General features: G+C 38.6%; 4 protein-coding genes and 13 non-coding genes across 35 annotated transcripts; 9 read left to right on the top strand and 8 right to left on the bottom strand.

Moving 5' to 3' along the window:
- Positions 1-3516: 3516 nt before the first annotated feature.
- Positions 3517-3589, bottom strand: TRNAG-CCC (transfer RNA glycine (anticodon CCC)). The gene has a single exon. It is a non-coding gene; the product is annotated as a tRNA-Gly (tRNA).
- Positions 3590-5793: 2204 nt separating this feature from the next.
- C8H11orf54 (chromosome 8 C11orf54 homolog) lies at positions 5794-31579 on the bottom strand. Of its 4 annotated transcripts, XM_049713653.1 has the most exons (9): positions 31348-31579; positions 25416-25477; positions 17433-17531; positions 14307-14380; positions 14022-14123; positions 12755-12931; positions 11201-11350; positions 8117-8233; positions 5794-7183 (listed from the first exon to the last, which is right to left on the bottom strand). In XM_049713653.1, the coding sequence occupies exons 2-9, from the start codon at positions 25468-25470 to the stop codon at positions 7010-7012; spliced, it is 948 nt and encodes a 315-aa protein (XP_049569610.1). In that variant the 5' UTR covers positions 25471-25477; positions 31348-31579; the 3' UTR covers positions 5794-7009. The 4 variants fall into 4 exon arrangements, with proteins under 4 accessions (XP_049569610.1, XP_049569608.1, XP_049569609.1 ...); XM_049713651.1 differs by lacking the exon at positions 31348-31579 and having other exon boundaries at positions 25416-25623; XM_049713652.1 differs by lacking the exons at positions 11201-11350; positions 31348-31579 and having other exon boundaries at positions 25416-25623.
- A 1626-nt stretch (positions 31580-33205) lies between these two features.
- On the top strand, positions 33206-42892 carry TAF1D (TATA-box binding protein associated factor, RNA polymerase I subunit D). The gene is given in 8 exon segments (XM_049713655.1): positions 33206-33384; positions 34140-34518; positions 35340-35515; positions 35857-35914; positions 36306-36428; positions 36431-36482; positions 40514-40549; positions 41603-42892. Coding segments are annotated over 7 exon segments (864 nt in total). The 5' UTR covers positions 33206-33325; the 3' UTR covers positions 40531-40549; positions 41603-42892.
- On the top strand, positions 37055-37181 carry LOC117202168 (small nucleolar RNA SNORA40). Its single transcript, XR_004484361.1, has one exon. It is a non-coding gene; the product is annotated as a small nucleolar RNA SNORA40 (small nucleolar RNA).
- LOC117202165 (small nucleolar RNA SNORA18) lies at positions 40059-40189 on the top strand. Its single transcript, XR_004484358.1, has one exon. It is a non-coding gene; the product is annotated as a small nucleolar RNA SNORA18 (small nucleolar RNA).
- On the top strand, positions 40341-40412 carry LOC117202169 (small nucleolar RNA SNORD5). Its single transcript, XR_004484362.1, has one exon. It is a non-coding gene; the product is annotated as a small nucleolar RNA SNORD5 (small nucleolar RNA).
- Positions 40972-41109, top strand: LOC117202171 (small nucleolar RNA SNORA8). The gene has a single exon (XR_004484364.1). It is a non-coding gene; the product is annotated as a small nucleolar RNA SNORA8 (small nucleolar RNA).
- On the top strand, positions 41357-41491 carry LOC117202163 (small nucleolar RNA SNORA1). Its single transcript, XR_004484356.1, has one exon. It is a non-coding gene; the product is annotated as a small nucleolar RNA SNORA1 (small nucleolar RNA).
- LOC117202170 (small nucleolar RNA Z40) lies at positions 41746-41817 on the top strand. Its single transcript, XR_004484363.1, has one exon. It is a non-coding gene; the product is annotated as a small nucleolar RNA Z40 (small nucleolar RNA).
- On the top strand, positions 42076-42196 carry LOC117202164 (small nucleolar RNA SNORA32). Its single transcript, XR_004484357.1, has one exon. It is a non-coding gene; the product is annotated as a small nucleolar RNA SNORA32 (small nucleolar RNA).
- Positions 42526-42652, top strand: LOC117202173 (small nucleolar RNA SNORA25). The gene has a single exon (XR_004484366.1). It is a non-coding gene; the product is annotated as a small nucleolar RNA SNORA25 (small nucleolar RNA).
- Positions 42805-91272, bottom strand: CEP295 (centrosomal protein 295). 16 transcript variants are annotated; one of them, XM_033431930.2, is made up of 31 exons: positions 91133-91264; positions 87147-88890; positions 86924-87063; positions 85634-85834; positions 84358-84482; positions 83557-83650; positions 81177-81272; positions 72486-72626; positions 69895-70078; positions 69515-69682; positions 67788-68009; positions 65446-65538; positions 65194-65297; positions 62941-63078; positions 62428-62525; positions 58698-62172; positions 57464-57632; positions 57184-57327; positions 52975-53127; positions 49287-49390; positions 48666-48762; positions 48039-48287; positions 47117-47256; positions 46044-46245; positions 44826-45427; positions 44021-44161; positions 43661-43754; positions 43369-43533; positions 43196-43295; positions 43016-43115; positions 42805-42928 (listed from the first exon to the last, which is right to left on the bottom strand). In XM_033431930.2, the coding sequence occupies exons 3-31, from the start codon at positions 87038-87040 to the stop codon at positions 42890-42892; spliced, it is 7755 nt and encodes a 2584-aa protein (XP_033287821.1). In that variant the 5' UTR covers positions 87041-87063; positions 87147-88890; positions 91133-91264; the 3' UTR covers positions 42805-42889. The 16 variants fall into 16 exon arrangements, 15 of the variants coding, with proteins under 15 accessions (XP_033287821.1, XP_049569592.1, XP_033287822.2 ...); XM_049713635.1 differs by having other exon boundaries at positions 86924-87065; positions 88857-88890; positions 91133-91240; XM_033431931.2 differs by lacking the exon at positions 87147-88890 and having other exon boundaries at positions 91133-91272.
- Positions 48850-48919, bottom strand: LOC117202166 (small nucleolar RNA U2-30). Its single transcript, XR_004484359.1, has one exon. It is a non-coding gene; the product is annotated as a small nucleolar RNA U2-30 (small nucleolar RNA).
- LOC117202167 (small nucleolar RNA U2-19) lies at positions 49084-49163 on the bottom strand. The gene has a single exon (XR_004484360.1). It is a non-coding gene; the product is annotated as a small nucleolar RNA U2-19 (small nucleolar RNA).
- Positions 53978-54059, bottom strand: TRNAS-AGA (transfer RNA serine (anticodon AGA)). The gene has a single exon. It is a non-coding gene; the product is annotated as a tRNA-Ser (tRNA).
- TRNAG-UCC (transfer RNA glycine (anticodon UCC)) lies at positions 87441-87514 on the bottom strand. The gene has a single exon. It is a non-coding gene; the product is annotated as a tRNA-Gly (tRNA).
- Positions 91273-97879: 6607 nt separating the features above from the next.
- LOC101289078 (transmembrane protein 147-like) lies at positions 97880-98740 on the bottom strand. The gene has a single exon (XM_033431928.2). The coding sequence runs from the start codon at positions 98642-98644 to the stop codon at positions 97970-97972; it is 675 nt and encodes a 224-aa protein (XP_033287819.1). The 5' UTR covers positions 98645-98740; the 3' UTR covers positions 97880-97969.
- Between the last annotated feature and the right edge of the window lie 19360 nt (positions 98741-118100).

Here is a 118100-nt window from a genome sequence, read left to right as displayed (position 1 = left end):
GGATAGAAGGATGAAGACGACCGAAAAGAGGCAGGGAAAAGGAGATGAATGGGCCCCTGGATCCTAGCTACGAGAGGCCCTCTGAGAGTGCTGAGATTTGAGGGCTTACACCTGGGGTAGAAACAACATGTCTGAAGAGTTAGAAAATAAGGGCGTAGTTTGAGGAAAACAATTAATTGTGCTTATCACTACTTAAAATTATACTGCATAATTAGTTATCTAAACTCCCGTTAGTGGTAAACTCCATGACGGAGACTATCTCTGACGTGTAATATGCGCATATTTCTTTCATGCCGGAGTTAAAATAATATTTATAAGATTAAGAAGCACTGATGTGGGCGTGGGGGTGGTGGGATGAATTGGGAGATTGGGATTGACATATATATATACACTAATATGTGTAAGATAGATAACTAATAAGAACCTGCTGTATAAAAAAAATAAAATTCAGAAAAAATATTAAAAAAAAAAAGAAGCACTGTTGAGTCCCTGAGAAAGTATTTCATCAGTAGTAATTCCACAGGGGAAGATGAATTCTTTTATGTTACAAAACTCTACTTAATTTAAGGAATTATGTATATCATTTATCATGAGTCTCTCCAAGTTTTGTGCTAAGGTATATTTAAGTTTTTCAACTCCTTTTCTAAGGTATTTAGGAAAATACAGTTGTCATGGTGTCAGTCTCTACCTAAACAATACATGTAGGGTGTTTGTTGGGGGTGTGTGTGAATTTTCGAGGGAGGAAGCTCAACGTTGGCAAGCTCAACAGATTCTGCTGGACAGTCATGTTTGAGAACTACTTTACTTTATGCATAAGTTTGTAAAAGATTTTAATACCTTATTTCAAAATTTGATTAATATTTATCTTGGGCTCTATTTGTGCCAGTCACTGTGCTAAGTGTTTTAAACATATTTCTCCTTTAATCTTTATAAGGTGCTCATACTTATGCAGTTTGGCTGGGGCGTCTGCTGTCTCAGCTGGGCTTGACCTGAGGGTCAGCTGATCTAGGCTGGGCTCAGCTGGTTGCTTCTACTTCAAGTTATAGGTCTACAGGCCATTTAGAAGACTGTGCCATGTGTGTCTCATTCTTCTTGTACTAGCAGGCTGGTCAGGGTATGTCCTTCTCATGGAGATGGTAGAGTCACAAGATGTAAGCCTTGCCTGCATTACATGTCTAAAATCCACAAGTCCCATGGCCAAACCCAAAAGTCAAGGGTGGGAGAGGGGTTACACTCAGCTTTTTCAGTTGCAGAAACTGCAGAGTTACATAGAAAGGGGTGTGGATGATGGGAGGAGCAGGGCCAACCATCAGTCACATATGGAAAATAATCCAGTTGCATTCCCTTATCTCACATCCTAAATAAAAATAAATTCCAAATGGAGTAAAGATCTAAGTGTAAAAAACAGTGAAGTCGTCTGCAGACTAAGATACACATAAGGTATATACATACCTAAGTCCTGCTTAGAGGGAAGTGTTCTATAAAAAATATTTGTCAGGGGGCTTCCCAGGTGGCGCAGTGGTTGAGAGTCCGTCTGCCGATGCAGGAGACACGGGTTCGTGCCCTGCTCCGGGAAGATCCCACATGGCGCGCAGCGGCTGGGCCCGTGGGCCATGGCTGCTGAGCCTGCGCGTCCGGAGACTGTGCTCCGCAACGGGAGAGGCCACAACAGTGAGAGGCCCGCGTACCGCCAAAAAAAAAAAAAAATTTTGTCAGATTTTGAGGGTTCATGGAGCTCAAATCTACGAAAGGGAAGAACTGAACCCCACACCATCTTTCAGGATTGAGGAGGCAGAGATCTGCCAGGCTCTGAATTAAAATCCCGGAAGTAACAGAGTAACAGACTCTAGGTAGAAGTGGCCTGAGTTTTATTTAAAATGCAACTGAGCCCCAACCCAGCTCCTTCTCTGATTACAATGAGGTAATCAGTCTCACACTTCATCTGCCTAACAAAAGAAAGGTGGAAATCCTCACTGGTGAAAGATACCATCTTAGCAGAAGTAAGGGGTAGGAAAGAGTGACTGATAAAACATAAGCAAAAACAAATAATAGGAACTAATTCATGAATGATCAAAACATTGGTGATGGAAGACAAGGACTTTAACAGATTAGTATGTTAAAAAAAAAATAGAGGACTTTTCTGGTAGTCCAGTGGTTAAGACTCCGTGCTTCCCATGCAGGGGGCATGGGTTCAATCCCTGGTCAGGGAAGTTCTGCATGCTGCACAACCAAAAAAAAAAGGAAAATGGACAAAATGGATGAAAAGATGGGCAGTTTCAACAGAAAAATTTCAGTCTATAAAAAAAAAAGATCAAATGTACATTCTAGACTAAAAACTAGATGCAATTAATAACCCAAGGTTTACTAAGAGATTTGACACAGCACAGAAAAGTATTAGTGAACTCAAAGATTGGACAATGGAAAAGTCCAAAACACAGAACGGAGTGTAAGATAATTTGGGATACACATTCAAAATTCTTACAGACATTAATAAGCTAATAAGGGAATACTGTGAATATCACCCCTTTTCCTGCTTCCTCTGGCCACAAATACCAGTTTTTCTTAGTTTTAGTGCCCTACACCCCAGACTGTAATGTAGTTCTTCACAGCTGGGGCCACCCTCCAGAGGAAGCACCAAGAGAAAAGAGAGAGAAAAATGGGACCACAAGAAACCCATTTCCTGATTCCTCTGGAATCATTTTTCCTTGGTGTTTTAGGTAACAGCTACCCTGATACCACTGGTACAGCAGTGCAGCTCTGACTGCACTGGGACTAGCCTCTGGGCAGAGCCAAGACATAAAAAAGAAACAAGAAAAAAATGGAGACTTTCACACTGTGGCCTGCTGAGGCTCCCTTTCCTGGTTCTCTGGCCAAAAAGAACTGTCTCTTGGGAGTTTTTGCTGTCCATGCCCATTGCGTAGTTCTGTGACCCAGACTGCCTCGGATAAAAGAGGAAAGAAAAATCAGGAAACTCATCATCAGTATTGTTCATTCTTCAGGTTTTGACTTCCCTCTTCAACCATTCAGTCAAAATGGTTTAATTTTCAACAGTGTTCTGGGAGTTGCTTTTTGTATTTTATCCAAGATTTTGTATTTTGGAATTGTGGAAGAAATAGCCTGTTGTGGGCTTATTCCATCTTGGCCAGTACCAGAAATTCATGTGTTCTTTAGTAAATTTATTTTTGTGTTTGTGATATGAAGTGTCCTCTAATGTACAATACCTTACAGGGTAATACTGATAGGACTTATCCTTTTTTATTTTAATTATTTGTTCATATGTCAGTCAGTGTCCCCGCTGACTGGGGTAGGCCTGGTACAATGCTTGGCACATTGATGATGTTCAGTAAATTGTCCTGGAATGAATGGTAGAACAAGCCACACGGAGGCATCACAGAGAAACTAAAAGGAAGTTGGGCTTTTAAAACCAAAAGCAAATGAGAGTCTGCTTTTATTTTTTTTAATATTTATTTATTTATTTGGCTGCGCCAGGTCTTAGTTGCAGCACACGGGATCTAGTTCCCTGACCAGGGATCGAACCTGGGCCCCCTGCATTGGGAGTGCAGAGTCTTAACCACTGGACCACCAAGGAAGTCCCCCTGTCCCATATATTTTAAAATGAACTGGTGAGGCTCTATAAAAGCCCTACTGGGATTAGACTGATGTTGAATTGAATTTATAGGTTTGAGAATTGATACTTCTGTGAGATTGCATCTTCCTGGATGTACATGTTTATTTTGATTTCTTTGAGTTTTCAACAGTTTTATAATTTTCTCCATAAAGGTTATATATAATTTTTGTTAAATAAAAATACTGCTGTGTACTTTTGGTAACATTGTAATTGGTATCCTTTTCAGATTTCCTTTTTTTTTGGTTTTGACCATGCCACCGAGGCTTGCAGCATCGTAGTTCCCCAGTTAGGGATCTAATCCCGGTCCTTGGCCCCGAGAGCATGGAGTCCTAACCACTGGACCGCCAGGGAATTCCTGCCAGATTTACATTTTTAACCTATTTTTTGTTGGTATGCAGAAATACAACTCATTATTGTATATTGATTTTACATTTAGCAACTTTTTTTTCCCTTGTTGAAGTATAGTTACAATATTGTGTTAGTTTCATGTGTACAGCAAAGTGGTTCAGTTATATAGATATTTTTTCTCAGATTATTTTCCATTATAGATTATTACAAGATATTGAATATAGTTCACTGTGTTATACAGGAAACCCTTGTTTCTTATCTATTTTACGTATAGTAGTGTGTATCTGTTAATTCCACACTCCTAATTTATCCCTCCCCCACCCGCTTCCCCTTTGGTAACAGTAAGTTTGTTTTCTGTGTCTGAGTCTGTTCCTGTTTTGTATATAGATTCATTTGTATTATTTTTTAGTATATGTGCTGCCGAAGCGAGCACATTTGTATTTTTCAGATTCCACATTTAGGTGAAATCATACATTTGTCTTTGTCTGACTTACTTAGTATGATATTCTATAGGTCTATCCATGTTGCTATAAATGGCAGTATTTCATTCTTTTTCTATGGCTGAGTAATATTTATATTTAGGAACCTCTTTGAACTCAGTCTGATAATTTGACTATAGAGTCTCTTGGGTTTTCCAAGAAGTCAATCATGTTTTCTGCTGAAAAAATTATTTTTTCCTTCCTTTTCAGTTGTTATACCTATTCTGTCTTTGTCTTCTTTTCCTAGTTGAAACTCCAGTAGTTAATGATATTGGGCATCCTTGTCACATTCCTAAAGTGAATATGGTATTAACATAATTTTGCAAATATCTAGCTAGCTAGCTTTTTAAAAATTGCTTCTCGCAATATGCGCTAGATGTTAGCTTCATGGAGTTCAGGTGATCCTATTTTGTTTACAATGGCCTCTGACATTTTTTGAAAATACCAAGTCCTCTTCTGCCTCTGAGCCTTTAAATCTGCTGGAAAGGATGTTCCTCCAAATAACTTCATAATAATGGCTCACTCTCTCAGTTTTTTCAGGCCTTTGTTCAAATGTCTCTTTATCAGAGGCTATCCCCGATCTCTCTCTATAAAATGTGTCATAGAGTCTGAGTCCACCTTTGATGTTTGACTGCCGACAGCTGTTAAGCCTTACCCCACTCCTTCCTCCCCTTCTGCCCCACGTTTGTGCAGTAAAGCCTGGCTGCTTCTTGCTTTGCCACCTGTGGGAAATTCAAACTGCATGCAGAACCATCACCCTGGCCCTACCCTGTAACCACCATAAAACCCCCAAGCCAGTCTCTTCTCTCTGTTCTCTCAGGCCATTTTTGGACTTGCTTGGGAGCTGCCCTGCTTTCCCCAGAAAGCCTTATTATGGGAATAATAAAGTCTGTCATAGACCCTTGGTATGTGTGTGACTTCATCAGTCTCAACATCTGAGCTGAATTTTGGGTGGGAGTCCACCTTTTCTCAGTGTGGATGCCCACAACAAAATAACATCCTCCTTCACAGTCCATCTTCTGCTTTATTTTTTCTTCATAGCACTAGTACCACCTGACATAATATGTATTTGCCTTCCCCTACTATATAAATGACTGAATGATAGATCCCAGCATCTAGTGAAGTATCTGTCATAATCATTCATTCAACAAATATTTGAGTGCCCACTTTGGCCAGGTTCTCTTAAAGGCAATAGTGCTATAGTGGTGATCAAAGCCCTTGCCATGGAGCTTACATTCCAGAGGGCAGGGTAGGTGTTCATTCAGTATGTATTTGTTAAATGAATGAATACTAATATTATTTTTGTCTGGAGGTAGGATATTAAAAAGAAACACAATATCATATTATGAATGTAAAATTTTTATTCATTTCTTTTGGTACAAACTAGTGTTTATTAAAAAATAATATTTAGGAATTTATACTCACTGGACATGTTATAGTTAACATCCAAAGACAAAAAATATTTCTTGACAATTTATTATATGCTTAGTACTAAAAAGCTCCTAAATCAGTGTTGGCATTACAAGATTAGAGAGTTGTTTTTGGCTCATGATTATTATAGACAAACTCTGAGGAAAACTTCAGTCATTACAATTGGTAAAGGTATAATTTTACATTTCATGAAGGATAGTAGTCATATTTGGCAATAGTCTCATTTATAAATTAAAGTATACTCACTTCGAGGTTGTATTTTGATGCTGTTTCTTTTCACTTCTCGCAAATAACCAACAAGGCACAAACTGCTTCCAATTGACAGTCCAAACAAAGGAGGAATCATGGCTAACCATCTGGTTGCTAATATTTGTTAAAGGCAAATTACAAACTTCAGAGTATGGTTCAACATCACCAAAAGGAGTAAAGTTGCTCCCTCTGACCACCTTATTCCATGAAAAAAGTGTACTTTGACTTCTAAAATGGATTTTAAAAATTCAGTAGAAAGATTTAACAACTATCAACATTTCCAGCACTGATTTTTCTAATACCCAGAAACATCCACTTAGCAGTTGTAAGACTAACTTGAAAAACTGAATATACAAATGTAAATTATTGCCATTAGCTAGTAGGAATCATCACTTGATTCTTAATCCTGTTTATATTTAATTATAAACATAAGACTGATTTTTTTGTGTGTGTGTGGTATGCGGGCCTCTCACTGTTGTGGCCTCTCCCGTTGCGGAGCACAGGCTCCGGACGCGCAGGCTCAGTGGCCATGACCCACGGGCCCAGCCGCTCCACGGCATGTGGGATCTTCCCAGACCAGGGCACGAACCCGTGTCCCCTGCATTGGCAGGCGGACTCTCAACCACTGTGCCACCAGGGAAGCCCAAGACTGATTTTTAGAATAAAAAGAATGAAGAACATCTCCATCATGTGTCTTTGGTTCCCAATAATCCCTTTCAGATAGATCTGTGAAGTAATACAGAGCACGGTGTCGACATACCTTTCATTTCAAAGGCCGAAAAAAATAGGGCTTATTAAGTAGTGAGATCATTTCTATCAGGCTTTATATTAGTATCAATTAATGAGTTAATCAGTCAAACGAGTATCAGTTGATTTAATCTCGCCCAAATGAATGGGTCTCTGTTGGTTGATCAATGCGATAGAGAAACTCTGCCGGTAAGAAGTATCCAAGATATTCCACTATATCTGGGGTGGTGTCATAATGGTAGTGTCCACCTTCTCCATGATGACTAAAACAATGAGTGTGCTCCAACCGCAAATCAAACCCCTAGGACAACAGAGAAGCTATCTGTTAGTATTCCAATTATTTTGTATAGAACTTGTTTAAGGGGATGGGAGACCTTTTTAATTTATGTTACAATAATTTTTGTTTTATTTTTTTAGTAGGTAATACAGTCACATGATTCAAAATTCAGAGGGTGCAAAAGCATATATTCAGTAAAATGTATCCTTCCATTTCCTGCCCTCACTTCCTTTCCTAGAAGGCAACCAAAGTAAGCAGCTTCTTCTATATCCTTCCAAAAGGATTATTTTTAATTTATTACTTGCATGGTAGTACTCTGCACCTACTGTGCTGTATGTTGCTCTTCTTCATTTAACAGTATAGCTTTCAGATCTTTGTATATCAGAACATAAAAGAGCTTCCTAATTCTTTTATATCTATGGTATTCTATTGTATGCGCATACCACTTTCCAACTGACATTAGATTATTTCCAGTTCTTCTGCTATTACAGCAGTGCTGTCATGAATAACCCTTTTAATTAGTCATTTTATGCACATAACCATATATTTAATGATAAATTCCTAGACATGTAATCACTGGATCAAAAGATATAGTCAGTATTTTGGTAGATATTTGCTTTAAATTAGTCTATATTATTTTTCTAGGGTACAATATTAGAATATAATGAACAGTATATAGAACAGCAAATAAGATGATAGGACACCTGAATCCTGTTCTGATTCTACTATTTAATAATGTGACTTTGGGTGTTATTTAAAATGCCTGTGCCTTCAATTCTCCAAAGGTAAAATCTGCTCTGCCAAATCATAGGTGGTCAGATATTTGCTCCCTTACCTTTTAAGACAATTCTACAGACTACACTAGTTCTTAAATAAGAACACAAAAAGTGCCTAATTCTAAAAGAATATTCTAAAAATCAAGCATTATTGCAATGTAAAAGACAGACATAGACTTACTGGGTCTCTGGAGATAAAAACTGGCAGACAAACCAAAGGAGCCTTCATCTCATAAAAACGTAACCATTTATTCACGTCTTCATCAGAGTTCAATGGGCAGGAAGAAAATTCTGCTGGCTACAATAAAAGGACATTAAACAAGTAAACATCGAATATTATTGAGCTAAAAATTTATATATAATTTCATTGTTAAAACCTTTAAGCCTTCTTATACATTCTATTGCTATTTTTGGCACCAAGAGAAGTTATATACCCTAGTTTTCAAAAGGACCACCAATCAATGTGTACACACTAAAAGATATGAATGAATAAATAAAGGAGTTTCTCAGTTTTCCTATGAGTATATCCTCATCCCAGTCTTAAATGTCATTATTGATACTGGTAAATGAAAAAAAAGGAAGGCATTGAAAGTGGGGTAGAAGCATCAAACAGAATAAAATACTTAGGAATAAACTTAAGGAGGCAAAAGACTTGTACACTGAAAAGTACAAAGCATTTCTGAAACGAATTTTAAAAGACTCCAGTAAGTGGAAAGACATCTTGTGTTCATGGATTGGACAACTTAATATTGTTAACATGTCAGTACTATCAAAAGCAATCTAAAGATTCACTGCATTCCCTGTCAAAATCCCAATGACGTTTTTGCAGAAATAGAAAAATCCACCCTAAAATTCATATGGAATCTCAAGGGACCCCAAACAGCCAAAACTATCTTGAAAAAGAAGAAGGAAGTTGGAGGTCTCACACTTATTGATATCAGGCTTGCTACAAAACTATAGTAATCGAAATAGTGTGATACTAGCATAACGACAGGCATACAGATCAATGGAATAGAATAGAGATCCCAGAAGTAAACCCTTGCATATATGGTCAAATGGTTTCTGACAAGGATGCCATGACCATTCAATGGAGAAAGGGCTGTCTTTTTAACAAATAGTGCTGGGAAAACTGGATATCCACATGTAAAAAAATAAAGTTAGACCCTTACTTTATATCATATACAAAAATTAACTAAAAATGGATCCGACACCTAAATACAATAGCTAAAACTGCAAAGACTCTTAGAAGAAAACAGGAGGGAAGTTTCATGACATTAAATTTGACTTTTTGGATATGACATCAAAAGTACAGGTAATAAAAGGAAAAATAAACAGGTGGACTACGTCAAACTAAAAAGCTTCTGCACAGTAAAGGCAACAGTCAACAAAATGAAAAAGGCAGCCTATGGAATGAGAGAAAATATTTGCAAACCATATATCTGATAAGGGGTTAATATCCAAAATATATAAGGAATTCCATAGGAAAAAAAAAGCCCAATTAAAAAATGATCAAAGGACTGAATTAGACATTTTTCCAAAGAAGACATACAAATGGCCAACAGATATATGAAAAAGCACTCAACATCACTATTCATCAGGTAAATGCAAATCAAAGCCATGAGATATCACTCACTCTAGTGCAGATGGCTGTTCTCAAAAAGGCAAGAGATGAAAAGTGTTGGTGAGGATGTGGAGAAAAGAGAACACTTGTACACTGCAAGTGGGAATGTAAACCGGCACGACCATTACAGAGCTTCCTCAAAAAATTAAAAATAAAACCACCATATGATCCAGCAATTCTGCTGGGTATATATCCAAAGGAAATGAAATCACTACCTTGAAGAGATATCCGCACTCCTATGTTCACTGTGGCATTATTCACGTTAGCCAAGATTGGGAAACAACCTAAGTGTCCATCAACAGATGAATGGATAAAGAAATTGTTATCTGTATCTTTTTAGTTGTGATATGTATATGAAATATTATTCAGGCTTAAAAGAAGGAGGAAATCCTGCCATTTGTAACAATATAGTTGAACTTGGAGGACATTATACAACACTAAGTGAAATAAGCCAGTCACAGTCAAATACTGCATGATATCACTTATATGTGGAATCTAAAGAAGTCCAACTTAGAGAAACAGTATAATGGTGGTTGCCAGAGGATGAGGGGGTGGGGGAAGTGGGGAAATGTTGATCAAAGGGTACAAACTTCCAGTTATAAGGTGAGTAAGTTCTAGAGAGCTAATGCACATCATGGTAACTATAGTTAGTAATGAAGTATTGTTTACTTGAATTTTAAGAAATCCTATAATCCTTTGGTATTTACAAATAGATTTATCTATAATTTTGTCGTAAATTGGAAAAGTAAGTAGTTTCACAAATGTGTCTTTCTATGCAGAATCAGCTGGTTTGCCATTTAAAATTATCAGGATAAAAAACATCAAAACAATACGTTTTCTAATGGCTTCATTGTTAAAACAAAAAGGACATTAAGTTATAACACTTTTACACTTCATTCATTTATTCGTTCACTCACCTACCAAAAATTATTTTTAAAATCCTAGATGACCTGGTCTGTCTTCATATAGTATTCCGTCATTAATGCCTTATAAACTTATAGTCAGCCCATAAGATTATAATTTTCATGAGTTCTTTCCCTAAAACCACAACCATCGTAATAGCAAAGTCTATATAGGGATTCTAGCAATGAAAATAATCAGTTTCTAAGGCTTATACTCACATCTATCTCAATCTTTAATACAAACAAATTGAGAAGAAAGTTCTAATATATTAATATGAAAAAAGGACTCCAGGTGGACATTATCATACAAGTTGCTTTACAGTATTGTCTGTCATTTAAATTTGATCACAGTAAAAGGGTTTGTTCAGGGTGTCTTTAAAAGTTAAATTGTCAGGTCTTCTCTAGTGGTCCAGTGGGTAAGACTCCGTGCTCCCAATGCAGGAGGCCCAAGTTCAATCCCTGGTCAGGGAACTAGATCCTGTATGCATGTTGCAACTGAGAGTTCGCATGCCGCAACTAAGAAGTCCACTAAGAAGCTGGCATACCGCAACTAAAGACCCTACATGATGCAACGAAGATCCCACGTGCCACAACTAAGACCCAATGCAACCAAAAATAAATAAATAAATATTTTTTAAAAAGCTTAAATTCTCAATGTATATTAAAAAAATCCTATGATCTTAAGCACGTGCGCGCGCACGCACACACACACACACACACACACACACACACAGGCCTTTACCATAATATGAGTCTTCACTTTTCCCTTCTGAATCACGAAAGTACCTCCCATTCCTACAGGCTTATCTCCATAATGTTTTTCAAGAGTCTGTCTCATACAAGTCACAAAGTTAAGTTTTCCAGTTCTTCTTTTGGCTTTCACCTCAATGACCTAGAGAGGACATAAATATACATACCATTGTTCTAAGCTGCAAAATATTATGTAAATAACTACCCAAGTGAAACATTATATAATTCAGTGCCATCAAATATTCACTTGTTTGCTTCGAGCACCCACATATGAGCAGAAGTGTCTCAATCCTCTAAGTCTTAATAATATATATAGTATTATATATATATATATGAATTATGTATCATTTACTCTAATAATGTCGTATTTGTGCTTTCTTGGACTGAGAGAGTTATAGCTAAATTTTATAAATTTATAGCCAAATTCTACACTGAACTCTAGAGATTCTTATATGTCAAGGTGGTAAAAGACTGAGAATTCTTTGGTTTAAAGGGATTAACTTGTGATAACTGGAGGGAGGAGAAATGATTATGTTTTCTCATTTCCTTTAAAAATCTGGACTTCTGTTACCTCCACTTTATTAGGTATTTTTGCTTCACTATCTCATTTCCCAAAGTGGCTGAAGTAGTTATCTCTACAAGATCTGGGGGTTCTCACAACAGCTAAAACTGAAATAATCTTTAAAAAAAAATAACAGCTTTATGGGGGATATAATTCACATACCATACAATCCACCTATTTCAAGTATACAATTCAATGGGTTTCAGTATATGTATAGAGTTGTGCGACCATCATTACAATTTTGGAACATGAAATCATCCTTTTTTTTTGTACTAACAGGAAGTAAATATGAAGTGAGGCATTAATTCTTCTCACCTCTTCTATAATTTTTTGCTCCCATCATTTCTATCTCAATCAATGTCTGATCAGTCTGAAATGAGTAAGTTACATATATACTAACTATATAGGCAGACATTATCTACTTCAGCTGCATGGTTCATCTATTTGACTAACTCACTCCCCACAGGAACATCCTATTTTAGTTCCTTGGAAAAAAAGCTATTGCTTACTAAGTATTATTTTTTTTTCTTTTTTAAATTTTTGTTTGCATGTGTCTTTGTTGCTGCGTGCAGGCTTCCTCTAGTTGAGGAGAGCGGAGGCTGCTCTTCGTTGCGGTGCTAGGCCTTCTCGTTGCGATCGCTTCCTTGTTGCAGAGCGTGGGCTGTAGGCGTGCTGGCTTCAGTAGTTGTGCCGCACGGGCTTAGTTGTTCCGTGGCATGTGGGATCTTCCCAGACCAGGGCTCGAACCTGTGTCCTCTGCATTGGCAGGTGGGTTCTTAACCACTGCGCCACCAGGGAAGCCCAAATTATTTTCACTCTGCCTGTAGTACTTTCTGAATCTTTCATAACTGGGTTATTTAAAGAGGTTTGGGACTTAGATAGCTTTGGATTTTCTTAAGAAAACTACAGTAGTAGCAATAAGCATGCAAATTTTTAGCTATCTGAGAACTCTTGGAGAATACTGCATTTTTAGAACAAAATCACCTTTCCAGGTTGGCCTTCACTGGCAAAAAGATTAGCCAGTAATGCAAACCCAAAATCATGATATTTCTCACTGTATTTCTCAAGTAGGCACCCTCCATCTGCAGAGTTAACATGAGCAAAGTAACTTCCATTCACAGGAGGTTTGTGTTCACTTTCTGTTTGAACAACTGGCATAAACTGAAAAGAAAAGTAAATAAGGTAATTAGTCAAGCCTAGTATCTCTATGCAAAGAGAAGATCTTGAATAATGTAACAAAATATTTTGTCCTAGACTTTAAGACATTTTATTTCAAGATCTAATAATAAAACATGAAAAATAAAATATTTAATGTCAGATTCAAAATGTTAAAGATTTACAAATATCAAAAAAACTGAAAAAAAATTTTAGAAAATGTTTACAGTATTATAGTGTTTCTATAAGATTGTGACATTTGCATCAAAATTTCTCATTTTATTACTTACTTACCTACCTACTTACCTACTTACTTACTTAGTTCCCTGACCAGGGATCGAACCCGGGCCCTTGGCAGTGAAAGTGCCGCGCCACGTCCTAACCACTGGACCGCCAGAGACGTCCTTAAAATTTCTCACTTAAATTTTAAACTTTTTCTGTCTTGAACACTAGGCAAATTATATTAACGTTTCTATAAAAGGACTTGTATGATTACTGACTAACAGTCACAGATGTAAGAGGCTGTGAGAGAATGGGCGGACTGAGCAGGTTATTCTCCTGTTTGTGAGATGTGAAGAAACAGTGATGTTTTTATGTTGGAAATGTGTTAACATGCATAGTGATAGATACTACCTTTTGTAAACAATAATCATACTACTGGGGTAGGTCCCCGCAATTTGGTCTGAAAGAGGGATTTGATTAGATCATTAAATATTTCATTCATCTTCTGATTGTAAGTTGCCCTTATACCAGCAAAGATCATAGAGAAGTTAGGAATCCTCTGATGTGTAAGGACTGAAATCTTTCACAGTCCAGAGTCCTCAGCAAATCACAGTAGGACCTTCGATGGACTCCTTGAATACTGAGCGTGTGCCATAAGAAAATCTAAATTAGAGATGAGTGCTCCATTTCAGTTGGACTAATTGGAGCATGTGCTATACTCCAAATTGTATCAAACAGTAACAAATCTGTAGAGAGGTATGACATCAACCACTTACAATTCATTCAGAAGACAAGATTTCTGATAGGGCAGTAAAAGGAAAAAGGCAAACTAAGTGTCAAATCAATAAAGTAAAGTAATTATATATACGCTGACCTCAGAATTGAATCCAAGAGTCTGAAATGGGCCTGCTCCTGCTCCAAGAACAAAAGCTCCAGGAAGCTGGATTTCTTTTGCGATTTTATTTAGATCATAAACCTATACAAGAGGAAACGCATATTATTTAAATCTTACTTATATAAATTCCCAGATTTACTTTTTATTACTACATCCATTAACATTTCCTTGTCACATTGGTCAGTGGACCTTCTAATAATAAAAATAGGAATCAACCCGATTTTCATAATCTTCATGTGAATGTGAAAAGTAAAAGAAACTTACTTTTTTTTTATTTGTAAGAGGCAATAAGTAAGGCACACCTCCTACTTCTGCAATTCTAGTTTTCCCACAGATACCTAAAAAAAATAAAACAAGCCATCTTAAAAATAGGCAAACATCTAAATTTAAGTATAAAATGCCGGAAGACACTAATTTATTAAGAATATATAACTTTTCAGTTCATAGTTTTACAAATAGCAGGGGTTGGAAAATGTAAGTAGCTAGGATCCCTGTCCTATGCTAACTTCCTGTGTTTCTAATACTGTCATAACCAAGCATGACTTGATATAGTTAGTAGCATAAAGGCAATTGAAAGTTGATGATACATAACACTGTAAAGCAACTATACTCCAGTAAAAATTAATAATATAAAAAAAGAAAGTTGATGATAGGGCAAGGGCTAGAACTGGAGCCAATGTTTGGATGAGGTTTCTAGAATTAGTCTATAATGACTTATTCCTTTAAAAATCTTTCCTTTGGGGGAGGGAGGGTTTTAGCTAAAATTATATTTTAATTTAAAATATTTTGGTAAAATATTACTTCTTTTAAAAATCCATATTGAGAAGTCCTCTTGTTAGAGTTGTTTGTTCCAAGGTTGTTTATAAAAATGACAAGTAATTTTAGGTAACTTCAGATGCTAGGAACTTTCTACTTACATTTTTAATTAAACGTCACAGGTACAGCTAGACACTGTTTGGGAAAAGATCCCCCAGTGTTCTCCTTACTTGCTGCAAGTGACAATAAGTCCTTCCTTCTCTAGTGCTTTGGTTGTGTCTATTGGCTCAACACCCACCAAGAGGTGAACCTGGTTTTCGGGTAAAACGACGAAATAATACTAGTAAACACGCCAAGATCACTAGTGACAAGACCAGTTCATGTAGAAAGTACCTAAATATGTTTATGAAAGATCATATATGTAACATGCATACATATCTGGCTTCCTTAGTATGTAATTTAAAGACTCACAAATTATTGACAAGAACCTAGAAAACTCTTTTTCAAACCAACCCTTTGGGTGACAAAATTAAGATTAACTATTTTTCCTGTACTCTTCTGTGTTTTCTGGTTTTTATTTGAATTATTTAATCAATTATTTATTTGGGGGTAAAATATATTACCCTTATAATTGGAAGAAACAGAGCTATAAAAAAGTATTATGATAGGGACTTCCCTGGCAGTCCGGTGGTTAAGACTTCGCCTTCCAATGCAGGGGGTGCGGGTTCAATCCCTGGTGGGGGAGCTAAGAGCCCACATGCCTCAGGGCCAAAAAACCAAAACATAAAACAACAAAAAAAGTATTATGATAAATGCTTTTAAGGTGTGAAGAGATATTGGCATCTGGTACATAAAACTTCTAGAATTTACAGGTCTACTTAAAATCAAAGACTGTTTGAACTAGAAAGACCCAAAAAGAACATTTAACCCAAATCTCACTCCCCCCCACCCCCATTTTAATGTATCTGAAGCCCAGATACATTAATTGGCTTACCCAGGGTAATGAAACCTTAAGTGGCAGAGAAAGAACTAGAGTCCAGGATTTCTATGTAAAACTGCTTTTTAACAAAGATGTCAATTACATAATAAAAGAGTGAGTAAGTGTGACTGTTTCCAAATTCCTCATCACAGTAGGGTATAATGAGAGAGTGTTGGACTTTGGAAGCAGACAGATCTGGATTTGAATCCTGATTATGATTCCCACTGAGATTACTTAGCCTCTCTTCAGCTTCAGTTTTCTCATCTATAAACTGGGGCTAGTACTCACCTTGCAGTGTTAGTATAAAAATTAAGACATCAAATATAGATATCCATCATACTGTCTGACAAATTATATTTACTTAATATTGAAACTGAATGGTACAGATGAACCGGTTTGCAGGGCAGAAATAGAGACACAGATGTAGAGCACAAACGTATGGACACCAAGGAGGGGAAAGTGGCAGGGGTGTGTGTGGCAGGGGGGGCGGGTGGGGGGCAGTGGTGGTGGTGGTGGTGGGATGAATTGGGAAATTGGGATTGACATATATACACTAATATGTATAAAATGGATAACTAATAAGAACCTGCTGTATAAAAAAATAAATAAAATTCAAAAAAAAAAAAAAGAAACCGAGCAGGACCCTGTGGGGCTCCTGGGCACAAAAGTCTTTTCGTGTCCCCTGTTTTTTTGTTGGTAAGAAATAGGCTTCATTCAGCTTCGGTGACCTTCCCTGAGTTCCACAGGGCAGGTTCAAACAGTTGCTAATCAGGGAAGGGAGGGGATGAAGAGACAAGGGAGGAGCAGTCAAGAAACAATAGTGTAGCCTTGGGGCAGGGTCCTGGTTCCTCCTCACTGGATATACATAACTATATCTTTGAGCTCTTGTGCAGAACTAAAACCCCTACCACATGGAAGATGTTAACTACTTGATGAAACATTCTTCATTCCAGAGAGAAGGTTACAGTTCAATAACATAGAGAACCATAGATCACGGGACCACCTGAGATGATCCTTAGACTGAAGGAATGCAGGCCTTGCAAGCACTCTGATCCTTATGAGAAGCCCCTCCCCTTGACTGTAAGACTCCCCACACCTGCCCCCCCACTGAGTTTGGGACAGTTTTGAGGGCATTAGGCCTCTGTGGTCCCCTTTGCCTGGCAAAGCAATAAAAGTATTCTTTTCTACTTCACCCAAAACTCTCGTCTCTGAGATTCAATTTGGCAGTGCTGCACAGAGGCTGAGTTTCAGCATCAATATTAATTTCCCTTCTCACTTTAAACACTGGCTGGATAATCACTTGACAAATTTGTTGAAGGGATATTAGTATTTAATGGATGATTCAAATAAATACAAGGCTTTTAAGATCCCTTCTGGTCTTGAATGAATGAATAATAAATAAATAAATAAATAAAAATTACAGTAAGTTTCCATAACAGTCACTTGAATGATTAAAAACAAAACTCTCATGTGATATTCAGGATTCTAGCCTATTGAATATCTATTATATAACCTCTGAAAGTTACAAAAGTACATAAAACACCATATTTTTCCACAAGGGTATAAAATGAAATTTGACCAATATTAGAAAACACAGAAATTAAGCACAATTTAATCTAAAAGTTGGGTCAATATCCTTTGCAGATATTGCTTACCTTTTACGGGAAAGGTAAATGGCTCCTTGGTCAAATTAGGGCAATCAACTACAGAGACCTGGACATCAGCAAAGTTATCCGTTAGTCCCTTCTGCAGAACTAATAAAGGCAAGGAAAAGGGTTAAACATTAGGTAGAAATTTGTCATCACATATCAAGTCTTCCCTCAACTGTTTTGTGTGTCATACTTCCAAACTAAACTTGTGTAATTTACTACTTTTTTTTTTTTATTTTTTGGATGCGCCACATGGCATGTGGAATCTTAGTTCCCTGACCAGGGACGGAACCTGTGCCCCCTGCAGTGGAAGCATGGAGTCTTAACTGCTGGACCGCCAGGGAAGTCCCTAAACTTGTGTAACTTAAAAGGAGGGGGATAAGGGACTTCCTTGGTGGTCCAGCAGTTAAGACTCAGCACTTCCACTGCAGGGGGTGCTCCCCACAGGCTGTGCAGCGCAGCCAAACAAACAAACAAAAGGAGGGGGAAATGGTCTTATTAATGAATACAATCAGAAACTGGACACATAATTAATCACAAGATACATATATTAAGGTACATAAATACTTCCATAAATAACACTGCAAACTGTAGTGATTAGAAACCACTGAAGATAAACACTGCACTCAGGTGAGGACTACGTTTCTTTTAGGGAGAGGATTCCAAGTATTGAAATGTAAGTATTTAAACCGCAAGAAAGTAAGCAATTACATGCAACACCTTCATTAATGCTTATAGAAAAAATGTTGAGCAAAAGAAGTAAGACATGGGGCTTCCCTGGTGGCGCAGTGGTTGAGAGTCCGCCTGCCGATGCAGGGGACACGGGTTCGTGCCCCGGTCCCGGAAGATCCCACATGCCGCGGAGCGGCTGGGCCCATGAGCCATGGCCGCTGAGCCTGCACGTCCGGAGCCTGTGCTCCGCAACGGGGGAGGCCACAACAGTGAGAGGCCCGTGTACCACACACAAAAAAAGTAAGACATGAAAGTATGTGTTATATGACTCATATGTATTTCAAAGACAGGCAGCTAATCTAAGGTTCTAACAGGTCAGAACAGTTCAGAACAGTGGTCACCTCTTGGGCGGCTGGGGGAGGGGAAGGGATCCCACACGCAAAGGGGGAAATTGGGGAACCACTGGGAGGGCAGAGGATCAAAAGGGAGCATGGCCAGGTTTCCCCTGCCCACTTGGACCCCCAGGAACCTGTTGAGATCCCGGGCCTGATCCTCTGCCCACCTAGGCCCCCTCCAGCCGTGTGGGTCCTGAGGGAGCGAGAGGGAGGGAAGGGGGAGCAAAAGTAAAGGCTGGACCTATGGCACCGGCACCCCTGAGGGGTGGCCAGGGGAGGGAAGGAGTTACTACGCTCAGTGGGACCCAGTCATGGTTAGGGTTCCAGCAGTGATGGGGGAGACCCTGGGGGAGACAGTGGGGGAGGGGCACAAACGAACGGAAGGGGACGGGGCCACTGCTTTCCCTGTCCTCTTAGGCACCAGGGAGCCTGTTGGGCTCCAGGGCCTAATCCTCTGCCCTTGGAGCCTCTCTCCTGCCATGCAGAGCCTAAGCCTCACCCCTACACCCCCACCCAGGGCCCCACCTCTACACTCGAAGACCCCCTCTGAGACCCCCTCCAATGTGCTGGGCATAAACCCCACCCACACACCCTCACTCAGGGCCCTGCCTCCAAACTCCGGAACTCCACACTCCAGGGGCCCTCCTCTCAACGTGCTACCTCTCCCCTTCTGCGCAGGTCCTAAGCAGAGGCCCCGCCCCATGCTCCAACATCACCCTGCCTAGGCCCTGCCCCATGCTCAAATGTCACACCCCCACCCGCCTAGGTCCGACCCCACCCAAAACCCCACCTCTGCCTAAGTTCCACCCCCTGCCTAAACTCTACCCCTATAGCCAAGACTTTTTTTTTTCTTTTTTCTTCTTTTAGATTGGGGCTCTGTTTTACCTTGTAGATTCATTGTTGTCGATTCTTTTATATTTTTATTTTTTCCTAATGTTTTATTTTTCTAATTTTATTTTATTCTTTATACTTTGTTAGTGATCTCTCCTTTTGGCTTGTTCCCCCGCACCTTTATTTATTTTTCTTTTTTCTGTTATTTTACCTTGTTGCAGTTGTTTCAATTATAATTTTATTTTTCTAACATATTTTTTATCTTTCTAATTTTATTTTATATTCTTTCATATTGTACTGCTCCATTTTTTCTTCATTTCATCCCCCCCCCCTTTTTTTTTTTTTACTGTGCCACGAAGCTTGCAGGATCTTGGTTCCCAGGCTGGAGGTCGGGCCCGAACTCCTTTGGTGGAAGCTCTGAGTCCAAACCGCTGGACTAACACAGAACCTCAGACCCCATGGAATATCAATTGGAGTGACACCTCCAGGAAATCTTCATATCAGCATCAAGACCCAGCTCTATCCAACTGCATGCAAACTCCAGTGCTGGACATCTCAGGCCAAACAACCAGTAAGACAGGAATACAGCACCACCCATCAAAAAAAAAAAAAAAAAAAAAGAAACGACAAAAAAATTTGTTACAGATGAAGGAGCAAGGTAAAAACCATCAAGACCAAATAAATGAAGATGAAATAGGCAAGCTACCTGAAAAAGAATTCAGAGTAATGATAGTAAAGATGATCCAAAATCTCAGAAACAGGATGGAGAAAATACAAGAAACATTTCACAAGGATCTAGAAGAACTAAAGAGCAAACAAACAGTGATGAACCACACAATAACTGAAATTTAAAATACTCTAGAAGGAATCAATAGCAGAATAACTGAGGCAGAAGAACGGATAAGTGAGCTGGAAGATAAAATGGTGGAAATAATTACCAGGGAGCAGAATAAAGAAAAAAGAATGAAAAGAATTGAGAACAGTCTCAGAGACCTCTGGGACAACATTAAATGCACCAACATTCTAATTATAGGGGTTCCAGAAGAAGAAGAGAAAAAGAAAGGGTCTGAGAAAATATTTGAAGAGATTATCATCGAAAACTTCCCTAACATGGGGAAGGAAATAGTGAATCAAGTCCAGGAAGAACAGAGGGTACCATACAGGGTAAACCCAAAGAGAAGCATGCCAAGACACATATTAATCAAACTATCAAAAATTAAATACAAAGAAAAAATACTGAAATCAGCAAGGGAAAAGCAACAGATAACATACACGGGAATCCCCATAAGGTTAACAGCTGATTTTTCAGCAGAAACTGCAAGCCAGCAGGGAGTGGCAGGACATATTTAAAGTGATGAGAAGAAAAAACTATAACCAAGATTACTCTGCCCAGCAAGGATCTCATTCAGATTTGACAGAGAAATTAAAATCTTTACAGATGAGCAAAAGTTAAGAGAATTCAGCACCACCAAACCAGCTTTACAACAAATGCTAAAGGAACTTCTCTAGGCAGGAAACACAAGAGAAGGAGAAGACCTACAAAAACAAACCCAAAACAATTCAGAAAATGGTAATAGGAACATACATATTGATAATTACCTTAAATGTAAATGGATTAAATGCTCCAACCAAAAGACATAGACTGGCTAAATGGATACAAATACAAGACCTGTACATATGCTGTCTACAAGAGACCCACTTCAGACCTAGCGACACATACAGACTGAAAGTGAGGGGATGGAAAAAGATATTCCATGCAAATGGAAATCAAAAGAAAGCTGGAGTAGCAATTCTCATATCTGACAAAATAGACTTTAAAATAATGACTATTACAAGAGACAAAGAAGGACACTTACATAATGATGAAGGGATCGATCCAACAAGAAGATATAACAATTGTAAATATTTATGCACCCAACATAGGAGCACCTCAATACATAAGGCAAATACTAACAGCCATAAAAGGGGAAATCGCCAGTAACACAATCATAATAGGGAAATTTAACACCCTACTTTCACCAATGGACAGATCATCCAAAATGAATATAAATAGGGAAACACAAGCTTTAAATGGTACATTAAACAAGATGGACTTAATTGATATTTATAGGAAATTCCATCCAAAAACAACAGAATAAACTTTCTTCTCAAGTGCCCATGAAACATTCTCCAGGATACACCATATCTTGGGTCACAAATCAAGCCTTGGTAAATTTAAGAAAATTGAAATCATATCAAGTATCTTTTCCGACCACAATGCTATGAGACTAGATATCAGTTACAGGAAAAAAACTGTAAAAAATACAAACACGTGGAGGCTAAACAATACACTACCAAATAACCAAGAGATCACTGAAGAAATCAAAGAGGAAATCAAAAAATACCTAGAAACAAATGACAAAACACAATGATCCAAAACCTATGCGATGCAGCAAAAACAGTTCTAAATGGAAAGTTTATAGGAATATAATCCTACCTCAGGAAACAAGAAAAATCTCAAATAAACAACCTAAGCTTACACCTAAAGCAATAGAGAGAGAAGAACAAAAGACACCCAAAGTTAGCAGAAGGAAAGAAATTATAAAGATCAGATCAGAAATAAATGAAAAAGAAATGAAGGAAATGATAGCAAAGATCAATAAAACTAAAAGCTGGTTCTTTGACAAGATAAATAAAATTGACTCATCAAGAAAAAAAAGAGAGAAGACTCAAATCAACAGAACTAGAAATGAAAAAGAAGAAGTAACAACTGACACTTCAGAAATACAAAGGATCATAAGAGATTACTACAAGCAACTATATGCCAATAAAATGGACAACCTGGAAGAAATGGACAAAGTCTTAGAAAAGCACAACCTTCTGAATATGAACCAGGAAGAAATAGAAAATATAAACAGACCAATCACAAGCATTGAAATTGAAACCGTGATTAAAAATCTTCCAACAAACAAAAGCCCAGGACCAGATGGCTTCACAGGCGAATTCTATCAAACATTTTGAGAAGAGCTAACACCTATCCTTCTCAAACTCTTGCAAAATATAGCAGAGGGAGGAACACTCCCAAACTCATGCTACAAGGCCACCATCACCCTGATACCAAAACCAAAGAAAGATGTCACAACAAAAGAAATTACAGGCCAATATCTCTGATGAACATAGATGCAAGAATCCTCAACAAAATACTAGCAAACAGAATCCACCAGCACACTAAAAGGATCATACACCATGATCACGTGGGGTTTGTCCCAGGAATGCAAGGATTCTTCAATATACACAAATCAATCAATGTGATACACCATATTAACAAATTGAAGGATAAAAACCATATGATCATCTCAATATATGCAGAAAAAGCTTTTGACAAAATTCAACACCCATTTATGATAAAAACTCTCCAGAAAGTAGGCATAGAAGGAACCTACCTCAACATAATAAAGGCCGTATATGACAAAGCCACAGCCAACATCGTTCTCAATGGTGAAACCATGGTTTCTGGAAACTGAAACCATTTCCTCTAAGATCAGGAACAAGACAAGTTTGCCCACTCTCACCAGTATTATTCAACATAGTTTTGGAAGTTTTAGCTACAGCAATCAGAGAAGAAAAGAAATAAAAGGAATCCAAATCAGAAAAGAAGAAATTAAAAAAAAAAAAAAGAAGAAGTAAAACTGTCACTGTTTGCAGATGACATGATACTATACATAGAGAATCCTAAAGATGCTACCAGAAAACTACTAGAGCTAATCAATGAATTTGGTAAAGTAGCAGGGTACAAAATTAATGCACAGAAATCTCTTGCATTCCTATACACTAATGATGAAAACTCTGAAATACAAATTAAAGAAACACTCCCATTTACCACTGCAACAAAAAGAATAAAATACCTAGGAATAAACCTACCTAAGGAAACAAAAGACCTGTATACAGAAAACTATAAGACACTGATGAAAGAAATTAAAGATGATACAAACAGATGGAGAGATATACTATGTTCTTGGATTGGAAGAATAACATTGTGAAAATGACTCTACTACCCAAAGCAATCTACAGATTCAATGCAATCCCTATCAAACTACCAATGGCATTTTTCACAGAAGTAGAACAAAAAAATTCACAATTTGTATGGAAATATAAAGGACCTCGAAAAAATAAAATAAAATAAAATAAAAGACCCCGAATAGCCAAAGCAAGATTGAGAAAGAAAAACGGAGCTGGAGGAATCATGCTCCCTGACTTCAGACTATACTACAAAGCTACAGTAATCAAGATAATATGGTACTGGCACAAAAACAGAAATATACGTCAATGGAACTGGATAGAAAGCCCAGCGATAAACCCATGCATATATGGTCACCTTATCTTTGATAAAGGAGCCAAGAGTATACAATGGAGAAAAGACAGTCTCTTCAATAAGTGGTGCTGGGAAAACTGGACAGCTACACGTAAAAGAATGAAATTAGAACACTCCCTAACACCATACATAAAAATAAATTCAAAATGGATTAGAGACCTAAATGTAAGGCCAGACAGCATAAAACTCTTAGAGGAAAACATAGGCAGAACTCTCTATAACATAAATTACAGCAAGATCCCTTTTGACCCACCTCCTAAAGAAATGGAAATAAAAACAAATATAAACAAATGGGATCTAATGAAAGTTATAAGCTTTTGCACAGCAAAGGAAACAATAAAAAAAGATGAAAAGAACACTCAGAATCAGAGAAAGTACTTGCAAATGAAGCAACTGACAAAAGATTAATCTCCAAAATATACAAGCAGCTCATGCAGCTTAATATCAAAAAAACAAAAAACCCAATCCAAAAATGGGCAAAAGACCTAAACAGACATTTCTCCAAAGAAGATATACAGATTGCCAACAAATACATGAAAGGATGCTCAACATCACTAATCATCAGAGAAATGTATATCAAAACTACAATGAGGTATCACCTCACACCAGTCAGAATGGCCATCATCAAAAAATCTACAAACAATAAATGCTGGAGAGGTTGTGGAGAAAAGGAAACCCTCTTGCACTATTGGTGGGAATGTAAATTGGTACAGTCACTATGGAGAACATTACGGAGGTTCCTTAAAAAAACTAAAAATAGAACTACCATATGACTCAGCAATCCCACTACTGGGCATATACCGTGACAAAACTATAATTCAGAGAGTCATGTACCACAATGTTCACTGCAGCACTATTTACAATAGCCAGGACATGGAGGCAACCTAAGTGTCCATCGACAGATGAATGGATAAAGAAGATGTGGCACATATATACAACGGAATATTACTCAGCCATAAAAAGAAACGAAATTGAGTATTTGTAGTGAGGTGGATGGACCTAGAGACTGTCATACAGAGTGAAGTAAGTCAGAAAGAGAAAAACAAATACCATATGCTAACACATATATATGGAATCTAAAAAAAAAAATGGTTCTGAAGAACCTACGGGCAGGACAGGAATAAAGACGCAGATGTAGAGAATGGACTTGAGGATACGGGGAGGGGGAAGGGTAAGCTGGGAGGAAGTAAAACAGCAGCACTGACATATACACAGGACCAGATGTTAAATAGATAGCTAATGGGAAGCAGCTGCATGGCACAGGGAGATTAGCTTGGTGTTTTGCGAGCACCTAGAGGGGTGGGATAAGGCGGGTGGGAGGGAGATGCAAAAGGGAGGGGATATGGGGATATATGTTTGCATATAGCTGATTCAGTTGGTATACAGCAGAAACTAACACAACACTGTAAAGCAATTATACTCCAATAAAGATGTTAAAAAAAAGTTAATAAAGCAATATTGTACAACTCTTTGGGCACCACACATATTTAAATCGTGGATTACCATATTCATTTTCAATCTGTAAAGTTCGTATCTCATCAAGAATCTTTGAATCGTGAATTTAGATTTTTTTTGAGGGGCAGAGTTTTGGACTCTCTCAATAAAAACAGTACAGAACAAATACAGAAAAGGAAAATTAGTTCTGTATCGAAAGTACTATTGCATAAAGCTTATCTTAGAATGTTTTTATTTAAAAATTTTTTTCCTTAGGATAATTAAAAAACTCAGTATTGCATTTACCTCCAACAAGCTCCTCTAGACTTGGCACATGAAAAGAATACTCAGCACAAGACATCTTCTTTCTGAAACAGGAAGGGGGCAGGACACAACCTTTAAAAGAATGACAGAGCTGTTGGGGGACACAAAAATTAGAACCAACTAGGTCCAAGATGGCAGACTTCCAGTAGAACTTGAGCCTCATTATATGCTCATTGTAATGCATTAGCATCTAAATGACACACCCACAGGTGCCATGACCATAAGTGGCCAAAAGTGGGCAGTGGCCCAATTCCTGGAATTCTCTGCCCCTTCCCCCAAATAGCTGGAATAATCCTCCCACTTGTTAGCCTATGAAATTACCCAGTCCGTAAAAACTACCCCATATTTCGGGGCCTCTCACCTTCTGAGATGTTCCACACTCTGTGGAGTGTGTTTCTCCCAAGGCCATCTCACCTTTTGAGATGGACCGCATTCTGTATATGGAGCGTGTCTCTCTAAAAAAATCCACTTCTTACCTATCACTTTGTCTCTCAGTGAATTCTTTCTGTGATGAGACGTAAAGAACCTGAGCTTCGTTAAGTCCTGAGTGTGTGATCTCAAAGTACAGTGTGTTCAAGTCCCAATCTGAGTTTTGGCTGGGGTCAAGTCTCAGCCCATGGGCTCAAGTCCCAATCTGAGTTTTGAGGTTTCACGAGGATGTACAAAATAAAGCAATTGTAGGCTAATTATTGCAGTGCACCAAGCATGAACAGCTGCTGCTCTGGAAATGAAAGAGTTCAGTTATATAAAGAGGGCAAAAGGGCATTTAGGTGTCCTCACAGAAAGGCAACCATAACTTCTTGTATTTAATATTCCAAGTGAGAAATGTCCAAGTAACCTATTTTAATACTAGTACCTTAAATAGCTGACATTTAAAATAGACAAGAGGAATACCAAACCAAGAGGGCACACGATTCATTTTCTTCAGTCATGTATCTGGATTGAACATGCAGCTTTCTAATGGTTGATTTAAGGAATATAGATCCTGAAGCAAAGGTAGTTTATTAAGGTTTATGAATAAGTGTTTAAATGGTTGTAGATAACAGTACAGGATGCTCAGGTACTTCTATAATAGATCATTTATTTGTGTTTTCTATTCTATATTTGACATTTAGGCTAAAAGTTAAACAAGTTTCTTAGACTATCACTTTTACAAGAGAAAATTTAAATTACTAAGAGAAATGGAAACTCCTACAAATTATTAGCTTTTGAAATTCAAATTATTTCATTTACAAATAAACATTTTCTTGGTAAACAGCTTCAATGTCCATTATTCTGATAACCTAACCAATTATAATTTGATTTTTAAAAAATATATGCTAAATATATTTTACAATAAGTAGACATATATGCACAGAGATTAGTATCTTACCTCAAGTGTACAGGTGATGAGGTGTGCAAGCAGAGAGAGTTAAATAAAATGCAGGCAAAAAAACCCAAACAAAGGAAAGTAATATGAGGTGGGCGGGGAATCCCACTGGAGGCCAATCACAACAAGGAATAAAGACAAAACTCTTAAGGCTGTTTCTAAGAACACAGTTGGAGTTCTCATTAAAATTGTTAATGAAATACCTCGTTAATGTGAATAATCTCTGATATACCATTACTTAGTAAGTGAAAGATGGTCCTTCAACATCACTTGAAATACTCTTCCAAAAAAATTTTTTTTTAATTTTCCAAAGATTCAGTTTTCTTAGAAACTGTATTTCTAATTTTGATGATATCAAATAACACATCCTCCACAAACATACATTTAAGACCCGACATTTCTTTAGTACTTTATCAGATAATACTTTATTACCCTTTATTTACTTAATATGCATAATTTGGTCTCCCAAAGAAAATGTAAAGTGTTGATAATGGGCCCCAAACCCTATATAATCATAGTTAGATGATCTCAAATATATTTTATTTTTTTTTGGCCGTGCGTAGCGGCTTGCAGGATATTAGTTCCCTGACCAGGGATCAAACCCTGGCCCTCAGCAGTGAAAGCGAAGCACGGACTCCTAACCATTGGACGGCCAGGGAATTCCCGAAAATATATTTTCGAATTGAATAAGCTATAATTGTTCAGGAATGAGCCATTTTAACTTTATTGAAATAATTTCAGATGGACAGAAAATACGTACAAATAATCTCATATATGCTTCACCTAGATTTTCTAAATGTTGACATCTTATATTTTCTTTCTTTCTTTTTCTTCTTCTTTTTTTTTGGCTGCTCTGCGAGGCATGCAGAATCCTAGTTCCCAGACCAGGAGTGGAACCCGTGCCCCCAGCAGTGGAAGCATGGAGTGTTAACCACTGGACCACAAGGGAAGGCCCATCATCTTATATTTTCTTTATTAGAAACCAGCAAGTACTAATTAAGAACTTGTGAAAATCTGCTCCGTGAATACATGTTTACTTAAAATGAAGATAATAAAAGCACTCTAGATATTTCTACTTACAGTAGGAATAATAAAGACTCAAGTTTAAATTAAATACAATCCTAATGATCTCAAGTGGCCTCGGCCTGCAGGGGCTTGAAGCAAGATCTCGTTCCCCAGCGAAGTCAGGCCATGGCAGTGAGAGCACTGAATCTTAGCCCCTACACCACGAGGGCCAGTGGCTAGTGACAAGGCCCCTGGCTTGTCTTATTTGTAAAAGTTAATTTCAACAAAGAGACTGAAAGTAGTGAAACAAGCAAAGTGTTTATTAGGAGGGAAAAAAGTACATGTGAATAGACACACATGGGTGGACTAAGAGAGTTGCGTCTTCATGGTAGTTTAAATCACTTACATGGGGCATTTCTTGGGGGTTTCCTCTGGCCAATGTCTTGCTTTGCCTGGCTCTGAGGCCGTATTTGGTATAACTCAGGGTTCTCCCCTGTATGTGCGCACATCTCTTAATGCAGAGACCTATGGGAAGGTTGACATCACCTACTATGGGGTGGTGCCCCCTCCCTTCCCTACACCCCCAGCCTTTCTGTACCTGTATAGTTGGGAAGAACTCCTTGACCTTGAGAATGAGAAATCTGTGGTCTCTTTATCTTTTTTCTGGGTGGGACTCAGCTCCTCCCAGCTCCTGGCATTATCTTATCTTGGAGTAGCTGCCCACACAGGACAGATTTCAGCTGCTCAGCCTGCGGCCCATCTACATCTCCTGCATCACTAACCATCTACATCTCCTGCATCACTAATTTTACACCCTTTACTATCTTTCAAAGGTCAGGTTTTTGTTTTCTTTCCCCACCAAAACAGAAACAAATTCCTAGGAGGCTACAGCCTGAATAACTGGTTTAGAAATGCAAGCCAAAAGCCCAGAAGGCAGCGTGGTAGTGTGTATAAGTGTGTTTCTGTGTGAGTGAGAGATAGGGAAGAGGAGGTTGGAGTTGGAGTGATGAGAGAAAAGGGTTAGAAAAGTTCTAATACAAATCCAGAGTGGCTCTAGGAGGACAGCTTTGGGCCACATGGAGGCAAACAACATTTACTCTCCAGATTCCACTGCTGGGAGTCAGTGGCCCAGAAGTAGGGTCTAGAGAAGGGAAGAATGGAAGATAGGAGGCAGAAGGATAAATGGAGCTGCAGAGGCAATGCCTAATGGGGTAGACCAACTATGGCCGATAACTATTGACAAACTGCATTCTGTAAACCAGACAGTATGTTAGACACTTTACAGACGTTCCTTCAAAACCTCACACAACGACATATTATCCTTCTCATTTTACAAGAGGAAATAGGCCAGAGAGAATATATTATTTACTCCAGATCACTCAGCTATTAAGTGGCAGAAACAGAATTCAAAACCAAATCTAGCCCACTATAAACCCAGAACTCATCACATTATATCTTGCCATTAACTGGTGAGGGAATGATACAATTCAGCTCACAATAAGGGAAAGTTTGTATAGAGCAACCTTATAGCACTCAGTATACCTCCGGTCATCTGTTTGCTTTGTTTCTGTCCCTTAGACTGTGATCTCTTTGAAGATAGGACTGTATTTCTCATATTTGTCTTCCAAGTACCTAGCATACAATGGATACCAGTTCAGCCTTAGTTTTTTTTATTGAACGTTTATGATATTCCAGACTCATAAGGCTCTGGGACACGGCTGGCTCCACGGATGTGCAACTAGTGAAGTTACACAGGACCATGTGCTCAGAATAGCACGTGGTTTATGCTCCATTGCCACCATCTTTAAATTCTTAACTTTAGGGACTTCCCTGGTGGTCCAGTGGTTAAGACTGCAGGCTCCCAATGCAGGGGGCCCAGGTTCAATCCCTGGTCAGGGAACTAGATCCCGCATGCCATAACTAAGAGCCTGCATGCCACAATGAAGACCCCGTATGCCGCAACTAAGACCTGGTGCAGACAAATAAATAAATAAAATAAATATTTAAAAAAATTCTTAACTTTATATTTGAACTTTTAAGATGGATAGGACAATGGAACATGCTTGGGATCAGAGGAGAGAGGGTCTATGTGCATGTCCACCACCACTCCTTGCTTCCCATTCACAAAAAGCGTTTAAGTCCTGTGAGCGTAGAATGCTGGTGGATGCACAGTCCAAGGGAGTTCATTGAGACTCAAATTCCCTGGATTCCATAGTGTCGGTAGAATGTGCACGCATGGAGAAGTAAAATAAATACAGGGGTGCTAGTTTTGTGCAGTATCCAGTGTTCTAGTAAGAACAAAATACATATGCCTACATAGTATGAATTGTGAAATTTCAGTTAATTCTGCGTACAAGCTAAATGTTCTTTTGTTTGTACTTAAAACTGGTATTGCAGAATATAGAGTGGTAAATCTCATGCTAATGAGTTAAACTCAATTTTTCTTTACTTAGAGTGACAATAAATAGCAAATTAATGCTATTAATTAATAATAGTATAGTTAGTGATTAATAATAAATCAATAAAATAGAATGTCATTAATAATAATAGCAAATTAATGCTATTAATTAAAACATCATGACAAGTGGAAAGAGGTACTACAGAAGAAAGGAGACCGCTTATATTTTAGTACCTTTAATGGCACTTTCCCCCTGCGTTTTGAACAAGGGGCCCTGCATTTTCATTTCGTACTGAGACTCACAAATTACATAGGCAGGCATGTTATGGAACATGGCAGTGAATAAGACATGCAATCCCTGTTCTGGAGCTAGCGGTACTTCATAATGCCTAGACTAGACTGTCTGTGCCTGGAATTGTTCAACATTTAGAGCAAAATTGAGTAAAGAGGCTAGATTACCCTCCAGGTCTGTCCAATCCGAAGATGACACTAACCATAGATTAAGACTAGACGGCTTTCCTGGTTTTTTCATATGATACAAGAGGTCTGAAAGTGGACAAATCAAGCCAGCTCATTCCTTTTTGTAACTACTGTGGGGAAAAAAAACCCCAAAATACCAAAACTAAACTAGTTCAAACTTTCATCTTAACATTCATTAATCATTCAGGGAACTAAGGGAGAAAACAAACAAAAAAATTCGCCGCTGGTATCTCTTGTGATATGTTAACCAACCCCTGGGAGGCTGACACTTAGCTCTGAGTGAAAAAGTAGTTAACAAAAGTCCGAAGGGGAGAGGTGACCTGGATGTACTACGGGGTAACACTGGCTTCCAGTACAAAGGTTACACATTTTGAGTCTCGGTCAAAGCATGATCGTCTTACAATTTAACGCAGAGGAGATTTCTGAAGGCAAAAGTAGACATAATATGACAAAACACACCTGGCACCGTACACACACGCACACCCCCACACACACTCGAGATCAGATTTTGGTAAGTCAGAGGACAGCTCAGCCAAGGCGAGACCACTGGAAGCAAAGCAGGTGGAGTGCCTGTTTCCTTGCAGCTCACAGTCATTCCGTTCACCTGACCCCACAATTTATTTCTTGTAGGTTACCGAAACATTCTTGTCTACTCCACTTACCTAACCCGTGAGGGAAGCCTACACCTGAAACCCGATCTTGCCGCAGTCAACTCCGCCTCCTCTGGATCCGGGAGATCAGACCCTGCCCACTCGAAATCGCTCCTCCTCTCACGGAGATCAAAATGGCGCCCCGCGGGTCGCCACTTCCCACCTCTCACTTTCTTCCTGGAGTCAAATTGTTATCGCGAGACTTCGGTCTCCCTATTAGCTGGGGCACGCAGCCCGCCCATCCTTTTCTCCAGCGCGGTAATGGAGGTTGGTGGTTCTTAAGTTGTTGGAGTGAGGGGGGATTCCGGAGGTTGCTGAATGCGGACTTCCTAGGGAGGGGTGGCGGGTATCTGGTACGCAGCTGAGGCCCATGCCGAGCCGGCGCTGGTTGGTGCAAGCTGTCTGCTCTCTCGACGGGTAGGAAAGAGGACGGGGGCTTCCGGGCCTTGTGGGCGGGGGAGGGTTTCCTCTTGTAGCTTTTCCCAGGCCCCTGCGTGGCATATCGGGGTCCAGCCGCGGAAGTCAGTCCCCGAAGGCGGAGGGCTCGTGGTTTTTGTGGACTTCGGGCCTAGTGGCTTTACTGCGGCCCACAGTACACGATTATAGCGTGGGCGGGGTCCGTTGTCTGGCATGTAGATGTTAAAATGTGGTACATACAATACACATTTTCTGAATTAATAGGGGTTAAGTGCGAGGTAACCATTGCTGACGCCGTTCTTCTTGTACGAGGTTAGGTGCTTCCTGGAGACGCTCGCCCCAAAATCGCACAAAGTGCTGAAGGGGAATTGTTAGAGCCAGTGAAGGGCACTATTGCCATGTGCTCCTCGCAGAATCTCGGAATAGGAAGCCACACTTCGTAGGAATGCTTTCTAGTTTCCGAAAAAGAGGTTTTGAGTCAACTTTAATTTTGATAATACGCTCTGATTTTTTTTTTTTTAATCTCAAGTATACTATCAGTGCCATTGGATCCACTTGTTGAATTTCTTTTTGGGCAGTTATTTCGTGACTTATTTCTTAGATTTTGCATTTTAGAAAACTACGACAAAACATCATGAAATTACCAGGAGTCTGTTGGATATTTTGCGAATCTGAGAGCTCTGTGACCTTATTGGCTTCCGATGTTTGAAGTATATTGTTCTTGTAGGATTTCTTTCATCGTTGCTCATTTGTCATTGCCAAGAATGCTAAAGACTAAGAACAATATACAAATAGGAAGAATGATGGCATCTCCGATAAGGGAGATGGAAAAGTAAAATTAGACATTATCTTTTTTTTTTTTTTTTTGACATTATCTTTTTTTAAAATTTTGTCCAAACTATTGTATCTAAGGAGATTACAACAGTGCCCTTTGTCTTTTTTTATTATTATTATTTGTAAGCCTTTCATCGAAAAGTTTGAGAATTCAGAACTTTTATATTAGTACCCATTAACAGCAAATTCCAGACCAGGAGTTTGGATAGAGGTAGTTAAGTCCTGCTGATTATTTTCCCGGGTATACTGAGGCGATACTCCACCTTCTGCCTTTGTATGCAAAAGATTTTCATACTAGTTCCCAACTGATGTTGAAAAATGGCTTTTTGGCCGTTGTATGGCTAAGGGTAAAATTACATTTTTTACTGTTGCGGAAAGCTGTATGATACTTTCGTTGGAAATTACAATACTCTTCTGGAATCTAACATTGGATAGATTAAGGAGGCAAAACTGAAAGAGAACTTGTGAATAAAATCTCTAGATTTTAGGATAGACCTGAAATGACAGTTCCTACATGAAAATATTAAAAGCCTTGTATGTGATTTTTGCCTTAATTTATGTGTAATTAATTTACATAATTGTCACAATGACATCAACATTTTCATTACTCTGATACTAGCTGTTTGCATTTATTCAGGGAAACATCACATTTACTGAATTTTGTATGGTCAGAAATCTGTTTAAATCAAAGGACAGTTGACAACAAATTTGAGAGGGGCTTGGAAAACACATACCAGGAATGGATTCTATCAACTATGCAACGGCATCTGACTCAGCTGTGGAAATTGAGAATCAAAGGTAAGTGCTTTCTTTTTTTTAAATAACAATCACCAGATTTTTCTGGAAAAGAGACTAGATGGTAATTTTACTGTATTTGAATTACCGGGAAAGCATAAATCATTGTAGATAATGAGTGGTGGTAATGGTAATTTTCATGCATTAGAACAGAAAAGGAAAACCTGGTTTGCACAGGTATTAACTACTTATAATCGTGGGACACATCGTTAACTCAGGGAAACAGGAGTATATTCTCCGGGCCAAACTGCTATCTTCCTCATTAAATCATCCTCATTTTATAAGAAGAAAATGGATATCAGTAGGGAATCTTGTTTTAAAATCAACTTGTTCCTATATTCCACGTTATCAGGGATGCTGGCTTATGTATATGATGAGAGGTATCTAGTCCTAATTGTTGTTGATCTCACTGGGAAAACAAATGAGCATTTCTAGTATACTCACTACATCTCTCCGCTAGGATACTCTTGTTTTATTTAGAGGAGGCTTTGTCTTAGTTTAGCCTCTAGCAGTGAACAAGGCTGCCTTCGTGGAACTTACATAAAGGAAGATGATTTTTTGGCTAAGTGCTATGGCACATGGCATTATGGGCCACTTGTGGTAGAGTGGTCAGAGCTAAGTGATTGGCTAGTACTGAGCCCATCTTTTAAAAAATTACTTTGAACATGTTTTTCTGCTTTGATTTGTAAAAGAAAAGTATATTACTGGTAATAAACAGTAATATAAGAGGGTACAATTACTCTTTCCCTGTTATCTAGTGATAACTCTTCCTCTGGTAGCAGCTTATTTAAAACTCAGTGTGTTCCTATCCCACCTAAAAGAAGGCAAAGAAACCCTATTAGAAAATCTGTTCACACACCTGAAAGTACTCAAGCAAGAGATTCATCTAGTGACTCATCTATAGAGCCAAGACCATTGACTTTAAAAGCTATTTTTGAAAGATTCAAAAAAAAGAAACGTAAAAAGAGGAAATACAAGCCAACGGGAAGATCAAGGGGAAGACCAAAAGGAAGGAGAAACACTAGAAGCTCACAAATAAATAAGAAACAATTTAAAGACAAAGGATCTGGCTTCCCATTTTTAGAATCAGAAAATGGAAGAAAACCATTACCTTGGAGAAAAATTTTAACCTTTGAGGTGAGTCTTTATATATGCTGATGCACATAGCTTAAAATGTCTGAAATGAGTTGTTGGTCGCTCTTAGGATTTAGATGTACCTGGAACATACAGTCTTCAACTTTTATAATACTTCTCTATACTGACTATACTGCCGCTTAAATGCTATCCCCCTCCTTCAGCTCAAAGTTCACTTGGACTTCTGGGTGGAATCTTGCACTGGTAACACAGGGTGAATGTACCTGTATATGAAGTGCTCTAAGGCTGATTTTATACCTTGATCTTATCATGTCAGGGCTGTAAACACCATTCCTAAAACTCAAATGCCCAGTTGTTTTATAGTAACCGAAGTGAAACCCACACCTGCCTTTCATGTTCAGTGGCTTTAGGATTTCATTTTGTTCAGATATTTCAATTTCTGACAGAATTACCAGACAAATAACGCCAGTACTTAGCAGTAGACTCTGAAATATTTGAGATAAGTGATTGCATAATTTGTAGTCACTTGTTCTAGAATCTGATTTATTGGAAAGGATTAATACTCATTAACCTCTTAATGTTTTAAGGTGATTAAAATAGACAGTTCTCTGCATTAAAAAATATCTTAAGTAATGCCCAAACGATACAAGATTTATGCTTGTTTTTCTTGGTACTAACTTTGATAACTTGCAAGGTAGAACAGTGAATTGATACACGTGATCTCCATATGGCAGAGTAGTTAAATCAAGATCACTAAGGACCTTGTTATGGGGATCCTTGTCATTTAGGAACATAGGCATTTGCTGAGTGGAAGAAATTTTTTTTAAGTCCTTGACTTAAAATATGGTGTTTTTGGTACATAGCAAGCAGTGGCAAGAGGATTTTTTAACTACCTTGAAAAACTGAAGTATGAATACCATCTTAAGGAATCCTTGAAACAAATGAACGTTGGTGAAGATTTAGAAAAGGAAGACTTTGATAGTCGTAGATACAGATACTTGGATGATGATGGATCTATCTCTCCTATTGAAGAGTCAGCGTAAGTTCTATCATGGATTGGAATAATTTTGGACATAGGTTTTATAAGATTAAGTGCTTTTAAGTTTTAATGTTGGTCCATATGCTGTTTGTTTATACTTTGATTTAATAGTGATGTGAACACAGATAAAATATTAATAGACTTAACTGGTATTGCTGTTTCAGTTGTGTGTCATGACAGTATACTACTCATTGGGTTATAAAAGATTTGTCATCTGAGTGATACACTTTTTTTTAAACTATTGGAGTATAATTGCTTTACATGGTATGTTAGTTTCTGCTTTATAACAAAATTGAATCAGTTATATATATACATTGAGTGATATGCTTTTAATATTGCAGAGCAGAGGAGGAGATTGCAACAAATCTTGAACACGATGAATGTGATATTAAATTGGTGGTAAGTGACAATTTTATCCCACTTCATTTTGGGAGGACAGCTGTTGACAAAGGGAGAATTTTATCCTGTTGTGTTACTATCTGTATTTAAGTTTTGAAAGGTTCAGTGCCCTTGGTGCAGGAAATGCAAGAATAAAAATAAGAATTTTATGGATAATTGGTGAGAACATGAATTATCAATACTATATCAGTAAAAACAATACTATTGTAAGTTTTCATGTGTGGTGTTGCTACTAGGATATCAGATGAGAAAAGGCAGCAGAAGTTAATTTGGATTTTTAACATCCAGATGTAGTATCCAGGTTATTTTAAGTAACCTAGAGTTTAGTTATATGTAATTACTAATGCGGTAAAATTTCAGTTATTGCTTAGTATTGTTATTTCTTATGCAGGAGGATAATTATTTCATAATAAGTTCTGAAATACCAAAGAAGAAGAATGTATATTTGGAACAAGAGGAATATACTGAAGAAGCTGCATTGCCTAAAAAGAGAGCATCAAAATCCAAAAAACACTGGACAGAGGACAGAATGGCCTGAAAATAGATAGGATTATGACTACCAGACAAGGTAAACAGAATAGAGAAAAAGGAACTTTATAGAAAGAAAAGATGATAAATGTGAATACATATGCCAGCCTTATGATAAAAAAGAACCTTGTAAGAAAATAAAAAGTATAAACAAATTTATAAAACTCCTGAAGTGTAATTATAAGAAAAATAATTAAAACAGTGAGATTATGTAGAAAAAACATTGAGGCTGTTACAGCAGATATAATCACTTCCCCCAAAAATAAACAACGTCCTACTGTTTTTGCATATGGTGGTGTATTTCTGGGTAAGAGAACTTAAAGGTGCCATTTGAGCTTTGAATCAAAGAAATAAGACTGTAATCCTGAAAAGAAAATCTTAGTTGCAATAACCACTAATGATTGACAGCAATAACCACTAATGATAATTCTCCTTAGAGTACCTGCAACTCCATTTTTATTTTTTTCAGAGAAATTTAGTGTGAAATGCCTATTAATGTAATAAGAACTTAATATTTTCTTTTCCTAAAAACTACCTATAATATTTCAACTATCATTTTCATCACCACTGTATGTTGCAGATTATGCCACTCTATATACTTCATTTTACCATAGCACTTGTGTTTGTTTTTGTTTAATTTGTGGACAAAGACTTCTAGACAGGTGCACAAATAAATCCTCTTTTGCAACCCAGAGCTCATTGTTCAGTATGAGTTTTGATACAGATAAGAAGGAACATAATACCTAAGAGAGTCAAGTGATGGGGGTGTATTGATAAACATAAAGATTGCTTCCAGGACTATAGAGCTGATAATTTCCCTCATATCTTAAGCTTTTAAATTATCAGCTGTATTGATTTAGTACTCTAATTTTAACGTTGACATGAAACAAAGATGGCTTCTTTTTTTAGGCTTTTTTATCTTGATCAGAGTGTCTGGATAATCTAAAAAGGTATGTCTTATGCTTTAGGTGAGTTTGGGTCCAATTTGTGTAAATGTGATAAATTGTCAGAATTTAAAACCTCCATAGGTTTCATTATTGAAAGGCATTTTTGCCAATTTTAAATTTCTGTTCATAATGTAATTTCAGAAAATGAATCTCAGGATTGACATGCTTTATAGTGACATTGTGCCAGTTTCACTTCGCTTGAATGAAAGGGTCCCAGAACTATAAATTAGGCAGTTGTAGTCAGAATCTTGGATATTCCTGCTTCAAGCATACACAACATATTTTTAATCTCCCCGCACCCCTATACAATATTTTTTAAGTTTATTGAAGTATAGTTGATCTACAATATTAGTTTCTGCTGTGCAACAGAGACTCAGTTATACATATATTTCTATTATGATTTATCACAGGATATTGAATATAGTGCCCTGTGTTATGTAGTAAGACCCTGTTTATCTGTACTTATATATATAAGTAGTTTGCATCTGCTAATCCCAGACTCCCAGTCCATCCTTCCCCCACATCCCCCTCCTTGGCAAACACAAGTCTGTTCTCTATGAGGCTGTTTGTTTCATAGATGTGTTCATTTGTGTGGTTTTAGATTCCACAAAGAAGTGATATCCTATGGTATTTGTATTTCTATTTTTGATTTACTTTGCTTAGTATGATAATCTCTAGGTCCATCCATGTTGCTGCAGATGGCATTATTTCATGCTTTTTCATGGCTGAGTACTAATCCATTTGTGTGTATGTGTGTGTGTGTGTACGTACGTGTACCACATCTTTATCCGAGTAATAATCCACTGTGTGTGTGTGTGTACATACGTACGTACCACATCTTTATCCATCTCTTGATGGACATTTAGGTTGCTTCCACGTGCTGGCTACTGTAAATGGCATTGCAATGCATGTATCCTCTCAAACCATGTTTTTCTCTGGATATATGCCCAGGAGTGGGATTGCTAGATCATATGGTAGCTCTATTTTCAGTTTGAGGAACTGCCGTACTGTTTTCCATACTGGCTGTACCAGTTTACATTCCCACCAACAGTGTAGGGGGGTGTTCCTTTTTCTCCAACACCCTCTCCAGCATGTATTATTTGTAGACTTTTATATATATATATATATATATATATATATATATATATATAAATTTTTTTTTTTTTTTTTTTTTTTTTCCTGTATGCGGGCCTCTCACTGCTGTGGCCTCTCCTGTTGCGGAGCACAGGCTCCGGACGCGCAGACTCAGCGGCCATGGCTCACGGGCCCAGCCGCTCTGCGGCATGTGGGATCTTCCCGGACCGGGGCACGAACCCGTGTCCCCTGCATCGGCAGGCGGACTCTCAACCACTGCGCCACCAGGGAAGCCCTATTTGTAGACTTTTTGATGATGGCCATTCTTACTGGTGTGAGGTAGTACTTCATTATATTTACATTTCTAATAATCGGTAATGATGAGCATCTTTTTATGTGCCTATGTGTATGCTTTCTTTGGAGAAATGTCTATTTAGGTCTTCTGCCAATTTTTTGATTGGGTGGTTTTTTTGTTATGGAATTGTACTATCCAATAGTTTTATTTTTATTTTTTAAATTTTCTGGCCATGGTGCTACTCTTTATATACTTAATTACATATGGACTGAACATGTTTACTAAACACGTCGTATGTTTTCAAGTTCTTCCTTCCCTTCAAATTTTGGTTTACCAAAATTTATGTTCTGCTGTTAATTCACCCTCACGTGATGTGAAGAATCCCCAAATAACTTTTTTCTTAAAAACCTCATGGCCTAAATGAGATGAAATGTTGCTCCTAAAGATTATTTTATTTAATGTTATGCATGTTAATATGCTGAATGATTTAATAATTATAATTTTGATTTAATCTGACCTTTGTTATTTAGATTTGCAAAAGGGATATATTTTTCATACACTTGTTTGGCCAGTGCATTCTTTTATTTTTGGCTGCACCGAGTGGATTGCAGATCTTAGTTCCCAGACCAGGGATCGAACCCATGCCACCTGCAGTGGAAGCACTGGAGTCCTAACCACTGTACGCCAGGGAAGTCCCTATAGTGTTTTTAATGAATGCATAATCTAAAATGAGGTAGAAGATTTAAAAGTATAATGCTAGAAATGACTACACAGGACACAAAATTTCATGAATCTGAATGATACAAAGTTTAATTAAATACACCCAATTTGTCTTCAACGATTCCCCAATCGTCAGAACGTCAGCCACATTAACATTTTTCTGTATTTTTATAATTGATATCAAGTAATGAGAAAATGCTTTATATAGTTCTTAAATTAAGGCAAAAATTCAAAGTAAAAATTTTGCAGTAATCTGGGAATTGCATAGGCAAAATACATTGCAGTAATGAAGTTCTTAAAATCAAGCTTAAATTTATATGTGGAACTCTTCGTTTGGTTCACGTATAATAGCTAATAAGTACTTTGCATATTTTTACCTGTTAATATAATGCTATCTTTTCTAAGCATTGTAAAAATACCTACCATGTGACTAATTCATGGGATGATTTCCTTAAATTTCTTAAAACATCCTTTGTGATGTCTGTTACTGCACAGTTTTGAACATATCTAAGAGACTGGAGCTCTTTCAAATAATTGTTCTTTTGTGGACTTGTTTATATTTTTTAAAACGCAAGCAGTGGTTGAGGTCTATCCCGATGGGGCTTTTTCTGTAAACCTACATCGTTGGAAACGCCTCATAGATTAACTGTGTGGTTTCCTTTACTCATAGAACTACCTGTTAGATCTGTGGGAAAGAACTACAAGACAGAGCTGCCAAGTAAACTATGAAAAACCTAATGAACTTTTTATCTTAGGTATTGGCATATCCCAATGATCTGTACTGTTCTAGGGTGTGATGGCTTAGGTAAGTTTTAATCAGTGACAGTGTAATTTGTGCGGGGGTAGTGGGGGGACCATTCCAGTTCAGATGATGAATTTAACCGTTCAACTGCTGAATGATACAGACATGAACTAAAACTTAATTCTGATAGAGCTGAGTATGCTTAATATCTAAATATTTTGTTATATATTGAGGTTTTAATTTTTAATCACATGAGTATGGTATCCATCTTTTATTTGATATTTTATTTGCAGGAGTGAATATGATTTGAACCTAATACATTTTTAGAGGTAAGTGGAATATTTAATTTCTATTCAAATTAAGGATTCAGAAGTTCTGAAAAGAATGTAAATTTTGAGTATAGCATTCCATTACTGTTGTGACTGCTAGTTAATTAGGTATAAAACAATTATCAGGATTTCAGCCAAAAATACTGCTGTAATATTTGTGTTTACAGAATTGGAAAAAATGAAGAGACAGCACTGACACGTAAATATGTATAATAGGATAGTTTCCTATGTAAGTTCTGTAGGTATAGAGAGGGTAAAGGTAGCAATGGCTATAGTTTAAAATGGAGTTAATGTAGTTGTCTCATTGGAATGACAAATAAACACATTATAAGAACTTAAATTTTTAGAGATGTGTGAAGATATTTCTCAGATAGTAACATTACAAACTTGAGGTTGAGGGTTTTTTCTGGTTCAGTCATAATTGCACTGCATGGTATCTGCATTCAGCAGTTTGTTCCTGCTGAGTGTTCAAAGGACAGTGCAATATAAATTCAGTATTTGGCATCGTTGGTTTTCTTGGCTTTGTGCATGTTAGACCTGGTATTTCTACTGATACAGTATTCCTATAGTTTCTCATACTGTTCAGTTTGACAGTCTTCAGTAGTAACTAATACTATTTTTCTAGGATGTCAAATTCAGAACCAGGCAGCTCCATCTCCTGACCCTAAACATGTAAGGATTTCTATTTCTGTTGCTTCTAGTAGCTTTCCTTCATTGATAGCATTGTTAGCAAAACAGCAGAACTTCTACACAAGTGCAGAAGCCTTTTGCACAGTGTATATATAAGCTTGAGAGAAATGATTATAAAGCCTCATACAGTTGAAAATGGGCACTGTTGTTCATGGTGCCCATAAATTGTTAATGTGGCTACATTGAGAACACAGGTTTTGCTTCCATCACTGTAATTTCATTGCGGTGGTGACAATGAGACCTGCAACATTTTTTTTTTTTTTGTGCTAGGCTCATGAGTAAAAATTGGATATAACAAGGCTTTTCAGTATTAGAAAAGACGAAGGGATAAATAGCAACATACTTGCTATATTTAATTTCTAGGGTCCTAAAGTAAATCACTTGAGGAAATTGGATCCCAAAGATTACAGGTATGATTTTAATTTCATTTTTTCCCCTTGTATTTAATGAAAAAGACTATGACGTTAAAAAGGCCATTAGTAGTTTTACTATTTACCAGTAATGTATGATGTCATGATGATGGCAAAATGTTCAACTGCTCTGAATGGGCTGAATGAAAATAGCCTTTCTGAACATCCATCTTACATAAAGCTGTATTTTAAATGAAAGCTCTAAGATAAAAGTTGCCTGAAACATGCATGTTTGGAAACAATCAGCTAAATTTAGGTGTGAATGAAAATGGAACCTAATCAGTCCCAGTTGCCATTACAATCTTTTTCTGTAGGTGGGGAATTTTGAAGTGTGTCCATATTTCATTGGAGATCAAAGAAGCCTAACTAAAAGAATTGTGGTAAGTAATTATTTTTATTTTACCACACCAAATTGTCAGGCTTTAATGGTCATTACCAAGGCTTTTAGAATGCAGTTTCTCATTTGCTGTGGACATGACCATAAAAAAAGTTTCCCACTAGGTTTTATTTCTGCTACTTTGTAGCATTCAGCCTGTTGGGAACATTTTATTATTATTTACTTGTATTTCCATTGCCTAGGTCAGCACTGTTCCAGTATAAATAGAACACAAGCCATTTTTTTCTAATTGGATTTTACAGTACTGATACATGGGTAGTGACTATTATATTGAAGTTGTGCCTAGATTGCTGGAGTTCTTTGTTTAATCCTGGGCTTTTAGTTTATTACATTACAGGTTGCCTGGTTACTAAAGGAGGGGAGGCTGGCTTACATGAGCACCTCTGAAAATGGACCCTTATCTTTATATTTGTTATACAGGGCTGACTCATATGATAACTTCTTTTTGAAAGGTATGTACACATTAAAGAAAATTTTATAGGTCATTTCAAAGAGGGCTGATGGGACCACATCCAGGAGCTCTTTACGCTGTGACCAAAGACTGAGTTCTCCACTGGATATAATAGTAACTTGATAGTGCTATGTTTTCCAGATGGAGATACAAGCCACTCGTACCCATGATTAGTGATGTGGGAAAGTAATTTAAATATCTTCCAACTTTAACCAGTGTCTACTCTCTTCTTTAGGGCTGCTTTATCTTGAAGATTTATGAGTTTGGAGGAACTAAGGTGATTGGCAGTGGAAAGAATCAGAACGTGTGGAATTCCTTAAAAATTTATTGACTTAAATAACTTTGTCTGTTACACATAATAAAAAAAACCCCTTTACACTTTGTGTGGAAAGTCAGCATATATTTTTGGCTCGAAGTTTCTCTAATGTTTTCTGTGGAGGGAATAATAACGTTTATCAGTTGTAGTTCTGATGTGCCTTAGACATGAAAAATTGGCAGGGGGGGGAGTGGCTGCTCACCTTATGAAATTCTTTTGCCCTTGCTCTGTTTTGGGCATATGTGTCTTGCTTTGCTTTCTCTTCCTTTTGCTTTTTCACTTCAGGTAACTGATGGTATAATCTGCAAGAAATTTATATGGAATTAAAGACAGACACTTAAGCTATGTGAATTCATAGATCTTCATATATCCACATACATACCTTAGAGCCCTTTGGTGCATATGGGCTTGTGCAGTCTTTCTGTCTTCAGGAAGAGACACTCTAACCTTGTTCACACCCTTTAGGTGACTGACAAATGAACCTGAGCGGAGAACAAGTCATTTAATATATATGTAATGCCAGATTCTCTCTGAAAACTGATGTGGAGAGTATACCTGTGGGTTTCTCCTTTACTATTTTGGTTTGAGAACTTCCAGAGACACGAATTTTATTCCTTATTTCTTTCTGTCTCTGTGAGGATCTCTCCATAAATGCTTTTTTTCTTTTCATAAATGCTTCTTGTAAGCTCCCTGGAGTAGCTGTAAACTTTGAAAGGGTTTCTGTTTAAAAAAAAAAAAAAATCGAGGCTATATGTCAGCAATATACAAATGTGTGGGGTTTCTGCTCAAGTAGGGGGAACCCCACTGGCCCCTGGGCTCACTAATCTGATGCTCGGGGCATACATACCTGCACACACAGCTGGTTTCTCCACAGGATGTTCTGATGCAGCTGGACAATCTGAGTTTTGTGTTTCTGACAGAAGAGGCAGAAATTCACTCACCTAATTGTGAGAAAGTCACAGACTTTACCACTTTACCTCACTGTACAGATTCACAGCAAAGGTTCTAAACTTTACCCATTCTAAACCCTAGGTCTTTTGGAACTGCCTTTCTAGAAAGTTCAATTGTCAGCTTGTCCACTGTGAGCACATTCATACACGATTCTAATGTAAGAAGTGCCATGTAGAAAGCTAAGTAAAACTATCCTTTTCTATTCCCTAATCCTCAACTATGGGTTGCTGTATAAAATGAGAGCTATGAAATTTACCTGAAAACAGCTCTTTGCCTCATTTTCTCTCTTTTCTTCTAGAGTTAAGTTTGCAAAATCCATTTCAGCAATACTGATATCACTGTTGCTTATCAATGTAAGTTCTGGTTCTTCCATTATACCATGGCCACATTCTGTCTCCTGTACAGTAAAATTAAAAGGGAAACAGTATTCAAAAATCATAGCCTCAAAAACACTCAGAATGTGAAAAATATGTACATTATGGAAGAAGAAGAACAGGTTCTTCAACTAAGGATAATGGAGAAGACAAACTACTCCGTGGGTTACAGAGCCAAGTGCCTGCTGACTGGGGGCTGTGCAGAACAGTGTGTGTATCCCCTACCTATCTGAATGGACCACCAGGGAAGTCCCTAGACCACACTTTATTAAGGAAAAACCCTTTCAATACTGAACAAGAATTTACAAAAAAAAAAAATCCAAAAGCTGCCAAGTCAGTCAGCTTATTTTTTGCTTATCTGTGGAGGGACAAACAGTACTAGAAGGTAAGCTGAAACCAAGTAGATTAATCCAGTGCAGCACAGTGAAGTTGAACACTATGTGCTGAAGCATAGGCTGAGCCGCCATTTTTCAGGAAAGCTGGAGAAAAGAAATGCGAACTGGGAAGATCTGTAAAATTCAGAGGAAGGTCAAATTTTAAAAATTTGCTTTCTCATTTCATTGGAGATTTCTAATGATTATGAGATTCACTATATCTCATATAGTAGCTCTGTTGCATCTCTTGCAATTTTGTTTAAAAAGTCTGAAAATGAAACCAAAAATTACATACAACACAGATTTCACTTACCCAGATTGGAATAGAGTTCTGTAGTGAAAAGGATCCAGAGCTTACAAAGAGCGCTGACTGTGCTTGTTGAGTTTGGTTTCCTATGATTGTTGGAGTTTCTGCAGTAGTTGAATCCTCAAGACATTTTTCATTCTGAACAGTGACTGAATGTGGTGTCTGAATTGAAGTTCTTACGCATAATTGTGGATTTATATTTAAAACGCCACAGGTTTCTTTATCATCAGTGAGCCCTTGATCTTGTAACACTGTACCTACTCCTCTTTCTGATAGTTCTTCAAAGCCCAGTCTTTCTTTTACTGAGCACTCACTAGAGGCAGAACCACATGGAGTGCTATGCTGTAGATTTAACTGATGAAATACATTAGCCTCACCAGATGAACTGAAGACTGAACTTTGCAAATTTCCTACAGAGAGCTGGAAATGAACACTTTTTTGCTTGTTTTGTAATATTTCATTCTGTTCAGAGGAAGAGTATTGATTTTCCGCCCCTTGGGAAGAATCTCTTGCTTCAATGCTGCTAAAAATACTTGGTAAGTCAGCATGCTGGCTTCCTTCTTGTGAAGAAAATTCTGGCAGAAGTTGTTGAAAAGATTGTTCAGACCCTATAAGAAATCAGTTGATCATAATTATATGTTGTAAAAACTTCGATAGAGATACAGTCTCTAATAGTTGCTGAGAACATTGCAAATAATAAAGTCAGGTTACTTAAAATTTTAGGAATGAAAACTGATATACATAGACGTGAATAGAAAGTTAAAGGATGTCACAGAGATATTCGAGTAACTACTGCTCACACCATGTATTTTCTCCTATAATAGTTAACAAAGGAACTATGACTATTAAACACAAGGGCTTTCCCCCCACAACAGAATACTGACTTTATAACAGAAAGACTTAAACATGCATGTGCATCTCATATATGTTGTGATGTGTGCATATATATAAAATTTGTATAAAAAGTTTTAGAAGGATACTTAAACTGATAACTGTAAGGGTTGAGGTAGGGAAGTTGAGCAAGAGGCAGCACTTTTTTTTTTATCAAAATAAAATGCAAACACTATATATTACTTCTGTTATTTAAATAAATATACAGAGAAACTGGTGAGGAGTGGAGACAAACCAAGAGCTACCAGGTACAATTTCCAAGGAAAATTGATATAAATAAACAACCATGAAAAACTACTGAGCTTTATTTAACTTTTTTGAACTTCTACATACCTTCAATAACATTTTCTGTAGCAAAACTCTGAGCTTCCTCATGAGCCCAGTTAGGGTCAGGCTGCTGGTTCACGCTGGTGTTAAGAGAAGAATGCAGGCTGGTCCTCAGTGCTGTAAAAGAAGCTGTACTTTTGGGTGACAGACTAGAACGGAGGCTTTCACAGGAGGAATGTGACCTCTGATGGAAGACAACCGGGAAAGGCTGAAATATTAGTATTTACTATGTTGAAGCAATCTTTTATGTTTCTTTGATATTATTCTTCCTTAATTACCACTTTACTACCACATAAACCACTTGCTTATTCAAACCCAATTCTTTCACTTTAGTAAATATGAAACAGACTTTTTGTTTAGAAAACAAATTGTGAATTAACAAGACAGAGTTCAGAATATGTTCAGAATATATCATTTTCTGATAAGCAGGAACTATGCAGAGCTGCCTGGAAATAGAAAGACCCAGGTTTGAATCTTAGCTCCTTTATTGTATAGGAGAGACTTTAAATTTTGCAAAATTCTGTTTACCTGACTGTTTAAGACTGAATTCCATTAAAGTAACCCCACCCCCCGAAACCCTGAAGACAAGTTTTTTTTGTTTTTTTGTGTTTTTTTTGCGGGCCTCTCACTGTTGTGGCCTCTCCCGTGGCGGAGCACAGGCTCCGGATGTGCAGGCTCAGCGGCCATGGCTCACGGGCCCAGCCGCTCTGCGGCACGTGGGATCCTCCCGGACCGGGGCACAAACCCGTGTCCCCTGCATCGGCAGGCGGACTCTCAACCACTGTGCCAGCAGGGAAGCCCGACAAGTTTTTATGGGTCATCATAGCTGGAGATAAAACTATTGGGACAAAATTCTAATGCACCTGTTTTCAATCTTGGTTCTGCATTATAATCACTGTATCTGACCATTCCTAGGGATTCTGATTTAACTGGTCTGAGGTACAGTCTGGGCACTGGTATCTAAAAGCTTACCAGATGATTTTAATTGGCAGCCAAGGCTAAGAAGCATTGTTCTGTTCTAACAGAAGAAAAGACAGTTTTTGGAAATTCACTGCAAAGAAGCATCTACTTTATTATACCTGGTAAAAGTCTTTGCTGTCTTGAGAAATCCCAGAGAAAGATGATGACGAATCAAAATCTGGATGTGGTTCTAAGGGTTTAAACAGCTGACGATGCAAATTTGGAAAACTGTGCTCCAGTTCTGGAAAGTCAAAGTCAACTGTTGGAATTTTAAGGAAAAAGGACACTTATTTTAAAAATGAAGCCTAGAAAAGTAGTACTAAGAACATACTCATAAAGGTTATTTTAAGATAACTCCAATTCAACAAAATTACTTGCATTTTTTTCATTACCTGCAGGTGCTTTCAAATTAAGTCCTGCCGTTATCTCTCATGTACAAAAGGGGCAGGTGGTGGCAGTGGTTTGACCAGAACCTTTGACAAATGCAAGTTTCCATTTCTACTAGCCTCAAGGTCTTTATGGGGTTAGTTAGGAGTAAGATGCCATCATGGTCACTGCTTTGTTACAGTAAGCTTTGTTATTCTCAATTAGCTCATTTCAGAATCAATGATTTGAAAAAAAGAAGAAAAGCTCACTGTACCGAGTGTTGCCACAGGCCAGACACTGCACTTTATCTGCATTATCCCAAACACCCCTCCTTCCACTAGAGAAAAAAGAGTAAGCTGCCTGTGGTTTCACAGTTAGGAAACGGTCAAGAGGTCTGATTTCTGAGTTCTTGTGCTCAGTATTGGCAATACTGAGCTACTGTAGTTAACTTTGCAAAGGTGAAGGAAGATCTGCTCATCTCTTCTACACTGTCTCAGTCAGTTTCCAAAGCCCCTCTCTCACTAAGTGCTCTCCTCAGCATTTTCCATGTTATAACTGCTACAGCAAGCCATCAAAACACAAAGCTCAATCACTACTTTCAACTAAAAAGGATGAAAGGTTAAAAGTTAAAAACACTTAGTTTACGTGAAAGTATTTGTTCACAAATAATTTTACCCCGCAAGTCTGTTTTTTCAGTCATCAAAATTGCTTCATTTATGTACTTGTCTATCATCTGCTGAATGTGTGTCTGACCAGATGTAAATGTTTCCAATGCAGGTAAAAGAGGTTTAAGGGAGTCCTGAGGGTCCTGTCTTTGATAAATAACTTGTGTTGAAGGAACTACAGAACTTAAAACATTTGTTTCCTCTTCTTTACTGGTGGGAGATTCTTGTTCCCTCTGGTCCACAAGCTCTGAAAACGACTCTGAAAATTGGGTTTAATGAAAATATTTAGTGTCTGGGTACTTCCTTTGAGACAGATTTTAGCAGAGAGGCATAGCAATACACATCCACAAGGAATCAGTGCAGCCAAGAAATGTGCTCCGTAGATTCCCACCAACATTAGCAGACCGTCAACGTGCTACTGGAGATCGGCAGAGTGTCTCTGCGTCTGCAGCCCCGTGACTTCAATCACGATTAGAATGTCATACTGTCCAATATTCTAAAGGCATGATTACTTCTGAGATTTAAAGAACAATCCCTCTCAGCACCTTGTGAAAAGCAATGTTGGCTCTCACCGCTGTACTGCAGTGCAACTGGTGCTTCTCTTTCAATTTATTTATAAACATTCTGATATTCTTACCTGTAAGGCTCAAATCTGTGTTTTCATAACTTAAAAAGCTCCCAGTAGAAACAGTTATTGAAGATAATGGCTCATGATAAATTTCTTGTGTTTCAGCCTAAAAATTAAGGAGAACATTAGGCCACAATGTAGGAAGTAATATCTAGAAAAAACCCAAATCACCAACATTAGCAGTTATTTATTCTGAGCTCAGATCAAGTGTAGAAACCTTCATAGTTATAAAGGTCCGTAGTAAAACCTTTTCATCATTGCTCAGAACTGATCAGCCTTTCATACACACACCCCCAGCCCACTCTCACTCCCCCATCAATAAGTCCTCAGTTATCCACTGTCACCTTTACACACACACACACACACACACACACACACACACACACACACACACACACCCCTTATTGTTTTAAATTATTCTTTTGCTTCTCAGAACTATAGAGATCATGCATCAGGTAGACTAAGAGGTCTTCTGATGCTCAGATTTGGCTGTTTTCATCACTGATCCACTCCAGTAAGAGCAGATCTCAGAGAACATGGACTTTAATATTCCACAACTTCTGTAAACTAAAAAGACAACAGGAAGCCAAGCAACTCTAACAATGCAGTACACATCAAGACATGACTAACCTTATCATCTGGCTTCACATTTGGACCCAGGTACGTATGGTCTTCTTCCTCCGCAGCATAACTTAATACTGCATGACTCTCAACCGCAGCCTCACTGACCTTGACTAAAATGAGGAAGGAGGGGGAAGGTCTGGATTATGACAAATCAAATTTTTAGCACCAGAGGGCATAATTTCCTGCTTTTCTACAATTTTCTTTCATATTTTGCTTTGTAGAGCTGCCTTATCTTAGACCAAAAAGAAAAAAAAAAACTCATATTATTATTCATTAAAAGCATTTAGGACTTCCCTGGTGGCACAGTGGTTAAGAATCCACCTGCCAATGCAGGGGACACGGGTTCGAGCCCTGGTCTGGGAAGATCCCACATGCCTCGGAGCAACTAAGCCCGTGTGCCACAACTACTGAGCCTGCGCTCTAGAGCCCATGAGCCACAACTACTGAAGCCTGTGCGCCTAGAGCCCGTGCTCTGCAACAAGAGAAACCACCGTGATGAGAAGCCCGCACACTGCAACGAAGAGTAGCCCCCACTCGCCGCAACTAGAGAAAGCCCGCGCGCAGCAACGAAGACCCAATGCAGCCAAAAATAAACAAAATAAATTAACTAATTAAAAAAAATTTATAGTTAGCACAATATAATTTTTCATGGAAAACTGTAGTTGTCATTATTATTCTACGAATAAAACCCTTTAGAAAAGAGCCAGTATAATGGGAAATGCTTTTGTCATTAATTTTAACTGAAGAAGGAAGAATATTCAATTATAAGTACAGTGTGATCTCAAAGGTGAGACAAATGCACATAAAAAAGACAAAAACACCAAGTGCATCCAGTGGTTGCTTGAGAATGGTAGGACAAGGAGGAATTCTGCTTCTTTATAACTTGCAGTGCTGTCTAAAATCACAATGAGCATACACTGCTTTTATTATGAATTATCATTCCTAATTACACTTGACATATTAAAAATACATAAAAATTATACTTTCTGTCTCACTATTAGTAATCCGGGTATTCTGAGTTAGTTTTTCTCTTACTCCCAATAGTCAACATTTGTGAGAAAGCCAGCCAAGGCATATGGTCATCTGTGGCTCTGAAATAGAATAAAATTAAAACTGCTCTGCCAAATATAAACTAAAATTTCTGTCTCATTATCCCCATGATATTATTAAAAGAGATCATGAACATTAAAAGTATGTTTCTTAGATGTTTGTGTAAGAAATATTTTCCAAGAGGTAACCCAGGACACATACACATGCACAAATATGTATCTGTGTGTAGATACATATATTTATTCATAAAATGATATCTATATTATGGATAATAAAGTAAAAACAGCAAATATCAAATATTATATTTAAATATAATTTGTTTTTAAATACAATTTTTTACTCTCTCCTAGTTCAATTAAAAATATATTACTGTGATACAACTGATTTAACCATTAAACTGTTTTTTTTTTTGCGGTACGTGGGCCTCTCACTGTCGTGGCCTCTCCCGTTGCGGAGCACAGGCTCCGGATGCGCAGGCTCAGCGGCCATGGCTCACGGGCCTAGCCACTCCGCGGCATGTGGGATCTTCCCAGACCGGGGCACGAACCAGTGTCCCCTCCATCGGCAGGTGGACTCTCAACCACTGCGCCACCAGGGAAGCCCTAAACTGTTATTTGGTTGCTTCTTTACACACTAAAATTTTAAGTGAAGAAAGTAAGAGATGGTGAAACTTTATAGTGAGTTTGTATTTTTTCTTAAGCAGCTCATTTCAAAAGCTAGTTGTGAGATGAGAAATTACGGGTTCACCATTTCGTAATCACAGTCTTATAACTGTTATTATCTGTAACAAACCAAAGAAGATTCCCCCAGAGGAGGGTGACCAGGAGGTGACCAGTAGCACTTGGGTAGTGATAAGAATTGAAAAATAAAAATAAGGGAAAGAAGTAAGGTCAGAGTTAAATAAACTTCAGTGAAACTGCAGTTTTGTGAAGGTGTTAAATGAGGGGAGAAAAGTCTGAACATGTCTGAACATAGACAAAACCATGAATACCGTCCAAACCACTAAAATGACCTATCGAAGGGCTTCCCTGGTGGCGCAGTGGTTGAGAGACCACCTGCCGATGCAGGGGACACGGGTTCGTGCCCCGGTCCGGGAAGATACCACATGCCGCGGAGCAGCTGGGCCCATGAGCCATGGCCGATGAGCCTGCGCGTCCGGGGCCTGTGCTCCGCAACGGGAGGGGCCACAACAGTGAGAAGCCCGCGTACCGGAAAAAAAAAAAAAAAAAATGACCTATCATCTCCTTATCCTGGCTAACATGAGTGACTGCTGCTTAATCAAGTACAGCTTTACTTAGCCTAACTCCATTATTCCTACCTCTTAGGGAAGAATTTTGTAGGTATCCAGTAACAGGATCACCCTGGCTTCCTGATAATATCCAATACTAACAAACAAAGCCCTATTTCAAAATACTTAAACCCTCCTCAAAATCACCTAATAAAGCCCAAATCTTATAGTAAGTCCCTTCTAATACCCTCTCACTAATTCATTGGCCTCATGGTTCCCCACAGTGTGCATTCTCCCTCACTACAAGTCAAAGCACCCAGCTTTCTTCAATTACATGTGTGTTCTTGGTAGTCTTTGGCTAGAGGACATTGACAGGTAGAATAAAAAGGAATGCAAGTATTCACTGGCTAAATCTAAAAAAATGGTAATGGTTTTTATTTTAAAATGTCAAAAACTACAATTCATTGGAAATTATATTTTGTAGTTATTTCAATCTCCAACCAAAAAAGGAGAAGCTAAAGTCAATTTTTCTACAAACCCTCAAAAAGAAAATAGGTCTTGCTCATCTCTCATTGTATTAAACTCTAGATACAACTAAGATAACAATTATCCAAGTATATGTGACAGCTAAAATAAAAAGAAATCTGGTTAGAAAAGGCAACTACTTAAAAGGTGCTTTAGAACTAATGAAGCAGTACTGGAACTATGCTTTGCAGGGTCAATATTATACATATAAAATAGCTTGTTATAAATATGCACAAATTCAAAAGCGAGAAAATTAACATCAGTTGTCTGGGTGGCAGAATTAAGTGATTTAGTTTTTTCCTTGTAACTTGTTCCTTAATACTTTCCAAATATTTAAAACTAAACATAAAACAGCTCGTTTAGAATGCCACAGATAGAATTTTTAAAAGATAATACTCAGTAGTATTTAATTAAATGTGGATTGTTACAAATAGGCTTAAACACAAAATGTGTAGAGTTTGCCAACTGTAAAAACCTCACACCCTTACATACCTCCTACTAACATTTACTTATTTAGTGAAACAATTTAAAAGTGTAATTAATTATTCTCTAAATAAACTTCACTTCCCTCATTCAACTTTTTGTGTACAGAAATAATATAGGATTCTTATGGAAAAATAATTTCACATTATGTAAACATATGAAATAGAAGTGTGAAACCCAACCTCCAACAAAGATTAACCCATACCTAAACTTTGGTGATTCTTATTCCAGACAGTTTTCAAATGCATGAACACAGACTTTTCTCCCCTCATTTTTAACACCTTCACAAAACTGCAGTTTCACTGAAGTTATTTACCATTTTTCGTTACAAATAACACTACAATAACTATCTTTTGTCCACATATTCTTATGCACAGCAATTCCAGTTTCAACTTCTTTCTCTCTTACCTGCTTTATCAGAGTCATCACCACAGATGCTCTCCTGGGCAGCTGGGTGAAGATGACCAAATGGGTCACAGTCCAGGGGGCTCCCAAGAAAACTCTGTTCTCGGCTTACTGAGACCCTCAGTGGGTCTCTGTCTTGGTAAAAGTCTGGTTTACCTGGGAGGGAAAAAAAATTGACTCACTGGATTTCCACTTACGTTTCTAGTTAAAACTAAAATGGCAATTTAGATTATGGGTAAAAAGCTAAACTCTTAAAGACTTAATCAGTGTAGCAAGAAAATAGTAACTGCTTGACTTTCACACAGCCTTTAATTATTTCACTTCAATTTTACTAAGTTTTTAATGAAACTCCTACTTCCTAATGATAGAAAATGCTTCAGTACTGACTAATCACAGGAAAAATGCCTGGAAAAATTATTAACCATTAAGTTTTATAAGGAATAATATGCATTCATAACATAAAGTTCAAAAACAGCTACAGCTAATCTGTGGTATTAGAGATCAAGATAGGGGTTTACCCTGGGGAGAAGAGGAGGAAGAGTAATTGCGAGAGTACGAGAGAAGAGTTTATGGAGTTCTCTAACATTCCAGTTCCTGACCTGGATGGTGTTTACCTGAGGGTGATTATCAAAGTAATAATCACTGAAATAAACACTTATGACTGAAATAAACACTCATGAAACAAAGAAAGGAGTGGGAGACGCTCAGAAGTAGAAGCTAATTTACTGTGCAGAACCCCAGAAAAACTTGGGAATTAAAGGCAAGAGGTATTACACAAAAGGAAGGTGTGAATCAGGGAACTGAAAACAGGAGAATGTTTAAAAACATGTACATGGAAAAGATCCCTCCCATCACCTGAGATTCCTATCTCTCAACATCATCCCCAGAGAAGACTAAAGGTTTATCCTCTAGACAAACTGAATCCTATACACTCTGCAATCAAATTTATAGCAGACTCTCAAACTGGTAAAGTGTCAAAGGATTACCTTTCTAAGGGGAAAGGTGCAGTAGTTGACAGGATTTGGACCTGTGTGGGGAAACCCCAATGGATTTCTAGTCTATCGTCTTAACCACTTGGCCACAACTACATGAATCCAATATACTCTGAATTTAGGGGGATCAGGCACTGAAAGGGGCAAGGGTGGAGGGAAGAGAAAGAATGCCATAAGGAAATCAGAGGTACTAAAAGAAAGTTTGCACCCTCGACTCAGATCCCCCCAGGTCTGGCTCCATAAGAGCAACAGCCAGGCTTGTATCAAACTTGGAGAATCTTTCTTTGGAGAAACTAAACTGTAAATTGCTCAGGGGAAAGAACCACAGATACTAAGCTGAGGGTCCTCAAGGAAAAGCCACATTTTCCAGTGAAATCCAGAAGTAAACAAGGTCCCCACCTACAGAATTTCCAATTAGCCATTCAGTGTTCTGCTCAAATATGCAAGATATTAGAGAAAAGCCTCTAAAATTTCAGACAGAAAAAAAAAAGGAAGAACCCAGACAAACAGAGAAAATACAGGACCCCAAACAAGCAAAAACCTATAAATATTCAAAGTAGGCAGTATTTTGCATCCATGAAACAAGAGCAGGATGCTACAAAAAGAAAATACCAGAAAGGAGGGCAAGCTTTTAGAAACTATACTTTGAGAGCCAAATAAAAATTCCTAAGAAATGTTAGAAGAAAAAGCTGAGAAAATTCTCCCAGAAAGTAAAGCCTAAAGAAACAAGACTATAGGGAAGAAATAAGACTACAGGGACTTCCCTAGTGGTCCAGTGGGTAGGACTCCATGCTCCCAATGCAGGGGGTCTGGGTTAGATCTCGGATCAGGGAACTAGATCCTGCATGCATGCCACAACTAAGAGTTCGCATGCTGCAACTAAGGAGTCCACAGGCCACAACTAAAAAAAAAAAGATTAAGACCCAGTGAAGCCAAAAAAAAAAAAGTAGAATACAAAGAAGAAAATTGGAATATTATAGCTCAGTGTTTCTCAATATTAACTTTATCATCACCCACCTAAGGAGCCCTTTCAAGACTTCTTTCCTAATTGCCTCCTAATTCCATGAAACTTAATAACTATATATACTGTATATCTTTTTTTTTTAATACTGTATATCTTTTTATGTACATTTGTGCTTTGGTACATAAAGAGTAAGACTTTTTCATCTCCCTGAGAAGCAATTTTCATCCCCTTTGGGGACAATAATAACCTTGTTAAGAATGTATCATCCAATATCGCACTAAAAGATGTTCTCACAAACAGAAAATGATGTGATCTCAAATTATTTTAGCAGTGTTTAATATTTGGCTTAATTTTTGCTAAAATCCATTGCCAACTACAGAAGTAAATACAAGAAGAAACACCTAGGAGACTTGAAAAGTGACTGTGTCTGGTGAGTATCATCAAGGGGTGGGGGGGGGTGTAGGGGCAGAAAGAAATGCTGTTTCATGTTGTAACCTTTTAGCACTATTTGCCTATAATATTTTGACTAAACGTATTACCCAAAGAAGTGTGATGAAGGCTATGATGAAAGCTCCCAAAGAGCACATGAGAGGGATGCCTGACAGCTCATGGAAAGTTTATGCCACACAAGTGGCCCTTACCTCACCCCTGAAGGGAGGGAGTGAGAACATGAAGGGCCTTGTGGGTGAAGCTAGGGACTTAAGACTTCATTTAGACTTATTCCTCCAGTCAAAGGGAAACTAATGAAGAATTTAAACATGGAGCAATAGAGGCAGGTTACTCTGAGTACACCATGGGAAAATGAATGAGAGTAATGCTAGACTGGAAACAGGGAGACATGGGGAGTTGTAGCAGCCCTTCAAGAAAGAAATGACAGCCTGAATTAAAAGAGTGGTAGTGGGAATAGAAACAAATGGACAGATTCCAGAGTTGATCAACTAGAACTGAGAAGAACTGGTACTCTGTAGGGTGTCACAGAGGTATAGACAAGGAAACAGTCAAGACTCTGGGTTCTTTTCATTGAAAAAAGGCTGAAGGATAAGGAGGTGGAGGTGAGGGAATATATAGCTTTCCCTTTTAGAAAGGCTATTTTTGCAGTCTCATACACAACTCATTAAATTATAGGAATCAATGGTCAGAATTTCCCAATGCTCATTCTGAGTTAGGGAAAGCACCAATCAATTCCTGAACAGTTGTGTTTACCAAATAGTGCAAAATGAAGAAAAGCTTCCAAAGCCTAGTAATAAATAGAATCATTACTTTGTTATAATTTCCATAAGACATAAGGAGAAAGTAAGAAGGGGAATGATTCTTAAGAGTTATTCTGAATCTCTACTTTCTTAAACTCTTAGCCCGAAACAAAGGTACAATATTTTATGGCTTTAAGACCAAAATAGCTAATATTAACATTACATTTCTAAGTACCTTTCTACTGACAAAGTTATTTTCCCCCTTAAAAAAGAATTTGCTTTGGGCTTCCCTGGTGGCGCAGTGGTTGGGAGTCCACCTGCCAATGCGGGGGATGCAGGTTCGTGCCCCGGTCCGGGAGGATCCCGCATGCCGTGGAGCGGCTGGGCCCGTGGGCCATGACCGCTGGGCCTGCGCGTCCGGAGCCTGTGCTCCGCAACGGAAGAGGCCACGGCGGTGAGAGGCCCGCGTACCACAAAAAAAAAAAAGGAATTTGCTTTGATAGATTTGATCAAGAGAATTATCTGGTTGAGTCTGAAATCTAGAAATAATTATAAAATAAAAATAGGGCTATTTACTAAGGATCGCAGGGAGGAATTTTTCTAGATAATTGAATCTAGGAAGAAGTACAGTGAAGAAATATATGTGTTACACCTGCTCTTAAAGCCAGGGTCTTAAGCACCATGATTATCCTGTGAAAGATACAGGAAAAGAGCAGTGAAGGTACTGAAGTGAAAGAGCAGCAAGGCAGAAGAGAAAAAACTGGGTTATATCCTAGAGAAACTGGTTTAGAAAGGAAGCAGAGGGAAGCAAAAGTGTCAGAATAATGGATAGCAAAGAATTTTTGTCTACTATCAATTGCTTTTCCTCATATAAAAAGAAACTAGTTACCTAATGACATATTTCTTTAAGTCCACATTTTAAATACTGTTTGTAGAAACCATTTTTTCCCCTTCATGAGTACTCATAGTCTAAGTTTCCTCAACAACAAAATATTTAGCATCCTGAAAAAACTGTAGAAAACTGGCAAATATTAAAAAATCATATTTTATCAAACCATCTGTTTACCTAGTATAGAAGTTCTGCCACTTGCTGGTGATTCTACCTCTTGTATGGCACTAAGTTCATGTTGGTTCAAGTCCAATCCACCTTTAACTTTTGCTACAGGTGGTTTTGAGGATTTCCCACCCAGTTCTTTGTCCTGATGCTCCCCTATCAAGTCAAAGACAAAGTTAGGCACAATACAAATCTGTTAACGAAACAAACTTCTTCAACCGGCAAGTTGCAGGAGGTTAAAATAAAGAATCATCATCAGGATAATCAGTACAATAAAATGCAATTATCTTACCACTTTGCTGGGCATTACTATCTTCTGAAAGGAGCTGATTATCATCAGAGTTTCTCCTGCCTGCAGTACCAATGTTTTCCTGATTGTCTTTGGCTAGATCTTGGAGATGAACAAGGCATTCTCTGAGCTTCTTAGTTTCAAAATCATTTTCAACTGTGGGCTTACTTGTCTGAAAAAGTAGACAGACGAGGGTGGGGATGACACAAAATGAAGATCATGTGAAGAAGTCATTAGATTTATATCTCTCTTCTTCAGTTAGAACATCAACCACATGAACAGCTCCATCAACCACATTATTACAATTTTATCTATAGATAAAAAATGAGAAGTACTTCTAATATTGAAAGGGTAATAATTCCATTGAAAAGTACAACCAGTCACAGCCTCGGACCTTACAAACAGCCTCCACTGCACCTTTCAATAAGAGATTATACTTGAGTATCCCTCTCTGCTTTTCTTTTCCCATTCCTTTTCCTTAAAATGACCAGTAAATCCCCAGAACTCAAGTTCTCATGAACGCAACTCAAGCTTCTCCTGGGCATCAAAGGACTGTAGAATTCTGTTTAGGCTAACTCATAAATTTAGGAAGTGGCCTTTTAAAATAAAATGGACACATTCATATATAGGAGAATATACTGTCTCCCATATAGAGAAGCTATGAATAGTCATCTGAGTGACCACATCAGAGTCCTCTCAACAATTGTCACAAGCAGCCGGTCCGGCGGTCCATCAGCCTAAAATCACACCACTTTTATAACAGATGTTAATATTGTCACTTATGGAAAAAGATGGTACTGATTTTGATTCTACACAAATGTCAACAAAGTGCTATACAGAAAGCACAAAGTCTGCCATTTGCCTAAGACAAATTCTGCTAACTAGTTATTTTACAATTTAACCATCTTGTGGTAAGCTCAAAATCCTTCATAACAAAACTTCAAAAGGCAACCTACATTTTCCATGATGTTTGAGTTTGGTTGTATCAAACCAGTGGCCGAAATTAGTTGGGCTTCAAATAACTATCAACTTCATAAACGCCATGCAAGGTGGATCAATTTTTACCTTTTAATTTCCACGTTCTTTAAGGTAGAAAATTAAAGCACAGTTAAGGTCAAACCACTTATTCTCAGTAACTAAGAACTTATTTTGACCTAGGATTGAAACAAATATTTAGCTTGGCCGAGTTGGGTTATTGTCGATGTTTAATTCTTAGATATTCAAGATTAATACATACCTGACTGTCTTTAAAGAAATCCTTCAAGGTCTCCTGATGTTTCTGAATGTGCTGCTGCAATGCTGTTTGTCTCTGTACAAGCAATTCTTCTTGGGCTTTTTGGCCATAATGCAGAATTTCTTTTTGTAGCTCCATCTGCTTCTGAAGTCCCAAATTATCTTGCTGAGCTAAGAGAGGTTGTGAAAAACTCAAAAATCTATCTTGAAGTCTTGGGCTCACAGAAGCACTTGAAGGAGCTGCATGTTCATTCTTGGCTGAATACAATTCACAAACGTTTTTAGATTTTACTTCAGCAAAAGGTAGTGGAATAAATGAATGCTCTCTTTCCTTGGGTAGAAACATAGAGGGAACAGGCTGCTCAGAAGAGTCACCTTCAATCAGCTCTGCTTGCTTGTTTAAAAGCAGTTCTTCCTGAGCTTTTTCATTAAAACACAGCACTTCTCTCTGTAAGCCCAACTGTGCTGACACATGATCTTGCTGAGGCAGAAAAGCCTGGGATAAACTCAAAAGCCTATCCTGAGACCTTGGAATCTCAGGATGACTTGAGAAAACAATATTGTCACTTCTGGTTGGAAGAGATTTTTGGATTCTTTCAGAGTCAGCAACAGGCAGTGCTATGTGGGATAAGGATGAAGAGGTGCTGGTCTGCTCAGGTGAGACCCTCTTCTCCAATTTACTTAGTCTTTGCAAAAGCCATTCTTCTCGGACTTCCTGTCTAGAATGAGTGGCTTTCCTCTGTATGTCTAACTGCTCTTGAAGTGCCTTCAAATCACCATGGAGAGGTTGGATAAAATGCTCAGATGACTTTTCCTCAAATTTATATTGTCTGGGCAAAACCAACTCTTTCTGGGTTTTCTCGCTACATGGAAGGGGACCTGTCTGTGTATACACGTGTTCCTGTTGAAATGTAATCGGATAATCTTGTTGAGGTAAAACAGGCTGTGGTAAACCCAAAAGCCTATCAGGCAACCTTGGTATCTCAGAATGACGAGGGGAGACTATATTATCACCCTTAGTTGAACAAGGTTCTTGGATTCTACCAGCTTCACTAAGAGGTAATGGAGCAAAAGGACGCTGTACAACTAGGGGCAGGAAGGAAGAGGTGCCAACCTGCTCGGGAGATATTCTTCCCTTCCACTCACTCTGTTTATGCAGAAGTAATTCTTGCTGAGCTTCCTGTCTAGACTGAATGATGGCTTCCCTCTGCGTAGCTAACTGTTCTTGAAGTGCCTTCAAATTATCTTGTTGAGGCTGGATAAGCTGTGATATCTTCAAAAGTCTATCCTGCAATTCTGGGATCTGAAAATGGCTTGAAGGAATTCTACTCTCACTCTCTGCTGAAAGAGCTTCCCGGGTTGTAAGAGATTCAGCAGAAGGCAATGAAGGAAAAGAAAGCTGTTCTAACTGGGGTGTGAAGGAGGGGCCAGTTTGTTCAGAAGATACATTCCCTTGGGTCTTCTGGCTAAACTGAAGGGCCTCCTCTTCTGTGTCTAACCATTCTTGGTGTCCTTCCAAATTATCTTGTAGAGGTTGTATATGTCGAGAAAACCCCAGAAGTCTTTCTTGAAATCTTGGGATCTTCCAATGGCTTAAGGGAACTGTACTGTCACTCCTGAATGACATATAGTCCTGGAATTTTTCAGATTCAGCTCCCTGAGACAGAGATAAAGAGGTGCCAGTCTGTTCAGAAGGAATTTTTTTTTCTAATTCACTTTGTTTGTGTACAAATTCCTGAGTTTCTTGTTTAACACCAAGTATTACCCTCTGAATGTGCGACTGACCTTCGAGTGTTGTTAGATTTTCCTGCTGTGGCAGGCTATGCTGTGGAAAACTAAGAGGCTCATCCTGAAATGCTGGCATTACCAAATGACTTGAGGGAGTAACACTCCCCTTCTCAGAGAAATAAAAGTTCTGAATTCTTCTAGGCTCAGTTTTAGAAGAAGCTTGTGAAGCAACTGAACGTTGAGTGACCACTGGCAGGAATGAAGAACTCATCTGCACAGACTTAGAGTCTTCCAAATCCCTTTGTCTATGTAAAAGTAATTCTGCCTGGGCTTCATGCCTGGCCTGAAGAGCATCCCTCTGTGCAGTCAGCTGTTCTTGGAGCAACTTCAAACTATCATGCAAAGGGTGGAACTGCTGTAGGAAACTTGAAGACCCATCCTGAAATTTGGGGATTTCAGATTGGATTGAGAGAATTTCCTTCTCACTCTTAGATGAATACTGGTCCTGGATTTTTCCAGATTGAGTACCAGCAGAAGGTAGTGAAGTAAATGTATGCTGAGCTCCTTGAGATGGGACAGAAGGGGGCTCAGTCTGTTCAGCCCATACTCTTCCATCCAATTCACTCTGTTTATGTACACATAATACTTCCTGGGCTTCCCGTCTAGCCTGAAAGCGGTCCCTCTGAATATTTAACTGTTCTTGGAGAAATTTAAAATTAAGCCTATCCTGAAGTTGTGGGACCCCAGGATGGCCTGAGGAAACTGTAGTCTCTTTCTTGGTTGGAGAAGATTCCTGGATTCTCCCTGACTCAGCTTTGGCAGAAGGCAGTGAAGCAAACGAATCCAGAGGTACCAATGGAAGGAATACAGAAAGGCCAGTTTGCCCTTCCAATTCTTTCTGTTTGCACAAAAGCAATTGTTCCTGAGCTTCCTGTCTTAACCGAAGAACTTCTTTCTGTAAGTCTAACTGTTTTTGGAGAGCCTTCAAATTACTTTGCTGGGCTATGATATTCTCTGAGAATGGCAAAGACTTATCCTGCATTTGGCCAACTACAGAATGGCTTACAGAAACTACACTTTTGCTCCCAGTTGAAAAGCATTCCTGGATTTTTCCAGACTCAACTTCAGTAGGCAGAGAACAAAAAGAATGCTCAGCTACCAATGGTAGCAATGAAGAAGGTTCAATTAACTTAGACGATATACTTTCATTGTTCTCTGAGAACATTTGCTGGGAGTCTAAAGTTTGAAAAGTTGTTGCCCCAGATGTTTCAGCTCTTTCTCTGGCATCCTGTACTATCAGTGGCTTATCATGTGACAAAGCCCTTGAAAGTGTATGAGAGTCTTTAGGGACCAATTTATAGTCTCTCTGTTGTGTTTCAGTCTGTGAGAGTTGCTTTGGCTGTTCCTGTGATTCCAAAGCTTGCTCGGCTAAAACATCTGAAGTAACTAATGTTTTGGTTGTTTCTACCTGTCTTTGTGGAAAGCGATGTTGTCTTGGAACCTGAAAATCTTGCTCTAATTTGGAGATCTGTACGGGTTGCATAGGTTGTTTGTTAGGACTCAACTTGGGTCTCTGACCTTGATCCTCATGTTCTGATGTAACAGCGGGTCTTTCAGATTTCTGTGGTGGTACTGATGTAACAGAACCAGGTATCAATGGTGCAGCTGACATGGATAGGTACTTTCCTTTTAACATAGTCTGATAGTCGAGTAATCGTTTCCTGGCTGTTTCAACAGACTGTTTGTGAAGCCTACCCAAAACAAACAAGCATTATTCTTTTTGATTAAAAAAAATGCCCCACATTCTTAAGTGTTTATACATAAATTCAATCTGGGGTGGCCATAATCAAGGCAGAAATGGAACAATGTTATTAACATTGCTCTTTGAGAAATCTACATGCCATAGTTCTAAAGGGAATCCTGATAAGACCTTCATATAAACCAAATAAGAAATCCTGAAAATGTAGCCACACACTATCACATATAAATTGTACCCTAGCTAATACCTGTTTTGCTGTAATAGCTGTTGTTGATAGTTATAAATCATCTGCCTGTGATTATCTTCATCAGAACTTATGGTGCATGATGCTGGCGCAGTGCCAACCTAATAAAAGACAAAGATACTAACTAAAAAGCAAATCCAGAAATAAGTACTAAAGTACTTTACATAAACTGATGTTCTATAATTGTAAACTTCCATATAGCTTTATTTTTCATAAAAAAGACTGGCATTTCCATTGTTAAGAAATGAAGTAATCTACCACTCTCCTTTAGTGTCAAGCCCAAGAGCTCAACATACACATTACATACAAGTCATGGTCACATATATTAGCACCCTCTAGAAACTGAAAGATGAAAGTCATTAGGTTTGTATAAAGTTATTTTTACATATACATTATTTTTTTAAAAAATTATCAAATACAAATTAGAATTGCACTTTACTTTTCTGAATGCTAAGATTGCCCACACTTCTTTATCCCCCAACAATCTATGTAGGGATTAGATTTCCTGCATCGTACCCCAGTCTGTTGAGTTTTTTTTCTTTTTTCTTCTTCCAGCTGAGCTCTGAAGCAATCAGTTTCTAATGTTAATTTCTGTTGTTCAATTTGTTCAAGTAATTCCAACTGTTTTTGCTTTTGTTCTTCTATTTCCATTATCTAAATAACAAAAATACTATTGATTTATTAACAACAAACTCATGCCAAAGAAAAGTTTATATGCATTACAATGAAAAGAAACAGGTCTCATCACCAAGAGTACCAATTATCCAAGAAGAAAGTGGTGACGTTTTATCTGTTATTGCCACTACCAGAGGGAGGACGGAAGCAAGAGACAGGAAAAGGGGAAAGGAGGAAAAGGGAGAGAAGTAAAAATAAACATATTAACTATTTCTATTTCCTGGGAGCACAGGGAAACCTTGATCACCACTGAAGCATCACCTCCAGAGAAGTAGCAAATTCTGTGTTCACATCTTTAATTTTACCTTGTTCTCAGTAAGAATAATGCCTAAGAAATTAAATATCGAGAATGCTCACAACACTTTGATTTCTTAGGCATACTCATAAAAGGGTGCCGTTATCTACAAGCTAAATAAAAGTACAGTGAGCAACATTCAGTCCTTACTGTCAGGCATTAAACAGATGGAAAATAATGGCAGAGTGATGACAAATAAACTCAAAATTATACCAACACATACACACATAAATCCAAGAACTAAAAACATGTGTTAAAGTAACTGTAAGATTCCTGAGGACAGGGACTAGTCTGTCTGGTTGCCTGTTAAATCCAACACCTAGTAGTAGTCCTTGAAACATATATAAGACACATATACTGAATAAATAGAAAAGGGAATGTATGTGAAGTTTTATTAAGAGAAATACGTCTACTAGAGATAATGAAAAATGATCTTGTTTTCAAAATTAAAAATGTCTCAATATGATATTACCTATTCTTAATCAGGCAATAGTGGCTATAGCTTAGTTCCTATCTTCACCTTCCTTTCCTTCACTCATAGGAGCCACGGAATTTAAACCATTTACAGTTTTGTAGTAACTCTAGAACTGCACTATCAATATAGTAGTCACTAGCTACATGTGACTATTAAAATTTACATCAACCCAAAACAAATAAAATTTAAAATTCAGTTTCTCAGTTGCACTACTCATACTTCAAGTATTCAACAGCCCATGTAGGTAGCAGCTACCATACTGAACATAGATATGGAATGTTTCCATTACTGTAGAAAATCTACTGGACAATACTGCTTTAGAATATTGATTAGAAAGCATTTATCTGAGACTTAAAATATTGGCTCATAGAATTGTCATCCCTCAGCTGCATTTTTATAAAAACTATGACTATTAACTGACTGGCTTAGTAACAATTAGCCTCTTTCGAGGTAATCTGTGTTAAGAAAATCTTTCATTAAAGTAGAAGGGACAAATATTACAGTTACGGAAGTTGAATTTAAAATTTTTCTTTGAAACACAGTTTTTCAAAAAAACTTTTGGGATTACAAAGCCCAGATCAATGTTTAATATTATGACAGGGACTCATTTATTCAACAAATATTTATTGAGTACTTACTATGTGTAAAGCATTGTACAAGAAACTATGTAGGATAAATTGACTTTTTAAAAAAGACAGTCTCGGACTTCCCTGGTGGTCCAGTGGCTAAGACTCCATGCTTCCACTACAGGGGGCATGGGTCGATCCCTGGTCGGGGAAGTTCCACATGCCCATGGTGAGGCAAAAAAAAAAAAAAAAAAAAAAAAGATAGTCTCTGCCTTTAAAAAACTGATAAATTTTATAGGGAAGATAAGATACATACCAGAGTATAAAATACAAAGCAGAATGCAATAAGGGTCAAATGAGTAGTACAAGTAAAGATGAAGTAAGTACCTTCTATCAAATGAATGTGTAAGACAAGGCAGAAGAAATGGTATCAAAAGTAGCCAGATGTTAAGACAAATTTCACCGGTCAAATAAAACTATAGTACATAGGGGAAGAAAGAAACCTTTAAAAATAAAATTTCAGGGACTTCCCTGGTGGTCCAGTGGTTAAGACTCCGCACTCCCAATGCAGGGGGCCTGAGTTCGATCCCTGGTTAGGGAACTAAGATCCCACTTACCTCAACAAAGCCTGAACACTGCAACTACTGAGCCTGCGCACTCTAGGACCTGCTCACCACAACTAGAGAAGCCCATGCGCCGCAACGAAGACCCAGTGCAGCCAAAATGAATATAAAAATAAAATAAAAATTTCAAATTACCTGTTTCTGCCTTGCTGCCATTCTAATTCTGGCTGCTTCTTCCTGAGGATGAAGTAGAACTGAACTCTGAGCTACTGCTGTGATAGGCTGAGTCTCTTTCATTTCTAAGAGAATCCCCAAAGCAATAATTAGTTTCAATACTTTAGAATTTGATACCACTGTAATATCTTTTGTTCATTACATGTAATTTTATTAGGAAAAAGATGTGAAGAATCAAGCAAGTTTAATTTGAGAATATGATAAAAGAAATACCTTGTTCCTTTTCAGAGTCTGTATTGAATGAAAGTGGTTTATCTTCACTAGTAAGTGGTCCAGAGTCAACTGTTAGCGTGTCACTTTCAACATCTGGAACAGATACACCATTATGAACATATTTTCACTGTCAAAACTTAAATCTGACAAATGTAACAAAAATCTACATTCAGATTAACATTGGTCCACCTGAGTGTCTTATTTACTTAAGATCCAGCCACCTTCCAGAGACCACATATTTTATCCAATAAATTCTAGCCTAATACAAAAAGACCTAAGACTAAAATTATAAACAAAAAAGAAAAAACGAAGAACTGACTTAAAAGGTAGGCTGACAGAGTTTCAAACACAATGGGAAAGCATAGAAAGAGCCGAGTAAGCAAGGCACCAACGTGTAAAAAGAGAAGAAATTTAAGTGTATCTTTGACATACTTAGGTATTAGGATTTTTATTATTTATGAATCCAGAGCAGAGAAGGAAGTTAAAGCAGTATATTTTGATCACATCAGGGTAGCCAGAAACTGAACGGAGCATTCAGTCACCTCATTCGTTCAGGACCTACTTATGTGCTGTATGCAAATTTACCATGGTCAACAAGAAAAGGCCTCAAAGGAGGTACATGGGGGACAGAACATTATATAATTATCCTAGAAAAAATTATAAAATTAGAAACGGTGCCAGTACTATATAAGAAAAAAGGGGGGTTACACAATAGAGTATTTCACAGGAATCTGAATTAGACTAGGAACTCAGATGAGATTTCTCTTAGGAAATGGCATTTAAGTGGACAGTTGAAAGGTAAGGAGGAATCAAGCAGGTAAAGATTGTGGGGATGTACAGGAGACCTTTCCAGACAGATCAGCAGGTATTAAGATCCTGTGAGGAGTGAAAAACTTGGCTCAGACAAGGGGAAGAATGAAGCCAGATGAGGCTAGAGAAAGCCTACTCACACAGGGCCTTTTCCAAAATAACTTGGTTATGGATTAAAGATGAAAGTGTCCCTTTGTATTAAATGCCAACACCATACTCTCTCTCCTTCTTCTCACTCCCTTTTACTGCCTTTGCTGCTTGCCCCTTCTCTAGCCATCTTCTAAATGATGCAGTCCCTTCAGATGGTCTTATAAGACCTTTTCTCACTGAATTCCTTCCCCTAAAGAATTCTTCCATGCCCATGTGCTTGAATATCATATGTATATCTGACTTCCAAACTTACCTCTCTTTGCTTTAGGCTAGTCAATTAATTCAACAAATATTAACTGAGCACCTTTTATGTATAAGGCACTAGTCTAGGCTCTGGGGATACAGCAATGAACAAAATCAAGCCCTATATTCCAGGACTGGAGGGTGAGGAAGGTGGAGAGGGGTAGGTGTCAAGACAAGAAGCAAATAAGCAAGAAAGTAAATTTATGGTCCAACAGATGTTAAGAGCTATGGAGTAGAGGTGATAGGGAGTGAAGATTATGGGGGTGGGGGAAGGCACAGAAGTTTGTTGTTTTACATAGAGTGGTTTGAGAAGGCGTTATTGAGAAAGCAGTATCTGAGCAAATATCTGAAGGCAGTGAGACAGTGAACCATAAAAATATCCAAGAGCATTCCTCCCTCCCCCAACCAAGGCCAGCACTTGCAAAGACCATATGATTCGTATCTGCTGTGTTGGAAAAATAGCCAGGAAGTCGGTGTCTATGGTGCAGTGATTGGGGAGAAAATGAAGTCAGAGAGAGAAGTAGTGGGAAGGGGTGTGTGCACAGATCATGTAAAGCTTTGATGCCACTGTAAGCAAAATGGTTTTCCTGAGGGAAATGGGTAGTTGTTGGAGGGCTTCTCCCAGAGGAATGATAAGCTGATGTGTTTTAACAGGATGTCTCTGGAAACAGATTATTGCAGGAAGGTGCAAAAGCTGTGGATAGAAGACCAGTTAGGAGGCCACCAGTTAATACAGGCAAGAATCTACACTAGAGAATGAACATCACTTAAACTAGGATAGTAGGTGGTGAGAAACAGTTGGACTCTGGATATATTTTGAGGGTAGGACCGACAGGATTTGATGATGGTTTGGATGTAGGATATAGAAGAGCAGAACCAGAATGGCAAGCTTTTTGGCTTAAGCAAGAGAATTTTTTGCCACTTACTGAAATATATATATATACATATATAATTCTACTACACTTAAAGTGCTCTGGAAGGAGATTCACTAAGGTTTCTAACATTTATTGCCTTTAAGTGGCAGCACTATGGGCTTTAAAATATTTTCTTCCTTTTGACCTCTATTCTTCGGTTTTTCAGAAATGAGCATATTTTTGAACAACTTAGAAAGGTAAAATGAGATGACTGGAGAGAACTACCTTGTTTCTGCCCAGAGGATAATGGTCTGTCTTCACTCACAGCTGCTCCTGATTCAACTGTCAGGGCTTTACTTTCAGTTTCACTAACAGTTGTAATCATTTCGCTTTCATCCTCAGACATGGATTTAATTGTCCAGAGAGACTTTTGGTTTCGGATCTTATTTAATAATTTTTTAAAAAGAATTTTTGAAGGAATCTGGTGGGTCTTCATTGCCAAGGGAACTAAAAGAAAAGAAAAGAAAAAAAATTTATTCAGCATCTGTTACAAACCAGGTAAATTATTCTATCTTTATACTTAGTTACTATAACAACCACTGGTTAAAACAAAAGCACAACTTTATTTTCCTCAATATTTATAATTTAACACAATTTTATAACCAGGAATAATTTTTTCAACTTAAATTTAAATAAGGACACCAAAATTCAACTATAGTTCACCCTTGAACAACATGCACTTGAACTGCACAGGTCCACTTATTTGAGGATTTTTTCCAATAAATACATACTACAGGACTGCATGATCCAGGGTTGGTTGAATCTGCAGATGTGGAACATTGGATACAGAGGGCCGACTCTAAGTTATATGTAGAGTTTTCGACTGCATGGAGGGTCAGCGCCCCTAACCCTTTGCTGTTCATAGGTCAACTGTATTTTTCAACAGTAGGCAGCAACATAAATTTCAAGCATAAAAATGTATCAGGAAGATGTTTATTCTGCTTGCTAAATGAGGACAGAATGCGTATCTCTTAATCTGTAAGACTAGCATTCAAAATATGTGCTGTAAGGTTCCCAAGAAAATAAAAGATTCTGCAGAGGCCAGAAATGAAGTTTCAAGGGGAATTCACGGCAATTGAGCCCTAAACCCATCTTCTGAAGTTTATGCCAAACCACAGGAAGCTTACACTTTGTTTGGACAGCAGTGTGGGCACAGGAGACAGGGAAAAAGCTTAGAGCCCTCACCCAAGGAGTCTAAGAGGAGACCCACATAAAACTGGAACCCCAAGGACTACCTATCCACAGTATAGGGTGAAGATGAAAAGAAAGCCAGAGTGGTTTTGAACAAAGGCGATACTCATAGGTATGGGGAGAAAAGAAGTCAAAAGGAAGAGGATTTGGTCTCTAAGAAGATGTGGAGTAAGAGACACCTTTATCTTTTTAGAGGTACCTCTCATGTCTCTGGCTTGGATTACTGCAGACTGTGATATCATCACTAACGTGAGGAAGGCAGGAAGACAAGGTTTCAGTAGGCAAGAGAAGATGATAAATTTATTGTCAGACACCAAGTTCTAAGTACCTGTGCAACAGCCACGTGAAAAAGTTCAGAATGGTGGAGATAGAGATGAAGTTTAGAAGAGAGGCCAAAGTTTGTGCTGATCATCATTATGCATGAAGTACCTAGCAGTAATTAATATGGTAGGATTTCTGGTGATTTGATCAAAGTCTTAAAAAAAAAAATGCTGACCTTTCAAATGAATTCAAAATTGATCATCTAACTTAAATAACCTAGAAATCTTTAGACTATATGTACATATAAATAAAATAACATTCCTCCTATGTATATGAAAAGGATCTTTAGTGATGGAAATCTGAAGTTTCCTCCTTCCATCACTCCCATGAGTATTAGTTACTGTTTGCACTTAAAACAGACCAGACTTTCCTAACTGTTGGCAAATGATTAGCATTTTTTTCCTACGAAATACTGCAATATTCAGCTCAGAAGTTTTTACCGTCTGCTTCACTAGAATGTATTGTTTCAGCTTCTGTCACTGGAATGTTTTCAGTCTCCCCTGAAATTTCTTGTTCCATTGAAAGGTCCAGTTCTTCATCTAGGATCTGATCAGTCACAGTGGGCAGAGGCTCTGGTTCAAGGTGCAAAATCAGGTTTCCTTTCACCTCTCAATAAAGAAATACAGAGACATGTTTCCATTCCAAAATGACTAAGAACTTGAGCATAAAATTTTAAAGACCATCATAGTTTAAAGTCTAAAATATGAGAGCCTCTTTCAAACTGAGAACTTATTTCAAAATAAAAACTGCTTCAAGACAAATGTATTTTCCCACCAAAACGTTTCAAAGCATTGTTGAAAGTTTACTGAAAATATCTTACTCCTGTCTGCATTGTACATGTCTTCAAAGGCAAATTCTAGCTCTCTCTGCCAATCATCTTTCATTTCACTGCGTTTGTATGGAAGTTCAACTAGTTGTGGTGGCATCCGTGCTACCATCTGTCTCCTGCGTGCCAGGTCCTCTTGTTGTAGCTGTTTGAGTTCTTTCATTAGTTTCTCCTGATTCTTCAAGAATAAAGAGAATTAATTAACAACTGAGTAACACACTTTGGACAGTGGATAGTAACGTGAATAGTGAGGGAAAAGTGGAGAAATCATGAAGACAGGGACTTTAGTACCCTCCCCTCCTCTACCATTTATTCAAACACAAAGACACTAATTAAGAGTCGGCCCTCCATACCCGCGGTTCCTCCACATCCACAGATTCAACCAACCATGGACCATGCAATACCACAGTATTTACTATGGAAAAATATGTGGGTATAAGTGGACCCATACAGGGCCAGGGTCAACCGTATGATGTTAGTAAGTACTATGAGAAGATGGCTCTGGTTAGGCCACAGGGCTTCAAAGTGTCTGCCAGGCACAGGTCTTCTTCCTCGGGACAGTTATGAAGCTACATTCCAACTAAGCTGCCACCGCTCCTGCAGTGTACTTTGTTTCAGCTCTCCACACAGCCAGCAGCAGCGGCCAGTCTCAGGTGAGCACCAAGACCCAGCCAGGGTAACTGTGGCTTAACAGATATTTCTTGTTACTCCACACTCTATGAGTCCTCAAGATTAAAGGGGACTTGTACATACCTCTTTTAAGTCTAAAGAGTCTGGCAAATATGAAAGTTTAAGCACAATGTTTTAGTGAAGCCATCTAACTTAATTTTGGTGGTGGAGGATAAGGAGGGGGGGGATAAGGGAAAACCTCTCACCCCCAGGATGAGGATTTAGCCAGATATAAGTGGGTGAAGGAGGAGGAGTACAAGTAAGAAATAACAACTCCAGCATGGAATTATGCAGATGAAGGCATGGGCAGTCAGGGAGAGTACAATGTTCATTATAGATAGGGTATGGAGGGCAGGGATGGTTAAGGACGAAAGATGAAGTTGGAGAGGCACGTAGAGGCCAAACACACTATAGCAGGAAGATCCCAGGGCACAGCAGGGTCTGCAGCAAAAAGGTTCAAACAGGGGAAAGGAAATTCTCTGTATGTATTGCAGACCATTCTTGTGTAAGAGATACAGTCTAGAAAAAGGTAGAGAGCCTGTATAACAACGTTTTTGTTAAGTGATTACACACTACTTATTTGTAAATATTTTGTCATTTGGAGATGAGTTTTTTTGCCTGACCTTGAAAAGAATCAAATTATGACCAAATTCATTTTTTATATTAAGATTCAAACCATATCATTAAATTAACTTCAAAGTTATTTGAATAAGCATACTATTTCTGGCTCACTGAAAGTGTGGCATAGTACTCTACTTGAGTTATTTATAACAACTACTATGACCACTGACACTGTGAGCTTATGAAATTCTAGGCACAATTCTAAGGGCTTTGCTAAACTCGTTTAACCCTCATAAAACACATGATGAAACAGAACTCGGAGAGGTTAGGTAACCTGCCTGTGATCAAACAGCTAAGCAGTGAAGAAGGGAGGAAAATCCAGGAAGACTGACCACGGAGTCCACTTTCTTAACCACTAAACACTTCTGATTTATGGAAGAATGTGCTCTGCTTACCAACTGCTTTATTCATGTTTTTTTTTTTCCCTATAGGTTTAAATCTTAGATGAAAATTATGGGTAATAATTCAGACATTCAGTTATTTTACATTCAGTAAGTAACTGAATGTCTGAATTACTACCCATAATTTTCATCTTTTAGTTTTTATACACTAGGGGTAAGTTATGATAATCATAACTTACCCTTAGTTTATAAGAACTAAAAATTTAAGGGAGAAGGTCATAATTCAGTTCAAACCATACAAAAGAATTTTAAGGCATTTAATTCCCATAGAAGTACTTAAAAACTCATTCTTCAGATGAATGTTTAAAACATCTAAATGCATTAGTCAAATTCAGACTTCTAAAAAGATGAATCATTTTTATGCTGTTTCAAGAATAAACACTGAACAATAAGCAACACAGATGTAAAGCTGTGACTACAAAGCCAGTTTGCACGATACATATTTTACAGCTCTGCAACAAAGTCAAAGCTCCTTGACAGCAAGGATCATGATTCTACCTTTGAATCAATATTCTGCAAAGCCAACAAGTGCTTTGCTCAATAAATATTTAATGAATCGAATCTTAAAATTTGCAGAGCACAAATGCAATTCAAATAATTAAATTAGAAAAGTGATTAATTTCTTCTTGGGCTATTTTTAGGCTGATTAAAATATTAAACTTTTAATACATTCATCAGTAAAAATTTTAGAAGAGAAATGAGAACAGCTTCACCCAACGTGAATTTGAAACAGGAGGTAAAAGCAAGTTGGGCAGCTTGAAATGACACGAATCAGAGAGAATATTTTCCCATTCTTCACAACTCTGTCCTCTGAGCCTGTTCACCATCAGTTAAGTTTTACAGTGCCATCTCTAAGGCCATCAGTAGTGGTCACAGCCAGAATTTAATTCTTACTTGGGCCAAATGGATCTTTTTCATTGCTTGGAAACCCCGTTCATGTGCCTTCTCACACTGCTCCATTCTCTCTTCTGCCGCTTGTTTCTGTAGTTCTTCCAATCTTTTAGCCTCTTCTTTAGCAGCCAAATGAGGATCTGGCTAGCAGTCAATCAGTAACATTTTAGATAATTCAATAAAGTGTGAAACAAAGTGATAACTAAAAAACAAAACAACCTTAAAATCATGTTTTTCTACTTATATCGAATTAAATGATAACAAGTTATAGTTTTAAATGCCTACAATTATCAACAGCATGTACCTATGAAAAAAGTCAAATTGTCAGTGTAAAGTTTTACAAGTTGTTCATTTTAAAGCAGAGTAAACTATACTCATCCAAATACATTCTTCCACCATTTTTTTAAGAAATTCTATTAAAACAACAGTGTTGAAAGGTAAACACCTGCAAAGCTAGTAGTTAAGAAACCACAAACGCTGAAGGTCATGTAAGCCATTTGGGGAAGCACTAAGATTTGTCTTTGGTTTTTAGCCAAAATGTACAGCTTGGCTTCAGCCTCAGGAAAGCCAAATCACCAAAACACCTACTTTAATATAATTTCTGGCTTCCTAGAACTTGTGCATAATCAATGATTATGTGGTTGCACAGTGAGCCATCATCTCATTGATGTAACAATAATATCAGATGTGGGAGGAGATACAATGTGTATTACACATAAACATTCACTTTGTAAAAAATCTTATATATTTTATATGTTGACAACTAGTCAAGTGAAACAATAATGACCATGAAAGCTGTTAACTATATATCTAAAATTATTTATAACTCTCAAACTGTGAGATAAATAGGTAAAGAGACAGTTAACGTATTCAGAAAGAGTAGGAACTTCCCTGGTGGTCCAGTGGTTAAGACTCCACATTTCCACTGCAGGGGGTGTGAGTGGAGAACTAAGATCCCCACATGCCGCTTGGTGCGGCCAAAAAAAAAAGAGTGCACTGGCCAAACAAGTGTATGAAAAATATTAAATACCTTTGGAGCTAATAAATATTTACGCAAATCTAAATAAACACAGGTCAGATTGCATTAATGCATAACATAAAATAATCTTTAGGAGCAACATTTCATTTAGGCCATGAGGTTTTCAAAAAAAAGTTATTTGGGAATTCTTCACATCATGTGGGGGTGAATTAAAAGCAGAATGTCAATTTTGGTAAACCAAAATTTAAAGGGAAGGAAAAACTTCAAAACATACAATGTGTATAATAAACATGTTCAGTCCAGATATAATGAGGTACCTAAAGAATATCAAGTAAATAAAGGGTTAGAGAAAAATTAGGTACCCCAAACAAGTTTTAATCTGACTGCCCAATGTCAAAACAAGATTTTACAAGAATGTTTTAGAAAGACAATCCCTTAAAAATTTGTGTCAATACAATTAAAACTTTAAACAAAAATCTGGTTGAAATAATAGATTCCATTTTTAGCAGTTGAACTCAAAAGATATGTGAAATTTGCAAAAACTGTGAATCCCAAGCAAAAAATTCTTTCTAGAAAACATGTTTCTGAAAATCTTTTCTGTGAACTGTAATCTGCAGTGCACAAAACAACAAGTGATTACTAAATATGCTACTTCTGCATCTTCTACATCAGACTTATCTTAAGTATGATGGTAAATTGAATTTAAGTGTTTCTGCTTGTCTGCTGACATTTCTGGGCCTCACAACAAATAATACAATGGATCTGATTGGAAAAATATTTCTAGAATGAAAAATCCATTTTAACAAGTGCTGTGTTAACTGTTGCTGACAAAGGAACAAACAGGATGAGGGGCACGAGTAATTCAGAAATTTCAAGCATACGAAGTTTTGTTTAACTGTGTGCATAGAATGTAAATGTAGCATAAAACAAAATTTAGATAATAACTGGCTCTATGTAGGAATAGAGCAGGTCAAATTCATCACTCTTCTTCAAATTTTATAACATACAAGAAATTTTAGAACCACTTTATCAAGATATTCAAACAAAAAATGATAGCAACTCTTACATGCTAAAAGGCTGACTGAAGAAAAAGGAACTAGCTTATTTAGAGAAAGCAGCTGAAGGAATAACTAAAATGTATGCCAAGAGTGCAAGTATTTTTTATATAATACCTGCTGTAAAAATCCTATTATTCTACTCCAAGAAAGATTCTAAATTATTGTGCATGTGAAATAAGCTTAGATGCAGATGAAAATGCAGAGATTTGTTATATGGGAAACCAAGTACACTGCTCCACTGTCCCATTTTAAACCCAAGGTTTAAGGACAGATTTTTCCTAAGTGATGGTGTGAGGAAGTAAATAAAAGAAAATACCAGAATACTTTAGCTTGTGTGACTGTTTTTATAAAACTGCATTATAACTACTGATATAATCTTCAAGTCCAGAAATTGAAGAGAAGGTACATCTTTTAGCTACTGTTAAACAGGAAAGTTTAATAACCTACTGTGATACCATCAGCGGCACCCTATATTAGAGCTAGAAGAAAAATGTCTTTCTTCATCAATCTTAGTATTAAACATCTATTTAATACTGTAAAAACATATGTAAAAACAATGTTTTAGTGAAGTGGACAAACATATAGGACAAAAGCAAGTTAGCAATAGATGGAAGTTATTATTTCTGTATTATAAAATACTGACCTTGTAATAATATTTTAAACAAGTTTCAAGATTTTCTCTTATTTCCTAGAAATTAATTCTATGATGACATGCACAGAAAGACAGACAAGATGAAAAGGCAGAGGGCTATGTACCACATGAAGGAACAAGATAAAACCCCAGAAAAACAACTAAATGAAGTGGAGATACGCAACCTTCCAGAAAAACAACTCAGTATAATGATAGTGAAGATGATCCAGGACCTCGGAAAAAGAATAGAGGCAAAGATCGAGAAGATGCAAGAAACATTTAACAAAGACCTAGAAGAAATAAAGAAGAAACAAACAGAGATGAACAATGCAATAATGAAAAGAAAAATACACTAGAAGGAAAAAATAGCAGAATAACTGAGGCAGAAGAACAGATAAGTGACCTAGAAGACAGAATGGTGGAATTCACTGCTGTGGAACAGAAAAAAGAAAAAAGAATGAAAAGAAATGGAGACAGCCTAAGAGACCTCTGGGACAACATTAAACACAACAACATTCGCATTACAGGGGTCCCAGAAGGAGAAGAGAGAGAGAGACAGGACCCAAGAAAATATTTGAAGAGATATTTTTCAAAAACGTCCATAACATGGGAAAGGAAATAGCCACCCAAGTCCAGGAAGTGCAGAGAGTCCCATACAGGATAAACCCAAGGAGAAACACACCAAGACACATAGTAATCAAATTGGCAAAAATTAAAGACAAAGAAAAATTATTGAAAGCAACATGTGAAAAATAACAAATAACATACAAGGGAACTCCCATAAGGTTAACAGCTGATTTCTCAGCAGAAACTCTACAAACCAGAAGGCAGTGGCATGACATATTTAAAGTGATGAAAGGGAAGAATCTACAACCAAGATTACTCTACCCAGCAAGGATCTCATTCAGATTTGATGAAGAAATCAAAAGCATTACAGACAAGCAAAAGGTAAGAGAATTCAGCACCACCAAACTAGCTCTACAACAAATGCTAAAGAAACTTCTCTAAGTGGGAAACACAAGAGAAGAAAAGGACCTATAAAAAAAAACCCAAAAGAATTTAAAAAAATGGTAAGAGGAACATACATATCGATAATTACCTTAAAAGTGAATGGATTAAATGCTCCAACCAAAAGACACAGGCTCGCTGAATAGATACAAAAACCAGACCCATATATATGCTGTCTACAAGAGACCCACTTCAGACCTAGGGACACATACAGACTGAAAGTGAGGGGATGGAAAAAGATATTCCATGCAAATGGAAATCAAAAGAAAGCTGGAGTAGCAATACTCATATCAGATAACATAGACTTTAAAATAGAGAATGTTATAAGAGAAAAGGAAGGACACTACACAATGATAAAGAGATCAATCTAAGAAGAAGATATAACAACTATAAATATATATGCACCCAACATAGGAGCACCTCAATACATAAGGCAAATGCTAACAACTATAAAACAGGAAATCGACAGTAACACTATAAGAGTGGGGGACTTTAACACCTCACTTACACCAATGGACAGATAATCCAAACAGGTAATTAAGGAAAACACAAGCATTAAATGACACAGTAGACCAGATAGATTTAATTGATATTTATAGGACATTCCATCCAAAACCAAAAGATTACACTTTATTCTCAAGTGCGCATGGAACATTCTCCAGGATAGATCACATCTTGGGTCACAAATCAAGCCTCAGTATATTTAAGAAAATTAAAATCTTATCAAGCATCTTTTCTGACTACAACGCTATGAGATTAGAAATCAATTACAGGGAAAAAAACTTAAAAAACACAAACACATGGAGGCTAAACAATACGTTACTAAATAAGCAAGAGATCACTGAAGAAATCAAAGAGGAAATCAAAAAATACCTAGAGACAAATGACAATGAAAACACGACAATCCAAAACCTATGGGATGCAGCAAAAGCAGTTCTAAGAGGAAAGTTTATAGCAATACAAGCCTACCTCAAGAAACAACAAACATCTCAAATAAACAATCTAACCTTACACCTAAAGTAACTAGAGAATGAAGAACAAACAAAACCCAAAGTTGGTAGAAGGAATGAAATCATAAAGATCAGAGCAGAAATAAATGAAAAAGAAACAAAGAAAACAATAGCAGAGATCAATAAAACTAAAATCTGGTTCTTTGAGAGGATAAACAAATTTGATAAACCATTAGCCAGACTCATTAAGAAAAAGAGGGACAGGACTCAAATCAATAAAATGAGAAATGAAAAAGGAGAAGTTACAACAGACACCGCAGAAATACAAAGCATCCTAAGAGACTACTACAAGCAACTCTATGCCAATATAATGGACAACCAGGAAGAAATGGACAAATTCTTAGAAAAATATAACCTTCCAACACTGAACCAGGAAGAAATAAGAAATATGAACAGACCAATCACAAGTAATGAAATTGAAACTGTGATTAAAAATCTTCCAATAAACAAAAGTCCAGGACCAGATGGCTTCACAGGTGAATTCTATCAAACATTTAGAGAACAGAGAACAGCTAACACCCATCTTTCTCAAACTCTTCCAAAAACTTTCAGAGGAAGGGACACTCCCAAACTCATTCTATGAGGCCACCATCACCCTGAGACCAAAACCAGACAAAGATACTACAAGAAAAGCAAATTACAGACCAATATCACTCATGGATATAGATGCAAAAACCCTCAACAAAATACTAGCAAACAGAATCCAACAACACATTAAAAGGATCATACACCATGATTAAGTGGGATTTATCCCAGGGATGCAAGGATTCTTCATTATATGCAAATTAATCAATGTGATACACCATATTAACAAACTGAAGGATGAAAACCGTATGATCATCTTAACAGATGCAGAAAAAGCATTTGACAAAATTCAACACCCATTTATGATAAAAACTCTCCAGAAAGTGGGCATAGAGGGAACCTACCTCAACATAATAAAGGCCACATACAACAAACCCACAGCAAACATCATTCTCAATGGTGAAAAACTGAAAGCATTTCCTCTAAGATTAGGAACAAGACAAGGATGTCCACTCTGACACTATTATTCAACATAGTTTTGGAAGTCCTAGCCATGGCAATCAGAGAAGAAAAAGAAATAAAAGGAATACAAATTGGAAAAGAAGTAAAATTGTCACTGTTTGCAGATGACATGACACTATACATAGAGAATCCTAAAGATGCCACCAGAAAACTACTAGAGCTAATCAATGAATTTGGTAAAGTTGCAGGATACAAAATTAATGCACAAAAATTTCTTGCATTCCTATATACTAATGATGAAAAATCTGAAAGAGAAATTAAGGAAACACTCCCATTTACCATTGCAACAAAAAGAATAAAATACCTAGGAATAAATCTACCTAGGGAGACAAAAGACCTGCATGCAGAAAACTGTAAGACACTAAATTAAAGATGATACAAACAGATGGAGAGACATACCATGTTCCTGGATTGGAAGAATCAATATTGTGAAAATGAGTATACTACCCAAAGCAATCTACAGATTCAATGCAATCCCTATCAAATTACCAATGGCATTTTTTACAGAACTAGAACAAAAAATCTTAAAATTTGTATGGAGACACAAAAGATCCCAAATAGCCAAAGTGGTCTTGAGGAAAAAAAACAGAGCTGGAGGAATCAGGCTCCCTGACTTCAGACTATACTATAAAGCTACCATAATGAAGACAATATGGTACTGGCACAAAAACAGAGATATAGATCAGTGGAACAGGATACAAAGCCCAGAGATAAACTCATGCCAACTATGGTCAACTAATCTATGACAAAGGAGGCAAGGATATACAATGGAGAAAAGACAGTCTCTTCAGTAAGTTTTGCTGGGAAAACTGGACAACTACATGTAAAAGAATGAAATTAGAACACTCCCTAACACTATATACAAAAATAAGCTCAAAATGGATGAGAGACCTAAATGTAAGACTGGACACTATAAAACTCTTAGAGGAAAAGATAGGAAGAGCACTCTTTGACATAAATCACAGCAAGATCTTTTCTGATACACCTCCTAGAATAATGGAAAGAAAAATAAAGAAATAGGCCCTAATGAAACTTAAAAGCTTTTGCACAGCAAAGGAAACTACAAACAAGACGAAAAAATAACCCTCAGAATGGGAGATAATATTTGCAAATGAATCAATGGACAAAGGATTAATCTCCAAAATATGTAAACAGCTCAATATTAAAAAAACAAACCCAATCCAAAAATGTGCAGAAGACCTAAATAGACATTTTTCCAAAGACATACAGATGGCCAAGAAGCAGATGAAAAGCTGCTCAACATCACTAATTATTAGAGAAATACAAATCAAAACTACAATGAGGTATTACCTCACACCAGTCAGAATGGCCATCATCAGAAAATCTACAAACAACAAATGTTGGAGAGGGTGTGGAGAAAAGGGAACCCTCTTGCACTGTTGGTGGGAATGTAAATTGATACAGCCACTATGTAGAACAGTATGGAGGTTCCTTAAAAAACTAAAAATAGAATTACCATATGACCCAGCAATCCCACTACTGGGCATATACCCTGAGAAAACCATAATTCAAAAAGACACATGCACCCCAATGTTCACTGCAGCACTATTTACAATAGCCAGATCATGGAAGCAACCTAAATGCCCATCAACAGACGAATGGATAAAGAAGATGTGGTACATATATACAATGGAATATTACTCAGCCATAAAAAGGAACAAAACTGGGTCATCTGTAGAGATGTAGATGGATCTAGAGACTGTCATACAGAGTGAAGTAAGTCAGAAAGAGAAAAACAAATATCGTATATTAACGCATATATGTGGAACCTAGAAAAATGGTACAGATGAACCGGTTTGCAGGGCAGAAATTGAGACACAGATGTAGAGAACAAACATATGGACACCACAGGGGTAAAGTGGCGGGCGGGTGGGGGTGGTGGGATGAACTGGGAGATTGACATACATACACTAATACGTATAAAATGGATAACTAATAAGAACCTGCTATATAAAAACATAAATAAAATTCAAGAATTAAAAAAAAAAAGAAGTTAATTCTATGATAATACTCATCTCATGTCTTGACCAAATACTGGCCTGCTATTATGGAATTTGTTGAATTCTAACCTCCACATGAATGCTATACTATGAAAGTTTACTTTTCTAGTAGACAGATATATCTAATACAAAAAAAGTGAAAACCCACTGTTACAAAGAAATAGCAATTATAATAAGGAGTGATAATCATTTGTCACTCTTAAGACTGACAATTTTTAAACCACAACATTTCATACAGACAAGGGTATGATAAAATGGCCATTTTCATATGTTGTTGATGCTATTTAAAAGGCAATTTAATGATCTGTATTAAATATCTGTTATCAAATGTTATATAGTTTGGAACCTATAATTTCTCTCTAGGAATCTATTCTAAACATACAGTCAGAGCTGTAGACAAAATGTGCAAGATGATTATGTTTGCATTTATGAAGCAAAAAAAAACCACAATAGAATGGTTAAATAAATTCTATAATGAAATATTAAGTAGCTATTAAAAATCATGTTTTGAAAAGTATGTATATATGTTTATACATAAACACTATAACAAATCCATTAATGTATTAACTGCATTACTTTTTGGTGATGGAATCATGGGTGTTTTTCCTAGTTTGCGCCTATGTGTATAGTTTCAAATTTTCACAGAGTATGTATTATTTTTATGTCAAAAAAAGTTTTATGGTAAAAAAAATATATTTTAAAATATAACTGTTTAAGTAGCCAACTCTCTTCTTTCATGTTAAATCAGCATTCATAATAAACATGACATCATAAGTCAAAGCATATTTAAAAGTTTTTTTTTATCACTATTACCCTAATATGGTTGGTAGAGCTTTTCAAATTTTGACATCTGAGAACAATAAACGTAGAACAAAGGTGTAACTCAATTCAATGAACAGAGAAATAATAAAGTGAGGGTCATGAAAAAACAGTCAATCACCTGTTTTGTGTCCACCTCTCTATTAACAAAAGTATAAAGATGATGGTAGGTAGAACTATTGGTTTTCACATTAGAAGTTTTCTTTACTTCAATGTTCTGAAAAATGAAACAGAAAATAGACTGTTAGGTTAAAAGTATTAATTTTCATTTAAAGAAGGATCCAATGAAAAATTAATTTTGTATTTTAGTTATTCATTTTTTTCATGAGATCATGCACTGTATTTCCATTAAGCTGGAATTTAGGTTTAAAAGCCAGATTATATTTCTTTTGTTTTTTAAAATAAAATTATTTTATTTATTTTTATTTTTGGCTGCACTGGGTCTTTGCTGCTGCGTGCGGGCTTTCTCTGATTGCAGCAAGCAGGGGCTAGTCTTCATTGCAGTGTGCAGGTTTCTCATTGTGGTGGCTTCTGTTTTTGGGAGCATGGGCCCTAGGCACGTGGGCTTCAGTAGTTGTGGCACATGGGCTCAGTAGCTGTGGCTCGCAGGCTCTAGAGCGCAAGCTCAGTATTTGTGGTGCACGGGCTTAGTTGCTCCGTGGCATGTGGGATCTTCCCGGATCAGGGCTTGAACCTGTGTCTCCTGCATTGGCAGGTGGATGCTTAACCACTGTACCACCAGGGAAGCCCCAGATTATATTTCAACAAGAATACTGAATAGGTGATGCTGTACAGTTTACTACATGATATTAGGAGGCATATAATGTCAAGGTGCTCTGCTATTATTGATTCTAAGTTTGATCATTTGGTTATGGTGGTTCATAATCACTGATAAGAGAAAGTTCTCTCTTCTTTTGTCTAACAGAAGTAGGCCAATGAATAAATGTACAAGGGTGATAGATACCTATTTGGTGCCAAAGTATCATTTCCCAGATTACTTGGCAATTGAAAAGAGAAAAATATACCTTTATAATGGAGATCTCTTGTAGTCACATAACCACATCAGACAAATACAGAATATAAGAAACTAGTCTAGTCTATTCAAAAATTCTGAAATAAAATGTTGGCTAGGGTTGGGGGAGATAATGTTTCACATTGAGAGAGACCAAGAGACAAAGCAAGCAGAAGCAACAGGTAAACCTTGACTGGATCCTGGTACATTTTCTTAGTGTGATGTTGTGGTTGCATAAGAGAATGTCCTTATTCTAGCAGAGGCATGCTGAAGTATACAGGGTGAAATGCAATCTCTACAATCTATATTCAAATGTATATATTTATGCCTTCAAATGTATACACGACCATTTGAAATCTACACACAATGCAAAGAGCTGTTCCTTTGTACTCTCCTTTTAACTTCTCTGTATTTTGAAAATTTTCATAATAAAAAGTTGGGGGGAAAAAAGCACAACCACACTTTTACATATAATGCACATTTGCCAAATCATTCACACAGACAATGTTTTGCTTGCTTTAAAATTCTGACCTTGGCTTGTTAGGAACATTAGGAATTATGACAAAAGTAATCAAAAAAACATGGATAAAATACTGCCTGCCTTTTAACAAGGTACTGAGGGAGTGGCTAAAATTTGCCTTTTCCATTTGGATCTTGTTGGATCAAATGTCACATGGCAGATGGCTCAACATAAAAGCAGGAAGGCTGACAAAACCAGAGGCTTAAGACAAGAACATCTGGTACTTAGGCTGATCATACATATATAAAATACACTTGTCTATACAACTAAATTAGATATCCCTGTATGTGTATTTTTTTTTTACTTCTATTTAACTTTTTTGATAAAAATAACTATGTAATTTTGATAATCATCCAAACTAGCCATTTTAATAACCATAACAAGATAATCTGAACGAGGCAAGACCTTTCAAAATTAATTTCTGCTTAATAAGTTAAATGTTTTTTAAAAAAAATAAGCTCCAAATCACAAAATCAAACATTTTACTCCCATAAAGAAACAGGCCTCTCTTATCACTTTACATAATCTTGTGTAAATTTATTAATTTATCTGAACCTAATTTCTTTATCTATAAAATGGTAACTATTTACAATAGTCAAATCTTGAATGTAGGAAAGTCTTCAGGGCAAATAATCCTTTTCTTTCCCAATAAAATAAAAAACATTACAGTTTTTCAAACAACAAAAGAAATTTTTGAGACAACTGGGGAAAACTGAACACAGACTGGGTATTGGATTATATTGAGAAAAATATTATATTAGTATTGTGCTTTTTAAAAAGTCCTTAAACATCAGAGATACATACTAAAGTATTCATAGGTAAAATGATATCTAGGATTATTTTTAAATATTCCAGATATGTGTTACCTGTACAGTTAAAAATTAATACAAATGGTATTTTGACCTACACTGAATTCTAATAGTAAAGAAGAATTATTATAACCTAGCTCGAATACTCAAAGTAATTCACCTCAAAAAGAGTTGGAGGAGGAGGTGGCAGACTTGTAATTTTGGCAGATCTCTCTTTTTCCGCAAGCAGTGCTTCTTTTCGAGCTTTTATATGCCTTAAAAAACACAAGATGTCATAAATTAATCTTTCAGATAATGTTACAGTACAACTCTTAGGGTTAAGAATATAAAAGCCATTACAATCTCAAGAAATCCTCCAGTCTGATCCCACAGGCTCAATATGCTGTTTAATAAAGAGTCTATACACAATGAACAGGTAAAAAGATGTTTACCAAGTGAAAGAGGTATATCTAAAGATATAAAGCTCCACAATGGGGAGTGACCCAACAAACACCTAATGTTCTTTAGTTGAGAATAATTTAGAGTAAAAAAACTAGAAATTATCGATAAAGATGGGCCACTGTATAAAATGACTACTGCTGACTAGTAACATGCTCTTTCATTTTTACAACATGCAAAAATCTCATCAATGACTTGCAGAGCCTACAATCTCTTTTAATGTTCATAATTGCACTGATTTTTTTCTTTTTATATCGGAGGCAGACAGATTTTGGTTGACTTGCATTCTAAACTAGTAATACATTTCTCCAGAAACTTAGTAATTGCCACTACAGTCAGACTAGAAGAGAAAGCTCATTTGTTAGTATGTTCATCTAAGCAACCACTCCCCCACTGCATTATTTTAAACCAAGTTTAACAAACACAATGGATATACTGACTTTTAAAAAGTATCCAATGTACCCTTTACTTCCAGCCACATCAGTTTCAGTGGAGAATATGGTAAAAATCACTATTACTTTACCAGGTTTTTTGTTTCATTAACATTTCTTTTTGATTTTTCTGTACTTTCAGGGCCTCTTTATGCCTCATTTCTGCTTTTTTTTTTCTTTCTGCTGCCCGGTGTGCCAGAGCATTTAAATCAGGCTCCTAAAAACAAATATTACTTAAAATGTCATGTTAAACAGGATTAAAATGTCAAATATATGATAATATGGGTGGTACCCAGCAAGGGCAAAAATCATGACGGTGTATTCAAATGAAACACTGCACTAAAGCACAAAATTAATGATGGCATAAATAAAGCTACAAAAATCTGATGTCAGAACTTATGGCTATTACTAAAAAACACAAACTAAAACCAGGGACCAAGAATATTTTGATTGCCACATTCTTTAAAGAGTTCTCTTATTCCCTAAAAGTTTGGTAAGACGTGCCTTCTTTGGAACCCAGCTTGTTTATTTTGTGTGACTACCTCTGGGACCACAATCTAGCATTTTCCAACCATAAAGCACAATAAACAACAAAATAAGGTCAGAGAGCAGTCTTAAATACTGAGTTAAGTTCTACTTTGCCTTTGTGAAAGTCATCAAAGAATTTTTACTGTGAATGAACTCAAGTGTATACACACTCCACTACCCGTTTTGGAGGTACGAGGAATAATGAATGATAATGAAAATGAAACCAGAAATCTGAATTCACTCCACTGAATCTGTCCAAAATCCTTGAAATGAATAACAACTTCTAATTCTGAAGGTTATTATTTTATTTACACAGACAGTTAAGGACTGGAAGAGAATAATGTTTTTTTTTTTTAATTGAAGTATAGTTGATTTACAATGTTGTGTTAGTTTCAGGTATACGGTACAGTGATTCAGTTATATACATATATATATTCTTGTTCAGATTCTTTTCCTTTATAGGTTATTACAAAATACTGAGTATAGTTTCCTGTGCCATCCACTAGGTCATTGTTGGTTATCTATTTTATATATAGTACTGTGTATATATTAATCCCAACTTCCTAATTTATCCCCCCCACCTTCCCTCTTTGGTAACCATAAATTTGTTAGAGAATAATGTTAACTTAAACATCACTGGAAACAGATTATTCTTGACATGACTCTTACTAGGAAATGAACCTAGCAGAATTCTTAAATTATATTAAATTTACAAAAAAGTTCAGGCTGCCCACAGCAAATTCTATACATGAAAACATTTTTGTAAGTGTCTAACAACTGTAATCTGCTTTTAACAAGTATCACTACCACAGGAAGGTAGTCAAATAAGTGCTCACTTACATTTTCTTTGGCTTGTTGATGCCCCTCTCCCATATTTCTTAAACTTGCCAAATACAGTTTTTCCAAGTTCTTTATTTTCTGAGTTTGTGATTCCTCCCATTCTGTCCTTAGTTCTTCTGCCAAACGAGTGAGTTGCTGATTTCTCCTCTGTTTTATATCTTCTCTTATTTGTAAAGCAATATCTCTTTCTTGTTCTCGAACCTGAAGGATGAGTATTTAACACATTTTATGAAAAGAGGCTTCCTGCAACTTTTTTGAAAAGCTATTTGGAAACAGGAACTTAAATGAATTCTCTTTAGGTATTAGCTACATCAATTCTCCTGAATATTCATATTATATTAGATAAGGCCTATTTAAAGCAGAAAATCCAAGCGATGGAGGAAAAATTAAAATCTCAAGACTACTTCTAAAGTTCCATGATTAGCAATTATGTTCCCTCCCCAGAGATCTAATCGGACTGCCATTATCATTCTAATACCATACAAGAGGCTAAATTGGTAAGCATGATTCAATAAAATTTATAGCCCAGACAAGTACAGAAAGATCTAGATGAGAATTCCGTATCTGTAATACATCATCCCCAATTCTAGACAGAACGGCACCTAAAATGTTTCACAAAGACTTAACTACATAACTCTAAAAAGACTCCTAGAGACGAAGAATAGACAACTTCTGAATAAATTTATTTCAGTAGCTAATTATCTTTGAAGAAGTAAATCTTCTTCAAAGTCATTCAAATATTCTTGCTCGAATCTTCATCAGTTACATATGATTTTTAAAATCACTATTTTCAGCAATGGGGTTGGGATGTTGGCCTATGTTTTTGTATTGATTCATAGGTTTTTTTGTTTGGTTTTTTTTTGTTTTTTGGGTTTTTTTTTTTGCCTTTATGTCAGATGATGTATTCTGCAAATTTATTGGGGGAAGATCTTGGGAAATAAGTATTGCATATATACGTTTTATATATACACACACACACACACACATATACATATATATAAAGAAAAAAGAAAAGAAAATTATTGCTAAATATTTAATAATCTCAAAAAATGAACTATTTCCTAATAATTACTGAGTCAGTCCTTATCCTCAAACTCTTCTTCAGTATATTTACTGTTTCATCATACTTTTCAAATGTTCCAAAACTAGTTAGTACGCAAGAACCAGGGCTCTTGTACAGCCAGAAAAGACTGTTAAATGCTACATTTTATTTAAAACACTCTAATGTAAAAAATACTGATAATTTGGGGAAGACAAAGAATTTGACACTATGTTCCAAATAAATCTTACCTGTAGCAATCTTAGTTTTCGTCTTCTTTCATAATCTTCCTTTAAAATGAAGGCTTCCTCATTAGGACTCAATCTCAGCTTGCCGGTGGCATTCACCACCTTTCTCTTCATTTTCATGTAGTACTTTAAATATGAAGGTTCTGATTTTTAAAAAATATATATCTATTAAAGTAGGGCAGCAAAGATTAGAATAATTTTTAAAATTCATATTAATATTTTTTACCATTTAAAGGGCTGTGTACTTGCAAATAAAATAGTTTGGGTAAACTAAGTCCAACTTATTTACAAATAGCAATTTGTTTGTTGGCTGCATCAGGTCTTAGTTGCAGCACATGGGATATTTCGTTGCAGTGTGAGGGCTCTTTGTTGTGCCGTGCGGGCTTATCTCTAGTTGTAGTGCACAGGCTCCAGAGAGTGAGGGCTCAGCAGGTGTCGTGCAAGGGCTCTGTAGTTGTGGCGCGCAGGCTCAGTAATTGCAGCACGTGGGCTTGTTGCACCGCAGCATGTGGGATCTTAGTTCCCCGACCAGGGATCGAACCTGGGCCCCCCTGCAATGGAAGTGCAGAGTCCTAACCACTGGACCACCAGGGAATTCCCTTTCCGAAGCTTAAGCACCACTTCTCCTTGAAGCTGCCCTCCAGTGATTCTTGTTCCACCCACCTACCACTCATTCCTGACTTGCCCACCTGTAATGAATATTACCTTCACATTCATATGGGGACTAACCTTATGCTGTCTTGGTATCACCTTCCTCTCGTTTTTCATCAATTACAGCTTGCCCTTTCTAGTTAGATTCCTAACAATTAAAGGACCGAGGCTCTAGTTTTTTTTTAGTTTTAGTATTCAAATTAAAATAATAACAACGAATAACAACTACCAGGCATTATTTCACACGCTATGGATAGATACTGCTTTCACTCAGGTGTAAAAACAGCAGCCAGAAGAAGCTGGGGTTATCTAATAGCAACTAATACTTTCTCAATGAATTCTCCACCAAAATGTAAGCTCAATGAGGGCAGGAATGATCTTATTCATGGTTTTATGTGCATAGCCTAAAAACAGTGCCTTGCATGTAAGCAGGTCCTTCAGTGTGTTGACTGAATGAATGAATGACTCATTCAATGAGTTAATTCATGTAAAGTGCTACATACATATATGTGGTCACTGTTACAATCTGATGCCAAAAAAGGAGTAATCTTTTCCAGTGCATCCCACTCAGCTGATACTCACAAGGCTTTGGTAATGTACTCACAAGGCTTTGGAAAAGTGCCAATTGTTCTCTTTATTTTAGACAAGAAGAAACAAAGGCCTCTTAAGTTAAAGGACTTGACCCAAGTGACAATATCTACTGGCAGAACCAAGGGAAGAATCCCGTTTTCTTACTCCATATGGCTCCTAACTTTCTGAAATGCTAAAATACAGAGTGAGGAAAATTCTGTTTAAGCCAGTATATTTTGCGAGTGGGGACTGAAAAACAGGTAAGAACTAAACAAAGAAGAAAAAAATTGAGCAAGATTAAATTGTCTTCACAATGCATCTTTATTCATTTGTCTGAAGGTCTCTGAAAAATCACTCATATTCAAACTATTAAAACTAATTTCTGATAAGTCCCACAGACATAGTACCAAAGGAGAAAAAAGCAAAAAAGAGACATATTATAAAATTCCATTTACATGAAATTCAAAAACAAGGAAGACCAATCCATGATGAAATAGGTTAAAATAGGGGTCAGTCATCTTTCTGAGACTACTGAGAAGGAGGGGGCACAAAGGAGCCTGCTGGAGTACTAGAAATATTCCATATTTTAATCCGTATGATGATTTTACACAAGTGTAACAGGTGTATACATATGTAAGGATTCCTCAAACAGTACACTTAGGTTTGTGTATTTAATTCTAAGTTAAACCTCAACGAAAAAAAAAAAAACTTAACTTTTCAGTGTTTTGAGTATCCATCCATTTCATTTCCTAGAGGATTACAGGAAAACATAATACACTTGTTATTTTTACCTCCTAACATGTGATAGAATAACTGTTTTCTTTTGTATATTTTCTTAATTTTTGAACTTATTTGGAAATAATCTGACTTAGAATTCCCAGCTTCTCTAAATGTCAACCGTAGTACAATGACCAAAACCAGGAAATTAACACTAGTACAATACTTTTAACTAATCTACAGACAGTATTCAAATTTCGTCAATTATCCCACTAAGGTCCATTTTCTGGACCAGGACCCAAGCCAAGGGAAACATATCCTTTGACTGTTGTGTTACTCTGGGTCCTGCAAGATGCCAAGATAGGATGAAACCCACAAAGATTTTATTAGGGGAAATTCTGTGTGACGGCAAATGGGGAGGGAGCTGGTAAAAGATGGGAGCATTTCAGACTTCCATGAAAGTCAGACACTGAGTGAAGGAGGAAGGGAAAGTTGTACAGATGCCTCTTAGACTGCCATGCAGTCTAAGGAAGGTTCAGCAAGACTTCTGGGGAGTCCTTAAGCCAGAATCCCTTTTGTCTTAGGAACGGGCCTGCCTTCACATCCACACCAGGCTCAGTCATTAACTAGGAGCAGTCCATAGAGGAAGGGAAAGTTGGATAGATGCCTCTTAGACTGCCATGCAGTCTAAGGAAGGTTCAGCAAGACTTCTGGGGAGTCCTTAAGCCAGAATCCCTTTTGTCTTAGGAACGGGCCTGCCTTCACATCCACACCAGGCTCAGTCATTAACTAGGAGCAGTCCATAGAAGGCATCCATGCAAACAGACTTCAGAACACCGGGGCTGAGGGTCTATGAATTACGTTCTAATGGCTGCCAAGGTTGTTTTGCCTCCTTCAACTCCTCTAATCTGAGACCTTCCTCAGTCTGTTTTTTTTTCCCCCCTCAAGATCTTGACATTTTTAAAAGATGCCAGTTATTTTGCAGACTGTCCCTCAATGTGGATGTGTTTAATCCCTTCTTGTGTTTGGACTAAGGTTATGCATTTTTGCCAAGACCACTGCAGAAGTCACTAGGCACCCTTCTCAGTGCATCACACCAGGAGGTAAGTGATGTTAACATGATGCAAATTTTGATCACTTGATGAAGGAGGTGTCTAACAGATTTATCCACTGTAGATACTACTTTTCCTTTTTAAGTATTTGGTGGAGATAGTTGAGGCTATATAAATTTCATGTTCCTCACCATACTTCTACCAACTGAGTTTAGTATCCATTGATGACAGCCTGAAACAATTACTAAGGCATTCGTCAAAAGGTATTCTCTATTTCCATTATTCCTTCTACACTTACCAACTGGAATCCTACTGTAAGAGTTTCCCCCATTCTCTCACTTTAGTATTTATTCATATCAATATGGATTTTCAAATTGTATGTATTCTAACTGACAAATAATAAAGGTGATGCTACTTATCTTGCAAGACTTTGTCCTGAGGATTAAATGGCAGCTGGCACATCGTAATCACATATACCAGACTTAGAAGATCTGGGTTCAAGGCCCAACACTACCACTTTAAAGAAGAAAGACCCTTAAGTCACTTTGGTCTCGTTTCCTTAAACTATATAAGGGGAATCACAATATCGTGTCCAACAGGTTGTTCTGATGATTATGTGACTTAACGAATATAAACTGCCAAATATTTTCTAAATATTAAAGATTCAAAATTCCCCACTGTTGTAAAAGCTCGGGTTTGTGGCAGGACTTAATATCTAAGAAATTAAAGGTGAAAGACACCGAGAAAGAGTACGCTCTCCGCATGAAACAATTCCAGGCAGTGCTCTTAAACGGCTACCAGGATTGAGGCCACTCCGCAGGTGACCGGGGAGTAGGGTGGGCAGGACGCTGCCAGAAGCGTTCACAGTAGCGACCGCGAAGGCCCTCCCGGCCGCCCTGACTTGGAAGCTCAGGGACCCCGCGAGACCCGATCCCGGGAGGACGCGCAAAGCCACCCGCGCCAAAGGCCCCGGAGTGACCTCTCGCACGAAGCAGGCGGGTCTGGGTCGGGACGCGCGTGCCCGCTGCACCGGCGCTCCTCCCGGCCGCCTGCCCGACCCCAGCCCGACCCCAGCCGGGGCCCGCGGCCCGCCGAGGCCGGAGAACCGCGGGCCGTGCTGCGTGCGCGGCACCCCCTTCACCCGAAGCACACTCCCGGTTCCCGGCCTCGGGGAGTCGTGCACGCCCGCGGCCGCGGGGGAGCCGGCGCGGCCGTCACTCACCCGGGAAACGGGACCCCGGACTCAGGAACCGCGGCTCAGACAGAGAAGGTCTCCGCGGCCGCCACACACCAGCCTTCCAGCAGCCGTTTGTGCGCCTGCGTGGCGGCCATCGCCGAGCTCCCGTCACTTCCGTCATTCAAACCGCCCGCCAATGGCGCGGCGGAACCGCGGGAACCCGCCTCGTCCCGCCTCCTCCGGGGGCCGCCGGGACTGCCGCGACGGAAAGCCCGCTCCCTGCGCACGCGCACGCGCAGGCCTTCCATCGGCCCGGTAATTTCTCACACCGGGGGCGGCTCACGGGTTTTACCTCACCTCTCACAACGTGCTTATTTTGCAGATCGCGAACAGAGGTCCGGAAAGGGGAACACGTTTACCCAGAGCCATGAGGGTGACGTTAGTCTTTAGTGCCATCATGAAGATTCCTTGGGATATGCGTCCTTTTGTGTACTGGCTGTGCAATTCATGTGGTACTATTACGGTGCAGTTATTTATTTTTTTAAATTTTATTGAACTATGGTTGATTTACAATGTGTTAATTTCTTCTGTACAGCAAAGTGACTCAGTTATTCACATATATTCTTTGTCGTATTCTTTTCCGTTTATGCTTTGTCACAGGATATTGAATATAGTTCCCTGTGCTATACAGTAGGACCTGTTGTTTATCCATCCTATATATAATAGTTTGTCTCTGCTAATCCCAGATTTCCATTCATTCCCTCCCCTACCCTGCCCCCCCCAACCACTAGTCTGTTCTCTATGTCTGTGAGTCTGTTTTTGTTTAGTAGATACGTTGATTTTGCAGTTATTTTCTGATAGCTTTCAACTCGTGCAACAGTGAACCGTATCATGATACTCTGTGCCTCCAGAGGTCTGCCACACCTAGAACATGTCAAGGATTTATCTGCTGTAAATAACGGAGAGTCAGAAAGGGGGATGAGCGCGGGTTCATATTTATTGAGCACCTATTCTGTGCCAAGTACAGTGTGCTAGGTGCAGGGGAGACAAGGGTGAATGGATTATGACCCCATCCTAGATTTTGTAGTCTAGAGGGTGAAACATGCCAGGAATCAAAGAATTGGAAAATGGGGAGTGGGGGAGAGGGAAGTTGCTGATATGATCAGATCTGGCTTCATTGTGGAGAAGAAGTCAGAGGAAGTTAAGACTGAAGCCAAGGCAGGGAAGCCAATTAGGATTCTGCTGCAGGAAGTGAAAGATGATCACAATAAGAATGGATAAGTGGATAGATTTAAGAGGCAAATAGGAGGTCAGACATCAGGAGTTGATGGTTATCTGGTTATGGAAGGCAAAAAAGAGGGAGAAATCAATGGTGATGCCCAAGTTCCATATTTAGCAACTGAGTGGATGGGGATAACATTCTCCTAGAACACACAGGAAGAGGATCAGGTTTGGGAAGGGAAAATGAGTTAAGTTTTGAACATTTTAAATTTGAGCCGTTTCTGGGATATCTTGAAAAAAGAATGAATTCCAGAAATATTTAGGTGGCAAAATAAGCAGTACTTGACAAACAATTGCTTGTGAGTTTAAAGGAAAAGGGAGAGTGAAATTAACTTCACGGTCATTGGCTTGAGGAGCACTATTATGGTGCCACCAGTAACAAAGGGAGGAGTCAGAAGTGGGAGTCAGTTTAGTGGGCAAGGTGATGAGCTCAGCTCTGGACATGTTGGGCTTCATGTGCCTGTGGAATGACGTGCAGCAAGAAGAGGAATACAATGGTAGACAGCCCACAGAACTGGGTTAGCGTATAGACTCAGGTTTCATTTCCATATGAGTTATAACCAAAGCTATAAAAGTGGATGAGATCATTTAGGGAGAATTTGCAGAATGAGAAGAGCAATGAACTAAGGACCAAACTCTGAGGAACACCAAGACTTAAAGGAATTGGAGAAAGGAACTGTCAAGTACACAAAGAAGAAATAGTGTGGGGACTTCCGTTGTGGCACAGTGGATAAGACTCTGCTCTCCCAATGTAGGGGGCCCAGGTTCGACCCCTGGTCAGGGAACTAGATCCCACAAGCATGTTGCAACTAAGAGTTCGTATGCCACAACTAAGGACTCCATGTGCTGCAACTAAGGAGCCTCCCTGCCACAACTAAGATCCAGTGCAACCAAATAAATAAAATTTTTAAAATATCAAGAAAGAAGAGAAACCATTATGTTAAAAAAAAGAGGAAGAAGATGAAGAAGAAATAGTGTGATCCAACTTGGTTTTACAGACAAGGAAGCTGAGTTACAGAGAAATTCAGTGACCTGGCCAAAAGCACATGTAAGGGAAGGGTACAACCAAGACTAGAGTTCATGTATTTATCCCAAATACTGGGGTTCTTCCTCCCTGCTTCCCTATCCGTTTCCTGTCACATTTATCTTAATGAATAGCTGTATTTATTCTAAACATACCTCTTCAACATCCTCAACACAGATTCATAGATACTCTCCCACACCCAACAAAAGGTGTGCCCATTATTTCATGCCTTGGGCTAGTTTTAGTGCCCACCATGTTTTCCAGGAGCACCCTGCACATTCCCCATCATGGCACTTATCAATTCTTATTGAAATGACCTGTTTATTAGGCACTCTGTTGATTAGACTCTGAATTCTTCAAGAACCAGGAGTGCATTTTGTTCAGTTGCCTGCCACATAGAGCTTCTCAAATGTTGGTTAAATGAATGAATAAATGAATGAATTATATGCATCACTTCCTCTACCTCCATCCTGGGCAGAAATCTTACAATTGAAGGTTTTGAATTACGACTTGTTATGGTTTTAATAGGAGGCACTGAGGAATCAAAGAAAGCCCAGTGGGCCTAGAGTCAGAGTGTTTTGCCGGGGACCAGCCCCAGCTGAACAGGTTTCACCGAAAGGGGAGACGGAGTCGGCGTGGACAGAACACAAGACACCTCAGAGGATGCAAGGATCTGCCAAATTTATTTTCATAATTCCGAAGCTTTTATACTGTGAGGCAATCTCACTTTCAATCTTAACAATCTAGTTCCCTAGCCAAAAACCCCTTACAAGCCATAAAACAAAGATCAAAAACAAAGGTACAAAGCCATAAAACAAAGGTCGTTTTCGTCAGCAGATTACATCAACAGGTTAAACAGGTTTTTATGGTCAAGTAGTCTTCTGATCTCTATAGTCTCTTTCATCCCCTGTGGTTAGGTACATCTTGGTCACATCTAGGTCAGGAACTTTATCTGCGGTTCCATTATTCTTCCCAGAAGTAAATGTTCTTATACCTGTAAGTTCTGTTTAGTTAGCTGGTTACACAAAACACAAACTCAAACACATTACTCTTTTACAATCTGTAAATGCCTTCAGGCCGTAACATTTTACCTTTAACATCAAAACAAGGTGCTATAAACGTACTAACCCTAGGGGGTCTTTGTGGAGGGCATTGTACCTTAAATCTGTCACCAAGGTCCTTTGCAAAATATTTACAAAATATAATTCGTCCCTTATATCTATTCTTATAAAAAGAGCAGTAAAGCTTATATATATTTGCCTTAAAGCTTACCCTATCTAATTTCGCATATACCCATTGTAATAAAAACCTTCCCCGCCACCAAACCCAAGAATTTCCTAGTATATCTTTAACTCCCCAGGGAGGCCATAACTCATCCAATTTACTTTGTAAAGTAGGTTCTTGCCACAAAAACATTCCTGTCGTACTTCCCCGAGCCCAATGCCCTGGCCTGGGAGTGGGGATCTCAGGTGTAGTCATCAAGGGAGCCGGAGTGATTACAATCTTTCTTGGCTTTTCCCTCAGTTGGGATCTTTCCTCAAACCCTCCATCGGAACTGGGAATATTTCCCAACCCCAATAGCAATCCTACAAAATCACTTTAGGCAAAGGCAGGGGAAGACAAGGGGAACCACACAGAGCAAAGCCTTGCTACCACACAGAGGAAAGCTGTGGTCCACGGAGGAAATGGGAAACAAAGCCCTGCTGCGGCGGGAGAGCAGTTGCCATTGGCCAGGTCTCTTGTCTGCTACCTGGGTTCCCATCTGAGCTGGGCGTGGGAAGCGAAGCAGCCATGGGGACAGGGTTCAGGCTCCTGCAAAGTTGGGGGGTGAGGGTCTATGCCCCACCTCTGTTGGCCCCCAAGTTCTCTCCTGATGGCCCCTCTGCGACTGTGCCTGTCTTAGGTTGTTCCTTCCCTGAGGAATCTTACCCGTCTCTGGCTAACCAGCCATCCTCCGGGGCCAAGCAGGGAGATGTGAGGTGTGCGAGGTGCAGTGCCCCCAGAGAAGGTCAGTTCTCTGTCACCTTGGTAGCCTATGCCCCCGTGGCCTCCACGCCCAGCACCTGCCCTGGGATTCCCTCGCCAACTGGCGGGGCCCCGGCTCTGGTCACATGACTTCGGGAACCCAGGTTTCTCCTCCAGGGAGGGCCCAGCTTACAACACTGGGCAAGAGAGACCGATTGCAAGGCACCAGCCACCAGGAGGCCTCAACAGGGTAGGGGGAGTGTAAAAAACCCTATGTTCAGGAAGCTTTGCTTTTCCATATATGTGTCTGACAGCATCAGCTTTGCAGAGGAGAACTTTGCCTCTCCATATTTGTACCCGATAGCATCAACTTTGCTTGACACTACGGGTCTCGTCTGTGCTGTAACTCAAAGGCACTTCCTATGTGGCTCCCGACAGTGTTTGGTTTAGCATCATAACTCTGAGACTTTCCAGCTGTAGGACACTAAGCCAATGAGCCTTAGTTTCTAGTTTGATTCTCTACTGTTGCCAACCAAGCCAACCCAGAAGGTCCAGAATGGCTCACTCATTATGACTAGCAGTTGATCCTGATTGTCATTTGAAAGCTTAGCTGCAACTGTTGACTGAAGTGCCTTCATGAGCCCCTTCCATGTGGATTGGACTTCTTACTAGCTGAGTTTCAAGAGGGTGTCCGAAGAATAAGTATTTCCAGGGCAAGAAAGTGAAAACTGCGAGTCCTTTTAAAGGCAAGGCTGAGAAATAGTTATAGTAAGTTCTGCCACAGTGTACTGATTAAATTTCATAGGGCCAGCCCAAATTCAAGTGAAGGGGAAACAAAAGCCATCTCTCAATGAAGTGACAAAAAAATCTGCGGCCATCTTTAATTCACCACCGTTTCCTTAGTAATACTTGACCAGCCCTCTTCACAGGCTGGTTGTGAGACTCAAAGGCATGAATCAAAGAGAGCACTTATAGGGTTTCCCTGGTGGCGCAGTGGTTAAGAGTCCACCTGCCGATGCAGGGGACACGGGTTCGTGCCCCGGTCCGGGAAGATCCCACATGCCGCGGAGCGGCTGGGCCCGTGAGCCATGGCCGCTGAGCCTGCGCGTCCGGAGCCTGTGCTCCGCAACGGGAGAGGCCACAACAGTGAGGGGCCCGTGTACAGCAAAAAAGAAAAAAAAAAAAAAGAGCACTTACAAACTCCGAAACCATGTTAGATACATTAGCAGCTATTTCATATATAGGAAACTTTCCTCTCCTGTTCTCATACAGACCCAGCCCTCCAGGCCACAGGGGTAGGCATGTGACCCAGACTGGGCAAATCACAGTTCTCTATCTCCCTTGCCATTGAGATTGACCCAAGGATAGGAACATAATCTAAATTGGGTCAATCAGAGTCTTTCACAGGAATTTTCTTACTGGAGTCAGCAGGATGAATATTTAACTCTCTAAGCTCATGTTATGATATGAAGCTGGAGATTCCCCAAAAAGATTTCCCACCATGTGGTCACCCACAAGCTGGTCTGAAAGAATAAGTTTGACACTCAGCCAGGAACACAGAGAGAGAATCCTGACAGTTGTCAAGTGCCTGGATCCAGCCATCCCTGATGTGAGCTCTTTCTAAAGCTTACTGGTAGGAGCCATTAAGTTCTCCCTGACCTTTTACTTAAGCTGCTTTGAATGGGAGTTTCTCTTATTTTTGAAAATTGAAAGAGGCTGTAGGTTTACATTTAAATTCTCACAGGCAAACGACATCTGGGCATCTTGGGAAATAGCATAGAATCAAAGTTAAGATATTGGACCTACAGTCCAACTGCCTGGGCTTAAATTTCTGGCTTAGCAACTCTGTGACCTTGAGTTAGTTCCTCAACCTCCTGAGAAGTCAGTTTTCTCATCTTTAAAAGGGATGTAGTAAAAGTACTCAAAAGGTTATGAGGTTTAAAACTCCTAAGACAATGCTTAGCACAAAGCATGCCATAAGTGTTATCTTTTGTGGCTTTTATTTCAATACATTCATCTCAGACTGCAGGAGGCAAAACCAAAACCAAACCAAACCAAACAAAAAAACCTTTGAAATGTGTTTATTAGTGTTTGGGGTTTAATTTTTTCCTATATATATATATATATATATTTATTACAGTCGCATTATCCAACTTAGGTTGTTTCCATATCTTTGCTGTTGTAAGTAATGTTGGAATGAACATGGGTGCAGATATCTTTTCACATTCCTGTTTTTGTTTCCTAGGTTATTACAAGATATTGAATATAGTCAGGGTTTAATTTTTAATTAGGTCCTTTTGTATTTTATTGGCTTAGGGATAGGTATATAGGTTTAGCTTCTAGTGTTGTTACCCCACTAGGAATGAACATTAATAAGCAATGATCAAGAGGAAGAGTTTCCCCTAGGCAGTAACAACATTATTGTGACTGGTCGCTATGCAGTGCTGCCCCTTAAAAAGCAATGGAAGCCGTTCAGGATTGGAGCAGTTTAAGATGTTTCTCTGATGGTAACAGTTTCACTGTTTTCTTTTTTTCTTTTTTTTCCAAATACTGTTTACTTCACTGAAACCTGGAGACAGGGAAAAGGTACGTGAAAGTCTGGGCCACCAAGCCTAGGATTGCACGTTGACAACAGCGACATACAGGGCCAGGGTGCTGAGGGCCAGCAGCTCCGTCACCACCGCTCGGTCCAGAAGTGCCGTCCAGCTGCCCAGGGAACACAGATGGACGAAGGTCTCCATGACAAGGGCCTTGTAGATGCTAAGGAACATCAGTAGGAGGACTGCTGGCCGGAAAGTGTGGTACAGGTCGTAGCGTGTTATCATCCACACCTGGGCAGATGCGACGATGTAATGGACCAGACTGATGTTGGAGTCAATGCTCATCTGGATGTATTTCCAGTCAAACTCAATGCCCCGAGCTCCAACCCAGAGAGGGATGCAGCGGGACATAATGAGCTCGACGGTGGCCCAACCCAGGGCAGCAACCATGATCTTGTATTCCCCCTTGCCGGCATTCCGGGACATGACAAGGTTTAGGCCTATCAGGTCTGCCACATCCACGCTGGCCTTCATGAACTCCCCAATGAAGTCATAGATGCCGCCTTCCCAGGTGGGAAAGAAAGTGGCCAGGAACAGCATCTTGCACAGCTGCACGAAGAGGTAGGTGACCCCGGCCTGGACGCACTTCCAGAAGGCGTTGTACTCGGACAGGCCGCTGCACTTGTAGGTGATGAAGTAGGGGAAGTAGGCCACGGCAAAGCAGTTACCGAAGTGGAACAGCGTCATGGCGCCGGCTGCCCGGCTTGCCGGAGCGTGCCTCTCTGCCTCGGCGTCCTGGCGCCCGAGCCCGGGCCTGGCGCCCACCGGCCAGTTCCACTGTTTTCTGAGTTCCTTTCATCTTTATCCACATTCAATATGGGAGATTGGCATTAAAGTTGGGGTAGGGGGGGCCCTCAATAATTCTCATGTATAAAGTCCAGAAGAAAGGGAATCACTGCAAGAAGAGAAGTAATCAAACTTCCATCTGACCATCTGCCAACTAGCCTTTCTCTCTCTCTGGCATAAACACCACAAGAGCTTAACAAGTGATAGTATCTCAGAATAATTTACAGCCAGTAACAGAAGTGAGATTAAGAGTGCTCAGCAGGAGATGAAAGATGGGCTGGGAAAGGCTTTTAAAATCTATAAATATTTTTTAAAAAATGTGTGTGGGTAGATCCGGAGGTGGGAGGAATTGGGCCATTTATTTAAGGAGAGTGAGAATTGAGAGGAAAGAATAGGGAAATTAATTTTGTTCCATCTTTTAAATCTTTTTCAGCTAATATGATTTTTATTAATATTACTAATATTTATTAAGCCATGAGGGTGTAAACCATGAGTTACATACTTAAAAAAAAAGACAGGGAAGTCTGAATGAAAAGTGGGAAAAAAGGAAATTGTTTACAACCCAGACATGTACACAGCAGTTGAGGAGGATTAGGTGGGCTGGGGAAGAGCTTTGCAGCTGGAGTCAGAAGATGTAGGTTTGGACATCTGCTTGACCAACAGTTAACCTCTCTGAGGCTCCGTCTTTATCTATAAAATGGGGATGAAAATACCCAACATTTATTGGGCACTCCATGTGCCAGGGACGCTAATACCTTTCCTATCTTATAGAACAGTTGTAAGGACTACATTTTAAAAAGTTAAGTTATAAAAACCAACTAGGAAAGGTTGTAAATATCCTACATAAAAACATATACATAACTATAAAAGATCATACTATAATTTGACCACCTGTGCAGACTCCGGACAGGCAATGTCCACTTTGCAGTTTGTTTGTTACTGCCATTTGACCTGCTTTAACTGATCCAGCCTTTATACAACAAGAATCAGCATTATTTGGTCATAGTGCTCTTCATCCAAAATTATTTCCATTTCCCTATGAATATAACAATAATCTACACCCTTGCCACACAAAGTGTGATCCAAGGACCAGAAGCATTGGCACCACCTGGGAGCTTGTCAGAAATGCAGACTCTCAGGCTCCATCCCAGGTATGCTGAGGCAGAATCTGCATTTTTACTAGATTTGCAGGCAGTTTATACACACATTAAAGTTTGAGAAACACTGCTTGACACAAAGCCCCATGTGAGGCAAATTTAGGACAGAGTAATTTATTGCCAAATAGGAATAGAAAAGGGGAAATAAATGAATCATAATATGAATAAGTAACAGAGGCAGACCAGGACACTATCTAAAATGGGGGAAGAGAGCCAAAGAAGAAAAAAGGAACAAAAATGATTACAAAAACAACCCAAAAGCAATTAAGAATATGGCAATACATAGATATCTATCAATAATTACTTTAAATGTAAATGGACCAAATGCTACAATCAAAAGATGTAGACTGGCTGAATGGATACAAAACCAGACCCAAATATATGCTGCCTACAAGAGACTCACTTCACATCTAAAGACACACACAGGCTAAAAGTGAGGGAATAGGAAAAATATACTACCCCCTAGATCAGGGGTTCCCAACCCCTGGGCCATGGATTGGTACTGGTCCATGGCCTGTTAGGAACTGGGCTGCACAGCAGGAGGTGAGTGGTGGGCGAGTGAGGGAAGTTACATCTGCCGCTCCCCATTGCTCACATTACCACCTAAACCAGACCCCACCCCGTCCGTGGAAATATTGTCTTCCACGAAACTGGTCCCTGGTGCCAAAAAGGTTGGGGACAACTGCCCTACATTTTACTAATACAGACCATGGCCACTTTGTGGTATAGGTTTATGGTGTGGTTGAAAGAGTATACTGGATTTGGAGTTCTTATTCCAGCTCTGCCGCTTACGAATTTAGAATATCAGTCACTCTGAGACTCAATTGCCTTACCTATAAAATGGGGATTATAATATCTATAATTTACATGAAGCATTGAGCACAGAACTGAGAAACCATTGTTCCTTTCATCTCCCTTGATGGAGCATGTCCAGGAGGGTAATAATAGGGTGGGTTGGTGTTATCTTTATGATGGATTAGCTCTCACCCAGAAACTTGGGAATGTATCTACATAGTGGGCATCTTAATAAGATGGTAATTGGGAATTCCCTGGTAGTCCAATGGTTAGGACTTGGCGCTTTCACTGCTGTGGCCTGAGTTCAATCACTGGTCAGGGAACTAAGATTCCGCAAGTTGCATGGCGTGCTTCCCCCCAAAGATGGTAATTATCCACTTATAAGCATTTTGGCTATGTTGTATTCATTCATTCATTGACTATTCATTGAGCAACTACTAAGTGCCAACCAAGTACTTTGACTGAGGATACAGTGATGAACCAGATATTGAGGATATAACAAATGCACAGGACAGATATGATCCTACCCTTGAAAAGGCAGTGCAGACATGTGAACAGCCTCTCACAATACCTCATATTAAGTGCAACAGCCTGCACGTTCCTTGCTCGCTTTTATTCCCAGCTAGTGCCCTGTTTGAGTCTAAAGTGTGGTTGCCACGTAAGTGGTGAGCTAGTGAGGTGGCCATCAGAAGTCTGTGGGCTTCCTGAGGGCTTAAATTAGCAGAAAGAAGGAAGAAATGACTATTGAGGAGACGACTGATGTGTCTGCTACCCCAGAGATCCAACACATATGGTAAACCCGTTACACTTTCCAGAAAGGAGGAACCCCAGCTATAAATCCTTGGCACCAGGAAGAAGACAGGTGGGGATCTAAGATATTCTAGCAATTTTAAAGGGAACAGAGTATTGATAATATAATGCATATGGTGTCACTGTGTGTAGATGGAGTAAAATATTTATTTAAATGCTTGTAATGTGTTGAAACAGGCATATTGAGGAGAATTCTGCACTTCTATAATACAGCCAAGCACAGCTGAGAGAATTAATTTATGCTTATTGCAATCTCTGTATGGTTAGACTTGTATTTTTCCTCAGCATTCCAGAAAGTGATGACATGGGACAATCTTTCAGCCAGACAGACCTTTATAAGCATTCCTGCCCTGCCTAAAACTTACAGTGGTTCTCTTTACATAATACATCAACCCTAATGTCTCTCTCTTTTTTTAATTTAATTTTATTTATTTTTTTATACAGCAGGTTCTTATTTGTTATCCATTTTATACATATTAGTGTATATATGTGAATCCCAATCTCCCAATTTATCCCACCACCACCCTGGCTCCCCCGCTGCTTTCACCCCTTGGTGTCCATACGTTTGTTCTCTACATCTGTGTCTCAATTTCTGACCTGCAAACCGGTTCATCTGTACCATTTTTCTAGGTTCCACATATATGCTTTAATATACGATATTTGTTTTTCTCTTTCTGACTTACTTCACTCTGTATGACAGTCTCTACATCCATCCACGTCTCTACAAATGACCCAGTTTCGTTCCTTTTTGTGGCTGAGTAATATTCCATCGTATATATGTACCACATCTTCTTTATCCATTCGTCTGTCAATGGGCATTTAGTTTGCTTCCATGACCTGGCTCTTGTAAATAGTGCTGTAATGAACAGTGGGGTGCATGTATCTTTTTGAATTATGGTTTTCTCAGGGTATATATGCAGTAGTGGGATTGCTGGGTCATATGGTAATTCTATTTTTAGTTTTTTAAGGAACCTCCATACTGTTCTCCATAGTGACTGTATCAATTTACATTCCCACCAACAGTGCAACAGGGTTCCCCTTTCTCCACACCCTCTCCAGCATTTGTTGTTTGTAGATTTTCTGATGATGTCCATTCTAACTGGTGTGAGGTGATACCTTATTGTAGTTTTGATTTTCATTTCTCTAATAATTAGTGATGTTGAGCAGCTTTTCATGAGCTTCTTGGTCATCTGAATGTCTTCTTTGGAGAAATGTCTATTTAGGCCTTATGCCCATTTTTGGATTGGGTTGTTTGTTTTTTTTAAATTGAGCTGCATGTGCTGTTTATATATTTGGAGATTAATCCTTTGTCCGTTGATTCACTTGCAAATATTATCTCCCATTCTGAGGGTTATTTTTTCGTCTTGTTTGTAGTTTCCTTTGCTGTGCAAAAGCTTTTATGTTTCATTAGGGCCCATTTCTTTATTTTTGTTTTTATTTCCATTATTCTAGGAGGTGTATCAGAAAAGATCTTGCTGTGATTTATGTCAAAGAGTGTTCTTCATATGTTTTCCTCTAAGAGTTTTATAGTGTCCAGTCTTACATTTAGGTCTCTCATCCATTTTCAGCTTATTTTTGCATATGGTATTAGGGAGTGTTCTAATTTCATTCTTTTACATGTAGCTGTCCAATTTTCCCAGCACGATTTACTGAAGAGACTGTCTTTTCTCCACTGTATATCCTTGCCTCCTTTGTCATAGATTAGTTGACCATAGGGGCATGTGTTTGTCTCTGGGCTATTTATCCTGTTCCATTGACCTATATTTCTGTTTTTCTGCCAGTACCATACTCTCTTGGTTACTGTAGCTTTGTAGTATAGTCTGAAGTCATGGAGTCTGATTCCTCCAGCTCTGTTTTTTTCCCTCAAGACTGCTTTGGCTAGTCGGGGTCTTTTGTGTCTCCATACAAATTTTAAGATTTTTTGTTCTAGGTCTGTAAAAAATGTCATTGGTAATATGATAGGGATTGCATTGAATCTGTAGATTGCTTTGGGTAGTACCGTCATTTTCACAATACTGATTCTTCCAATCCAAGAACATGGTATGTCTCTCCATCTGTTTATATCATTTGTAATTTATTTCATCAGTGTCTTATAGTTTTCTGCATACAGGTCTTTTGTCTCCTTAGGTAGGTTTATTCCTAGGTATTTTATTCTTTTGTTGCAATGGTAAATGGGAGTGTTTCCTTAATTTCTCTTTAAGATTTTTCATCATTAGTGTATATGAATGCAGAGATCTCTGTGCATTATTTTGTATCCTGCAACTTTACCAAATCCATTGATTAAGTCTAGTAGTTTTCTGGTAGCATCTTTAGGATTTTCTATGTATAGTATCATGTCATCTGCAAACAGTGACAGTTTTACTTCTTCTTTTCCCATCTGTATTCCTTTTATTTCTTTTTCTTCTCTGATTGCCATGGATAGGACTTCCAAAGCTATGTTGAGTAACAGTGGCGAGAGTGGACATCCGTGTCTTGTTCCTAATCTTAGAGGAAATGCTTTCAGTTTTTCACCATTGAGAGTGATGTTTGCTGTGCGTTTGTCATATATGGCCTTTGTTATGTTTAGGTAGGTTCCCTCTATGCCCACTTTCTGGAGAGTCTTTATCATAGATGGGTGTTGAATTTTGTCAAAAGCTTTTTCTGCATCTATTGAGATGATCATATGGTTTTTATTCTTCAATTTGTTAATATGGTGTATCACATTGATTGATGTATATTGAAGAATCCTTGCATCCCAGGGATAAATCCCTCTTGATCATGGTGTATGATCCCTTTAATGTGTTGTTGGATTTTGTTTGCTAGTATTTTGTTGAGGGTTTTTGCATCTATATTCATGAGTGATATTGGTCTGTAATTTTCTTTTCTTGTAGTATCTTTATCTGGTTTTGGTATCAGGGTGATGGTGGCCTCATAGAATGAGTTTGGGAGTATCCCTTCCTCTGAAAGTTTTTGGAAGAGTTTGAGAAAGATGGGTGTTAGCTCTTCTCTAAATGTTTGATAGAATTCACCTGTGAAGCCATCTGGTCCTGGACTTTTGTTTATTGGAAGATTTTTAATCACAATTTCAATTTAATTCCTTGTGATTGGTCTGTTCATATTTTCTGTTTCTTCCTGGTTCAGTCTTGGAAGGTTATATTTTTCTAAGAATTTGTCCATTTCTTCCTTGTTGTCCATTTTATTGGCATAGAGTTGCTTGTAGTCGTCTCTTAGTATGCTTTGTATTTCTGTGGTGTCTTTTTTAACTTGTCCTTTTTCATTTCTAATTTTATTGATTTGAGTCCTCTCCCTCTTTTTCTTGATGAGTCTGGCTAATAGTTTATCAATTTTGTTTATCCTCTCCAAGAACCAGGTTTTAGTTTTATTGATCTTTGCTATTGTTTTCTTTGTTTCTATTTCATTTATTTCTGCTCTGATCTTTTTGATTTCTTTCTTTCTACTAACTTTGGGTTTTGTTTGTTCTTCATTCTCTAGTTCCTTTAGGTGTGAGGTTAGATTGTTTATTTGAGATTTTTCTTGTTTCTTGAGGTAGGCTTGTATTGCTATAAACTTCCCTCTTAGAACTGCTTTTGCTGCATCCCCACATTTTGGATCATCATGTTTTCATTGTTGTCTGTTTCTAGGTATTTTTTGATTTCCTCTTTGATTTCTTCAGTGATCTCTTGCTTATTTAGTAACACAGTGTTTAGCTCCATGTGTTTGTGTTTTTTATGTTTTTTTTCCCCTGTAATTGATTTCTAATCTCATAGCATTGTGGTCAGAAAAGATGCTTGATATGATTTCAATTTTCTTAAATTACTGAGGCTTGATTTGTGACCCAAGGTATCATCTATCCTGGAGAATGTTCCATGTGCACTTGAGAAGTAAGTGTAATCTGCTGTTTTTGGATGGAATGTCCTATAAATATCAATTAAATCTGTCTGGTCTATTGTGTCATTTAAAGCTTGTGTTTCCTTATTAATTTTCTGTTGGATGATTTGTCCATTGGTGTAAGTGAGATGTTAAAGTCCCCCACTATTATTGTGTTACTGTCTATTTCCTCTTTTATAGCTGTTAGCAGTTGCCTTATGTATTGAGGTGCTCCTATGTTGGATGTTTATATATTTATAATTGCTATATCTTCTTCTTGGATTGATCCCTTGATCATTATGTAGTGTCCTTCCTTGTCTCTTGTAACATTCTTTATTTTAAAGTCTATTTTATGTGATATGAGTATTGCTACTCCAGCTTTCTTTTGATTTCCATTTGCATGGAATATCTTTTTCCATCCCCTCACTTTCAGTCTGCACGTGTACCTAACTCTGAAGTGGGTCTCTTATAGACAGCATATATATGGTCTTGTTTTTGTATCCATTCAGCGAGCCTGTATCTTTTGGTTGTAGCATTTGTATCCATTCATACAGCATATATATGGTCTTGTTTTTGTATCCATTCGGTGAGCCTGTATCTTTTGGTTGTAGCATTTGATCCATTCATGTTTAAGGTAATTATCGATATGTATATTCCTATTACCATTTTCTTAATTATTTTGTGTTTGTTTTTGTAGGTCCTTTTCTTCTCTTGTGTTTCCCACTTAGAGAAGTTTCTTTAGCATTTATTGTAGAGCTGGTTTGATGGTGCTGAATTCTCTTAGCTTTTGCTTGTCTGTAAAGCTTTTGATTTCTCCATCAAATCTGATTAAGATCCTTGCCGGGTAGAGTAATCTTGGTTGTAGGTCCTTCCCTTTCATCACTTTAAATATATCATGCCACTGCCTTCTGGCTTGCAGAGTGTCTTCTGAGAAATCAGCTGTTAACCTTATGGGAGTTCCCTTGTATGTTATTTGTTATTTTTCACATGTTGCTTTCAATAATTTTTATTTGTCTTTAATTTTTGTCAGTTTGATTACTATGTGACTCAGCATGTTTTTCCTGTGTTTATCCTGCCTGGGACTCTCTGTGCTTCCTGGACTTGGGTGGCTATTTCCTGTCCCATGTTAGGGAAGTTTTTAACTATAATCTCTTCAAATATTTTCTCTGGTCCTTTCTCTCTCTCTTTCCGCTCTGGGACCCCTATCATGCAAATGTTGTTGCATTTAATGTTGTCCCAGAGGTCTCTTAGGCGGTCTTCATTTCCTTTCATTCTTTTATCTTTATTCTGTGCCACAGCAGTGAATTGCACCATTCTGTCTTCCAGGTCACTTATCCGTTCTTCAACTTCAATTATTCTGCTATTGATTCCTTCTAGTGTATTTTTCATTTCAGTTATTGTATTGTTCATCTCTGTTTGTTTGTCCTTTAATTCTGCTAGGTCTTTGTTAAAAATTTCTTGCATCTTCTCGATCTTTGCCTCCATTCTTTTTCCGAGGTCCTGGATCATCTTCACTATCATTATTCTGAATTCTTTTTCTGGAAGGTTGCCTATCTCCAGTTCACTTAGTTGTTTTTCTGGGGTTTTATCTTGTTCCTTCATCTAGTACATAGCCCTGCCTTTTCATCTTGTTTATCTTTCAGTGAATGTGGTTTTTGTTCCACAGGCTGCAGGATTGTAGTTCTTCTTGCTTCTGCTGTCTGCCCTCTGGTGGATGAAGCTATCTAAGAGGCTTGTGCAAGTTTCCTGATGGGAGGGACTGGTGGTGGGTAGAGCTGAGTGTTGCTCTGGTGGGCAGAGCTCAGTAAAGCTTTAATCAGCTTGGTTGCTGATGGGTGGGTCTGGGTTCCCTCCCTGTTCATTGTTTGGCCTGAGGCAACCCAACACTGGAGCCTACCTGGGCTCTTTGGTAGGGCTAATGGCGGACTCCGGGAGGGCTCATGTCAAGGAGCACTTTGCAGAACTTCTGCTACCAGTGTCCTTGACCTCACGGTGAGACACAGCCACCCCCTGCCTCTGTAGGAGACCCTCCAACACTAGCAGGTAAGTCTGGTTCAGTCTCCTATGGGGTCACTGCTCCTTCCGCTGGGTCCCTATGTGCACACTACTTTGTGTGTGCCCTCCGAGAGTGGACTCTCTGTTTTCCCCTGTCCTGTCGAAGTCCTGTGATCAAATCCCCCTAGCCTTCAAAGTCTGATTCTCTAGGCATTCCTCCTCCCATTGCTGGACCCCCTGGTTGGGAAGCCTGACATGGGGCTCAGAACCTTCACTCCAGTGGGTGGACTTCTGTGGTATAAGTGTTTTCCAGTTTGTGAGTCACCCACCCAGCAGTTATGGGATTTGATTTTATTGTGATTGTGCCCCTCCTACCGTCTCATTGTGGCTTCTCCTTTATCTTTGGATGTGGAGTATCTTTTTTGCTGAGTTCCAATGTCTTCCTGTAGATGATTGTTCAGCAGTTAGTTGTTATTCCGGTGCTCTCACAAGAGAGAGTGATAGCACGTCCTTCTACTCCACCATCTTGAACCAATCTCCCCCTAGTGTCTCTTAATAGCTTTCCAGAACCTCCAAAATATGGCACTAAAAAGAGCAGAGCTCAGGGTTTGAGTTTGTCACTAATAGCTTTGAGCCTTAGTTCCTTTATTTGTAAAAAAGGAATAATAATATCCACCATGCCAAACTCACAGGAATGTGTTAGAGTCGACCAAACCGATGCATCTGACAGCACTTTGCAAAACACCAACACAATGTTAGTAAGCAAATGTGATTATTATTATGATGGTGCTCTTATCCATCCAAACTTATTTCATGACACCCTTCACACTGCTCTTCAGCTGGACAACGATGTGCTGTGACCACTCCCGTCTCTGATTTGGGGCTCATACCAGTCCCCAGCACAGTGGGGAAGAGAGCCCACCCTGAGGCCAGACTGGCTGCGATCTGGATGATAACAGTACTTGCCCTCAAGGCTGTAGTGAGGCTTAAATGGGTTCCTGGGGGTAAAGCCCCTAGAACGTGCTTGGCATGTCACATCACTCCTGGCACTGTTGTAGCAAGTGCTTTTCATACCATACCATGTCTTCCAGTTCTAGTTCATGTCCTGCCTCATCCATGAAGTCTTCTCCCTTGGTTTTCTCCTGCCTATAAAATGTTATACGTAGAGCTATGTCACATGGGTTAACTATTTGTTTATTATTTAATGAGATGATTGTCCTACCTCGTTAGATGCATTAATTCAACATTTAATGAACACCTGTAATGACCAGGTTCCTTATTAGACCATGAGAATAAAGAGATACAAGACGCAGAGCCCTCTCTGTAGGGATGATGATCACTTCCCCATCTGTGGTCAGATGACCAAGCAGACAATTCAGGTATAGACTGAATGTTTGTCTCCCGCCCCAGATTCATATATTAAGTCCTAACGTCTACTGTGGTGGTGTTTGGAGGTGGAACCTTTGGGAGGTGATTAGGTCATGAGGGTGGGTTCCACATTTGGGCTCCTGTTGACTCTTCTCCTTTAGAAAAATCCCCTGTCTTATTTCTGTGAGTTAAATCTCTTATCTCCAATAGCCCTTCTCAGGTTTCAAGTTTCTGTGCTCTTTTTTCCCCCTTTTCTTTCCCTCCCCTTCCATCTTTGCTCCTAAGACTTCACTATTAGAACTCCACAACTGAAATTTCCCTCAAACCTTCCAGTAGGGATCTACTCATCCTGTGCTCTCTCTCCGCAGCTTTTACTACAGAGCCTAATGACTTTATAATCCATTCCCTGATGTCCTAAAGCCCAGCTCAGATGAGGGGTGTCTGTTTTAAGTACGTGCCCCTCTTTCACCTTCAACACAAGTCCCAATATACCGTGTTCAGAGAGACTTAAAATAACAAAATTGTTACATGATCTATGGCTTAGCAAGCATTTCACTGAGAGCAGAATTATCACCATCATGCCTGTGCTACAGATGGGAAAGCTCATGCTCAGAGAGTCTAAATAGTGTGCCTGGTATTACACATCTTGTCTTCTGCTCTTTACATCTGGAATAGCCAGGGGACCCCTTTATGGCTCACTTTTTGGCTGACTTCCCATGGAATTTCCTGACTCATCCCACTGAGTCTCATTCCTCAGGCTGGCTACATTCAAGCTAAAGGATTCTCAGGCAGACCACTCCTCCTAGGCATAGGCATAGGCACAGGTGTGTGTTTTCAGAAGGACCGTCAAAACCTTAATACAAGGAAGTGAGCAATGGGCTAGTTTTAGGCACTGTCCTCTCTTTACATGGTGGTGGCAGAACCAGTAGTGGGAGGTGAGGCGATCACCTCAGATGCTGTCCTTTATGCCTTTATGGGCATTTTCTATTTCAACTCCAGTTGGGGGAAAAGTAGTAGAAATTATTATGTTTACCACTAGAGGGCAGATTAGTCAAATTTTAGAATGTCTGCTGGCCATTGAGAAGCCGTGGGAATGTGTTTTGTTTCACATCCCCTCCACCCTCTGCCCCGCCCCACCATTAGACAAGAGAAGAGAGACAAGGGTCACCAGAAATAGGAAAAAGCAAAGGCAGTGCCACTGCTGTTGATAAGAGCGGGTCCTCCTCATCTTCTCTACGTGTGTACAACATGCTAGACCTGCCCTAGGGAAGCAAACAGGAAGTACATCCGGGTAATAACGGCTTAGTATTTAGGGCCTGTTATATGCGAGGCACCTTACTAGGCATTTTACCTACAATATCTTCTCTGATCCTCACAACAGCCTTCTGAGGCAAATTTTTAAAATCATTACTTTACAGGTGAAGAGACATGCTTGTTAAAGTTAAATATATTGCTCAAAAGCAAGGGACTAAGTGGCGGTTGTGGGGTTTGAGTTGATGTTTATGAAGGAGGGGGTTGATAGGAAAGGGGGAGTCTTGAAAGGGCCTGAAATTAAGTGGTAAATTACAATTCAAAGCCTCCAAGAGGGCTTCTGGGCTGGACACTGTCTTATGGTGGCCGCTTTAAGTGGAGAAAATACCTTTAAGCAAATTTTGTATATTCACTGTAAAAAAACCCAAATATCAACACAGAATATCTAAAGAGGAAAGTAAAAACTATCTTCAAACTTTATCATCTAGGTAAAGCGTGTTTAACCATTTTTAGTCAGACTCCTACGATACTGTTTTTATTTTGCTTTGTTTTTTTATGAATGGTTTGTTTTTTGTGGATCCATGTCACTACATGGATACATTGCCATGTAGGTAAATACAGAATCTTCACTATCAATTTTAATGATTGTGTTTTAATCTATTGTACTTAGATCCCTAAAATCCCTTATCCAGTTTCTGTTGATAAACTTTTCATTAATTTCTGGTTTCTTTTTTTGCCATTAAAACAATTGTGTAACAAATTCTTTGTATCTGCTTCTATCCAAATCATCCTCCTCTTTTGTTAACTAGATCCCATCTCATCTCCCTAAATTCCTTTGCTATTTTTTCCTTTCTGCTATACCATTTCTTTAGCAAACAGATATCAGATAATAGCTCCCATCTTAAAAAAAAAATCTTCCCTGATGTCACTCCACCTCCAGCTGTAACCCATTTTCTTTGTTTCTCCAGACACCTAAAATTCTTGAAAAGTTGCTTAGACTTGCCAGTCTCACTTTCTCCACTTCTGCTTTCTCTCCAATCAGATTTTCACCCATGGTCCTCCACAGACAGTTCTTGTCAAGGTCACTGTGACTGTCACGATGTCAAACTCAGTGGTCATCCTCCATCTTCATCTTTCTTGCAGCCTTTGACGTATTGGCCATTCCTTCCTTTTTTTGGAATTCTTCACTTGCCTTCCAGGAAACCACTTTCTTGGGTTTTCTCCTGTTTCATTGGCCACAGTCCGCTTTGCCTGTTTCTCCTTGTCTTCCTGACCTCCAAATTTTGGAGCATCCCAGGATTCAGATCTCAAACCTCTTCTCTTCTCTATCTACACTCATCTGGTCTCAGGACTAAGAACTATCTATATGCCAGACTTCTCCCTGAACTCCAGATTCATATCCAAGCGCCTTCCTGACAGCTCTACTTTGATGTCTAACAGACATCTCAAACATGGCAAGTTGAAAGCCGTGATCTGTCTGACCTCACCTCACCCTCTTCCTACAGACTTCCTCACTTCAATAAATATCATACTTCTTAGCCCCAAGTCTCAGTCATCCTTGGCTTCTTTATTTCTCTTACAACTCACATCTGCTCTGTCAGGAAATCCTGTTGGCTCTACCTTCAAAACATGTCTAGAACTCAGCCACTTTCAACCACATCACTGTCCCCCTTCCCCATCAGATCTCATGTAGATGATTGTAATCTCACCCTAAGTGGTCTTCCTGCTCACGCTGTTGCCCACTTCCAGCCTACTCTCCACCCAGCAGTCAGAGAGTCTTTACCAACTCAAGTCATCGATCATCACCGCTCTGCTCAAAGCCCTCCAATTCTGCCTGTTTCACTGATGGTCAAACCCAGTGGCTTTATCATAGATCGACAAGGCCCTGTGTGGTCTCAGGGCACCACAGCCTGGGCTTTTACCACTTAACCCCACCCCTCATTCTGCTCAGTCTCACTGCTCTCCTCCCTGACCCCACTTTTCACCTGCTCATCCCTTTGCCTGGAATCATCTTTCCGCAGGTATCCCTAGGCCCTGCTTCCCTACTTCCTTCAAGTCCCTGCTCAGTGTCTTTATCAGAGAGGCTTTCCTAATCACCTTGCTAAGAACAGCACATTCCATTTTCTATTGCCCTTACCCCCCTGCTTTATTTTTCTTACCATTATCACCACACAGACACACACACACAGACACAGACACAGACACACACACACACACTCTATATTTGTCTTTTGTCTCCCATGACTGTAATGTATGCTCTTGTGAAGGCAGGCATTTTACTTGTTTTGTTCTTGGCAGTACCTCTAACTCCTAATCTAATGCCTGACACCTATAAGGGCTCAATACATATCTGTTGAACGAATGAACATGCATCTTCTAGTGCAATGATTTCCTTCGGGTAGATTTCTAGGAGCGGGATTACTGACTCCCAGGTTATGAATTTTAAAGACATATTTGACCAATTTATATTCCTGTCAGCAGAGTACATGACAGTGCCATTGACTCAATGCTCACCAAAAAGCGTTTTGTCAATACTTTTCATCTTTAGTAATCTTACAGGCAAAAAATTTTCTTTTCATTTGCATTTTGGGATTATTTGCATGTTTTTATGTACAGATTTATTGACCGTTTGTACATGCATTATTTGTGCAAATTCCTAGATTGTGTTCCTTGTCTACTTCTCTATTATGGTTATTTCCCTTATTGATTTGTTCTTTGTGTATTAAATCTTTGTTTAAATTGCCAATATCTTTTTTCCAGTTTTTCATCTGTCTTTCAACCTTGTTTTTGGTGTTTTTGCCAAAAAGAAGTTAACAATATATTATGCAGCCAAATTTATTCATTTTCCCCGGTGATTGTTTATTTCTCCAATAAGAATATAGTTATATGAATGAATACTAGAATATTGAGCTTGCTCAGGCTTTCTTGGAAATGTTTACTAAGTATATTCTTTTCTTGTGGATAAATTTCCTGCTAAAGTATTATATTATGGGTCCAGGTAGAAGGAAGTGGTATAGTACTACCTAACCCATCAAATGTATAGTCCCAGGAATCTGGGGGTGGTGGTGTAGGAATGTTATATACCAAGGCAAAATGCCATGAACCCAATTCTCTGGGAAGTTCACGGAAGGGCGAGCTGACTACAGCTGCTAAACACCTATCCATAGAGCAGGTGCCAGAGAGGGAACATTGTGTAGCTCCTGGAAACTGTGTGCTCACATTGTTCTGCTCCAGGGAGAGACACACAAAGGAACAGAGCTACAGAGTTCCAGAGAATCAGAAAGGTTTACCATGACAGGTTTCCCTGCTTTCAGAACTATATAATCACCAGCTATTTCCCTTCCCCTGTCAGCGGTATTGGCTGACATATACCTCACCACAAAGTGGTATATTTATGCACAGAGGCAGATGTCTTCCCATCCACCCCGACACCATGTGCATCAGGCACTGAAGATGTCCCCAGGTCTAGAAACAACACAGTCTGGTCTCAATATATATGATGAGTTCACTCAAATTAATATGCGTGAGGATAGCACTTCCCATCCATTGTGCCACGGATGTGTGGAGGTGTCCTAAGATATTTATTCCTTCCTGGCCCTCTGGGCTGCTGGTAGAGGACCTGGGGGGCCTGAATCCCCAACTCTTATGCCTCAAATTACCGTCCATAGACGAACAGCATCTTTTGGGAGCTTGTTAGAAATGCAGAATTTTAGTCCTCATCTCAGAATCTGCATTTTCACAAGATGCCCAGGTGATTGTCTGCTCATTTAAGTTTCATAAGCAGTGTCCATAACATTGGACTCTGGTCTTGAACAACCCCATCCTGTTGTAAACATTGTTATTTGTTTTTTGATTGTGAAAACCTTTGGAGAGCACTGATTATTATAAACAGAGCTAGAAAGAATGTCAAATAATGTTGCTGCTACTGCTGTTGTGTTTTTTAATGGAAAAGCGTGGACACTACTTAGCACCTGATTTTGTTGGCTTTGTCCCCATATCTAATTGTTCATGTACAATACAAGTCTTGCTCCTTTCCAGTGAGACTGTAGGATCCTAAATGACAAGGGTTATTTCACCCTTATAACACTTCCCTACAATTTTTTTTTAGTGCCATAAAGCAGTGTTTTGCAAACTTTGCATAGGAATCACTGAGTGGATGGTGGCGGGAGTGGGGGTGTCGTTAAAAGGCAGATTCTTATTCAGTGGCTCTGAGATTCTACATTTCAAACAAGCTCTCAGGTGGTGCTGATACTGCTGGTCCATGGACCACACTTTGAGTATCAAGGTTTTAGAGTGTTCATCTGACTCTCATAACAAGCTTATAAGGTAAGTGGGCTAGCTGTTATCCCCATTTTATAGATGAGGCTTTTGAGAAGCAGGGAGTTACAGTACCATGCCTGTGATCCCACAGCTAGTAAGTGATGGAGTTGGGTCCCCTGCAGTGTTTGCCTCTTGAAACCCTTCTTCCTTTGTGCAATAAGATACAGAACAGCAGTTGAGACTGGCCCCATAATGAATGGTTAGAGCAGTCTAGGGGCTAAGACCAGAGTATTCTCTCACTCTCTCTTTTCCTTTTTTGATGACCATGACTTAGGCAGTACACCTTAGTCCATTCAGGATGCTATAACAAAATACCATAGACTAGGAGGCTGATAAACAATAGACATTACTTCTCACAGTTCTGGAGGCTGAGAAGTCCAAGATCAAGGTGCCAGCAGACTTGGTATCCAGTGAGGCTCCTCTTCTGCTTCACAAATGGCTGTCTTTCTGCTGTGTCCTCACATTGTGAAAAGGGCAAAGGAGCTCTTTGGGGCCTCTTCTTATAAGGGCACTAATCCCATTCATGAGGGCTCCACCCTCATGACTCAATTACCTCCCAAAGGTTCCACTTCCAAATAACTTGGGGATTAGGATTTCAACATATGAATTTTGGAGAGACACAAACATTTATTCACTAGCAATGGTAAGTAAGAGTTTCGTACTAGGGGGCCATTTTGACTTTTCTTAGTGGCTACAAAATAAATTTCATCCAAGATACTAATTACTTTATATCCAATGGCTCTCAATCCTACCTCACTTGTGGAACTTTAAAAACATAAATTCCTGAGCTTCACTATAAAGACACTAAGGTCAGAATCTTCGGACATGGGAGCTCAGTCCATCTACATTTTTGAAGCACCATAGGTGATTATAATGAATGATTGGGATTTTAAAAAACGATTACTCTCTCTTTCTTTCCATCCTTGTCAAGTCAGTATTTTTTTTTTTTTTTTTTGAGGTATGCGGGCCTCTCACTGCTGTGGCCTCTCCCGTTGTGGAGCACAGGCTCCGGACACGCAGGCTCAGTGGCCGTGGCTCACGGGCCCAGCCGCTCCGCGGCACGTGGGATCTTCCTGGACCGGGGCACGAACCCGTGTCCCCTGCATCAGCAGGTGGACTCTCAACCACTGCGCCACGAGGGAAGCCCTCAAGTAAGTTTTTTTTTTTTTTAATTGAGTTGTAATTGACATACAGCACTGTGTGAGTTAAAGCACTGTATAAAGTGTACAGCATAATGATTTGACTTACATACATCACGAAATAATTATCACAATAAATTTAGTGAATATTCATCACCTCATATAGACACAGAATTAAAGAAATAGAAGAAAATATATATTCTCCCTTGTAAGGAGAACTCTTAGGACTTGCTCTCTTGACAACTTTCATATATAACATACAGCAGTGTTAATTATATTTATCACGTTGTACATTATATCCCTAGTACTTATTTATATTATAACTGGAAATTTGTACCTTTTGACTGCCTCCATCCAATTTCCCCTCCCCCTGCACCCCATCTCTGGTAACCACAGATCTGATCTATTTTTCTATGAGTTTGTTTGTTTTTTTATTGGGGTATAGTTGCTTTACAATGTTATCTTAGTTTCTGCTGTAAAATGAAGTGAATCAGCCATATGTATACATATATCTCCTCCCTCTTGGACCTCCCTCCCACCCACCCCCATCCATCAAGGTCACCACAGAGCACTAAACTGAGCTCCCTGCACTATACAGCAGGTTCCCACTAGTTATCTGTTTTAAACATGGCAGTGCACACACGTCCATCCCAAACTCCCAATTCACCCCCATCCCTGTGCCCACACATCCATTCCCTACATCTGTGTCTCTATTTCTGCCCTGCAAATAGGTTCATTTGTACCATTTTTCTAGATTCCACATACATGTGTTAATATACGATATTTGTTTTTCTCTTTCTGACTTACTTCACTCTGTATGACAGACTCTAAGTCCATCCACGTCTTAACAAATGAAAAAATTTCGTTCTTTTTTATGGCTGAGTAATATTCCATTGTATATATGTGTCACATCTTCTTTATCCATTCATCTGTCGATGGACGCTTAGGTTGCTTCCAAGTCCTGGCTATTGTAAATAGTGCTGCAATGAACATTGTGGTACATGTCTCTTTTTGAATTATGGTTTTCTCAGGGTATATGCCCACTAGTGGCTTGCTGGGTCATATGGTAGTTCTACTTTTAGTTTTTTTTTTTTTTTTTTTGCGGTACACTGGCCTCTCACTGTTGTGGCCTCTCCCGTTGTGGAGCACAGGCTCTGGACGCACAGGCTCAGCGACCATGGCTCACGGGCCTAGCCACTCCGCGGCATGTGGGATCCTCCCAGAATGGGGTACTTTTAGTTTTTTAAGGAAACTCCTTATTGTTCTCCATAGTAGCTGTATCAATTTTACATTTCCACCAACAGTACAAGAGGGTTCCCTTTTCTCCACATGATCTCCAGCATTTATTGTTTGTAGATTTTTTGATGATGGCCATTCTGACCAGTGTGAGGTGATACCTCATTGTAGTTTTGATCTGCATTTCTGTAATTAGTGATGTTGAGCATCTTTTCATGTGTTTGTTGGCCATCTGTATGTCTTCTTCGGAGAAATATCTATTTAGGTCTTCTGCCCATTTTTTGACTGGGTTGTTTGTTCTTTTGATATTGAGATTCATGAGCTGTTTGTATATTTTGGAGATTAATCCCTTGTCAGTTGCTTCATTTGCAAATATTTTCTCCCATTCTGAGGGTTATCTTTTTGTCTTATTTATGGTTTTCTTTGCTGTGCAAAAGCATTTAAGTTTCATTAGGTCCCATATGTTTATTTTAATTTTCATTACTCTAGGAGGTGGATTAAAAATGATCTTGCTTGGCTTCCCTGGTGGCGCAGTGGTTGAGAGTCCACCTGCCAATGCAGGGGACACAGGTTTGTGCCCCGGTCCGGGAAGATCCCACATGCTGCGGAGTGGCTGGGCCCGTGAGCCATGGCCACTGAGCCTGCGTGTCTGGAGCCTATGCTCCGCAACGGGAGAGGCCACAACAGTGAGAGGCCCCGCGTACCGCAAAAGAAAAAAAAAAAATCTTGCTGTTATTTATGTCAAAGAGTGTTCCTCCTATGTTTTCCTCTAAGAGTTTTATAGTGTCCGGTCTTACATTTAGGTCTTTAATCCATTTTGAGTTTATTTTTGTGTATGGTGTTAGGGAGTGTTCTAATTTAATTCTTTTACATGTAGCTGTCCAGTTTTCTCAGCACCACTTACTGAAGAGGCTGTCTTTTCTCCATTGTATATTCTCACCTCCTTTGTCATAGATTAGGTGACCATAGGTGCGTGGGTTTATCTCTGGGCTTTCTATACTGTTCCACTGATCTATATTTCTGATTTTGTGTGAGTACCATACTGTCTTGATTTCTGTAGCTTTGTAGTATAGTTTGAAGTCAGGGGGCCTGATTCCTCCAGCTCCATTTTCCTTTCTCAAGATTGCTTTGGCTATTCGGGTCTTTTGTGTTTCCATACAAATTGTAAAAATTTTGTTCTAATTCTGTGGAAAATGCCACTGGTAATTTGATAGGGATTGCATTGAATCTGTAGATTGCTTTGGGCAGTATAGTCATTTTCACAATATTGTGAAAATCCAAGAACATGGTATATCTCTCCAACTGTTTGTGTTGTCTTTGACTTCTTTCATCAGTGCCTTCTAGTTTTCTGAGTACATGTCTTTTACCTCCTTAGGTAGGTTTATTCCTAGGTATTTTATTCTTTTCATTGCAATGGTAAATGGGATTGTTTCCTTAATT

Source organism: Orcinus orca, chromosome 8 (assembly GCF_937001465.1).
Source record: "Orcinus orca chromosome 8, mOrcOrc1.1, whole genome shotgun sequence".
NCBI lineage: Eukaryota > Metazoa > Chordata > Mammalia > Artiodactyla > Delphinidae > Orcinus > Orcinus orca.
This window is presented reverse-complemented; position numbering and strand designations above follow the sequence as displayed.

Coding starts and splice junctions, on each gene's coding strand:
- CEP295 (XM_033431931.2), bottom strand. CDS start 91,268: ATGACGGAAGTGACGGGAGCTCGGCGATGGCCGCCACGCAGGCGCACA. Junction 69,683..69,894: donor CATGTACAATGCAGACAGGA/GTAAGATATTTT, acceptor TTCTTTATTGAG/AGGTGAAAGGAAACCTGATT. Junction 43,296..43,368: donor AGTAAAGGAGAAACCCACAG/GTATACTCTCCA, acceptor TTCTCCGCTCAG/GTTCATTTGTCAGTCACCTA.
- C8H11orf54 (XM_049713651.1), bottom strand. CDS start 25,623: ATGCTAATGCATTACAATGAGCATATAATGAGGCTCAAGTTCTACTGG. Junction 14,381..17,432: donor ATTTACCTTTCCCGTAAAAG/GTAAGCAATATC, acceptor TATTTTTTTTAG/GTATCTGTGGGAAAACTAGA. Junction 14,124..14,306: donor CTCTTACAAATAAAAAAAAA/GTAAGTTTCTTT, acceptor CCTCTTGTATAG/GTTTATGATCTAAATAAAAT.
- LOC101289078 (XM_033431928.2), bottom strand. CDS start 98,644: ATGACGCTGTTCCACTTCGGTAACTGCTTTGCCGTGGCCTACTTCCCC.